Source organism: Lotus japonicus, chromosome 4 (genome assembly GCF_012489685.1).
Source record: "Lotus japonicus ecotype B-129 chromosome 4, LjGifu_v1.2".
In the NCBI taxonomy this organism is placed as follows: domain Eukaryota; kingdom Viridiplantae; phylum Streptophyta; class Magnoliopsida; order Fabales; family Fabaceae; genus Lotus; species Lotus japonicus.
In genome coordinates, this window is record NC_080044.1 from 83114166 (window position 1) to 83221423 (window position 107258).

At 34.6% G+C, this 107258-nt stretch overlaps 14 protein-coding genes and 1 long non-coding RNA gene across 20 annotated transcripts; 6 read left to right on the plus strand and 9 right to left on the minus strand.

Moving 5' to 3' along the window:
- The first annotated feature begins 11951 nt into the window (after window positions 1-11951).
- LOC130715366 (uncharacterized) lies at window positions 11952-12631 on the plus strand. The gene is made up of 2 exons (XM_057565453.1): window positions 11952-12309; window positions 12488-12631. The coding sequence occupies exons 1-2, from the start codon at window positions 11952-11954 to the stop codon at window positions 12526-12528; spliced, it is 399 nt and encodes a 132-aa protein (XP_057421436.1). The 3' UTR covers window positions 12529-12631.
- Window positions 12632-13337: 706 nt separating this feature from the next.
- On the minus strand, window positions 13338-15897 carry LOC130713490 (uncharacterized). Its single transcript, XM_057563253.1, has 2 exons — window positions 15461-15897; window positions 13338-14189 (listed from the first exon to the last, which is right to left on the minus strand). The coding sequence occupies exons 1-2, from the start codon at window positions 15620-15622 to the stop codon at window positions 13656-13658; spliced, it is 696 nt and encodes a 231-aa protein (XP_057419236.1). The 5' UTR covers window positions 15623-15897; the 3' UTR covers window positions 13338-13655.
- An 855-nt stretch (window positions 15898-16752) lies between these two features.
- LOC130713729 (uncharacterized) lies at window positions 16753-18732 on the minus strand. The gene is made up of 2 exons (XM_057563527.1): window positions 18571-18732; window positions 16753-17595 (listed from the first exon to the last, which is right to left on the minus strand). Exons 1-2 carry the CDS (start codon window positions 18730-18732, stop codon window positions 17029-17031), a joined length of 729 nt encoding a protein of 242 aa, XP_057419510.1. The 3' UTR covers window positions 16753-17028.
- A 94-nt stretch (window positions 18733-18826) lies between these two features.
- On the minus strand, window positions 18827-23713 carry LOC130713728 (uncharacterized). Of its 4 annotated transcripts, none has more exons than XM_057563525.1 (3): window positions 23057-23537; window positions 20401-20959; window positions 18827-18966 (listed from the first exon to the last, which is right to left on the minus strand). In XM_057563525.1, the coding sequence occupies exons 1-3, from the start codon at window positions 23231-23233 to the stop codon at window positions 18950-18952; spliced, it is 753 nt and encodes a 250-aa protein (XP_057419508.1). In that variant the 5' UTR covers window positions 23234-23537; the 3' UTR covers window positions 18827-18949. The 4 variants fall into 4 exon arrangements, with proteins under 4 accessions (XP_057419508.1, XP_057419509.1, XP_057419506.1 ...); XM_057563526.1 differs by lacking the exon at window positions 18827-18966 and adding an exon at window positions 19974-20256; XM_057563523.1 differs by lacking the exon at window positions 18827-18966 and adding an exon at window positions 23578-23713 and having other exon boundaries at window positions 20309-20959; window positions 23057-23246.
- Window positions 23714-24954: 1241 nt separating this feature from the next.
- LOC130713726 (nuclear poly(A) polymerase 1-like) lies at window positions 24955-30503 on the minus strand. Its single transcript, XM_057563522.1, has 12 exons — window positions 30204-30503; window positions 30025-30102; window positions 29728-29835; window positions 29343-29405; window positions 29089-29250; window positions 28789-28902; window positions 28634-28696; window positions 28196-28525; window positions 27505-27669; window positions 26139-27101; window positions 25469-25539; window positions 24955-25203 (listed from the first exon to the last, which is right to left on the minus strand). The coding sequence occupies exons 1-12, from the start codon at window positions 30315-30317 to the stop codon at window positions 25158-25160; spliced, it is 2277 nt and encodes a 758-aa protein (XP_057419505.1). The 5' UTR covers window positions 30318-30503; the 3' UTR covers window positions 24955-25157.
- Window positions 30504-30849: 346 nt separating this feature from the next.
- LOC130714175 (uncharacterized) lies at window positions 30850-32637 on the minus strand. The gene is made up of 3 exons (XM_057564069.1): window positions 31891-32637; window positions 31621-31806; window positions 30850-31524 (listed from the first exon to the last, which is right to left on the minus strand). Exons 1-3 carry the CDS (start codon window positions 32314-32316, stop codon window positions 31240-31242), a joined length of 897 nt encoding a protein of 298 aa, XP_057420052.1. The 5' UTR covers window positions 32317-32637; the 3' UTR covers window positions 30850-31239.
- A 1163-nt stretch (window positions 32638-33800) lies between these two features.
- Window positions 33801-40837, minus strand: LOC130714242 (2-oxoglutarate and iron-dependent oxygenase domain-containing protein CP2-like). Its single transcript, XM_057564137.1, has 10 exons — window positions 40685-40837; window positions 40321-40588; window positions 37864-37911; window positions 37163-37339; window positions 36884-37034; window positions 36581-36667; window positions 35935-36059; window positions 34927-35045; window positions 34379-34484; window positions 33801-34116 (listed from the first exon to the last, which is right to left on the minus strand). Exons 1-10 carry the CDS (start codon window positions 40711-40713, stop codon window positions 34078-34080), a joined length of 1149 nt encoding a protein of 382 aa, XP_057420120.1. The 5' UTR covers window positions 40714-40837; the 3' UTR covers window positions 33801-34077.
- Window positions 40838-42825: 1988 nt separating this feature from the next.
- LOC130715033 (pentatricopeptide repeat-containing protein At3g61520, mitochondrial-like) lies at window positions 42826-45442 on the plus strand. Its single transcript, XM_057565025.1, has one exon. It carries the CDS (start codon window positions 42907-42909, stop codon window positions 45196-45198), a length of 2292 nt encoding a protein of 763 aa, XP_057421008.1. The 5' UTR covers window positions 42826-42906; the 3' UTR covers window positions 45199-45442.
- Window positions 45443-47224: 1782 nt separating this feature from the next.
- Window positions 47225-49130, minus strand: LOC130711283 (T-complex protein 1 subunit delta-like). Its single transcript, XM_057560833.1, has one exon. The coding sequence runs from the start codon at window positions 49048-49050 to the stop codon at window positions 47452-47454; it is 1599 nt and encodes a 532-aa protein (XP_057416816.1). The 5' UTR covers window positions 49051-49130; the 3' UTR covers window positions 47225-47451.
- A 1761-nt stretch (window positions 49131-50891) lies between these two features.
- Window positions 50892-61478, plus strand: LOC130710396 (DExH-box ATP-dependent RNA helicase DExH3). The gene is made up of 19 exons (XM_057559644.1): window positions 50892-51269; window positions 51340-51494; window positions 51574-51661; window positions 52566-52811; window positions 53348-53443; window positions 54342-54530; window positions 54628-54787; window positions 54873-55003; window positions 55453-55626; window positions 55709-55981; window positions 56544-56738; window positions 57706-57909; window positions 58036-58105; window positions 58253-58401; window positions 59196-59501; window positions 59684-59743; window positions 59865-60017; window positions 60134-60244; window positions 60403-61478. Exons 1-19 carry the CDS (start codon window positions 50961-50963, stop codon window positions 60868-60870), a joined length of 3537 nt encoding a protein of 1178 aa, XP_057415627.1. The 5' UTR covers window positions 50892-50960; the 3' UTR covers window positions 60871-61478.
- A 1895-nt stretch (window positions 61479-63373) lies between these two features.
- Window positions 63374-67414, minus strand: LOC130710397 (uncharacterized). The gene is made up of 3 exons (XM_057559645.1): window positions 67170-67414; window positions 64907-65854; window positions 63374-64750 (listed from the first exon to the last, which is right to left on the minus strand). Exons 1-3 carry the CDS (start codon window positions 67235-67237, stop codon window positions 63586-63588), a joined length of 2181 nt encoding a protein of 726 aa, XP_057415628.1. The 5' UTR covers window positions 67238-67414; the 3' UTR covers window positions 63374-63585.
- Window positions 67415-70988: 3574 nt separating this feature from the next.
- Window positions 70989-72941, plus strand: LOC130710152 (pentatricopeptide repeat-containing protein At5g18475). Its single transcript, XM_057559313.1, has 2 exons — window positions 70989-71148; window positions 71321-72941. The coding sequence occupies exon 2, from the start codon at window positions 71377-71379 to the stop codon at window positions 72937-72939; it is 1563 nt and encodes a 520-aa protein (XP_057415296.1). The 5' UTR covers window positions 70989-71148; window positions 71321-71376; the 3' UTR covers window positions 72940-72941.
- On the minus strand, window positions 72919-78636 carry LOC130710151 (beta-1,2-xylosyltransferase XYXT1-like). 2 transcript variants are annotated; one of them, XR_009010311.1, is made up of 9 exons: window positions 78263-78636; window positions 77992-78072; window positions 77809-77871; window positions 77655-77729; window positions 77509-77571; window positions 77369-77431; window positions 77196-77258; window positions 73371-74637; window positions 72919-73254 (listed from the first exon to the last, which is right to left on the minus strand). XR_009010311.1 is itself a non-coding variant. In XM_057559312.1 (8 exons), exons 1-8 carry the CDS (start codon window positions 78402-78404, stop codon window positions 73469-73471), a joined length of 1719 nt encoding a protein of 572 aa, XP_057415295.1. In that variant the 5' UTR covers window positions 78405-78635; the 3' UTR covers window positions 73356-73468. The 2 variants fall into 2 exon arrangements, 1 of the variants encoding a protein (XP_057415295.1); XM_057559312.1 differs by lacking the exon at window positions 72919-73254 and having other exon boundaries at window positions 73356-74637; window positions 78263-78635.
- Window positions 78637-84225: 5589 nt separating this feature from the next.
- Window positions 84226-88374, plus strand: LOC130714529 (protein DETOXIFICATION 16-like). 2 transcript variants are annotated; one of them, XM_057564437.1, is made up of 8 exons: window positions 84226-84573; window positions 85672-86216; window positions 86516-86602; window positions 86714-86770; window positions 87165-87403; window positions 87499-87617; window positions 87945-88031; window positions 88123-88374. In XM_057564437.1, the coding sequence occupies exons 1-8, from the start codon at window positions 84274-84276 to the stop codon at window positions 88180-88182; spliced, it is 1494 nt and encodes a 497-aa protein (XP_057420420.1). In that variant the 5' UTR covers window positions 84226-84273; the 3' UTR covers window positions 88183-88374. The 2 variants fall into 2 exon arrangements, with proteins under 2 accessions (XP_057420420.1, XP_057420421.1); XM_057564438.1 differs by having other exon boundaries at window positions 84433-84573; window positions 85667-86216.
- A 4201-nt stretch (window positions 88375-92575) lies between these two features.
- LOC130713987 (uncharacterized) lies at window positions 92576-96078 on the plus strand. Its single transcript, XR_009011098.1, has 4 exons — window positions 92576-94498; window positions 94588-94626; window positions 94731-94816; window positions 94915-96078. It is a non-coding gene; the product is annotated as an uncharacterized LOC130713987 (long non-coding RNA).
- Window positions 96079-107258: the final 11180 nt, after the last annotated feature.

Here is a 107258-nt window from a genome sequence, read left to right on the forward strand (position 1 = left end):
GCATTCAGCTTGCAGATGGTAACATGATTCCTATTTCATCTATTGGTGACATTAGTCCCTCATTTCGGGATGTATTTGTGTCTCCTGGACTTGCATCCAATTTAATTTCGGTTGGTCAATTGGTGGATAATAACTGTAATGTTAATTTCTCTCGTGTTGGATGTTGTGTGCAGGATCAGGCATCGGGGAAGGTGATCGCGAGGGGCCCTAAAGTGGGCAGATTGTTTCCACTCCAGTTTTCCTTTTCTAATTCCTTGTCTTTTGCTTGTAATGCTATTCCGAATAAATCTGAGGACTGGCATAGAAAGTTAGGCCATCCAAACTCTATGGTTTTGTCTCATTTATTGAAACATGGTCTGTTGGGCAATAAAATTGTTCTTTCTGGTTTTTCTTGTTCCTCGTGCAAATCGGCTAAAAGCAAGACTTTACCTTTTTCATCTCATGGTCATCGTGCTACTAAATGTTTTGATCTTATTCATAGTGATGTTTGGGGTGTGTCTCATGTTTTATCTCATGCTCAATATAAATACTTTGTGACATTTATTGATGATTATAGCCGATTCACTTGGGTCTATTTTCTTCGTTCTAAAGCTGAAGTTTTCTCTCACTTTAAGCTGTTTGAGGCCTATGTTGAAAATCAGTTCCAGACTCGTATTAAAATCTTGCGTAGTGACTCTGGCGGAGAGTATACGCCTCAACAAAATGGCGTTGCCGAGCGAAAAAACCGCCACCTCCTTGATGTTACTAGAACATTACTTCTTGCAGCCTCTGTTCCCCCTAAGTTCTGGGTTGAAGCTTTGTCCACAGCTGTCCATTTGATCAATCGTCTTCCATCTCAGGTTTTGGATCTTGATTCCCCTTTCTTTCGTCTATTTACTGTTCATCCTAGTTATGATGTTCTTCATCCTTTTGGGTGTGTCTGTTTTGTTCATTTGCCACCTACTGAACGACACAAGCTTGGGGCCCAATCTGTTCAATGTGCTTTTATGGGATATAGTGCCACTCAAAAGGGGTTTCTATGTTATGATCCTTCTGCTGATCGAATACACATTTCTCGCAATGTGGTTTTCTTTGATCACCAATATTTTTTCCCATATTTTGTTTCTGGGTCTAACCGGGGTGTCACTCTTCCTAGATTTGATCATGTTCCTCTATCTATAGAAAGTTTTAAACCTGGACAGGTATATGTGAGACGCCCGCCCAATTTGCCCCCTCCGGATGCTGATCATCTCCTTCCCGATGCTGATCCACCACCTCCTGTTGTTGATTCATCTGATGCTGAGTCACTAGATCCTGATGCTTCTTCTTCAGACTCAGCACCGACTGTCATACAACGATCTTTTCGTATGCACCGTGCACCTGATAGGTATGGATGGGAGCCTACTTCTCTAACTGCTACTTTATCTTGCACCTCTGTTCCTACATGTTATTCGCAGGCTACTAAGGACATGCGTTGGGTGAAAGCAATGCAAGAGGAACTTCAGGCACTTCAGGAGAATTTCACTTGGGATATTGTGACTTGCCCTCCCGGTATTAAACCTATTGGCTGCAAATGGGTGTATTCTGTGAAGCTGAATTCTGATGGGTCCCTCAATCGTTACAAAGCTCGGTTGGTGGCTTTAGGCAACAAACAGGAATATGGGGTCGACTATGATGAGACATTTGCACCTATGGCCAAGATGACTACTGTCCGCATTATTCTTTCTATTGCTGCATCCAGTGCTTGGTCTCTTCATCAAATGGATGTGAAAAATGCTTTTCTTCATGGTGACTTGGTCGAGGACATCTATATGACTCCGCCTCCAGGTTTATTTTCTTCTTCTACAGGTGTGTGCAAACTCAAGCGTTCTCTCTATGGTTTGAAACAGGCTCCTCGGGCATGGTTTGAGAAAATTCGATCTACTCTCATTGGTTTCTCCTTCACACAGAGTCAATATGACTCTTCTTTGTTCATTCATCGAACGTCTACCGGCATAGTTCTTCTCCTAATTTATGTTGATGACATAGTTATTACAGGCTCTGACCAGGCGTCCATCCAGCAACTTAAACAACAACTTCAGGCTTCTTTTCATATGAAAGATCTTGGTTGCCTCTATTTCTTGGGCCTTGAGGTTCATTCTAATTCCCAAGGTATCTTTCTAAATCAGCATAAGTATACTGAGGATTTAATTTCTATGGCTGGACTTCAGACTGCAGTTCCTGTAGATACTCCTCTCGAGGTAAATGTCAAATATCAGCGTGATGAGGGTAATCTCCTCTCTGATCCTCTAGTATATCGCCAGTTGGTGGGGAGTCTTAATTACTTGACCATTACTCGTCCTGACATTTCTTTTGCTGTGCAACAAGTCAGTCAGTTCATGCATGCTCCTCGACATCTTCACTTGGCTGCTGTTCGTCGCATCATTCGCTACTTACGAGGCACTTCTCAACGAGGTATTTTCTTTCCTGCTCATACGTCACTGAAATTGCTTGCTTATAGTGATGCTGATTATGCTGGTTGTCCTGATTCTCGACGATGTGTCACTGGTTGGTGCATGTTTCTAGGTCCTGCCCTGATTTCTTGGAAGAGTAAAAAGCAGGTTCGTGTTTCCAAGTCCTCTACGGAAGCTGAATATCGAGCTATGTCTACAGCTTGTTCAGAGATCATTTGGCTTCGTGGTTTGTTGGCTGAGTTGGGCCTTCCACAACATGAGGCTACCCCTCTTCATGCTGGCAACACTAGTGCTATTCAAATTGCTGCTAATCCCGTGTTTCATGTGTAAGATCAAGATTTGGTCATGTGGTACAACTCTATGTTTTGATGATAACAAGTATTTATTTGTGGATGAACAACTATGATACTCTAATGTTTGTCTTGAGTGTTTTGACAAATAGGTTCTGATTCTGACACCAGAAGATATATTCGTCAGAAGTTCTGAAGATCAGAAGATCTAAAGATCAGAGGATCTGAGGATCAGAGGATCTGAAGATCAGAAGATCTGAAGATCAGAGGATCAGAAGGATCAGAGGATCAGAAGATCTGAGGATCAGAAGCTCTGAAGGTCCAGAAGCTCTGAAGGTCCAGAAGCAGAAGTAACGAAGGTCAGAGGATCCAAGCTTCCCTCTGACTCTGATCACCAAGCTTCACAAGTTCCAACACGAAGCATTCCTCTGATCAGAAGTCATTGGTTAAAGGCAAATGTCTCTATCGAGAAGTACAAGAGCAGTGTACTATTCTGAAAAGCCTACCTACCAAGGTTCAGCCACAGCAGGTTCTGGAAGTTCCAGAAATGCCCTCCAACGGTCATATTCTCTCAACAGAAATATCCTTTGCACCTTGAACTATAAAAGGCTGAAGAAAAGAAGAAAGCAAGAGAAAAAGAGAGAAAAATCAAGAGCTGCAATACAAGAAAAGATTCAAGCCTCTACTTTCTTCATCTGTTCTTATTTAGTTTACACTCAGCTTATTTAGAAGCAAACCTTTGTAAACACCAACCTCAAACAGTTGTTTGATTTTCCTTAAGGGACCGGGTAGGTCAGTATCCTTAAGAAGACTAAGAGAGTGAATCTTAGTGGTGATTCCTTTAGGAGATCAAGGTTGATCGGATCCTAGAGAAGACTAAGAGAGTGAATCTTAGTGTGAGCTAAGTCAGTGTATTGTTAGTCACTTGTAGGTTTCAAGTGCAGTTGTAACAATTATCTGATTAGTGGATTGCCTTCATTCTAAGAAGGAAGAAATCACCTTAACGGGTGGACTGGATTAGCTTGAGGGATTTATCAAGTGAACCAGGATAAAATACTTGTGTGCTTCTCTCTTCTCTCTATCTTTATCCGCTGCACCATCTATCGTAGAGAAACCGAAAAGATTTACTTTAAATCTTAAGGGGAAAGTTTTTATATTGAAAACGCTATTCATCCCCCCCTTCTAGTCGTTTTTCACACCTTCATCATGAGCGTACTAAACATATTGAAGTAGATTGTCATTTCATTCGCGAGACTTTTGATGATCGTCTTATTTCTCTGCCACACGTTCCTACACAACTCCAGCTTGCGGACATCTTTACAAAAGCAGTTCCTCGTCCTCGTCATCAGTTTCTACTTAGCAAATTGATGCTCCTAGATCAGCCGCATCAATTTGAGGGGGATGTAAATGAGGATTATATTGTCATTATTGTATATATTTACCTTCCTAGTTTAGGTTGCACAAATTAGGAATTATCATTAGACTACCCACAATGGTTTCAACATTCAACACCCTCAACACTCCACTTTTTCTCTTCCCAACACTTCACATCACCTTCTCTCTCCAATTCAACACTTTATTCAACTTTTACCCACTCCAATGGTTTTTCATTCAACACCCTACCCTCTACCCCACCACTTTTATTTCATATTTTGTTTAATTTTATATTTTTCTTTTTATGATTTCATAAAATTAAAATTTACGATAAAAATTAAATTAAATAAACTATTATTGATTTAATTTAATTTAATGTTTTTTTTATTTATTTAAATTAAATTAATGTAATATTTTTTAAACGTAAATTAAATTAAAACACTTAACAATTTAATATTTTTTTTAAAAAATATACACAATACGGTACAGGTTTCACAAGGCTGCAGGTTTCACAAAAAAATATAAAAAAAAATATGCCACGTGTCACATGCGGCAGGTTTCACAAGTGTTGAAAGTTTTCAACACCTCTCTCCTCCTTCCAACTTTCAACACTCACTTTCAACACCATTAAAACCCCATTTCAACTTTCAACTACCCACTTTCAACACCATTGTGGGTAGTCTTATGTGATATAATTATATTGTATTATATATTCTGAAGAATGAAAGGAGAAAGGCATCAAGCCAGAAATCATTTTGACAGTTTTTACTGTGTACACTGTACATTTGACTTATTTAACCACTTTGATGTCAGTACTGCATGAAGAAGAAAATTGTAATTTTGAGCTTAGTTTATGGTTGTGAGAACAAGTTTCATGCAAAAACCTACTAAGCCAAAGTAAATCTATATCTATTTCATTCTTTCTTGCATTTTCTATTGTCTTGTCACGGTAACAATATCAGCCGCAAAAGTCACAGTACTCCTTCATTCACTACATGTTGTTTGGAAAATAGAATCATATTCTCATGAACTATATTGTGATGGTTTAGAAGGAAAACTTTGTGGCAGCAATTGCTGATGCGATTCAATAATCTGATTTGCCAATACAATACAATGGTCGGATCGGGCAAACTGTAAAGTGCAGTTATTCAGCTCTAAGCCTCTAACTTTCCGTCATTTTCTGTCCTTCCCTACTCTGCACAAATGCACATGCATATGTTCTGTTATCTGCCAATTCATTACCAGTATTTATCAATGAATTAGGTTTATTCTCAATCACAGAATTTCATACCACCCTTGTAAAATTCTTTTCAAAGATACTTTCAGAACCAATCAAAGGCAATTATGTTGATGCTGTTGGGCTAATATCGATTCATTCTTCCCAGCTTTTCCAGTGAGAACCAGAACCTTGTAGTGGCCAATCAAGGTGGCCAGGTATTGTACTTTACACACGTTATGAATAGTGAAAATCTGAAGGAATTTTCAGTACATGGCCTCAAGGTAGCATCTACAGTGTATGGTTCTCTATTGCCGATCGATGTGGGCCTAATGAGGCCAAATAAGGAAAGAAGGTATGGGGTGTTGACAAGTGTTATTGAAGATAAGTACCTTTGTTCCTTACTTTATTGAGCACTGAATTCCTTTTTGACTGTATTATGCACCTTTTCATTTTCTTGAAACATCAAAGCTATGTGAAAGGGGAACTTGCCACTACAACATTTGTCTAGCATCATTTTCCTTCTTTTTATTTGTTGCCCATATAGAAATACCTCAAACCCATGGTTACGACCTTAATTGCCCTATAAACTTCCACTAAAGCGGAGCATAGGAAAAGAAATTATTGAGAATTTAAGTGAGTAAAATATTAACAATACATCAGGTTAAAATGAATGGATCCATACCCAATACGATAGGATTATTGTTAAGACTTAAGAAGATTCATCTTTCACCATTGGAATTTTTTTAATGGGAATTACTATTAAAAATAGATGAAAAATTAAAACAATAAAACAAAGTTTTGAAGCGGAGGAACATAATTTAATTTTTTTTTGTCAAGTTTCTCACTTTTCATTCTCTATTAAAAAAACAAAAAAAAAAAGAATTTTCAAGTTCAAACAAACAATAGGACTTTTTTCCCATTCAAAAAAAAAAACAATAGGACAACAAGAAATTAAAAACGATAACAATTCTCAAAGGCCTGCGCTTAGCCCAGTATATCATTAGCTGGGTAATTGCCCAAGCCCAAAAGAAAAAAAAGGTTTATATACCCTTTCATTTATTAATTTTTTGTATTTCATAATTGTGATTATAACTAGTAATTAATTTATTCTCTTCAACACCACTCAATACAATTATTAATAGTAGATGTGGAAGATTGTATAAATATTTTTAAACCAATACTTTAATTAATCTCATTACATGTGTTCTTAATAAATATGATTGTCTATAGGTTTTTTTTTTTTTTGATATGCAAAGAATATATATTGATTAAGCACAAGGGGTGCTAACCCATATACAAAGAGAGAAAAGAAAGAGAGGAAAAAATAGCAACTATGATTGTCTATAGGTGATATTATAATTAGGAACGGAGGGAGTATAAAACTATTCATGAAGTTTATTCAAGTTAAGTTTTTATGATAATTGATTTATGATATGATATCATAGCCTCTATATCAGCAAACAGTCTAGAGTTTAATCTTTGTCCCGTTATTCTAATAAATGAAAAAGGCTTAAACAAGCTTTTGGTCCACATTTTACAATCAAAATTAGTTTAAGTCCCTGCCATATTTGTTATGCTTTTAATCTCCTCTTTTAGTTGTCATGTGGGTTTTAGTCCTAACCCTAATCTATCATTGTTAATGGCTGATGTGGCAAAAAAATTAACAGCTGACAAATTCCACATGTAACTTTTATGTTGTTTGAATAAATCATACGAGCCTTCGTTCTATAAATGATGGATTCCTTATGACTCATGATATGCGATTACAAAATGGAAAGTGTTATGAATTAATTGGAAGTAGTGGCTATTCTTCTGGTGGAATATTTCAAGGACCCTAGCCCCATTCTTTTCATTCCTTTGCATTATTTTTCCTATAAATAGGCGCTTCTACCTATTGAGAAATCAAACCCTCCAAACTCAACTCCCTAATTCCTTTTTATTTCTCTCTTTTTGGTGAACATATCTTGGGGTAGAGGAATAGAGAGATGGAAATACTAGTTATGAGGTCGTTGACAGAAGATAGAGAGCACAGATGATGATATGCATGAATATATAAGATGGATTGCGCATTTCAGTCCTTTGTGCTCTCTATGCTTCTGTCATCACCTTCAGCCTCTCACTCCCCCTCTACTCCATGTGTTAAGTGCAGTAGAAAAACATGGTGAATCGAAAATCATTGTGGACATGGACAGAAGCAACTTTCATTAGCTTTTGTAACTGTTCGAAGTGAAAATCGAAAATCATAGTTTTTCACCGTGTATCCAACATGTAGTACTGTATCTAGTTTCTCTTAGTTTAATGATCACATTCAATTTACATATCAATGCTTTCTCTGCAGTTTAATTATTCATTGCATGTGTATTTTGCAGTTAATTCATTGCATGTGTATTTTGCAGTTAATTAAATGTGCAGCTTCTGCAGCTTTTGGAGATTACGAATCAAATCTGTTTAATTTGTTGATGGTATGAGGAAGTTCGAATTGCATTTTTGGCTTATTAAAAAAATGAGGAAGTTAGAATGAAAAAACTGAAGAATTTAACTTGAGCAAGTGCAATTCATTCTATATACATATATATTCCTCTTTGTCCAAAAGGTTGTATTCGCGAGGGTATGGAATCCTTAATTAGAGGGGTCTTGGTTTTAACTCCTATTTGTTTGACTATCTAAAACAATGATTATAATTTGATTATTATATTTGACAATGATTTCATTCATTTCTGCTTCTTCTTCCCCAATAAAAATCTGGTTTATCTTTTTGTGTGTTCAAGATTTAGATAAGTGATATATATATATGCACAGTATATCATGATCAAAAGATGATCCTCAGCAAGAAGAAAGGAAGGACCACTCATGCAAATGGAATTGTGGTAAGAGGATTGTACAAGAGTAATGCAGCCAATTAGTCATGTACGGATTACAAAGGGTCAAATTTATTTTATTATTGGAGATTTGACGTGAGTTTAATAAGCCATAGCATAAGGTATTTCTATTCTTCACCATGACGATCAAATAGTAATTATGTTGAAGCGAGTCCAAAATATTGTTTGATTAACTTGGTTGAAGCCGAAGGTGATGTGAGTATAGCAAGATGCATGAGCCCTAACAAATAAAAACTCACACTTCAACACTCTCACTCACTTTATTACACTCACTCATTTCAATTGAAACTTTTACACGGAACCTACAAGTACAAATTAGATGTGAAATAATTTTATTTATTAAAAAAAATATGTAATGAGATTAATTAATATATTGATTTTTAAAAAGTTTACAAAACGTCCATCTTTACCTTGATTGATGTATTTAGTAGTGTGGAAGAAAAATAATTATAAATGATAATCAAAATATTGAAATTACAAAAGCTAGATAAATACAAGAGGTAGACTTCCTCTTGTAATAAAAAAAAATACAAGGTATATATGGAAAATGATAATAAATTTGCCTAAAATATAGTAGGGGTAAGGGTCATATTCATATAGTTTGAAAAAAAAGTCTTTTCGGTAAATGAAAATGTTTTTTATAGCAATTTTCAACTAACCCGTGTAATAGTTTGAACCATATTCATTTGAAAGTTTTTTACCCTCACAAATAATGTTGTAAGTGAAAATGGATCACACTACTAAGTGATTATTATTATTTTTTTGAAAATCACTATTAAGTAAAGTGATTGTTAATCTTTTTGTTTTTGCGATCACAAATAATGTTGTAAGTGAAAATGGATCACAGTCACACTATTAGGTGCAGGTATTTTGAAAACTTATTCATTTATATTATGCTCCTCAATCCGTCGATGTAGGACTTTATGTTTCAACAAATTGTATCATCTTTGCCTGTGTATGGTATAGAGAAATGTATGCATTACCCCAAATTAATGGCACCTGCAATGTCTCGTAAATTTGTACAATCATCATACTATTAACTTCTAAATTTTATAAAAACACAAGTTATTGGACATGCATCGAAAGTTGATTGTAAATGTATACAGTATACTAGTTAGTAGCAGAAACATACAAAGGCATGCACACTTAGAGGAGGCAAATTAAATGTGTGCATGGTCTCTATCGATAATTACAAGACCTTCGCCATTTTTATGTTGACTTCGAAAGTTCAGCATGTGATCCCTCATTAGTGGTAGGCAATTGATTTTCTCTATTGCCATCCAACAAAGAAACCATTTCGGATGTAAAACTATTTAGTTATAAATGGTTGAAGAATGTTTTTCCTTTGAAAAGAAAGAATACACAAGACTAGAAAAAGGGAAGACTCTTTGACATTGTTCCAGATATAATTATTCCATCCCTGACTAAAGTAGATACACATATGATGATAGAAAGAATATTGTCAAAAGAGAGTATAATTATACAATCTCTAAACTTAGATACATCAATATGTCAAAAGAGACTAAAGAGAATTTGAAGGGCTGATTTTGTACACACAGAATAAAGAAGGATGGGATAAAAAATTAGTATGAAATATTAACACAATTGTTTTTTTTTGAAAGTAACACGATTGTTAATACTAAAAGAGTTTTTTTTGCGGATAAACAAAATTAGGCTACATACTTTCAACATACCATTCAGCAGGGTTTTAATTGTCGCTAATGTTTGTGGTTGTTAAAAACCTTGACTAAATGATATGTCTAAAGTATGTTGCTCAATTTTGTATGTACATCAATCCTTTCTGATACTAAAGAGGGTTTTTTTGAAGAAGCATATATCTAACGGAATTTGTAACTTTCCGGCTACGGATTCATTGGGCGGCTAGCATTGTAGGTGGCCCATGACCTTAAGCTGTGGCCCAGTTTGTGAGGTGCAAAACTCATCCACTCCAAGAGCTGTTGTTGGATATTCAATCATATCAAGGTTTTGGATATACATATATGGGAGAATATTGCTTCATTCCTTCCTTTGATTTTAATTCTAAATTTTTTTCTAATCTTAATCTCACATCATAAGTAGTTAACATCGTTGACAATCATAATCCACCTTGACAGTAATAGGAATGCAAGAGAGGGAGTAAGATATATTTTGGGAAGTAATATGAAATGGTTTTTGATCCTACTCCAATTGTTTCCTCACTCAATCATTGATGTCCCAATCCCACATCTTTAAATTTGTATAATTAACCAGTTCCAGGCTGCTTGTGGTCCAGAATGATTATAACATGTTTATGAAGCTCAATCATGTTCATTTCATGGCTCCTGCATGCAAGACTTGGAACCCGTTTGAATGCAAACCAAACTTATGTAGTGTTTTTTTCTGAAGATAAGCTCCGGCGAGTGCGTATCTAAACGGACTCTTGACATGTTTTGATCTGCTATATAGCAAGGAAATAATGAAATCTGATTGGTTTTTTCAAAATATGCCATTCACATCAATTTAAGCTTGAAATGGAATTATATTTTTGGAATTATATTCAAGACAATAACTAACACCTGTCACTACAAAAAAATGTATTTTTAGTGGCATTGATATTGTTAAGTTGTGGCATTTATTAAATGTCCCAAGTGTTATTAGTGGCATTCACCTTTAAGTGCCTCTATTACAGGTGCCACAACTGTTTTGTGGCATTTTTTGCTTAAATGCCGGTTTTTGTATGCCACAAATGCTTCTGGCATCTTCTAAATGCCACAAATTGAAACTGGCATCTTTTTAAATGCCACAAACTACATATATGCCTCATTTTATCAATAATATTATATTTACTTATATATTCATACTTTTATACTTTGTGGCCGAAATCCTGTTATTTTTTTTTTTGAAAATGAAATCCTGTTATCTTTTATAGAGAAAATGATTAAGTATAAGCTCATGAACAGTCAATAAGTATGCCTCAAGATGTCACAAGGTTCAAGCAAACTAACAAATGGGCATGAACATGAAAGGACATATATGGTTCCAGCATCTGAATTTGAGTACATAAAGATTGAAACACCAAAGTACATAGAAGAAGATATATGTAAACAACCAACACTAGCTAACCAATTACATAAAGATTTGAAGACTCAAATATTGTTAGCCATTTCTTCATTGTATCTATATTGCCATCAATTGACCCTGCAATGAAAAGAGTAGGCATATGTCAAATTTCTAATCAGTAGCTGAAATCCAAAAAAAAAACCATAGAGTAGGTTATGTCCTTTCTCCATTGAGATCGAACTAGAAGCCTAACTGACATGCATGACTCTACTCATCCATCTCATCCATTAATTCAATCCAATCTGTCATATCAGCTACACAAGGGGAATAGGGATAAGGTGATGTTATAACTATTGCTAGGTGTGTGAACTAAATTAGTGGCATTCAAATTAAATGTCAGAATAATATCTGTTTGTGGCATGTTTTGGTAAATGCCACAAATTTGGTGCCGCTAAAAACAAGTTTTTTTGTAGTGTGTATTGTATGGGAATTAACACCACGAAAACAAGCAAGTGGCACAAACAAAGTTCATGCTCTATATTCACCAATTAAGCATGAGGTGCAAAATCAGTGACAGCCCAAGAGAAATGCACTGATAACATCAAAAGGAACTTTAGACACTACTACAATATTCGCGACTTAGTGGCGGTTGAATAGCGGCGGTTTATAAACCGCCGCTAAATGTTTTCCTTTGAGGCGGTTGAGCAACCGATGGGAAATGACGTCGGTTGTTTTTACTTACTGGCGGTTGAAATTATTTATAGTTAAAAAAAAACTAAAAAAACCTAAACCTATTTTCAGATTCATTTCTCACTCCTCACTCTCACTCTCACAGTCTCACTCATTCATTTCTCACTCTCGCGCCACCGTCCCTTCTCTCTCTGTTCGCCGCCACCGTTCTACGCCACCGTTCGCCGCCACCGTTCTCCGCCACCGTTCTCCACCACTGTTCTCCGCCATCGTTCTCCGCTATCGTTCTCCGCCGTCGCAGTTCATCTCTCTTTGGAAATCCTCCCTCTCCCTCGGCACCATCGTTCTCCGCCACCTTCGATTTATTCGATCTCTTCACACTGAAGGCGAGTTTTATTGCAATCATCTCTGTTATCTTCGATTGCAAATCTGAGATTACTCTTTACTTTGATTTCAAATCCGAGTATCATTGATCTCTTCACTTTGATTTCATATCTGAAAATCTAGGGTTGTGTTTAGTCTGATTTTTGTTAATTTTTGTTTTACATTTATCTTAAATTGCAGAATCTGAAGAAGTGATGGAATCTGAAGTTGATTCAATCTAAAGTTCCTCTTCTATCGGTATTACCATCTCTCTATTTTCATGGTGTTTGTAACTGTTCGATCATTAGTTCAAAGCCACATGTTAATTGCATTGTTATTGCTGAATCTGAGCTTGTATATTTCTTCAGTCAACACAATCACTATACAGATTTTTCTAATAATTATACAATGACTTGTATGATTGTATTTTGATGAAAATGGTATTATTTATTTAGGATTGCTAAATATATATCTTATGTCTAGGAAATGTGCTAGGGCACTAGATAAAAGTCATAATGATTTTACTAAATTTTATAATTCGAAAGTAGAAATTCAAAAAAAAATTAATAATAAATGATAAGGTTATCGCGGCGGTTAAAACTGACGCCATTTTATGTAGAAAGAAATGCAGCGGCTTAAGCCGCCAAAAAAGTGTACGATTTAACTCTTCGTTTACCCACGGCGGTTTAAACCGACGCCATTCATGTAGAACAATTTGCAGCGGTTAAAATCGCCAAAAAAAGTATATGATAAAATACTTTATTAACTCGCGGCGGTTGCAACCGACACTATGTTTAAATTGTTCCTTTACGGCGGTTTAAACCGCCGCTATAATATAGCGGCGGTTATTCCGGCGGTTGCTAAAAAACGACGTTAAGGTGACTCGCGGCGCAAAGAACAGTGACGGTTGGAGAACCGACGGGAAACTTTTTTGCGGCGGTTCAAACCGCCGCTATATGCAAATCCAACCGCCGCTAAATAGCGCATTTTGGTGTAGTGAGAACAGCCCTCTCAAGAAGGATTACATGCATAAGACTTCCAAAAATAAACCTTAACAAAGAGTCCGCAAATCTTCCTTACTACAACTTCCTGATTTGGCTAATACATCAGCAAACTTATTTTGTTCTCTAACTATATGAAACATGACTACACATATTTCATGATTATCAGCAGCATGTTACATGTTTCAACAACAGTTACAATGATTATCAACATGTTTTGATGTTTGTTGAACACACGCTAGCCAAGAAGCTATGCATTGCAGCTTATGAGTGAACATGCTTTGGTGCATTGCAGCTAATGAGTGAATTTGATTTTGGTCTCTAAACGTGGATTGCAAGCGTGCAACCAAACATGTCATATGGTGGACCTATGCTGCTTCCACATCTTCACTTTCCCTCCTTTTGAATGACTTAATGTGAAGATCCTGTGTTATTTGTGTGGTTGTATCCAAGAAGTACAAAGTCAATGATGTCAAGCAGGAACAAACAAACATGGGTATGGGTCCATAAATCCAGAGGACTAGAGGAATTGACAAGTAAAATGACCTTAAACCAAGAGACCAAGCATAACTTCCACGGTCCAAGGTTTTCGCAACATATTCAATGAAATCTTTCTTGCCTTTGAGTGCAGGAGTTGTGATTAAGAAGCTTGCCTGTGCATAGTATCTGATAGACTGCATGTTACATAGAAATGCGACAAGGAAGCATAGCGACATAGAAAGGCGTTTGATTGAAGCAGTAATGGAAGTTCTGTTTCCATAAACTAATTGGGTTTCTAAGTCATTGCTCGCGAAAACACCAATTAGTGAACTGAGTGTGATTGCAGTTGTAGCAAGAAGAGTGGATGCCATCATATTGTTGCGGATTGTTTGAACAGCTAAAATACCATTTTTCAAGGGATCCTGAAAACAAAGCAAAGGAGTATGTTGAAAATTTACTTCTGAAATTGTGGGTTGTGGCATGTGGGATGCAAGGAAAAAGAAGACTGAGTAATCCAGTTCACAAACAAGCTAACATCTCTAACCTAACATGGCATCAGCAATGATATTAATCTAAGTGCATGTTTAGAAATCATTCTACAATTGATTCTGAAGCCAGAATCAATTCTGTTGGAAGTTTCTGTAAGCAATTTCTGGGTTTCCGAATTGATTCTGGGGAAATAGATGCTGATCCTAACATGCTATAAGTTAACCCCAGAATCACACCAGAATGAGTTTTCTTAAAATTACAAATTTTACTGAAGAGCTGTCACATAATATCCCAATTCCCAACCAACTTTCAACAAGCTGAACTCGCAATGGATTATGCACAGAAAAATCTTGTAAGTATCAGTATGTTTATTTAGAGGGACAGGAATTTAGACAATATAAAAGGAAACATGTTGCATCCTAATGGCTTAATAAGTTTGGAGTTCCAGGCAACTCAATGCTGATTTCAAAGGGTACTAATTAATCTTGTACAATAACTATCAACCAAGTTATAGCCAGCTTGAAGCACCAACTTCAGCATAAAATCCCCAACACAGCATTTGAGAAAATCTCAGCTTAAATAGCAGGAGTTGGGATAAATTTCAGAAAACCACATGATTGTTGAATCCTTTGTTGACAAAATAACTGAAATATATAGAACTCTAGAACCGAGATCCTCAAATTTCTCAGACCTCATTCACAGACAAAACAATAAGGTTCCTTTTTAACAACATTCTCTCATGAATTACAGGATTTCTTAACTATAGCAAGAAGTAATGAACTTCTTATCAGAAGCAACTCAAATATGCTGCCACTCACTTCACTGATTTCCAATCAAATTGAAAATGCACGATGAATTTAAGTTTCAATATATGCCAATGTTAATATCCTAACTAGAAAATTTGAAACCAATATAGATACAAGCTTACTCTGAATATAATTGGACAAAAGAAGACACAATATTGCGAGAGAAAGACAGAAACAACCGAAAGCACACAAGACAAATGTAACAAAGACTAGTTAATAGCATGTTTCATGAGTTTATTTTTCGTGAGAATCAATTCTGGCACCAGAAGCTACTCATAGATAGAAGCTTCTCCCGATAATTCATTTTTCTGTTAGAATCAGTTGTAGAAGAATTTCCAAACACGTAGTGAAGTGCATCAATTAACACATACAAGAAATAGAGGGAGAGAGATACTTACATTCATCAAGTAAAGAGCCCATTGATAACGTGTTTGAGCATTCAAGCCAATGACAGTGCGAGATGGGTAGTGGATGAGAGTGTAGAGAAGCCAAACATGATAAATTCCCAACACCAACACACCCAAAGGCACCAATATCCAATCCAAGTCCTGAACTTGCATGCTTCTGCAAGCTTGTAACTTCAAATTTTTTCACCTTTCACCATTCAAACTCTCCACTCCAAAAATGTAATGTTGGCATATATATCAAAGTTACTTCAAATTAGTTCCAGTACCTACCCCACTTATAAAAACTTGACAGGTGAAAAGGCTATTGCTTGAGCTTTCACTTTCATCTAAGTCAAGTTGTCTGCAAAAACTGAAATTTAATCCATCTTCTATTCAAACAGTGATCTCATGTTTGATCTCTTTCCACCACGTTGCAAAAGTACGATACACAATTGCATCTAAATTTGACTAAGGAAACAAAAAACAAATTGAAATTGGATTACAGATCATAAGATCATGCAATCATACATATTAACAATTTTTGATACTTTAATTATTTAATGTTTGATGTAAAGACAATTTTTTTTGGTGTGAAATTGTCAATTCCAATTCGGTATTCTCAGACGAATCAAGTATCCGTCCAGGTTTAGCGGCCTTAATTTAGTCTCACACCACTGGACTGGGGAACAATATACGATGCTTCTTTAATCAGGATGATAACACTTGGTCATATAAGATTAGTTCTTCATTACTTCAATTTTTTATATTTTTTCATTTTTTATAAGCTCAAAATAATTATGGACGAAATAAGCTGTAAATAAGTTTTAAATAAATATAAACTTTTTATTCATAAGTTAAACTAAACCGTTTATGAAAATAAGCTAAAAATAGTTTACCGGTCAGTTATGAGCTATTAGTGTTAAACTTTCTATATCCTTTTATTATTGTTTACTTTTGGACTTTTATTAATTTTAAACACTTATATAAGCGTTTAAAATAAACTTATATATAAGTTCTTTCAAACAGGAATATCAGTACATCTCCAGGATTAAAAAATATTAGTTCAAAAACTGCTCACAGTTAAATAATATTTTTCAAACACATTTTTTCCTTCAATTGAAAGTATAAAACAACATGAACTTTTAATTCCATTATAAGATGTTTAAAAATACCATATGTTAATTTGATTCTACAAGCTCAATGTAAATAAGTTATACACAAGTATCTTAGGTGAAACCTTCTCGCATCCAAGGCACACTTAATACTTTTCAATAGATACATGCAAAACTGTTAGCAAAATCGAGTAGGCAAGGAAAAATCAGAAAACTTACAAACCAAGAGAAGATATTACAAGTTTTAGCATAGACCGTTTACATTGATATCTTACAAGCATTAGAAGCACTGATAGACCGTTTACATAGAGCCACAAGGTCATTAACACCTACTAAGTCGTTATTATTACTAGGCTATCATGACTCACTAGGTAATTATAGCTAGGAAATAGAAAACTCTAAAATCTAACAAAAACCTCGCATAACTATTACATGGTTAATTAACTATACATGATCCACACCTGTGTTTTAAGCCAAATTGTCACCAGCTAAAGGATGATAATCAGGCTCCACTACAGATTCAACATCATGAGTTCCCCTGTCCTTCTTGAACGAGTTGCTGTGAAGTTCCCTTGTGATTTTAGCTGTTGTATCCAAGAAGTACAAAGTGAATGGTGTCAAGCAGCAACAAGCAAACATGGGTATAGGCCCATAAATCCAGAGGATTAGAGGAATTGACACGTAGAATGCACGCAAGCCAAGGGACCAAGCATAACTTCCACGGTCCAAGGTTTTCGCAACATATTCAATCAAATCCTTTTTGCCTTTGAGTGCAGGAGTTGATATTAAGAAGCTTGCCTGTGCATAGTATCTGATAGACTGCATGTTACATAGAAATGCAAAAAGGAAGCATAACGACATAGAAAGGCGTTTGATTGAATCAGTAATGGGAGTATTATTTTCAAAAATTGAGTCATTGCTCGCGAAAACGCCAATTAGTGAGCTGAGTGTGATTGCAGTTGTAGCAAGAAGAGTGGATGCCATCATGTTGTTCCGGATTGTTTGAATGCCCAAAATGCCATTTTTCAAGGGATCCTGAAAACAAAGCAAGAGAGTATGTTATGGAAACAACTGTCTCAGGGCATGTTCGGATACAAGCTAAATATGCTAAAAAAGTACTTTCAAGTTTCAACCCAATTGATCCATGAAAATTTTATAAAGTGACACCTTGCATTATTGATCAAAGGACCCCCCCCCCCCCTCTACAGCAAAGTCATCTGACTTCTATAACCAGTATAAGCCATAAAAGTCCTCATCCGAATGTTAGTGTTGTTATGTGATGGCAAGACTATCATCAACATTGTATGTATTAACAATCAACATGGATATTCAAAGAGAGCAGAGGATAGAAATCAAAACAATTGTATGGAGACTAATGGATCTCATCTATGAGCCTGTAGAAGAGTATGGTTCAATATCTACCATGTATAGGGACCCGCGTGTAACTGTCTAACTAACTTACTAACCACAATCTAACTACTTAACTTATACAATGAAAACAGAATGCTAATCATGTAGGTTCTATAAAGACTATAAAGATGAATAAATATCTACTTTAGAATATCAAGTCATGAAGTAAGTGTAAAGTTGTCCTTTAAGCAGGTTATGCTAAAGTACTTGTCAAATTCATTTCATAAGCATTCATCAACATTCAAGATCTTCTAGGGACACACAAAATAGGAACCTTGAAGAATGCAATGGCATAGAACTCAAGTCCTACAGGTCTAGTACATGTATCATCCACAGGAAGCAATCATGTTCGAGCTAGGAACATCGACATCCTGGTGGGGCTAGCTTTCCCAACAGAGGTTATTTTCCGTGCACGTTTGAGACTTTGATTTAGAGAGAATCAAGCATGTCACACTTAAACCTAACTCTCCAAAGTGAAAAAGTAAAAACAAATTCTCAAATCAACAAACTTGAAGCTATAAATATTCTCAAACCACTGATTCAGAGGCAACTCAGATATGATATATTCAAGAAATTGAGAAAAAGAGAGAGATTACTGACATTCATCAAGGAAAGAACCCATTGATAGCGTGATTGAGCATTCAAGCCAATAACAGTGCGAGATGGATAGCGGATAATGGTGTAGAGAAGCCAAACGTGATAAATTCCCAGAATCAACACACCCAAAGGTACCAATATGAAATCCAATTCCTGAATTTGCATGATGCCTCTGCTTCTTCAAACTTGTAACTTCAAAATTTTACCTTTCACCATTCAAACTCACCACATAACTGACACTCTATGACTTTGGGATTCAAGTTAGTTCCATCCACCTCCTCCCTGTCACTCACTCACACGTAGACTGTGACTTTGAAAGCTTCACTTACAAAAACTTGTCTTTTTGTCTCCAGAACAAGTAAAGACACTCCTCCTTGTTCTTTCAATTGGTAAAGTTGTCTGCAAAAATTGAAATTGAATCCTTCTTCTATCAAAGGGAAGAAAAAGTGGGAAAGACCATGATAACCTATCTATTTATATTTATGCTAAATATTTTTTTAGGCACAAAGCAATACTTTAAATCAGTTGTTACATTTTTTTTCCTGAGTTGTCAGCCTCTTCAATTTCAGCCACTCTTTCCCCCACCTTTCCATTATCTCAATTTACAACTTTATTGTTTTTTTTAATCACAAGTTTAAAACACCTAATTCCATCATGTAGTATGTATGTATGTTTGGTTTTCCATATTGCTTCAACATAAACAGGAAAACACACATTCCAAATGCATAAATGTAGAAGTAAAATTTGTCTCGTTATCTTTCAATTCGAATCATTTGTTGAGTTTAATGAAAATCTAAACACACGCGTAAACACACAAATTATGTGTTTGGTATTTGCTACGTGGGTTTTCCTCTACATCAAAGAGTGCATTAGGTGGAGTTACATCTAAAACTAATAGAAGACATATTTTCTGATGTCATGATTAAAGCGACCTACTTGTATAATTAACTCCAAACCAGAAAGATTGAGACACTTATTTCACGTTTCGATCATTCTCCACCACGTTGCACAACTATTTGACTAAAGAAACAAAAGTTGAATTGATATTCGATTGCTGATAAGATGCTAGACAGATTCACAAGTTTTGATACCCCACTTACTTAATGTATAATATAAGGACACATTTTAAGTGAAATCTGCCAGTTCAAATTGCCACTTGCATCGAATCAAGCATGCATCCCATCAAATCAAATGACATGGATCAAATTTACACTTGCATCGAATCAAAGGGCCCCACTTTTTTATGTGCATTTTGTATCATCTTCAAGTGACTGCTATTCTATTACTATTGGGTATCCACGCTATAAAAAACATGATCAAAGCTCCTTTCACAATACCCATGATAAAGTTTGGGTTAAATAACCCATCATCCAATCACATTTATGATAAGTGAGTTGGAAATAAATTAATAAATAAAATATAGAAATTCCACCTCACTTATCTTTGAAGTTACAAGTTTTGAAGTTATTTAGAACAAATTTTAAGAACAAATTTTATCATGGGTCATTTAGACAACCCCTCACAATTCTTGTGAAGTAATGATACTTAGAATCTTATCCGTCTTCTCTGACGAGTATTTAGTGCAGCTGCAATCATATGAACTCGAACCCGAGACTTCTACTTAAGCGAGAACGACCTCAGCCAATTGATCTACAAGCTTGGTGATTTATTGAGTTTAACAACAATGCACTGAAAGTGTAAATATGTTTTGCGCATTCAATCCAGTTTCACTACTATAAAATCAAGAGCAAAAACTACTACTTAATACCAATATTGCTACATGTTTAATTATTTATACATGATCCACACTTGTTTCTTAAGACAAATTGTTACCAGCTAAAGGATGGTAATCAGGCTCCACTGCAGATTCCACATCATGAGTTCCCCTCTCCTTCCTGAATGAGTTGCTGTGAAGATCCCTTGCGATTTTAGCTGTTGTATCCAAGAAGTACAAAATAAATGATGTCAAACAACAACAAACAAACATGGGTATGGGTCCATAAATCCAGAGGAACAGAGGAAATGACAAGTAGAATGCTCTCAATCCAAGGGACCAAGAATGGCTTCCACGGTTCAACGTTTTTGTAATGTATTCCATGTATTCTCTTTTGTCTCTGAGTGTAGGTGCATTGATCAAAAAGCTTACATGGGCATAGCATCTTATAGACTGCACATTGCATAAGAATGCAACAAGGAAGCATACGGTGATAGAAATACGTTTCATTGAAGAAATACTGTAAAGAATGGGAGCAGTGTCATCAGTATTCCATGCATTGCTAGCAAAAATACCAATCAGTGAAGTGAGTGTGATTGCTGTTGTAGCAAGAAGAGTGGATGCCATGATATTGTTGCGGATAGTTTGAACAGCTAAGACCCCATTCTTCGCGGTATCCTGAAATTATTGCAATGGAATTAATTCAAGAAATTATGTTCACAGCTTGCCAAAATGATTTCTGAAGGTGAGGGGGGTTTGATGAATGAGAAAAGCGAGGAAAAAAACATGAAGACAATGTTGCACAAAATCAGAACCTCAAAAGACCAAATAACAAGGATATTCATGGTGCGTTTGGGTAAACAACTTAGTTAAGCGCTTATTGGAACAAGTGCTTATCACATAAGTGCTTACCACATCAGCTATTTTGATAAGCTTAATCAAATAAGTTACAAATAGCTTATAGGTTATAAGCGCTTATTCATAAGCTAATTTGAGCAGCTTATGAAAATAAATTCAAAATAGCTAGTAGATAGGTTATTAGGCTATTAGCTATTTTCATAAGCTCTCAAATAAGGCGCTTATGGTATAACCGTATAAGATAAACTCAAATGAGCTCTTCCAAACACACCCTCAATCAAAGACAAGCCTAGTATCACACCCTTACCAGTAAGCAGCAAACACTAAGTTTTAAGGAAAGCACATTGAAGCAACAATGAAGCATCAATTACCTAACGTTCAGAATGTGCTCTTAAGTGTTTCTTCTGTTGAGTTTTCTTTTCCAATTATACACTTGATCTTCCTAAATATCAAAATGCAAGACAAAAGCAGGGCTTCATTATAGTTCATAAGAAGTGCACACATAACCATGTGGTGGTAGTTCTTTGATGATTTTATCTCATTATCAACTTCTAGACACATCTTGCCAGTTTCCTGAATTGGTGTTTGATCATTTCAAACTGAGAGTTAGTGGAGCCAAACAAGAAAGCTTACTAACCTTTAAAGCGAAGAAGAGAGGACATGCAAAGAAACAACAAGTTGGGTTCCCGCTAACACTACATGTCGATTTAAAAAAAAACACTACATGTCTTATGTAAGAGCCCGTAAGGAGTACTACCAGAAGGTTCAACAAATTACACTTCAATGGGAGATGTCTATATTTAAATGACCTCTTTTGAGATAGACAGCAGAAGAAAGCATCTGAAAAACATTACTGATAAAACAGATCAGTAAAATAAAGGCTTTACATATACTTTTAGTCCTCAGTTGGTAGTTGGTACAATAACTCATCAAGGTTTCCACCATCCATTAGCTTATTTAAAGGCTTTACATGTATTTTTAGTCCTTACAAATACAGTGAAAGTTTTTTCTTGTCCTGTTTCCATCTCTAATTTTTTCAAATTCTTACTTTTGATAACTAAACTCCGTTAAATGTTGATGTGGCAAACAAAAACTCACATCAACTGTGCCATGTGTTTAAAGGATGTTCATAAAGGAACATGGAAAAAAAATCGCTATATTAGCAGGGTCTGAAAGCAAATCTTGTTATATTTGAAGGGGCTAGAAACAGCAATTTCTGCCAACTAAAAAACCAGAGGACTTGAAATGTGGAAAAGAAAACATACAACTTAAACAACCAAGTTTTCAATGAGTTGAAATTGGAAAGCATGTAACTCAATATATTATTTTTATGGACATATTAACAAGTCTTGTTCAACTTAAACTTGAACAATATAGTATTCTAGATTCCGTGTTAACTTGAAAAAAATGACTTTCCTAAGAGAATCGAGCATCTAGAGTGACTACTATCACTCAATGTTAACAATTTCAGCAGGGTCTCAACCAATCAGAGTAATAACATGTTCAGAGTAATACCCATTTTTGCTGTAAATAACCGTAAGTCTTTGAAAAAATGTTCAGCCCAAGTGCATAAATAAAAAAATGGCTGATTCTACTACTTTGGTGTTAGATTTATCCTGATACACATCACCAACAGGTTGAAATTAATTCACATTCAAGAGGATAATGCACTTCATTGAGAACTTCATTGAAGGGAAAATGGGAATTTGCTATTGCCCTTGCTTCAATGAGCTCAAGAAAGAAGGGGAACTACCTAGTCATAAGAATAGTCACAACAGCTAGCATACAAGATTTAATGTCAACTTTCATAATCAAAAGATTCTAACTTTAAAATCAAAATATAAACTTGTTGTCATCAATTGAAAGAAATAGAAAAGTTTGGAGTAAACTCAACCAGCAACCAAGGGAAGTACTCACACTCATCATGAAAAGAACCCATTGATGACGAGACTCTGCGTTTAGGCCAATGACAGTTCGAACAGGGTTGTATACTATGGTGTAGAGAAGCCAGATATGGTATATCAAGAACACCAACAGACCCAGCACCACCAACAAATGCTCCAAGCGCTCATCCTCCATGCCCATGGCCACCATTAGCTATCTTTGTCTATGTTTAGTACAAGGAATTTGGAAAGTGATTCAGATTAGGTGAAAAGCTAAATGATTTATTCAAGTATATATAGTCCCCAGCCAAATCCAAAGACATCATACTAATTTCAAGCTAACCAATCATAAGGGTGGATGAAAAAGTGTCTGCCAATTACCATACATAAGTGTCATGTGGGTATAATATGCATATCTTATATATCAGATTTGAGAGAAAGTTTGAACTTTGAACTTGAAGGCCACAACATCATAACAAATTTTCAAGTATAGACCACTTGGTACTATTTTCCTTCTATAAATGTCTAAAAATAAAATAAAATAAGAAAAATAACCTCAGGTCTTTGTAGATCGATAAAAGGAATATATTGTCTGAAGTCTTTGCACAAGAGGGTGTTGCAACTTGCTGATAAGTTTGTTTTTATGGGTCAACTTGTTCATTAAGTTGATAGTGGCATGGCATTCACCAATAATAGGTTTTACAAAACAAATGTTGATAGGGACAAACCTTACATGTCATTTGCAGAAAAGGAGATTTGAATTGTTTTTAATTTTACTTATGTGTTTGTTGTTATATTTATTATGTAAGTTCATAATTTACAAGAAAGAACAATGTTTTTTTTTTACAAAGGAAAAAAGAAAGAACAATGTAATGATTATTAGTCTATACATCATTTTGTAATGATTATTTTAAAAGTGTCAGTGGATTGGTGACATGTGTTAAAAATAGATTAGTTGAACGTGGTGAGTGAGGTACCAAATATATCTTGCCTTGTCACCACATGTTGTTCTCAAAACCCAATTGATACCCTTCTGGTGAGTGGTGACGACTGGCAACTCTTTGGTTACTAAAAGGTTAAACATGAAAAACTATCATTTAAAAATGCATCAGGCTAGTTGACTAAAAACAAAATACTATACTATACATCAGTTTAACATATGACTGATATCTATTTGGTTCTCACCAGTTTCAGAACATCTTAAATGATCAGTTAAATTAATTGTTATTTATCTTCCTTTCAATTTAAACTGCAGTTTCTTATTGTTTCTCATTCATATGCAAACAACTGGGCAACAAATATCATGATCTACTTGTCACTGTTTGTATTCATATGATCATATCCTTTAAGGTTCAAATGATGACCACTCTTCCATAATTCTCATGTGCTGGTTCTTTCTTTTACCCTATATTATTCTTTGGCCGCACTTTCTTGTCTTTCACCTTTTGTTTCTTATTCTTTAGTTGTATGCCTAGGCCCAGCCCAGGCACTCCGATTACTTTTCATCAGAAATATCTCTTCACCAAAAAAAAAATTTCAATACCAACTTTTTATAAATATTCATTTATTTTTATTTTTGGAGACTGGTGGTATCCTTTTACAACTGATGAATTTTACCTGTATTTTTTTTAGTCAACTCTGTAAGTTTTCCTTGAAATATTAGCCCTGCATTAACATCCAACGATATTATCATCAAATTAATTTGTTTCACCAAATCAGTTCTAAAATAATTAGAATAGTGACACCATAAGATAAATTTCAAAATTATTTTATATTAGCTAAAATCTTCATAAGACTAATATTATAAACTTGGTGACACAAATCTTTACTGCACTAGAAAGGGAAGTTATACTCTAAAAGGATCAAACCATGAAAAGGAATGCTTATAAGTTATAACTTGAAATTATAAAAGATCCCAAACATGCCAGGCAGTATAAAATAGGCTTCTTAAGTAAGTATTGAAACTCTTCTCAGAAATACATATACAACAGTTTCTCATGCTACAAATAAGCAAGAATTGATGGCTTTTATATCTAGGTGTTTATTTTCTGTATCAATATTATTACAAGACCAAAGAAAGAACTAGAAAGACCATTTACACCCCCAGCTTATCTGCATCTAGAGTTTTGAAGTGTCTAACAACTTTTGTCAGCAGCTTTCCCCAAGGATGTGAAATTGAATCTGAGAATAAGAAGGAAAATGAACGGTAAACCAACTATATTTCGACGCAGCTTAACCATAAATTATGTGTGTTTGGTTTCACAATTTTCACAGAATCCAAGACATGTTTATTCAAAACCTAAGAATTGTATCATCTCACATTTCACAGTGAAAGAACCAAACATGTTAATAAACTCCGAAAAAAATCTCAGGTCAATCATAAGAATATGGAAAATCAAACAAATCAAGACAATTACATATTGTTCAACAATTTATTATAGTTTACCTGATAAGGGGCTTCCGCTCTGGCACTGGTGCAGGAGTCCCACTTAACAATGGCGCGGTCAGCTCAGCAGGCTATGCATAGAGTAAACAGAAAAAAAAGAGAAACAGAAACAGAAGTAAGGGTACGAACGAAATAAATAGTCAGAACCTCTTCAATTTCTTAATGCTATTTCATGGTTTAAGAAAAAGTGTAATTTTAACATAATGCCAGAGTAACAGGAAATATAAATTAGGAACGTATGGATTCTACATTAGACAAACGCAGGGAAACATAATCCAATTTGTTATGTCAAGTTAGATTAAGAAGAAAAAATAAGAAATGCAAATTCAAAATCCCTATGTAGAAGTTCATAAATAAGCCTCCCAACTTCATGTGACATATCATACAATCAATATGGACATAATCTCAACATGTACTTTACTAACATATTGACAATTTCTCACCATTATTTAACCATACTTCATTTGAGAAAAATATATCATCAATGTTCTATCTAATATATACTTAAAAAAGAAAAGGAAAAAACTAGCAACATCAAGAGGTAAACATACACAATTTATTTCAGATAATCACAATCAATTAGGAAAAGCTGGTACTATGATGCATTATTATTGTTGCAGAATGACTGAAAATGTTCCAAATTAAAGATATATTAAAATAAGAGGTTAACCTCAAGCTCCTCCAAGACCCCACTAGAGTATAGATTAGTTGAACAAGTGGTTTCCGTTTTAGAAACAACTGGTTCTTCTGCCACACATGAGCTTGAGTTTGAAGAGTCCAAGTTTCTGGTTTGCGTGTTCATACCAAAATCCTTGACTCGATTTTTATCCTCAATATCATTTTCAAGCTCATCAGGTTCTTTTGGAAAGGCTTGATGCGCATCATATGGACCAGGCATAATCTTTTCGATGGCCAGCTTTTCTGCTTCTTTAGAACTAGATGTATCGGTAGCAAAAATTATAGGCATAGGATTGACATTTGAGTTGTTTCTCACTGATCCGGTGGTCTCTCTATCCCTAGAAGGACACTCCCCTGAAGATTCCAGATCAGGTTTCTCAATATTTTGTTCACTCATACTGTTGACTTCTGCGTCATCACATTCCACAAAGCAGGAACTAGCAGTGCCAATAGGATTTATATCTTCATCAACTTCCCTGCTGGAGGGAGGCAAAGATGCAAAGGACTTGGAATTTCTCAAGTCATCCAGGCTATCCTCTGCTTGCTTTCTCTTCCTATCATCATTTTCTCCTAAGACAACCACTTTATCTTCTTCAGACTTTTCTGCTTGACCATTGCCAGATATCATTAATTCTGAATTTCGCTTACTCTCCCAGGTTATTTTAGCTGGGCGGGAAGGTCGAACACCTCCAGGAAATACAAAGTTAGGTATATTACGGCGTTTTACATGGGAGATGTGGATATCCATTCCAGGTTTCCATAGCATGTACATGTTGACTGTTTGCTTAAATTCTTCAACAGTTAATCTTATATCAAATTGTTCACCATCATTGACTGGAACTCCCTGCTTACGTTGCAGACCCATGAAGTAAGAGCAGTGTAAAGGTCTAGATTTATCAGAAAATTCACCAGGATGTGGATGACTTTGAAGCATGCCGTAAGTGTGCTTCTCAATCTAGATGTTTAACAGACAATAAAGTTAGGTGATTTATAATAAATTAGGGAGAAATTGCACCCCTCAACTCTTTCTCAGAAAAAAAAAATGAACAAAAGCAGAGGTTAGAGAGAAAGTAAATGAGACAACAAACATTTAAACTTGGGGTAAATTACACTAACCTCTCCTGAGGTTTATATTACTGTATGGACCTCCCATAAGATTTATCATTATAACACTTAGCATTCCTCTATTATTCGAAATGGTGTATGAAGGAGGAGAGCTCAAGGAAGGTCAGTGCAATGTCTCCAGTAAAATAAGGGTGACTAGTGTCTTGTTAAATAATATAAGGGAGGTCAATGCAATAATGATGAACCTCAAGGGAGGTCAGTGTAATTTGCCCAAAAACTTGAACAGTTCAAACCTTCAATGTCAACTGCCGCAAACGAGACTCAACCCAACCTTTCCATAGTCTAAGATCATCCGCGTTTTCTGCAGAAATATCTATCTGCAAATAATTCTTATAAGATTCAAAAAAGGGATAAGGCTCAAAAAGAGTGTCCCAATCAGCCTTGTTAGCCTCCACAGCCTACAAATATCAGAAACATCACATTAAGCAATGCAAATATCACAATAAGAAGTATAATTATAAACTATATTATTATTAACAAAGTTTTGGCCAACCATTACAGAAACACAACAAAAATGCTAGCATACTTATCACACAGATATGTAACTGGTGCAATAAGGATTGGGAGTTGGTTTGGAAGCACACTACACTAGGCTGAAGGTAACTACTATACAGATTGATTTGCTAAATGGAGCTTCGACCATGGCCATGGACTGAAAATTGGGACTCTCCTCCAAGAAGTTAATCTCTAATAATTACTACTTACTATTGTTGTGAAGGGTTGCTTTGCCCCATCTTGCTTTTGGAATTGGATGTGTTCAGTTTTCTCTCATTTCAGGCCTTGGCCTTCCATTGTAGCCCAAAAAACAAAAATGTGTGTGAGAGAGAGAGGGATAGAGAGTCTATCTCCTTAAATTTTCCAAAAACATATATTTCTGGAATCATAGATCATACATTCCTTCTTTCACAAAATAAAGAATCATACCTCACATATTTCACTCCCCCTCTGAAACTCCTCCATCATAATATGCAATGTACTAGCAGACACATTATAGCTAGAATTCATGCAAGGATAAGCAGGAGTAATTATCGGCATCAGATGGTATCTATTCTTGGGATATTTTCTAGGATCCCAAACTTGAAGTCCAAGAGATCCTTCTTCAATAGGACAAAGCATTACTGGGTTTGGCCAACGCCACTGAGTATATACCCTAAAGAACCGAGACACTAACATATTAGGCAGTGCATTAGGAAATAGCTGGCATATTCGAGCTACAAGCAATGCCCAGTTTATACCACCAAGAAAACCTGTAACCTGAAAAGCATTAGGTAAATCAGAACATAACAAATAACAGAGAAGAAATTCAGTCCAAAACAAAAAACAACACCAAACATATCATCTAGAGCAGGAAATTTGCCATACATTTGAATAAACACCACGACGCTTTGCCCATAGCTTCATGCATCTCAATGTCATTCGAAAGTTCTGCACTTCAGAAACCAAAATACAATCAATGATAGGAAAGTCACAGAAAAGATAAGACAGTATCTCTTGTCTATAAAACTTATATCCAGTACCTGAATATTTGGAACCAAACGTAAGATTTGATCAGTCACTCTACAACCATTAAGACTACGAACAGTTTGTTCATCCGCATGTTGTAATACTGACTCCTGGGATATATCCAAGTCCTGTCCAACATAAAAACATATCATTAAGCGGTAAGTAATGGATAAAATTACACTTCAAATGAAATTTAAGCAAAATGCAGACAAATACACGGGATAAATGGAGTTGTATTTCACATATCAAGAAGGTTTGTTCAAAAGTGACATGTGGAACAACTTCAACCTACTAATCTTGCATAAATTACTTACTTCAGGAATAACCCACAAAGATAATCTTGCATAAAGGAGATCTATAGAAACACCATTGAACTTGAACCTCATCACCGGAACATGAGCATCAGGCACAGGGTGCAACTCTGTTACTTCCGGCATCTCAGATAACATTTTATGTAGCTCACCAAAGAAATCCGTCTAATGCCAATTCAAATAACAATTTTAGCTGGTTGCAGATATGGCCTTAAAAACCTATATTTTCATTAAAAAAATGGTAAGAATCATAATACATCTCTGGATGCATGTATAGGTCCCACGCATAAAGTGTCTATATCTGCTCCAGGGCCATGCACCTACAAAATTTGAATTAAAACGGTAAAACAATCAACCAAAAAAATAAAAAGTTGCAACAGATGTATTGGAGCTATAACTAATACTATCTGTTTTTGGACCACAATTTGAACATTGCATGAGATATGACAAGGTACTATAAACACAAAGTAAGTCATCTACAAGAACAGCATGCCAAATGACAATGCTGTCCTAATTCTCTCCTTGGCTGATCGTTTGTTTGTAAAGTAGTTGTCAAAGCTTAATGCACGATGCAAAGATAAAAGTACATGTGTATGTGTGAGCAGGCTTGCTAATGAGATAAATGATAAAACAGCTTCATACCCCAAGCCGATAGGAGCCAAAGGTAAAAATCTTGGCATTTGCTTCTTGCACCAGTTGATTGTTATGTTCCTTTGCACGGCTAATGGTTTTGACCCAAATCTTGACAATCTAATTCATTTTACAACAGCACATGGAAAATAAATGAATTCATAAGGACTTCCAATGCATATATCATAGATGATATAAGAGGAAATACAACAACAAAACAAATATTCAAATCCAATAATGGTACAAGCACTAGAATTCAAAGCACGATAACTGCATAAGCTACACTGTAACTATAACTATAATTTGAACCTGGTCTAGTCTTCCAAGCACCTCCTCCCTGGTAATTGCCTCCTGTTGAGTCTCATACAAGGCAGCATCTTGCAAGAACTAAACATCCAGAATTGAATTTGAATTTGAGCACAAAAATAACACAAGCTAAAAAGCTAAGAAGAATTCACAATATATACAGCATCTTGCAGAAACAGAACCTTGTCAAGTTGACGGGTTTTGATGACATCTTCTTCAGTTGGTCCAGCCAATGAGATGGGTTCAGTTATTCCATACCGTTGATTATTGTGGTTGCTCCATCCAGAACTCCCCATCAATAAGAAGCGAGAGCCGGAAGAATTGAATTAATATATCAGTTCAGCATAGAGTAATTAGAAGCGGCATGGTATTGGTATGGTGAAATGTTGAAGCATGGTTGAACGTGAAATCTTGTACTATCTTTGAGAAGAGTGACGATTGATTGAATTCAATGTGTGGATCCAAAGAGGGGATGGGGTTTGCCGATTGATTTTGTGACGGATTTCATTCCGTCGTAAATACTAGTAACGGATTAAGTTTCCGTCGCAAGCAGGTTGACAGTTTGCGACCGCAAACGTCCGTCGCAAAATAAAGTGACGGATTTCTTTTCCGTCGCAAAAAATCAATTTTGTGATAAACTACTGCTTTTTTTTTTGTAAATAATTTTATTTTTATATTAATTTTAAAAAACCTTAATGTATTAAAACATTTTGTTTACTGACTTGTTAGCAAGGCCTTTAAGTCAAGCAATAAAAAAAACTTCACTGATTGCAATACCTGTAGCAAGTAGGAAGATGACAACACAAACTAATCAAAGAAGAAGTCAAGTTTGTCGGCTATAATTACACTATAATTATGGAATTACAATATTTATATTGAATAATACACTATTGTTCTTCTTACTTTCACATTGTGTGGCACAAAATCAAAATAAAAGGTAACACAGCTTCACAAGTTTCTACCAAAACCCAACATGCTGTCTTTATCTTTCTCGGATCTGGTGTGTTGTTTCATTACATCAGCAGCCAAAACAACAAACGCGTTCTTCCAATCCTATGAGCTGTATCCTCACTTCATTTCTTTCTTTCTTTCTTTCCTCAACCAAAAAACTAATGAATCATTTATTACCATCATCATAATAAAGTAATAGTATCATTTTTTTATTCTCAGTCATTTCCATGTGCCTCTTGATTATTCCTTTCTTCTATTCACACACACTCAATCATATTTGCAAGATTTCTTCAGGGAAACTATAGCATTTATCTTCTGTGGATCCAAAGTGATGGAACACTCAATCCTCTTGTAATACTTTGGCTTCACCAATTTACCAAGCACATAAGCTCTAGATCGAATCACAAAGCTCAATTTCAATGGCACTGGCACCGTGGGCATACCCGTTGTGCTGCTCAAGCTTGAACCACTTCCATACAGAGGGATCTTGCTCCCCATCACTGACACACTCACCACTCTCTGACTCTTCCTTGATTGATAAAACTGCTTCACCTGCAACAACAACAACAACAACCATTTCATAAATTTCCATCACATCAGAAGAAGAAAATAAAAATAGAGTAGGAACAAACAATTCACAAATCTTACATTCCCAGTGGCAATTACAATCTCTGAATAGGATAGATCTAAAGGTGTTGATGAGACATGAACACCAAAGAATGTGCCAGTGTTGCGGTACGTGAATCTCACTGTGGAATTCATGGTGATCATATCAGTGGCCACTCCTGTGGCGTCAGAACCAGCTTGAACTCTGAGATGCTCAAATTTTATGCTCTGTGAGATGCAATATTGAAAATTGAATCAGACCCATTTCACATAAGGAATCAAAGACATGAGAGTAATAACAAACATACGAACCTTGACGAAGATTTTGGGTTTCATGGGCCTGCTAGCACCCCAGAGGATGAGAGCGAAGAGAGAGAAGAGGAGGAAGAAGCCGAGAATGAAAGCGAAGAAATAGAATCGGCGAGAGCGAGTGTAGTCATGGTCTTGAGATTGGAGAAGGCCTTCTTCTTCAATGACATCGATATCCTTCCATGGCTTGGTGCTGTTGTTACGGTGGTTGTGATGGTTCATCTTGCGTGAACCAGAGAAGCGGCTTGAGGAGGAGTGAGAGTGAGGAGGGGAACCCATGGGGCTGATAACTGGGGTGGAGTGGAACGACGTCGTCGTCTTCTCTCCATCGTGGGAGGGGCTCTGAACGTAGTACGCCGGCCGCCGTGGGGACCTGGTGGTGGAAGATGCGTCCAGGCTCGTCACCTCTGAGTCTGTTTTGGCGTGCATTTTCTTTATACTTTGAATGAATCTGATATGATAATTGATGATTGATGATGATGTTTGTGTTTGGTGAATTGGTGGTGGTGATGGCTCTTTAGTCTCAAATCTAAGAGATCCCACTCTCTTCTACTCAAGATATGTGTGTGTAATGTGTATGCTCTCTCTCAAACATGGAGGCCCCAACAAATGATATATAAGAAAAGAGCAATTGCATTAGTGGGTGATTATTAATAATCCTTTTAATTTGGATTGGTGGGGTACAATGGGGGGATAGCAACATCTTTTGTGCTTTTATGTGTAAGCTAATGTATTCATACACTAGGAGATTAGATAAATTTCTTTGAAATTCTGAAATCATGTTGAAGTAAGTCTTTTTCAATAAATTATTTTTAATATACATAACTCAGATGTCAAACTCTCGGTTACTCATACATTGAAAACTTGATTAAATGGTTAAGGAGTCCCTCTACAAAACATTTGTGCTTTAACTAAGATTAACGCCAAGGGGATATGAAGGTGGTAATTAATAAAAAGGGACACGACAACATGAGGCATGGGAAGAGTGAAAATGATGATGAGAATGCTTGCTTTATTTATTTGCGGTGGGTTGTGTTTTGTTTTTGTTTTTGTTTTTGTGTGGTTTGAGTGTGAGAGGAGGAGGATGAATAAGTAATTACACGACAGCTGCATCACAGTTGTCACCGAACAGAACATGAATCTAAGTCCGAGTCTACAAGCAATTGTGTTTGTTGTTGATTATGTCAATTAAAAGCACAAGCACAAGCACAAGCACATGCACACACACTAGGACTGAGGACAGCACATCACAGGACATAGTCTTTTTATATGTACGTTTTATGTGTATAGTGGTGTGTTCTTTACCCCTTTTTGTTAGCCGATTCTAGAATGCTTAACAATCATCATGGTTCATGGTGTAATCTGGCGGTGCCTTGCTTATAGAGATCAGGGATCACCCATGAAGTACCATTGACTTATAATAAATTCTTCAATCGTTTTTAACAACTGCATAGTTACTTTACTTGCTAGTATTTGAAAAATCATTCCTTAACTCAACTTTCTTAAATGACTTTACTAAAATGTGAAATTGTTATGGTCCACTAAAATAATCAACCAAGGAAAAAAGTGCCATTTACCGGCCCACACCGACGACCATGTCTGATTGTGAGGAATGACACTACTGTTGTCACATGATTATTTTCCTCACAGTTAAAAAAGCAAAAGTTCATCAAAATAAATAGCAATGTTAAGCTAATGGTCTCTAATCCCCTCATGTGCATAGTAAAGTTGTTTTATTTCTTTCATTTGCCAATTTTTCTAAACAATTGACTATCATGTTAAACAAATGCACTTACTCCTCATCTTAACAATGCCCAACAAGAAAATCGAACAAGCAGACAAGAGTATACATTTTTGTGTCCTAGAAAAGCCAACTCCTTCATTTCCTAATTTCAACTAATACGCGCGTTACATGAAATTTGCTCAAAAACGGGTGCATTTAAATTTAAATCCAGACATATTTGGCATTTAAGTCTTACCCCATTGTTAATTTGTTACACCCAACCCCAATAATACAAAATTACACCATATCACCTCAAAAAGGATACAGTCTGAAATACCGGAAATCTAAGCTTAATTAGTAATTACAAACACCCCAAAAAAAGGAACCATTATTCAGTGTTTGGACTTTGAACTATTACAGCTATTTTACAACAATCCACCTCCATTGATCAAACTGTACAGAGCAGATCATGGAGTTGTTTCACCTCCCTTCCTTAACAGTGCCTCCTGTATACCATAAAGATCAGTCGTGCATTTCCATACATACATATGTACAATAAATTAATTAATTTAAGCACTTCTATCATAGGGCAATATATAACACATGTCAGGGTCTATGTAACCTTAAGAACAGCTTATTCTGTGTGTAACAAGCTGTAATTCGAATGAGCCAAGGTGACTAATTTATCGCTGCTATACAGAGCACCCATTCCAACTTCCTAAAATGTAATACATGTGTATGAAGAATACAGATTAAATAACGATTTACCAATTGCCTTTCCAAGCTGCGCTTCGAGTCTTCCTTCTCTTGATTGCACACACCACACCAGCTAGAGCAATCTTTTCTGAGCATTTTCTCCACTCTGAAACGAGAACTGCACAAAAAAAATGCAACCTTCATCTTTAATTTAATACGGAGCTATACAAATGAATAGAGAGAACAAAATAAAATTGAAGTTTTGACTCCATTCAGGTAAAAAGTTAGGGTATACAGTAAGGGGAAAATAACTTTACAAGTCCATGCTACAATAATGCAGTTACAATAAGAGGCTATGCTCACCGGATGTAATGAAATATATGAAGATGATTCTAAGATCTGATTTAATAGTGAGTAGTAATACTACCTACAAGTGAAGTTTCTTTTAAAGGGAAAAGCCAAAAACTCCCCTATAGCTTCAGAATCTACACTGACTCAAAACTAACTTACACCAGCCAACCCCCTTAGTTCCACATCCATACATTATATATGCAAGTGAAAATACAATAATAAAGTATAATAGGCAAATAGCAGTGAATACGAGGAAAATTTGAAAGCACCTTCTGCACCATAAAAGAAGGTTGACCCGGCGACCTGAAGTTGTGGCTTTAGCACCATGGCGAATACGACCATGATGAAGCACAGCTTGTCCAGTGACATGGGGATAGTCATAGATTTCCTTCAATCAGTTAATGGAGTCCATCAGAAAAGTACAAATAAGTTTATGATAAATTGCAAGAAGCAGATTCATAAATATCCTTAGCACTAGTAAATAAACTAGACTAAAAAATCTCAGCAGAACAATGTGAACTAAAAATAGTAGCACCACCATCAAAGCAAACGTATGCTGCTATTGCTATAATGAAAAACACAAGTACTTACAGATGCACTGATTTTTAGTCCTATTTGTACACCACACATCAATTGTATAGCATAAAGTAGCACGCTTTTCTCAGAGTAATTGAAAGAGCCAGTCAATTAACTAAATAGGTAGGAAAGCTTCACTCTACTCACCTCTTCAACAGATATATTGGTATAATTTTGTAAGCTCATTTTGAAGCAACAACCTAATATATACTTGAAATGAGAACACCAGAGCATTTGTATACCTTATCAACGGGTAGAATTCAGCTCCTTACGTGGTAATTAAACAAAGAAACTAATAAGTTTTATTGTGAAATTTTTCACTTTTATTATGTAATACTAAACCATGCATACTGTTGAAGTATGTACTTCAATAGAATAAGCATCTTTATACCACTTTCATCCATTCTAATATCTGTATTAGTGAAAAATAATAGATTTCCAAACGTACAAATTATTTATATGTTTCTCTCATGCACGTGCTCAAATCCTTTCACTGCCAACTAAATGATTGTTCTGTAAACAAGGAAAATTAATTCGATGTCATCAAATTAACTATCATTGCCTTTGCCATCTACATCAACACTCAAAGATCATATGGTCTAGTTTGAGAGAAGAGCAACATATACTTCATATGGAATTTAAATTGGGGGGTGGGAGAGAAGTCTCAGCAATGTACTAGTTATTTCATCTCAATTACTTACATCTGAATAAGTTGCTGTTGTTAAATGCTTATCACATCGCATGCCCCGAAAAAACAATTCCCCTCCCAAAAATTCCTTGCTGAGGCAAACATTCAAGGTAACTTCTGAGTCATCCACATGGAGATCTACAAATATAAGACTATTTGTTAGATTTCATTGCTTATTACAGGCTACAACATTGCAAAATGAGAAGTCTTATTACAAAAAATGCTTGAAATAAAGGAATCATACATCATAAAAAAAAATTACAACAAACCTACACAGGCATACTGAATAGTAAAGGAATCATAGATCATCGAAATTACAACAGATGCATGAAATAAAGTTGTCAAAAATATTAGCAACCAAAAAGCTCTTTGGCAGTAATTTCACATTGTTGTTGCAAGGTTCACATACAAAGATGCCTTCTCTGGAATGAATGGCCGATAATATGCACATGGCCTTTAGCTTTAAGATGATAACAGAATTCATTTTTCTTAAAGGTTAACACAAGACATATACAGACAGTAAAATCAGTTTCAGTAACTATTACAATGAGACTTGGTCAATGTGCATGTACCACATTCTAATAAGATAAGCTATATGCTTGCATTTTAAGATAGATCCACATCAAAGACAAAGAAATTCTAATCAAGTGTAACCTTACCTATGTCAACATCTCTATTTATACCATATTCAACGATAAACCCATGATGAGAATCCAAGTTTGATCCACCAATTCCTGAAAAGAAAACTGTAGAACAAGGAATTAGTTGACTAAAATACATCTTCAGAAAATGAGAAGCCTATAGGAGGATGGCTACAGTATCTAGTCTCTTCTAGCGAATAAATACATAAACATAATTGGTCAAATCACCATGAGCAAAAGTAGTCTCTTCTAGCGAATAAATACATAAACATAATTGGTCAAATCACCATGAGCAAAAGTCATCATGCAGACTTCATTCACCTTTCGATAAAGGAGAAATAAAATCTTCCATAAGCCTGTGAAGCATGGTTTCAAGGCCAAAGTCGTCAAGTATAGCACCATACTTATTCATTATATTGGGACGCTTAATCCGAAATTTTGCCTCATGAACCCACTTCTTAAAATTTTCAACCTAGAGAGTCCAAAAAGAAATTTCAAATAAACACATATAAGCATCTGTATGTGCGTCCACTACCAAATTCTAACTTAAACGAAGAATGAGATACTGCTTATACTCCGATAGTTAAAATGATAAAGTACCTCTGATAACAACAACTCACAAAAGTGTGGCTGAAGCATTTTAAATGTAAAAATGCCTGGGGCGGGCCGAGACATTATACTTCTAAAGCTTTGTTCAGTATTAACATTAATAGCTTCCAGAAACTCTGGGACAAAGAATGCTTTAGGATTAAGAGTGTACAATTCTTCATGCAGAGGCTGCAACATTGAGATATAAAACATGTGTAAGCCTTGCTAAAAAGGAACAAAAAAGGGGGGGAGGAAATGTGGGAAAGATGTTCATTATACTTAAACACATGTGCCTGAGCATAAATCATAAATTGTGTTTAATGAGTGTGCCATAATAAACGGAATAATAAGTCTTTTATAGCAGGCTCAAAAATATTGAAACATTAACAAACTATGTTGAAACAAACACCCAACAAAATAAAAATCAATAGAAGGTGAAATGTATGATGAACTGGATACTGCATAGACCTATTTGATTCATCATTAGATGCATGACTTGATCAAATAGGTCAAGCCATTAATATTACGGGAAAGTGGGATTCATTATTAGATCAAGCCATTAATATTTTTTAGACCTATTTGATTTAAGAATTTAGTTGCATGACATTCTTTATCTATCCCTGAGAGTATTGTTTCAGGTTCAACATAAATTTCAGTTCAACAAAATCAGACAACAAGATCAAGCCGACAATTAACATTTGGATACAGCATACCTGATAATTTCTGATAATACGCTCTCTGTATGTTTTATACCATCGGTCCTGCCAAAATCAAATTGAAACCATCATAAAAGTACAAGGTAGAATAATGACAACAACCACAACAAGAATGATAATAGAAACAATAAATAGTAAGCTAATAATACAAAAATGATGACGGTGATGATCAAGAACAGAATCGGAAGCGAAAATTTATCACATTAAGCAAAACCGACATTAATTAATTAGAGGAGCGAATGCAAAAATTTGGAGGGCGTAATTACAGCTTTTGATACTATTATGCTAACAAAAAAAATCCTCTTGGGGGTGAGGTGACTGCCCCATTATTAATAGGCAGCCTTATTAATATAGCTGGGTCCGTCCCTGATGATATGCTTCTGGGTTCGTCCCTGATGATGAGGAAATTAGTTTTTGTATTTTACAATTTATTAACATAAATGAAAATTTTCTCAAAGGCAGTTCTTCCTTCCAGTTCATAACGATGAATCAAAAGTCACAATAGAACTACATGCAATAATAAATTTATTAAAACATCCCTTTCTAGGTGAGTTGCTCTTCTTCCACATCATACCAACTTCACAACTTTCATGGTATTCATTTCTTTGTCCCGCTCTATCCTAAATCGAGGCAGTGTTTGAAACTAATTGTTTCACTACAATCCTTAAACCAGATGTACACCATCAATTGCCAGCATGTTATAGTAGAGCACACAATTTGGAGTCAATGTCCAGAGGAAAAAAGATAATAATCCACCATATACAGCAACATATATTTAATCCTTCAAACTTGCCCTCTCAAATTGTTCTTGATACATCAGAGTCATAGTTATTTCTCACATCACAAGCACAGAAGTTCAACCAATTGACTCACGAGCTCATTCACGTGTTCACTCAGAAAGGGAGAAATTTCCAATTTTTTACCAAAATGATGGCATTTCGTGACAGTCTTTGCAGTTTTACTTTTATTCTTTGAAAATTCCTCTCTCAAGTGTCCTTTTTCCTCTTTTCCTTTAATATTTCTTTGTTTGTTGCGCAAAAGAGTTAGTTGCAGGCTAAATCTGTCTACAAGTCAATGTTATTAATGGCGGATGACGGAATATGGTGGAGAGCCAAAAACCCGCCATATTTGACAAATAATGATTGCGGATGGCCGATTATGGTGGGATATCGACCATGGCGTAGAACCAAAAACCCGCCATGAGATCCACCATGGTGGATATTTGATAACACTGCTACAATTTCTCGATTTCGAGTCTTTATGTTATATAAATTCTTGTTGGTTGAAAAATATAAATTGATAATCAGGCGCCTATAATATAGCTATATTTTTACTCTTGTTTGAAGATTATAACTTGTTGACCCTTGTTTAAATTTTTTACCTAAGGAACTAGTGTTTATTTTTTCTATGAACATATAGTAATTAAGTCATTTGTGTATGTTTTTAACTTGTTATTATAACTCTGTCATTGTATGTTTTAGATATTAATGAATATTTTTCTATACTACTAGTGTTTTTTTGGAAAAAACAAACTCATGTATTAATATAATCAGGAATGGAAACGACAATACAAGATAAAGAGAGTCGACAGCAACTAAAAAAAAGAGCCAGCTATGCCTAACGAGATACACTTAAAAATATAGGAAACCGAAAAGCAATACAAACTACACTAGAAGAGAAACTAAAGGAAAGAAATCTAGCAGTAAAAAGAAATCTACTAGTGTTTTTAATCATTGTTGTGTTTTTTAAATATTACTTATGTAGAGATACGAGTTTGCAAGTTGAGTTCATGATCGAGTTTACGGTCACTCCATCAGTTTACGTAAACTCTAGAGTTTCCAAAAACAACTACCGTTCAGTGTCGTGACAGGGCTCACAATCAACACTCAACAATCCTGATTTGTAAACTCTCAAATAGTACCAACACCCATGTGCATCTTACTATTCTCTCAATATCTATTATCATATCATACCACATACATCTATGATCTATCACTTCTTTTTCTTCTCTTTCATATTCCTATTTGGGTGTAAACACCTCAATAGGGTGTCAAGACAACATTTTGAAACACTCAATATCTGCACACATTCACGAATGTTTGATTACATTGTTTCGTGTAAACTATTATGTGTATGTTTGTTTTTACATTGATGCAAACACATATGTGATTTCACACCTATATCAACTTACTAGTGGGTAAGCAAAAAATTGCCACCTTGAGTTCAACATAGATTGCAGAAGCAAGAATTTTCCATGTTGAGCTCAACAGAAATCCAAACCCACACTACCATGAGTTCAACTAGTAAAACAGAAGCATTGCTTGGGACACAAGGCATGCATGCAGCATTTTGAGCACCAACAAACACACAATCTCTTGCAATTTGCAGGCAAAACAAACAAAGCACAAACAAGCAATAACGATAGAAAAGAGAGAGATAGAGATTGAAGCATACTCTTTCCAGCCTCTGAGGCGACCAGTAGTCTTTCAAAATGTCGCGCATGAAGTTGGCCTTGACGTCGCGAGTTGCGGTGAGCATTTCTGGTCGCAGATGCCTCTCCAACGCGCTGAAAAGCGAAGAGTGGTAACCCAGTTGCAAGTCCTCGTACGATTCCGGTTGGTGATCTTTGTTCGGATCCGGCATGAGTCTCGGCATAGGCTTCGGGGGAACAGGTACCGGCGGCCCCATGGGGCGTTTGCCGGCGCGGACTTCGTCCCTGATCCTGCATTTGGAAGAATAAACAACACAGACTGCAGGTTGTAGAAATGGTGAAAACGAAAAGTTAGAAATTCGGAGAGAAGTTAGGGTTTTGTCTTACCTTTCTCTCTCTCTGACACGCTCGTTCATCTTCTTCAGAGAGTGAGAGTGAGAGTGTTGTTCTTTTTGTTTTATTACAATGAAAATGATACGGAGAATATATAGGGCCAACCAACCTTGGTCTTTTTTTTTTTTTTGATGGAACCTTGGTCTTTTTGAGTCTCTCCCTGTTTGGATCAGGAAAAATAAATAAGATTGACAAATCTTAGTGCTTGATTCTTTAGATTAAAAAAAAAAAATGAATGTATGTCAAATATGTATCACTTAAATCAACTATACATGGGTTTTCAGATTAGTTAAGTTGATTTGAAAAGAAAAAAATTGGGGGGTTAAATGATGTCTTATTAGTATCTTAGAAAGCGTGTTTGTTAAATATCAATTAAACCACAATTATGGGCATGCAACAACAACATCTACGAATATGTTGAGATACTCGGTAGTGTCAGTATTAATAGGTGCTATCACTCACTTCGAGATAAAATTAAAAATCAATAGATATTACATTTAACAACATGAAATAGACAATAATATGCTTAAAGAGTTTTCTATCATTGTGAATATAAGGGTGGATGAATTATTGTTATCTTCTTCGTCATAGGTAAGGTGAATCTATGTTTTATGCTCGTTTTCAAAAACAATAACTTACATATGTGCTTGCTTGATGAGAGGTCGACGATCCTGGTAACCTAATGCGTTTCAAACGACCATGATCCTCACAAATCAATGTCGAAAATGAAAGATCGATTGAGAAAGAAAAAAAAAATGGCAGATAAAAATGGTTTACGCCAAAACAGAGCTAGGGTTTCATAGTATATTCGAGAGAGAGGAAAGACTTATAACATGAGAAAATTGAAGGTAAAACACTCTTTTAAGGATTGGCAAGACATTTCTTTCATTTTTTTCCGTGGATATATAGAATCAAACACCAAATCGTGGGTCCACCATTTTTATCTTTAACATAAATTTCTTTCCTTCAAATGTCCAAAAATCTTGTATTCCACCCAAAATTAAGCTTTTAGATTTATTTCGTAAAAGAAAAAAACTACTGCTCAAAAAGTCGGTCCTTGTTCACTGTTGTTTGCATGAGTTTTGGAGTTTTTTAGTTTTTTAGTATGCTAAGTATGCTATTAGCATGAGAGAGTGCGTGTTTTGTCTTTAATGTTTTATATTGTATTTTTGTATTACTCCATAGATTTTAGTCCCGCCGAAGAAATTGTTGCTAGGCGTAATTAAAGCATGTAATATACAAAATTTAAGAGGGTGAATACAACTTTTAAATACTACTATATTATGTTACATAGAACAGAGAAAGAGACCACGTAAATTTAATCTGCATACACTCGTGTGCTTATTAAGCTGGCTCATTGGTAAACATTACTATAAAATTAGAGAACAAGTCATAAGTAACAAAGTCTCTAACTAAAATTTTGTCTTGATTGGTTGATATTACCAAATTCACTACACACTTTGCCATCATAACATGAAAATGATTTTCACACATGCACCCCTAATCAATAAATTGAGAACTCGAAGAAATAAGAGACTTACTTTATTTTGTCAACTATCATCATCCCTTGATCCTCCTATTACAGGCTCAAGTTTTGCATGTTCATAATGTTCTACATCTTTTTATTCTTCTAATTCATTTATAAAGGAAATCTAAAATTTTTAAAGTCTTTTATATTATGAAACCCTTAACGTAGGAAAAATTAGATTGACTTACTATCACCTGCACTTTAAGGGCATGTCAGTTGAATCAAGTCAATCAACAACCTCATATATACTCAGTGTCAGTTAGACCATTAATCTCGTTGGAGTCTGACTATGCATTCATAAATGCTTTGCCAAGGATGACTAAGGAGATTTGAAGAGCTTGGGAGGATCTGTAGCAAGGTCTAAAGCAAATGAAGCTCATGAGAGTTTAGTAGCTTCTTTGTTTAAGACATGATAGCTCAAGAATAGAGTTTGAAGAAACTTTATTTCATTGAAAAACAACACATTACCATTCTGTAATCTTTACCTTACAAAAATCAGAACTTGATTGTAGAGGAGAGGATATTTTCGTAATTTAGATCCTATCATTCAAAAGGAAGAAATTGAAAGAGGATATTTTCGTAATTTAAATCCTATCATTCATCACAACCGTTCAAATTTTGTAAGAGAGACACTATTTTCAGAACTGAAGTAACAAAACTGCAAGCTTCGCCGCCGCGCACTGCCGCAATGTTAACACAATCTAAACTCCTCCGCCGTCGGAGCTACGTTCTACCTTCCACCTTTTCTTTTCCGCGGCGCTACCACAGCGACTCAGAGGACGAAGGCGAATCAACGGTGACCCAAGTCGTTGAACTTCTCCGATCTCCGGCGAAGCAACGGGACTATGATCAGCTACGCCCCTTTCTCTGCGGCGCCTCACATCACCAACTCCTTCAAATCACTCTCGGCCTGGGCTCCATTCCCGACGCCCTCGACTTCCTCCACCTCAAAGCCAAAGCAGAACCCAACCACCCTCACCACCTCTCTTCCGTGTTCCAGGGCGCTCTCGAGCTCGCTACGCGACACCCCAATTCGCAAGCAGAGCTTCTGAGTCTTCACACCTTCCGAAAATCCAATGACTTGAGCATCCCCCTCACTACCAAATCGGCTTCCCTTCTCCTGCACTGCTTGGAAAGCGAGCGGATGTTGGACGATGCGCTTCTTCTGTTCAATGAGCTCGACCCATCTTCGAAAAGCACCGGACATTGCAACGGGTTACTCAGAGGGTTGATCAAATCAGGTCGTACTGATGATGCACTCCACTTGCTCGATGAAATGCTTAAACCGGATTCCAAGTTTCCTCCCAATGATTACACGGGTACAATTGTTTTTGGGGAGCTGGCGAAGCGGGAGCGTCATGGAAGAAGCTTTACTGATGAGGAGATTGTGGGGTTGGTTACCAAGCTGGGTGAACATGGAGTTTTCCCTGATACGTTTAAGCTTACACAGCTGATAACCAAGCTGTGTGGGAAACGGAGTAACGGTGTCGCGTGGGAACTTTTGCATGGTGTGATGACATTGGGTGGTCCAGTTGAAGTTGCATCGTGCAATGCCCTGTTATCAGGGCTAGGAAGGGAAAGAGATATTCAGAAGATGAATAAACTGATGGCGGAGATGGAAGAAAAGATGATACAGCCTAGTGTCCAAACCTTTGGGATTCTTGTCAATCATTTGTGCAAGGCTAGGAGGATTGATGAAGCATTAGCGGTGTTTGATAAATTGAGAGGCAAAGGAGAAAATGAAAAGGTTGTTGGTGTTGAACCTGATGTGGTCTTGTATAATACTGTGATTGATGGACTTTGTAAAGTTGGTAGGGAAGAAGATGGTTTGAGTTTGTTGGAGGAGATGAAAACAGAGAATAAAAACAGGCCAAACGCAGTTACTTATAATTGCTTGATTGATGGGTTCTGCAAAGTTGACAAGATTGATAAAGCACATGAACTATTCATTCAAATGAAGGAGGAAGGAGTACAGCCTACTGTAGTCACATTCAATACATTGGTTGATGGTTTGTCCAAGCATGGAAAGGTCTTTAGTGCAGTTGAGCTTTTCAACGAGATGAAAGGGAAGGGCCTGAACGGAAATGTTAATGCTTATACCTCTCTGATATCTGCCTTCTGTGGCGTGAACAATATTGATAAAGCCATGCAATATTTTGAGGAGATGTCGAGTTCTGGATGCCCTCCAGATGCACGTGCTTACTATACTTTGATTAATGGCTTAAGCATTGCTGGTAGGATGGATGATGCCAGTGTCATTGTGTCCAAGTTGAAACAGGCTGGGTTTGGTCTTGATCTAGCTTGCTATAATGTCCTCATCAGTGGATTCTGTAAGAAGAAAAGGCAGGAAAGAGTTTATGAAATGCTTACCGAAATGGAAGGAGCTGGAGTTAAGCCTGATACTGTCACCTATAACACTCTGGTTTCCTACCTTGGCAAAACTGGAGATTTTGCAACTGCCAGTAAGATGCTGAAAAAGATGATTAACGAGGACCTTGAGCCCTCTGTTGTAACATATGGGGCAGTTATACATGCATATTGTTTAAAGAAGAATGTGGATGAGGCTATGAAAATTTACGGGGAAATGTGTTCTACATCCAAGGTTCCTCCCAATACTGTGATTTACAACATCTTAATAGATGCTCTGTGCAAGAATAACCATGTTGAAAAGGCTATCTCTCTGATGGATGACATGAAAGTAAAAGGCGTTCGGCGTAATACAACCACGTATAATCATATTTTCAATGGGGTTCGGGATAAGGGAATGTTGAAACAAGCACTTGAACTTATGAACAGGATGATTGAAGATGCTTGCAGTCCTGACTATAGAACCATGGAGATTCTTACTGAATGGCTTCCTGCAGTTGGTGAAATAGAACAATTACAACGTTTTATCCAAGGGTATCAGGTTTCCTTGCATACAACATCATCTCACATTTTGGATAATAATCTGATGTACTCCTTCAAGAATAAAGTTTAAGCAAAAACAAGTTGCTGCCCTTTTGGTTGACATAAGAGTATGCAACTTGCATCTGTCTTTTTGTTTTCTTTCTCCCATGCATCCTTTCTGGTTGTTGGTCAACAACCAACCACATCTATAGAAAATAGTCTCTCCGGTAGAAGAGCTCTGTTGTATTTTTTTTTTCCTCTCTACTAGGTGAGGTGAAAATAATAGATGTAGTTTATTCAAGTTGGGTTTCTAGGGAATTCAATTAATTTTTTTCTCTCTCTCTCCCTAAACAACATCTAAGTATCTTACCATTGCATTGGCAAATGTGAACAACATACTTGTGCATTTGGTAAGTAATCATGGATGTGATACTTATTTTTATCGGCCAACCTTGTTTAGTTGTAGTGTTTCATTATAAATATTACATTTCTGATATATAGTGATCTATGAGACTATGACAGAAGGAAGCAAATGAAAAATACTTGGCTGCTTTGAAATCTATAGTCCACTGTTTGGAAGGTCACAAATCACAAGATCGACTTAGAACTTCTTCCTCGGTGGCCTTAAGGATAAAGTTCTCATCATGGAGAAAGAATTCAGTGATATCAATTAAAAAATCGATGATACATTATAGGGACCATTTTATCAGTTGGTGGTGGCGGTGGTGGTAGAGATGGACCTCAATTTCATTTCCATTGGTCAAAGATTGGTATTGAGAAAGAATTGGTTCCTGTATTCTGCCACTAACTCCATTGAAATTGAAATCCATTCAAAAGGATAACCTTTTTTTTTTTGAAATGTTCAAAAGGATAACCTTATTGTGCTATTAAGCAGCAACTAATTCAATCAACCTTTGTTAATTCTTGTTTCCGAGGCCTAGGCCCTCTTTTTGTCTCAAAAAAGTAGACACATTGCTTCCATAGTATGTCAAATAATAAACTGTTGGATTAAATTTATGGTGGAAAAAGTTGGATAGGGATAATTGTCCTGCTAGAGACCTCTCCTAGTTGACAATCAACCGTTGATGCTTGTAATACTCTTTATGTGAGAGTGTAGTTAGGCTTGGGTCTAGGCCCCTTAGTTACAAAACGAGCTTTATATTTCTATACATTAAGTAGTTTGGTCGCAGCCTAGGTTAGTGATTATATTGAAATTATGAAAATTGTGGAGTGTAATTCGATTGTGGTGACAGTTAAAACCGCGACTTTAACCAAAATGCAGTTGCAGCTAGAATTTGTAAGATTATGGGATTTTCCCAGTAATCTATCTAACTGTAGTTTATTAGAGTCAATAACTCAAGGTAAAGCTGGTTTAAGGTAAAAAAAATTGGAGGTGCATTCAAGAGAATAGAAGAATACAGGATCAAATTTGATCATGTAGAAGCAAGTTTCATGGGCTTTTACTGCACAACATGTAACTGTAAATGTAAATGTATATTTCCTATATCAAAGAAACATTTGCCACGAGAACAACTGCAAATCTCAAACATATAAATATTGAAAACCAATTAGAGAAATCAATCCTTTTTATCTTGTCGTTAGCACCAAATGGATTAGTTCTACTTTATACCAAGTAACAACTTCATGAGTTCTACTTGATTCAGCAACCAATGGAACAGGGTCCCCTTGTCAGCAACCAATGGAGTTCTACTCAGTAACCATCCTCTAACTTAAAAAACAGAATTCAAATACAAAAACACCTGAAGAGTTGGTTTAATAACAGGAAATCGAAAACACAGCGATAAATATGTCATGGTGCAATGGCAATTGTAGCTTCCCCTCCTGCCAAATCAATGCATCCTCCAAAACAAAGATGCCCCCCAGATTCCAACATATCTAAAAGATCAAATATAACTTAACTCAATGATACTCCATAATTTCATGAGCAAGTCCAGTGAAGCTTCTTTTAGCAAGCTCAGAGTATACATAATCCCCACAATTGCAAGAAAATATTAAATGATTTACTTTAAGAAGCAAGCAACCAATTTGGAGTAACGATCAAATCACATGGTCAGGGGAAGGGAAATACATGAAGTCATTAATACAATCAACAGCCATGGCACTAAGAAAAATGATCAACTATTGATGAACTCCCAAATACACATAATAAGGACATCCAAATTTGCAAATAACAATACTAGCCAGAGCAAGTCAAAAATCACTTAATCAGTGTCACTAAAAGGAACATAAACTAACAACTTCAAAATTAAAGCAAGAAAAGACAACATGATGATTCTGTTTTTTTCCTCTGCAAATTTTTGTCTCTTGGTCTAAATCGTAACCTCTACCTCACAGTTACAATATCATCAATCTTCAAAATCATCCGCACGCACTCTGTGGCCAAGGTGATAGCACTCGTGCTTACTAGCAGCGGCTGCACCACATTCTCCTCCAAGATGTTTGTGATCTGACCCTTCCTCACATTGATTCCAGTATTGATCTCACCCTGGGCATGACGATTCCTCAGCTCAGTAACAATTGCAATGGGGTTCAAACCAGCATTCTCAGCCAGAGTATAAGGAATGACTTCAAGTGCCTCAGCAAATGCTCGAACACAGTAACCCTCCATCCCATGAAGCACCTTTGCCCAGGCACCCAGTTGCCTGGACAGCTCTATCTCAGGTGCGCCACCGCCGGCTATGAGAAACCTCTTGGCAACCAAGCACCTAACAACACACAAAGCATCATGAAGACTCCGCTCCGCTTCATCTAGCACAAGCTGGTTGGATCCGCGGACAAGCACAGTTGTGGTCCTCCCCATGTCCTTAATCCCAGAAATCTTCACAATCTTGCCATCACCAAGAGAAACCTCCTCCACAAGATCAGCATAACCCAACTTCTCGGCGCGGAAATGCTCAATGTTGGCAATGGGCAAACAGTTGAGTGTCTTGGTAATGAACTCAATCTCATCCCTTTCCACATCCTTGATCACCAATATCTTAGCTTTAGCAAGGTAATGCAGAGACAAATCAGTGACAGCATCTCTTAAAATGCTCTTCTGAATCAACAAAACATTGCAACCAGTTGCCTTAATCTTCTTAATCATGCCCAGAATGTAACTCCTCTCTTCCTTCAAAATCCTATCCATCTGAGAGTAATCACTCACCACAATGCTCTGCTCAATGTCGGTTTTCGGCGGTGAAATCTGGAACTGGATCACGGCAATTTTAGCATTCTCCATGCGAGTAGGTCCACCAGCGGCATGGCTCACCTTCTTGTCAAAGACAAGGCCCCTGACGAGCTCGGTATCGTCCACGGTGCCCCCAAGCTTCTTCACGATCTTAACATCGCGGAGATCGACCATTTCAGGCTGGGCGGGATCGATGACTGTGAGGACGGCGTCGACAGCGAGGGGAGCGAGAAGGGTGGAGTACTGGCTGACGACCTTGCTGTTGAGGGAGGTGCTGGCGGATTTGACGAGTGAATCGCGATCGGTGAGCTCGACGGGGACGGCCATGGCAGTGAGGACGTCGACGGCCTTAATAGAGGCCTTGTAGAGTGAATCGGAGATGACGGTGGGGTGGATGCCGCGGGAGAGGAGGAGGAGGCACTGCTCGAGGAGTGCGCCAGCGATAACGACGACGGTGGTGGTTCCGTCGCCGGCTGCGGAGTCCTGAGACTTGGAAAGCTCGACGAGCATCTTGGCGGCGGGTTGGAGGACCTGCATCTTGTTGAGGATGGTGGCACCGTCGTTGGTGATGATAACCTCGTCGGAGGAGGTGGAAATCATCTTGTCCATGCCTTTGGGACCGAGACTGGTGCGGACGGCGTTGGCGACGGAGCGCGCGGCGACGATGTTGGCATGACGGATGTCTTCCTTGCGCTTGTTGTCGACATAGGATTCCGTCTTGGAGGATCGGTGAGGAGCTGCAATTGCCGCCATTGGAAACCCTAACAATGATTCAGTGAGAGCAAAGTGTTTGTTGTGTTGAGTCCCGATTCAAACTGATTTGTTTATTTAAGAGGAAAAAACTAGTGTGGTGTTTTTTGTGAATGGTTTCAATAAAACAATTATGTTAAACCAATTTTCGAGACCAAATTATTTTATTAATTGTTGTACCAAAAACATATTCTAACCTCTAAACTCTAAAGGGTACAATTTTAGATCACTTACTTTCACCGGTTATAGTAGGTCAACACATTATTTTTTTTTTTAAAATATCATTAAAAATTTATTATATATTAAATTTGTTTAAAACAAAATGTGTTGACCTGTTATAGTAGGCAGTAATGATATATACACACCTCATTTTTTAAACACTTCTTTCCACATCTTTTTATTTCTATCTTTCTCATCTTATCATCTATCACATCTCATATTTTCTCTCGCTTACTTTTTCTTTTCTTCCTATCTCTCTCATCATTCCACCTCTCCACCTCAAAAGAGAGGTGTGTATTAAACATTACTCAAAATAGATAGGAACAATAAAACATTTTATTAAACCTCAAAATTAGTTGCCTTTAGAGCATCTCTAATGCTAGATTCTTAGTTTTTAGTTTTTAGCCCTGTTCATGTGGACTCGTACTGCCACATATACTTAAGCAACTCTGTGCAGATTTTACTTCAACCATGAGTTCTTAGTTCGTAGCATTATTAACATGCTAATTCAATACTCCAATTAAATTAATTAATGAATGAGAGAAAAAAAAATTATTTTTTATGCTCAATACGTTCTAAGAGAGTAAGTATGGTTTTTTATTTCATTTCAGAAAAAAAAAAGTATGTTTTTTTTAATTGAGCAAGAATGATTAAATAGATATTATCCTATTAAAAATAAAATATTACTTAAATGAAATATTGAGCAAGTTTGAGAGTTTTTCTATAACCTTAGGGGCACGATCTATCTCCTTTATCTCAACTCCAAGGTAGTTTTGCCACTAGATCAGGCCAAACTTTCAAATAGATTACGCTCAGTTCTAAAGAAATTAAAAGCTTATGTCAGGTAATAGACCAAGCTTAGACCTTGAATTTTTTAAACAAACTGAGCTTATTTAAGCAAAATTTCTACTCCTATATGGAACAAACGAAAAAAGAAAAAAAAAAACAAGCATGAGAGATATTTCCCAATAAAAATAATTAAACAATAAAAAATATAAAAGTAATAACATTTACGCCTTCACTAGACGCACCACCTCCAAGATCGACGAAGGCACGATGAAGCCATTACAACCCACCAATGAAGGACGGAAAGACCCTGATCTCAAGAGATCTGTCATCGTTGAGAAGAAGAGTACTGTTAGATCCGGAGATCTTCTGTCGTGAAAGGAAGAAGGAACAACAAGGGACACCACCACCGCTTTATTGGAATACAAGGGGCCAATTCGAAAGGCAACCATCGCATACAAAGTCGCCGGACTTCAAAAAGCTATAAGAACATGGACAACATGAGTCTAAAACAGAAAGACAAGAACAGAGCGGGGTTGCCGCCGTGCACAGGGGCGACACGACAGCCACCCAAGATAAACCAGGTTGAGCAAGGGTTTGTCACAAAGCAGTTCTCTTTTCTATTTTGTGGTAAAAAGGTGGGACCGAGAAATATTACTTCAAAATAAAAAAATTTAAATATTTAAAATTAAAATTTCATTTCATCTCAATTTTGCTGTAAACTTTCCAACCTAAGCTTAGATTGCAAAACTGTCCAGAAAAGAAGAAAAGAAAAATTGATTTTATATAATAAATATAAATAATGAATAAAAAGGAGAGAAAATATAAAGAGGGGAGGAGTTAGGGATGCAAAACTGCTTGGCCAGTGCAGTTCACCATCATCTCATCATCAGACTCAGACTCACACCATGCCAATGCCAATGCCAATGGCTATATTCAACCGCTACATCCGATTCCGAACCGCCACAACTCCTTTCCTAACCGCCAGGCGCAGACTTTCTTCTCTTCCCACCTCCACCGTAACCCTCCGCCTCCGCGTTTCCTCCTGCTCCGCCGCCCTCCGCCACACTCGTACTGCTGCGAGCCTCAGGAGAAGCACTGTAGCTCTACCCTTCTGGCACCAGCAGAGCTCCACTTACGGGCGTTTTGCCTACCAGGACGAGTCCAGTGATGAGGATTCCGATGTCGAATTGGCTCCTTCTCAGCAAAAACAATTGGTTAGTTCAGCTCAGTTTCATCTATCTCTACAATTGACTAGTGTGAGTGTTGATTATGACTTATTATTAGGGCGAATCAACCCTCGAAAACATTGATGAGTGGAGGTGGAAGCTCACCATGCTTCTTCGCAATAAAGACGACCACGAAGTTGTCTCCAGGGAGAAGAAGGACCGCCGTGATTTCGACCAGCTTTCACCTTTAGCTACCAGGATGGGTTTATACAGGTTAGTTGCTACCCGTCTTCTCAATTCACATATATTTGTTTGTTTTTTCTCTTGTATTGTTCAACTTTTCAATTGGCAGCCGACAGTATGCGAGAGTCCTTGTTTTTAGCAAGTCACCTTTGCCCAATTACCGCCCTGATTTGGATGATAAGCGTCCACAGAGAGAGGTAATTGCTTTGCATCAAACATTTTTCTCAATTAATGAAAGGAAACCATACCTTACACCAGCGCCAACATGATTGGACTTGAGCTTAAGTCTTTAGGATTACCATTGTAGTTGCAAGCCTAGAAATGGAATTACTTCAGAATCTTAAAAGGTTAATTTTCTTTAATTACACATCCAATCAAAAAGAAAGTTATACCATGAAGACTTCTAAAGTATGTTTGCCAGTTTTTGTAATTAAATTGAAATAATACATTATTTTGTACTTTATAATATTGACGCTTGTATTAGCATATGTTACGTAGCAACAAACCATCAATGACAATGTCATCAGTGATTCCAGTGAAGGAGACTCTGTCAGTCTGTTGTAGTTGTTGACAGTGATGGTTGATGAGAGTAGAGGTTGGGTAGGTGACCGTGGCTATGGAAATGATAACAGCGATGCAAATCGAAGTTGAGATGCTTGGCTAGAAAGGTTTTCATAGTATTGATTATTGATCTTTAAGTGGCTAGGCTGTTTTCTTTAATGTAGGTGATAAGTCACAAGTGCAAAGTTTAGGATGCAAAGTCAATATCTCTCAACTCCCAAGACTTTGGATTTTAGGGTATGGGTTTGGACATCAGAATTGGAAAGCGTTTATTTTAGTTCCTTGTAATTGAGATAAGGAGTCAGGAAAGTCTAAATGGATAACAAACAGGAAATTAAGAAAGCAGTGTCCCAATATCAATTGCAATTCCAATGTAAAATTTTGGGCACAATTTGAAGCACCAAACAGTGCTAGGAGTTATTAACAGAGTAACTGACAACAGCCACTTTATGATTTTAATTCTATAAAAATGCGATTTTCGTAAATTCTCTTCCTTCTCTCGCATGTGTTCTGATTGACTGCTTTTCCATGCTCTTACAGGTAACCTTGCCGTTTACTGTTCATAGAGAAGTAGACGCTCATCTCCTTACCCATCTTTCACATAAGGCTACAAAAAGAATAGGTGCTTTGGATGATTCATTGCGTACATCAAGTGATGCTAGAGGCATTCCTGCCAATGATGGAGTTTATGAGCAGCCGGAGCCCATGACCCATAATAGTGTTGTCAAGGAGAAAATCCTTCAACGAAGAAGTTTGCAACTGCGTCAACAACAACAAGATTGGCAGGTTTATTGTCTTTCCCAGTCTGAACTCTTAAATGCACCTGATTTGCCATTATTGTCTCAGTTGGCATTTCAGTAGTTTGGCCTAACTCACATTCAGTGGGGGTGTGAATTTAAGCAAACTGTGAATTGTAAATTTTTTATAGTGCAGCCATGTTTTTTAGTGCATACATCTAGCATTTTAAATATTTTTACAAATGGACATAGGGTTCATCCTTGACCTGTATTATTCTCGTAAGAGTTAATATCTTTTAACTTGACAATACATTTTTAGTGGATACAAAGCTAGTGATATGTTAAATTATTTTTGGGTAATATGGATATTTCATTGTAATATTTCCAACTTGCAGATTAACGAACCATAATTTAGTATTCTGTATGCATACTATAATTCATGTTGTGGTTTCAGACCTTTTGATAGATCATGTTGTCAGCTGTGACATTATTGATCTTTTCAATGTGAAATTTTCTATACTTGAATCTCCTCTGTTATTGTGTTAGCCTTCCAAAATGTTATAACACATACTGGTTTATCCATAGGAGTGTCCTGAAGGGCAAAAGATGCTTGAACTTCGTAAAAGTCTTCCTGCATTCAAAGCGAAGGATGCATTTCTGAAAGTCGTTTCAGAGAATCAGGTGAAATAGAATTAAATGGTGCTCTTTGTGATTGGTTATTTATTACTTGCCTTCAATGTAATTTTTCCTTTACAAAAGAAAACCAAGATAGAAAAGCTTTAGAATATGATGCCTATGTATGAACCTTGGAAGATGATGTTGGTCTTGGATTAATCAGAATAATAATATTTATATGAAACATTATTTTCTATGCACAACGAACATTGGTTATGCCTCAGCTACAAAATTTTAGAACCTGTTTGGTTTCATAAAACATTTTCTATTTCCATTTCCTATTTTCATATTTAAGTACAATAATGCCGTCTTGTTTTCACTTTGTTTTGTGTTTTCAAAATTTGCTTTCACTTTTTCTGCACAAAACTTTGAAAACAAAACAAAGTGAAAACTGTTACTTCTGTAACTAAAACTGAAAATGGGAAATGGAAATAGAACCTAATCTTGCCCTAATTTTCATAATACGTCATTGCTGTATTACATATTGAAATATGTGAAGCTTTTGCATGGGATGAACTGGATTGCATATTACGTCTGGTAGGCATGTAAAAGATTAGGGCGAGGGAGGAATAAAGGGACATGCATAGAGAGATATAGACACTGGAATACAGTCATACACAGTTTTATCAAACAAATGCAACAACTTCTGTCATTGGTTATAGATTAAATAACCAAAACTGCATTATGCTTTAGTAAAGTTTTGAAGATTAGAATCCTATAAACTACATTTTTTACATTTTGTATTTCTAGCAGCCGAAAGCTAACTATCAAATTGATCAACCTACTGTTTCTGAGAAAATGTAAATGTTAACATTTTCTTTGCAGGTCTATTACAGAAACTTTGAATTCTAATCTGCTCATGCTTAATGATAATTTATATTAATTGGTAAATGAAAATTTGCAGGTTGTTGTTGTCTCAGGTGAAACTGGTTGTGGTAAGACCACACAACTTCCTCAATACATATTAGAAACTGAGATTGAAGCTGCACGTGGAGCTGCATGTAATATAATTTGCACTCAGCCCAGAAGAATATCTGCTATGTCTGTTTCTGAAAGAGTTGCAGCAGAGCGAGGGGATAAATTGGGAGAATCTGTTAGTTTATGGCCTTTTGAGCTTGCTGATGCTTGAATTACTTCTACTCAGATGCATATGATTAACTTAAAACCCCTGTATGTTTTTCTTCTGATAGGTTGGCTACAAAGTTCGTTTGGAGGGTATGAAAGGGAGGGATACTCGTCTTCTTTTTTGTACCACTGGTGTATTATTGCGGAGGCTACTTGTGGATAGGAACTTAAAAGGTGTAACTCATGTTATTGTTGATGAAATTCATGAACGTGGAATGAATGAAGGTAGCTACATAATTGTTATATTCCAATGTTGTTTGGTTCTATTCAATATGACAGTATCATCTTACCATTTGTTCACTTTTGTTAGATTTTCTTCTCATTGTCCTGAAGGAACTTCTCCCTCGTCGTCCTGATTTGAGGTTAATTTTGATGAGTGCAACCTTAAATGCTGAGCTTTTTTCTTCCTACTTTGATGGTGCACCAACTATGCATATACCTGTAAGCTCAGGATACTCATTTCTGTAAATCTGTTAAACTTCAACAAGTGCCATCCAAATTTATCTTATTATACCATTGTATTTGAATAGCCATAATATTTGTTCTGATGTGATGTATTCATGAACTTGCCAATGACCAGTGATATTCTGTTTTTATGGACATGATGATTTTTATCTCTTGATTTTGGTTGTATAAGATTCTTAGTATAACTGTGTAGTTTAGCAGTTCATCCACTTAGTTGTTGAAGGAAAAGCTCTGGGTGGATTTTTTGGCATATTAACTTTTTGAAGGATTGTAAACTAACAGCTTATTTTTTGCAATATCTGGGTGGAAATTGCACGTTTTGTTCTTTTGGGATGAGTATAGATAAGCTTGCAGATTATGTGAAACAGTGAAAGACATGATGACTTATTTTACTTTTGATTTTTGGGGACCTGTGGAACTTCTAGGGTTTTACATTTCCAGTTCGAGCGCATTTTCTTGAAGATGTTCTGGAAAGGACTGGATATCGGTTGACTCCTAATAATCAAATTGATGACTATGGTCAAGAAAAGACATGGAAAATGCAGAAACAAGCTCAAGCTTTCAGAAATAAAAAGAGCCAGATTGCTTCTACTGTTGAGGTATACAAGTTGAGTGGGAAGGCTTTGCTTTTTTTTAAAGGTGTTTTTTGCTATTCTACTAACCTCTCTATGATTTGCACAGGATGCATTAAAGGTTGCAGACATTAAGGGATATAGCCTACGCACTCGAGAGTCATTGTCTTGCTGGTGTCCTGACTCAATTGGTTTTAACCTTATTGAACACGTGCTTTGCCACATTGTTAAGAATGAAAGGCCAGGTGCTATTCTGGTATTTATGACTGGTTGGGATGATATAAACACTTTAAAGGATCAGCTCCAAGCTCATCCTTTGCTGGGTGATCAGAGCCGAGTATTACTTCTTGCATGCCATGGTTCTATGGCCAGTGCTGAGCAGGTGATAAGCTGAAAAGAAAACACTGTAGATAGTTCTTGTTGCTATCTAGGTTACAATTCAATGGATATTTAATAGCTAAATCTGTCTTAGAATTTTGGACATAATGACTCTCTTAAGTTTATTCAAAGTTAAGTACAATTTATTAAAATTGGGTACTGTATTATTGGTTTTTGGGAGCATGTTATCTATTCGTTTGATAAAAGGAGAGAGATTTTAATATCAAACTTGAAAACAAAATTTTAGAAAGTCTTGTCAAGCATGAATTTGCACTTTGCAGCAGTAATTGACTATTTCAGCATCTTGCTTTCTAACGCCTTCTTTTACTGGGGAGGACAGAGTTTTTCTTTTTCTTGAGAATTTGGTTGGGCCTACCCTGACTTCTTTAGCCATATCTCTAGTCAATATAGGACCTTAACACTTCTTATATTGAAGCAACTAAATTTTTATACTCTAGCTGAATAAATCACTTCTAAATTTCACCTTATATTTCTAGTCAAATTTATGCATTCAATATATTCTGCAATGAACTGTTTGGATTCCTGTTTTGCCTTTTCTTCTGCAGAAGTTGATATTTGAAAATCCAGAAGGAGGGGTGAGGAAAATTGTTCTTGCTACTAACATGGCAGAGACTAGTATTACCATCAATGATGTTGTCTTTGTGGTAGATTGTGGAAAAGCAAAAGAGACATCATATGATGCAATAAATAACACTCCTTGTTTGCTTCCGTCTTGGATCTCAAAAGCTGCTTCGCGACAGGTATTTGAGTGTTCTACTTAGTTTTTTGGATTGCATTATATGAGAATTAATTTTTCTATTTCTTTTCAAATGAAAGACAATCTATGACTAGGGTTAGAAGATCTAAGAAAACCTCAGGACCAGCTGTTTGAAAACTTCAAATATTATACTGGAATGTATGTTTTTGATGGAACCAAATGGGATTAGACTTGGGTGTTAATGTTTCAATTTTAATATAAATTTCATATTAAGGGTAAAAACATTTACCCATATCTAGAACCTGAGCTTATGTGATTGAGTTAATAACTGTTAGAGAAACTCAGAACCGTGAAAAGTGTTTCTCATTGATTATTGAAAAGCTAATGATACAAGTGTTTGATTACAACTTATATAGAACTCTATAGCTTGCTCAACAAGCTTAACAAACACTCTAACTGATTCAGTTTGACAGCTAAGCATAACCGCCTAGCCTAACTGAATTGCCAACTCATCATAACAACCCTAGTGCTGACTGTTAGTACAGTTAGCAACTACTAAAGTGTAACTCTATACACACTCATACAGTGTACCCTAATAATAACGTAAGGTGAAGTGAACATTCTTTGTGTACACAAGGTATGTTGTTTTTCTTTACCATATATGCATATATACTTCAGATGTCAGAAGATGTTCAAAGTCATAAATAATATTAATGTAGCCTATTCAGTATTTTGAAGACGTTTTGTTCAATATTAGATTGAAGTAATGTGTCAATAGGAAATAGATGTTCATCCCTCGTGCGTTTGTTGAATCTGTGAAGTTGGACTATTAAACAGCTGCTCACAAGAAATTGTGCTATCAAGTTGACCTCCAGTTTTTTAGTAGTAAAGCTACCATATGTGACTCCATTGTCCATTGTACAGCTTATGTTTTCTTTCCCATACCATTTATTTGTGTTAAATATATGGATTGTCTGATTCCTTAAAAAGTTTTTGTTTCTTTTCTATAGAGAAGAGGAAGGGCTGGTCGTGTTCAACCCGGAGAATGCTACCATCTTTATCCCAAATGTGTTTATGATGCTTTTGCTGATTATCAATTGCCAGAGCTTTTAAGAACACCTTTGCAGTCCTTATGTCTGCAAATTAAAACTCTACAACTTGGAAGCATCTCTGAGTTTTTATCCAGAGCTTTGCAGCAGCCAGAGCCTCTCTCGGTAAAATCATTGCACATATATTTGTTACTTGCACTCAAATATGATGGCTGTTATATGAATTTATTTATGTGAATCGTATGTGTTTATTTTAAGAAATTTATGTTGTCAACAAATTTCATTCTGCAGGTTCAAAATGCTATTGAATATTTGAAGACTATTGGAGCCTTAGATGAGAATGAAAATTTGACAGTTCTAGGTAAGAAACAAAGTGTACTTTAGCTTCTCCTGCCATTTTTCCATTAAAAGAATTTTCTCCTGTCATTGGTTTCTACAAGCCTTTTCAATGCATTATTTTGATTTATTTCAGAGAGCCACGACTGAGATTTGAATTTATAATTTTCAGGGCACAAGTTGTCGATGCTTCCTGTAGAACCCAAACTTGGCAAGATGCTCATTTTGGGAGCTATCTTCAACTGTTTGGATCCCATATTGACTGTTGTCGCTGGGCTTAGTGTGAGAGATCCATTTGTAATGCCAGCTGATAAGAAAGATGTAAGTTATTGTTATGACTACTGCCCCCCCCCCTCCACCACGGACATTTGATGTTCCTCTTGATAGAAAGAGTAGTTGATTTTCTTAGTTTTGATGTTATCAGTCACGTGAGACCAGTTGTTTTCAAGAGCATTATTATTTGAAGTAACATATAGGAAGTTCATGGACTCATGCTGCTCTGTTTATTATGTTGGACCTATCAAGCATGCACTTTGCACTGGTTGATTAGGTTGATGCCATCAAGTAAATATGGCTTCATATTATGTTTTTTAGGGTACTTATATACTTATTTTGGTTTATTTTTTATGTTAAAAATGTTATCCTGTCATTCATTATTAGCTTGGATCACTTTTATCGTAATCTATATTGCTATGTAAGTAAAAAACTCATAGGCTAGTACCATTTAGTGCGCTGACCGTGGGGTTAGAGATTAGTCTCACGACTGGGGGTACCTTGGTTAAGACCTAAAAAATATTGCTATGTATGTGTGTTAGGGAGGGAGAGAGGACCTGGCATTGTATTTGTCATGAAAATGAACATATCACACAAGCTTAAGTTGTTAGGTAAAGACATGATTTTATATCTAACAACCTGCTCCCACATAAAAGTGTATTTTGGACTAGAAGTGTATACAGGAGTCCACTTTACCTTGTACTGAAGTTTAATTTTTATTGAGAAAAATAAGGGCAACAAGGGTCAAATTTTAAACCATATGGTCATAGAGATTTTGATACCTTGACATGAATGTTTTTGTATCTAAGTGTGCCTAATTGTTGACTGTATGTTTTATGCAGCTTGCAGACTCTGCTAAGGCCCAATTTGCTGCTGACTATAGTGATCATCTTGCACTTATCCGAGCTTATGAGGGTTGGAAGGATGCTGAAGCACGGAAAACTGGTTATGAGTATTGTTGGCGAAATTTTCTTTCTTCTCAAACACTTAAAGCAATTGACTCTCTTCGAAAGCAATTTTTTTACTTGCTCAAAGATATTGGTCTGGTTGATAACAATTCTGAAACCCACAATACATGGAGTCGTGAGGATCATCTAGTCCGAGCAGTTATCTGTGCGGGTTTGTATCCTGGAGTATCCTCTGTTGTGGTAATCCACTCTACTTGTCCTTTCCATTTGTGTAGCACTTCAATTTTTAGTTTTCACTTGTCAATATTTTTTCAATACGTATAATATTATTAAGATATGGAGAGAATACTGTAGTGTTTATTTATAAATTAGTTGCAATTTTCTGATGTAATTTTTTTTATTGTACAACTTGTGTTATGCAGAACAAAGATAAGTCAATATCACTGAAAACAATGGAGGATGGTCAGGTTCTTCTGTATGGTGTAAGTTTTTCCTTCAAATACCTGATGTTTCCATCCATCAATTTGTTTATTTTGATGACATTTTTAGTTGGGGGAAAATATCATCCATCAAAGTTCTGAAGTTTGGTACTGCATCATGCAGAACTCTGTAAATGGCCGTGTATCCAAAATTCCATACCCATGGTTAGTGTTTAATGAAAAGGTGAAAGTGAATTCAGTATTCCTTAGGGATTCAACTGGTATATCTGATTCCATGCTGCTCTTATTTGGTGGGAATATATCCAGAGGCGGATTAGTAAGTTCCTTCTTTATTTCTCTCTGTATCAGTTGTTCTTTTTGTATGTGCCAGGTGTTTCCTTTGGACTATTTATTGTGCTGCAACATGTGGTGAAAATGCAATTCTTTTGACAGGATGGTCACCTGAAAATGTTGGGAGGGTATTTGGAGTTTTTCATGAAACCAGAATTAGCCAAGACTTACTTAACTCTGAAGAGGGAAATGGACGAACTTATACAGAAAAAAGTAAGTTCAATTTTCCGATCATAATAGAGTAATAGAGTTAGATACCTATCAAATTCTTCTGTGAATTATTCATTTGTGTAGCCACATTCTTCTACTAATTTTCAGTCTCCCCCTTTGAGTTCTTAAAATATTTACTTATTCTCTGCTCGTTATGCCAGCTTCTGGATCCCATGTTGAATATACAATCACATGACAAGCTTCTTTCAGCTTTAAGATTGTTGGTATCAGAGGACCATTGTGATGGCAGATTTGTCTTTGGTCGCCAGGCCCCATCACAGTCAAATAAGGCACTGAAATACAAAAGTGGTGATGGAGCTGAGGGTGATAATTATAAAAATCAGCTTCAAACATTCCTTACCAGGGCTGGACATGAACCGCCAACTTACAAGACGAAGCAACTAAAAAACAACCAATTCCGTTCTACTGTCATATTCAACGGCTTGGACTTTGTTGGTCAGCCATGCAATAGCAAAAAACTGGCAGAAAAATCTGCTGCTTCCGAGGCTATTCTATGGTTAAAAGGGGATACCCATTCTTCTGGTGGTATTGACCATGCATCTGTTCTACTGAAAAAGAGCAGCAAGAAAAGTAGAAAAAGACCGTTTAGTGATGCTAAATGGAGTTGAGTTTTGGATAGATCTGTTGATAGGGTGGTATATTGAAGAGGAGGAACTTGTCTAAGGTGAAGGCTATGGTGCAATGGATTCAAGGATCTTTTCCAATCATAACTTCTGTACAGAGCTATTAGGGATCTTGAATCTGTCAGGTGCAGATCTGAGCCCTTGTATTTGTAAAAGGGTGATTGCATCCAGAGTCTTCCTAAATACGGGGCAATTCAAGTGTGTATTTTTACAGTTGCTTTTGGCTAATTCATCCCTGAGCAGAGATTAGCTACTGTACTTGCAAAAGAATTCATGAAAACAGAGGAGCTAGCAGCTAAAATTTTGATGCTGATAATAAGCTATAGGAGAGCATTATGAGGCTTGTTACACCTGAGATGAATTATTTTCATGCTGATACTGTAAGCTCTAGGAGAGAATTCAACGAAAAGGCATATCAATTTTGATTTATCCAAGTTCTGCATTTGAATAGAAAAACAAGAAAAATTGATTTAAATTGTATAATTTTAATAACCTCTAACCATCAACTCCACTATAGTTTCCGCCATTTTGTTCACATTCCACTGTAAAATAAATTGCGAATATCCAGCAATGTTTTAATTCTTCATGAGTCATTCTTTTGTTGTTTTTATTTTTTACATGGTTTTGATTTCATGTATTACAGCTTGCTCGTTTTTTTACTAGAATGACACCTCCCAAACAAGACCGAGAAGACATAGTATAGCTTTGACCAAAACTTTCAACTCCTTTATAACAAAATCAGTCTTACAAAAAACAATTCCTTCAGGAATTAATTCCCAAACGAGCACTAAAATTGAATCCGAACATTGTATAACCGACCTAACCTCAACGTTGGAAATGACACAGAGGATAATGGTAAATGTGTGATGATAATCATCTCAAAAGTTTGCAGAGAATTTCCATTTGAAAGGATCATATGAAGGTGAAGTTTAGTGAAAATGCAACAAAGCCGTGATCAAATTATAAGGAACAATTTCATCACAAAGTCAAAGGGTATGCAATTGTTTTAGACTAAATATCAAAGACACAAGGAAATGAATTCAGGTCCCGGACCAAATTATACATAATTAATTACTTGTGAGTGAAATTAAAGAAATATTTAGAGGAATCTGAGGGAGAGAGAGGAGACAAGGAAATGATCGGAGCTTTCGGCTATGTTTGGATTGATGATACATAATGGAGCGGAACGGAACGAAATATAATGGAATGGAATGAAGCGGAACGGAATGGAGCAAAAATCTCATTCTCCTGTTTGGATATTTTGTGATGAAACGGAACAAAGTTACCACTCTACTGTTTGGATAACGAACGGAACATAATAAGTTATAACTTTATTATTCCTATATTACCCTTATTATAACATATTAATTTTCTTTAAAGTCCAAAATTCTTTCATTAAAAATTTGTCAACCGACAGATTTGCCCTTCAAATCTGCTTGCTTAATTCATGATAATTAATTTAGATCCATCCAGAGACTTGTACTAATAGCTGGTTGTATTTTAATTATTATGACTCAAAGATGCAGAAGCCTTGTTCATGTAGGTACAAAATCAACATCTGTTTTTCTCAAGAAAATAAGATATGAATGCTAATTTTTTAACCGCAAAGCAATTGATTGTGAATTCTCAGTGACCAATACACATTGCTTTAACAAAGTATACAAACACACATTGCAAGGAAAGAATACGATGGACAGTGCATTTGAAAACTCTTGTTTTCATTCAATGACTGCTGAGATGCTGAGAAGGAACAAGAAAGAATACATTTCAATTCCGTCAACGTGGCTGCCAATTTTTTTCTAACGTGAAGGCAGAAATTTAGGTCACAACTTGCAGGAGTTATGGAGGGAGGTTATTAGGGGTAAAATAGTATTTTTCATAATTTAATTAATGGTCAGTTTTCCTTTCCATCCAATTTGGGGGGAGCAAATATGAGGGAAACCAATGGAGCATGATGGAGCTTGGATCATTACTTACCACTCCCTTCCATCCTATTTTAAATAAAACAAACAATGGAGCCTTCACTCCTTTCACTCCACTCCACTCCTTCCCCCTCCCCCAATCCAAACAGACCCTTCGGGTATCAGTTGTAAGGCGAAAGGTGAAGAGAACGCCACATGGCGGGTACCGGCCACCGAAGCTCCGCCTATTCCGGCAGCCCCCGTTGGCGCAAAACGCCATTTTCAACTTATTTTTTGTGTTTTTTCTCATTCACTTGTCCCTTTTTTACCAAAAAGAAAATTCAATTGTCCCATATGATGTCCCATTACCCGTTCCCCTAATTAGAAATTGACATACAAATACCATATAGTTTAACATAGCGAAAAAAGAACCTGTTCTAAAAACCATTGGTCAAGACTCAAGATTGATCCAAATTTTTGAATTTTACCTAATCAAATCTCTTTACCGAAATTTGTGCATTTGGAATATGAACAACTACCGGAAAGTAGAAGAATATGAAAACTAGAAAGAAGAGAAATGCGTTATTCTCACATTAAAAGGGATAAGCCTTTTAAAATGAATGGCATTGAGAAACAATCTTTCTCAATTGCATAAAACATCTTACAAATTAAGGACAACCAAAATAAACACAATCCAATCTAACACAATCCAATCTAACATCCTTTAATGAAATATAAGATAAGAAAGTCTTTTAATGCTAAACAAGTTATCATACCTAACTACAATTTCAACTCAACTTCATCTTGGCTCAATCCAACTGCAATTGACTTTCTCTTCCATACAGTGAAAATCCACAACTTCATTGCTTTCAAATGTATGGTAGTTGTTTGTGTCTAATGAATAAAACACGATGTTTCCACCATAAAATCTAGGAAAATATATTTTGTTTTCCATTCCTGGAACATGTGCCACTGCAGAAAATGATGTATGACCAACAAAAAACATGTGATTTTCCAGATTTTCAACTTCGATCCATGTCATTTCAGATTCATTCAACTTGAAAACTCGAACATACTTTCCAAAATGACCCTCAAATACTGATAAGAGATTGCCATTGCATTCTACTAGGAAATTGTTGTAGTAGTTGGTGAATGGAGCATCAGGCTTATCAAGTTCATCCAAACTTACTTCTTCCCATTCCCCTTCACCTACCCCTTCTGCTCCTCCTCCTTTTAAGACTCCCATCTTTCCTTTTTCATTAAAATAATAAAAAGCCCTGTTATGAAAAACAGGGCTATTGTTGTAGAGTGGAAATCCAAAGACACCAAAAGTGGAGTCGCTCCATTCGTCTTTCCCGGGGTAAGTGATATTTACCGTCAATTGGTCATTTTCAAATGGTGGCATCCATTCAAGTGCAACAATCGCACATTCAGAAGAGGTTGGTGGATGAGAAAAGGCCATACACCGAGTATTCAAGAAGTAACCAACTGATGCATATGGAAGTGGCCGTATCTCTTGTTCTTTTGCAAAGGGATTAAAGAAAAATGAATAACGCTTGTTTACTGCAATTAGTAGCCAACCAGCTTTTGAATAGCAAATTTCACAATATGGTTGGAGGTCCATTGTCAAATTTTTGTTGTACTTGTACTTGAGCCCATTCTTTGGATGCACAAAAGTTAAGACATTGTCTTTCTCAAAGTAGACAAATAATGGAGACATTGAAAGATGATCAAACCTTGACATTGATATGGCAGATGATGATCTCCATTGCATTGGCGGGATTGATGAATGGAACAATCTATTAGTAGCACGAACATGTAAATAATCAATTCCAATCTTAATCCATTTTGCAATCGCTTCAACCATGTCTTGAGGAAGTCCAAATTCCTCATAAGTGATTGTGCACTCTGTCTTCTTTGAATGAATTTTATCACCACTTTCTTTTTCACTTGTTCGAGTCATCCTGCATAGTGTCAATACATTCAATAATATCACTATATTATACAAAACTTGGTCAAATTGAAAATAATTCTTATTTTATGATAATTATATGTGTAAAATTTTAGTTTACTCTAAAATTGATGAAAATTAATTAATTACAAAATTAAATTTGTATTACCTCAAATTTGACAACAACCATGATGGGGGAGAGGATGACTGAGACTCCTCTTCTGGTAAATTTAAGAAAGGTCGAGACACCATTAGGCTTTTGTCTTCAATGTTGTAAATATAGACAAAATTGTGTATTTCAAAAGAGACATATACACATCCACCTTCAATTTCAGGATTGATTGCTTCACAAACAAATGATGAGCAACTCTCGGATATAAAAAACGCTCTTTCTTTAATGCTTTCCACCTTAAGCCACACCCTTCTAGGAAAATCTAATTTGTGAACATCAACGGCAATAACCTTGTCATGTGAATGCAAAATTTCAATTCGAAAGAGCTCTTTGTTTGATTCCAACATCCGGGATATTTGGCCAATGATAGTTCTTGGAAATTTTGGGAAGAAAATATCAGAGGAGTTTATTTTGAGACCGCTGGGTTCAAGTTTCTTGATTTCTACTAGAAGAGGCTTAAAAACTGACTCCGCATATAAGCAACCATTGTAGTAAAATGGGCTGTGAAGTTCGATATTGTCTACCTCAAATCCTTCAACCTCGGTTAGTTGCTCTTTATAGTCCACTTGAGTCCATTGCTCATCCCCAAGATACCAGTAGAATATTGAAGTTGGAGGTGAATCAGAGAATAAAAATATAGAACCAACTTGTTCAGTTGCAGTTGGAGATGATATCAAAATGCAATCACGAATGATAATTTTCTTGTGTTCAAGGAGAGGGAGCTCAATCAGTGCGAAATTAGATAGATTCAAAAGAAATAGTTTGGTAGCATTTTCAGTTTTTGTGTGGTACCAACCACGTTGGTGACTCCATAGCGTTGCTGCCGAAAGCTCTGGAAGCCTCCATATTGTGTTAGGATCCTCTGAGTCATTCCAATAAAGAAACCACGGATAAGGAGAACGAGGATGCTGCATTGTCCCTTCCATAATGAAGCTCTTGGTCACTCTGCACAGAATGAAAACTGGAATTAGAAACAAAATTGAAATTAATAAGTAAAGCATTTCAAATTTGGATGAGAAGAGTGAAAGAGAGAATGCCACAATTGATTTTGTACTCATATGTACTAGAAACAAAACAAAACAAAAAACACATGGAAGAGAGTAATAACCTATGGAAGATGAACAATAATAGTAAATATAATTTTAGAATTCAGCTCAACCTTCTCTTACAATAGTCGATAGAAGATAAATATTGAGTTTTTTTTAGATTGATGAAATAAGATGAAATCTTTAAATACGGTTAATCAAGTTAGTTTGTAATAACATATATATTAGAATATTTTATAAGAAATGTTTGGCAGAAATAATAAATATCTTACTCAATCTTAGCAATTAAAATATTTTCCGGTAAATTGGCATTTGAATTTACATGGTACTGTTTTTATATATTCATTCATTAATTACTGGAATATTAACCGTCATGATATCAAATTTGGATTCTTTCATTTGTTAATTTCACATGAGAGTGAAAATTATCCGTCTCCAATCTCTCTCTCCATCTATGTCCTTCCAATAAAAAGATGAAGGATCATTTAAAATTTACACATCAGCTTTCACAATTGAGTAACGACGTTAAATCTGTTTCTTCTTTCTCTTTCGATAAGACATTAATCACCGCCCTAATCCCTATTACTCCCTCTATTCCCTATTATAAGTCAATTTTTTTGAAAAAAATTGTTCTAAGATATATGTCACTTTCTAAAATCTATGAAGCATAAAATAATTTTTTCCAAGTTTATCCTCATATTTAATATGAAAGAGATGATGAACTTTAAAAATATTAACTTGCATAAAAAAAAATCATAGAAAAGTAAATAAGGGTAATATAGGAAAGTTAATTATTTCCTTTACAATTTATTACTAATAACTATTTTTCTTAATCTTAGAGAATTAGTTATTTATGACTTATATATAGAAACAAATGGAGTATTTCAATTCCGCATCCTCTAAATTCGGCAACAATAGCACCCATGGTTCCATCAATTTCTCAATTTCTTTGTTTAACATTGAGGCTTTCGCACAAAGAATACCCAACAATATTCCATTATGAATTCCATTTATCATGTTTATTATTTCCATATCTCCAAATTTCCCAAAGTTTAGAGAGATTAAGTTTACCAAAACCCAGTACGGATCTCGCAGTGGCTACCAAAAACCATGCGACTTTGGTGTGTGAGAAAGCAACAGAAGAATGAGGAATAGAGAGATAAAAGGGCAGGGGAAAGAGATGACGATGGGGAAGAGAAGAGAGATGGATCTACCGTGAACATAGAGGAGAAGCAAAGGTGCACACGAGGCTAATGTTGGATTCAGGGCTTTGATTTCTCATTCTTTTTTCTGAAAAATGCAGACCTGGGAATGGCAACACAAAAAAGACATTTGACAGAATACATGAAAAGCATTTTAACGTTGTTACTCAATTGTGAAAGCTAATGTGTAAATTTTAAATGATGTGTATTGGAAACAGATGATTTCCACTCTTCACATGATCATGTACTTTTTTAAATAAAATCTAATAGTTAGTGTTATTTTCTGCATAGTTTTATCAAAAAGGAATTAAAGACTTAAATCATGTGAGATTTGTTTATAAGCAAATGTTAGTGGTTAGTTGTTGGTAAATTACAAATGTTTTTGCTCAAAGTTCGTACCGTGAATGTTCACCTCATTAACTTATTTCTACATTTAGCTCAATCATTTGAGCTACTCCTCCCACCCAATATGGTCATGTGAGATTAACACATGAGAGTTATGAAGTTTTTATCATTGACTACAAGTTCTAATAAGCGTGCATGTGGTTGTCATTGTTATGTTTATTTTATTTCAATTATAATGTAATGCATTCCTTAAAAACTTGGTTCAAATGTTTACATTGTGAGATCTATACAACCTCATCAAATTAATATTTTTCCTATGATCTATTCATCTACATGTTTGTAACATATGTTTTGGTTTCACATCTATTCTACTTATTAAAAAGGTAAAAAACACTAATATATAATTATATATGTATATATATATTATATGTTTTAATATATATATATATATATTATAACATATTTTCAAATATTCCCTACTCAGAATTAACTCTCAAATCTTTTTAATTAAAACCGTATCTCATAAAATCTTACTATTAAATATGTATTATAACTATATCTTCTACTTAAAACTGAAATTTGATTTTTATACTATACACAAATTTGAATTAAATATTTTATTAATTATAATCAAAATCTCCTGTCACTTAACTAGTATTTTATGAGAATCTTAACAATAATCTAGTAGATACAAAATTTGCAAGAATCTCTCCCTAATCCCTATACCCTAGTTTGCCGCGGCACCAACAACAAAGGCAATTTTAATAATTTTTTTTTTCTAAGATCAAGTTAACTATTTTCTCATAAATTATATGAATATTATGAAGGTTTATGAAGAACTTATATATATTTTAAAACCATACTATCTAGTATTCATACTAATATTCTACACTGTAATCTTGTTTTCTATTATAAAACTACTAATAATATGTTTGTAGAGAGAGTTTGATCTACCAACCTTGAATACAAAGAACACGAGAACATTGAAAAAAACGAAGAACGCCTTGAAAATCTCCTTAAGAACTCCTACCCCAACTTGTTTAAAAAAGTTGATCGTCAAACCACCACGAAGGAAGAACTTGATCAAAAGATAGAAGAAAGCTAAAGAGTTTTGTGAAAACTCCCCGAAAAAGGAGAATAACTCGAAAATACTAATAAGAAGAGGAGAAGTGTTTCAGTTTTTCTAGGGATGTGAAACTATGAAAATGCTATTTAATATTTATAGCCTAAACCCATGCCAGGCCTACTTGATCACCAAGTAGATAAAAAATTAAAATAAAAAATTGGCTTAATTTTAACTAATTAAAAGCTTTATTCAGAAAATAAAATAAAGATACCATGGAATATTCCTTCTCTAGGAAATTCCATTAATTTAATTAAATAAAAACCTTTTTATTTAATTTTAATTACCCAAAATGAGTTAAAAATCAAAATTGCCCAAACCACCCAATGAGAGGGTGTAGGCCGCGGCTCATGAGCCCCTTGACGCTATTATTCATTTTTTTTTCTAAAATAAACACTCATAAAATAGCCCAATAAAATATCTTATGGTCTAAAAATAAGTTTTATATATATATATATAGGGAGTATCATATGAGAAAAGCCTCCCTTATGTGAGAAAGATAAAAATGATTTATAATCATTAGATTAAAATAGACGGATGAGATTAAAACATAGCTTAATTCACTCACGTGCTCTCTTTTCCCACTTCACACATTCTGGAAAACCACTTCTTCACGTTACTGTGTGTTGAAGATTTGCAATCACCTTGCACTGCGCCGCCTCTGCTCTCCACCGCTTGCAAGCAGCTTTTCCCAAATCATTTTCATCGTTCAGTTTTCTCCTCGTTCCCCATAATGTTTCCTTGTTCGTTGACTTTTGCAGTGCCCCTTCTCATCCCAACGCTCATGGTTCATCAGGTGCCGCAACAAACCTATTTGCGGGTCATTGAATCGCGTATGAGGCAAAATTCTACTGCAGTTACCATTACGGCGAACCAAAGCCCCTCGCTGCTCTCGTTGTTTGTCACAGCGTTCGACGTTCTCGTGTAAAAATTAAGTTCCTAATTTTTTTCATTGTTATTTTCTTCCCAATTTTTATATTTGAATGTCCCTGCACTACTTGTAATTTGAATGTTCTGCACAACCTGAGATTGATGTAAACAGTGTAAGCTGCAAAGCATTTGGTCCTCTGGAGAAGTGCCTTTAGTCCTTTACTATTCAATATTCATCTCTTGAAATTTTTTGCTTATTGTTAGGGTTGAGTATCTTATATTTGAACTTCTTCATACTGGGAAGTAGGTGCACAATTGCCACAAATATCCGTTCGAATTAGGGGTGTACAAGGGACAGGTTGAGACGAGTTTTGGTTAACCCTAACCCGGCCCTAAATGTTGATTGGGCCAATTCATAGACCCTAACCCGTCCCTAGATCCGAAGCAACCCGACATTATGCGGGTCCAATTTAGGACGGGTCTATGTAGGACGAGACCGGGTTGGCCCGAGGGACAATAAGTTTAAGACTATTTGATACTAATTGTAAAATTTAAAGATAATAACATACTAAAAGAGTTATAAGTTGGAACTATTTTTTAGAAGAAATAACTTGAAAGGATCCAATTCTTTCATAATCTATTGCACTTGAGATGTTTACATTTTGTTTGATCATTTCTTCACTTGTCTCACATATGCATAATACACACACATGATTTTCTCTTGTTAGAGCATGAAAGTGTCCATAGTTTGACCAACGTTTATTTAATTCATAAGGTAGATTTTAAACATTTTAATCTCATCTACATGGTAAGATAAATTTGAGCACCATGTATCACATTTTAATCATTATAACAAATTAAAATTTTATAAAATATATATGTGGGACGGGCCGGGTGACCTGAGTGTCAACCCGAACCCGACCTACCCGAAGTCGGGTAACTCGAAGATCAACCCGAACCCGGTCTCTTTTAATGATCGGGCCGGGTTCAACCCGACCCTAAAGGCTTGGGCCGGGACGGGTTGGCGGGTAGGGCCAGGTCTTGTACACCCCTAGTTCGAATTGAGGAAGTGTTTGGGCAACTAAAATGTACCAAAGAAGGAGCCAACTAGCTTTAAATATAGGCTAAATTAAGCTTTTCGTCCCTAACCTTTTCCATAAATATGGTTTTCGTCCCTCGCCGGAGCAAGACGTGGTATTGGTCCATATCTTTTGTCAAAATGATTGGTTTTAGTCCCTACGGCCGTTTGGGTCAACGCCGGAGCTCCGCCCGCCCATGTGGCATCTCATGTGGGTTTGCCACGTCAATTAATGAGCCATGTTGGATTTTTTTTGTTTTTCATTTAAAAAAAATTAAGACACATTTAATTAACAGCTTAAATAAATTTAGACAAGTTTAATTAATCCATTTTAGGGACGAATACCAAACATTTTTTCATATCCAAGGATGAGATCCAATTTAAAATATTTTAATAGGACGAATACCAAATATGTTTTCATACACAAGAATGAAGAATGAGATCCAACTTAAAATACCAAATAAATTTTTATTCCGTATTTTCAAACGGTGAATGCACGAGCCCCCCTCCACCTGAGCTTCTTCACAGCGGCGTCTTCCTCCACCGCTCACCGTCACTTCGGCCCTGCTCAGCCGGTAAGTCTTGCTCTTATCTTCTTCATCTTTACTCTGTTCCTTTCTCGAATAGATAACATTCAATCAAATTGGAACTTGAAGTTCTTATAAATTGGATGTTCATGTAGATCTGTAGATGTTTAATTCACTGTGTTTGTTCCAATAAATGAGTTTTGTTACTTCGCAATGACAGGGATCTATCTGTATTCTGTATTCAACATTGAATTGAATTGAATTGAATTGAATTCCATGAAAGTTTCAGCAATTCATTGTGCCAGGCACAAGCCCCATAACTGTGTCACCTCATTTCAATTTTCCTCCTCCTCATCTTCGTTGCCATGGATATCTCCCCTTAACTTTACAAAACCTGCAAAACCTAAACCAGACCCTCCTCCTGAATTCACTGTCACTCCCGCTGAGCCTCGGAAGAAGCACAAATATATCACTCATGACTCTGCAATCAATTTGATCAAGCGAGAGAAAGATCCGCAACATGCCTTGAAAATATTCAACATGGTATCAGAACAAAAGGGTTTTAATCACAACAACGCAACATATGCCACGATTCTCCAAAAGCTCGCTGAGTCTAAGAAGTTTCAAGCCGTGGATCGAGTTCTGCATCAGATGACATATGAAACTTGCAAATTTCATGAGGGTATATTTATACACCTCATGAAGCATTTCTCAAAGTCCTCTCTTCATGAGAAAGTGCTTCAGTTATTTTTATCCATTCAGCCGATAGTTCGTGAAAAGCCCTCTCCTGAAGCGGTCAGCACTTGTCTCAATCTCCTGGTTGATTCTAACCAGGTTGATTTGGCACGAAAGTTGCTCTTGCATGCCAAGAGAAGTCTAACACAAAAGCCAAACGTCTGCATACTTAATATCTTGGTGAAATACCACTGCAAAAATGGGGATCTTGACTCTGCATTTGAAGTTGTAAAAGAAATGAGGAACAACAAGTCATCCTACCCGAATATAATTACATACTCAACCCTGATGGATGGCCTCTGTCAAAATGGAAGACTCAAAGAAGCTTTTGAACTTTTTGAGGAAATGGTGTCAAGGGAAGGGATCATGCCTGATCCCCTCACTTACAATGTTTTGATCAATGGATTTTGCCGGGAAGGTAAACCCGGTCGTGCTAGAAATGTAATTGAGTTTATGAAAAGTAATGGATGCCGACCAAATGTAATTAATTACTCAGCGCTGGTGAATGGCTTATGTAAAGTGGGGAAAATTCAAGATGCAAAAGAGGTTTTTGCGGAGATGAAGAGCTCTGGTTTGAAACCTGATACATTTAGCTACACTACTTTGATTGATTTTTTCAGTAGGAATGGGCAAATTGATGAAGCTATTAGGTTGCTTAAAGAAATGAAGGAAAATGAATGCCGGGCTGATACTGTTACATTCAATGTTATTCTTGGAGGCCTGTGCAGAGAAGGCAGAGTTGAGGAGGCTCTGGGTATGCTTGAGACACTTCCGCACCAGGGTTTCTATTTGAACAAAGCTAGCTACAGGATTGTCCTCAATTCCTTGACTAAAAAATGTGAATTGAAAAAGGCAAAGAGCTTATTGGAGCTAATGCTAGGTAGGGGTTTTTTACCCCATTATGCTACCTCAAATGAATTATTAGTTAATCTTTGTAAGGCAGGAATGGTTGATGCTGCTGCTGCGGCACTGTTTGACTTGGTGGAGATGGGGTTCAAGCCAGGACTTGATTCTTGGGAAATTTTAATTCAATTAATCTGCAGAGACAGAAAGTTATTGCATGTTTTTGAGTTGCTTGATGAATTAGTGATCACAAATTCTTGATATTTTCATTATGAGCAGAAATAATGGGTTTCACAAGCATTTGCTGCTTAAAATTCTTCACTTGATGCAAATGATGATACAAGTTATTCAGATAAAACTGGTATGCGGTTGTTGAAACTTCATGTACCAGCTTCAACAGGCATTCTTTTCATCAATAAGTCCAACAGGAAATTTCATGTATCTGCTTCATGTCTGGTCGTCATTCTTTTCAACAATGAACATAGTAGCTTTCATTCATTGTTTGCTATTACAAGATGTCCCAAAAGTTGTGCCTAAAAGAAAGACTCAGGCCCACTGAACGAGGTTTTCCTTTCCCTGCAAATATTTTGTTGCAGATGATGACTTCATTGTACTTTATTCTGTAATCTACTCGATGACAAACAATGAATAAAAATGAATGAAACAACACTACGAAGTGTGTGAATTGATACCTTTGTTTTTCTTTTTGGGTTGAAGAGTATGATATGATACTAAACATGAAAATTTTACTACACTCAAAGCATCCAGCTTACTGGATCAAAAACCATACCTATTGATGCAACAGCTCAAGGGATTTCTGCAATGTTGGCCTAAACCTATTAACATCAAGCCTTACATTTTGTTTATCCAAATACACAGACCTAAATGCTTCCCATCCTAGTTTCCCAATTGATGACGGATCCTTTATGACCATATGATCTCGGGGGTATTGTTGAATAAGAGTGCTTTCTTCCAACTGTATTTTGTATTCCAAGTATTTGATGTTCATATCCTCTGAGGGCTCTCCAAAGTCATTGGTGGCAAGCCATTCCACTCCACCATAAGGCACAACTTGGATGAAAATTGCATTTTCTGGAAGGAAAAGTATGTTAGTGAGACCAGCACCATGAACTCCCAGTAGGACATCACAAGAATTCACAACTTGTGCAAAGCTTTTCATGCTCCCCCCTGCCTCCATAACAATGACACTGAAACCCATGCCTTTAGCCAATCTCGCTATTTGAGCTGCATTGGTGAAGGATCTTGATCTTTTTCTTGAAAGAATCAGGAGCCTGGGCTTCTTACGTTGACTACCTCTGATTCTGGTTGCTTTAACTCTCTTCAATGAATAGGAACTTCTCAAAAAATCCCTGAAGTCTTTCATTGAATAGGAATACTTTTGAGGGTCAATGCTTAGCTCTTTATGATACCTTTTGAGACCCACATTCACCCTTGGGAAGCAATGTACTTCCTCGTCACTGTCAATGTCCATAATCTCATAGTTGGACAGCTTTTTAAGAAATGCTTGGTGCTTTAAAATCCACCAATGCCTCTTATCAGTTATGATAAATTGTACTTCTCCTTTGAATTGTCTAGAAGTCAAAAACAATGGAATAACAACGTCAGTGAATTCATGGAAGTTGTTGCCAGTATACCCTGCTGTGGAAAATATTACTGCTGGAATACTGTGATTTTGGGTGCACTGGGGGATTCCCTGGCTTACTTCTATTGGTTTCACTGACCATTTTCTTACACTACTCATTGCAGCTGCATCACTCGTCCGAGCATAAGGCCTTATACTCCATGAGATGTTTTCTGCCAAAATGGTTGTTTTAGGTGACACGACGTAGACAGAGGAGGATTTTCCATGCACTCGGACATCTCCCTGGGTTTGGCAATATTCTGTTCTTTCTTCTGTAATGCACATTTGCTCCACTCTCTTTGTTTCTTTATCTTCAACTGCAAAATAAAGAATGGTGTTGAATATCTGTTTAGATTTAGTTTACTATTAGTATTATCTCATTGAGATATAGTTTAGATTTGTTTCTCTATTTTAGATTAGTATCTATTTAAATAGAGATAATATCTATTTAAATAGAGATAATATCTATTTAAATAGAGATAGGTTTAGATAGATTTAGTTTCTTTTTATCTCTTTGTTAGTCTATATATATTGTAGTTTTCAGTCAAGTATTAATCAATGAAATACACAATAATTATTTTATCAAATTCAAGTTGGTATCAGAGCGAGTTTCGATCCTACCGCTGTGAGGGGGCTCCTCCCCCGTGAGCCCCCTCATGGTGACCTTCCAAATCTCTTTGGATTATTTTCACTCGTCCTGTGCTTCCGCGCTTGTTCGTTCTAGCCTTTTCTTACGGCCTCGTTTCTTTCTGATTATGGTCCCCTTTGTCTTGGAACCCTATTGACCCTTGTTTCTTAATACTTAAAACAACCGCGCCTTCTTCTTCGGCGCGTGAAGGTAACGCACAAACCTGAACTCGACGCGACGACCACATACATGTTCGTCCGTTGTAGTATAGTTGGTCAGGATATTTGGCTCTCCCTCCTGGTTCTGTTCCAGATGTTGTTTTCTCCAGATTTTCCTTCCTTTAATGCAGTTGCGTGATTGGAAGAAATTGTGGGAATTGATTCAACAATTGTTTACTCAAGAATTCTTGATTGGAATGACATAATAATTCTTCACTGCCAGCGAGAGTATTGGTTACATGAAGTGGAAATATGGAATGCCAATGCGTTGGGATGGTGATATTGGAAGTTTCTGATGATGCCAGAATGAAGCAGTACCATGTGGCTCTTTGGTCCAATCCAGTTCTCAATTAGTGTGTTGGGTTGTTCTAGTTTCTTGTTTTTGGTTTCTTGGTTTTGGTTGGCACAGTGTGGTTTTGGAGTTGGAAAAGATTTTTGCTCTCTATTAAAGTGGAGAATTGGTTTTGCATTGTGTGGTTTGTTGGTGTATAAATTTTGGACTATTTTTGGGAATATCTCTCTCCGGCAGCAGCTGCTTCTCAAGTTAATTATATTTGTTAAAAGCTATGCATATGACATATATGCGCTAGCTTGAGGGGAAGATCTGAATATTGTTAAATCTTAATTATATTTGTTACAAGCTATGCATATGACATATATGCTATAGTTTGAAGGGAAGTGTTGGATATTGCTAAATATCCTAATAGAGACCACAGTCAACCACCGCCGACAATCGTTATCCTTGTTGCTGGTTTGGTGGAGGGTGTATTCAAGAAGTGTTTGGTTGGATCTAATTGTATTGCGCTGCATTGTTCTCGCTGGTCCTATTTGTGTTTCGGCCAGGTTTGGTTTTTAAGGTCCTCTATTTGACGTGTGTTGTGGCGCCACCGTTAATGGTCGTCTGGTCTTCCTCTTCCAGTTTGGTTTGTGGGTCTGCTGTGTTTTCTCATCTGCGATGTTTCTTGCTGTTTGAGTTCTTAGTTTGCGTCTCATGGTTCGTGATGCTCTTATTATATTGATCTTGGCTGACTTTATGCAATTTGGTTTTGTTTGGTTTTGAAGGTGAAAGTTCGTTTGTTTTGTCTCGATTGTTTGGTTTTCTGGTTTTAGGGCTTCAGCTGCAAGTTGCGCTGGCCCACTCTCTAGTTGAGAGTTATTGGTTTTGGTTTTAGGGCTCTAGCTGCGAGTTGCGCTGGCTCGCTCTCTAATGTTTGAGAGTTGTCTGTGTCAAAGTTGACACCATTGTTTGTTTTAGAAGCCATCAATCGATCGACCTCAAGTATGTTTTATTTCTGTGTGGTTGTTGTTGGTGAGTTGTTGCTTCAGCCTTGTTTTGTTTTCGGGCGTATTGTTGCTGGTTTTTCGCCCTTGTTTGCTGACTCAGCTACCCTACGACACTCCAGAAGAATTGGTTTTTGTCTTGCATCAATTTCAGCCAGATCAAGTATGAGAAGTTGTCTTTTGCCTGCCCATGGATTTAGCAGAAGTTCGAAAGATTATTCAATTTGAAGTATGAGAAGTTGGCTTTTATCGCCATGGATTTACTAGAAGTTTGAAAGGTTATTCAATTCAGAAATTCGCCAAGACTGTCATTATTAAGGGATATCTATTAAGATAATTTTTTTCTTGGGTTCGATTTGTTACAAGCTTAAAGCTAAGTAAGCTTTAGCTTGAGGGGGAGTGTTGAATATCTGTTTAGATTTAGTTTACTATTAGTATTATCTCATTGAGATATAGTTTAGATTTGTTTCTCTATTTTAGATTAGTATCTATTTAAATACAGATAATATCTATTTAAATAGAGATAGGTTTAGATAGATTTAGTTTCTTTTTATCTCTTTGTTAGTCTATATATATTGTAGTTTTCAGTCAAGTATTAATCAATGAAATACACAATAATTATTTTATCAAATTCAAGTGGTCACATCTAAGGGTCTAGTCTAAAAATTTCCAACATATGGAGCTGATTTGACTTTTGAGCAAGCTTTTTAAGTTTCAACCATACTGAACTGAAATGAGTAAATCCTACCTTCAGCTTTTGGTGGAGAGCCACTAGTGTCATTGATGAGGATCTTGGTTACATTATCTTCAACTGCAAAATGAAGGAATTTTTGTCATAATCATTAGCAAGAATCTTTGGGGGATAAGCCACAATTAGAGCTAACTCAAACTAGCTCTTATTTGTTACAAAGTTGTAATTACCTTTAACTATTTGTGGAGAGCTTCTGGTGTCATTGGCAAGAATCTTTGGCTCAATGCTTTCAGCTAGCAAATGAAAGATATTGAGAGTTAAAGGTCTACCTCAAATCCTTTTAACCTTATTGGGATTTGGCAAATCTTACCTTCTGCTTTTGGTGGAGAGCTGCTAGTGTCATTGATGCCAATCTTTGTTACATTATCTTCAACTGAAAAATGAAAAAGGTTTTGTCAAAATCATTAGCATCCAGATGACCTGAATTAGCTCTCACTGTTTTGAACTTGTCATTACCTTTAACTATTTGAGGAGAGCTTCTGGTGTCATTGACAGCAATAATAGGAGGATTCTTTGGTAAAACGCTTTCAGCTGACAAATGAAAGATATTCAACGGGTTAACGGTCTAGCTCAAATCTTTTTACTGTTATTGAGGTTTTGCTCATCTTACCTTCATCAATATGTGGAAAGCTGCTAGTGTCTTCAACAAGGATTTTGGCTACAATGTGTTCCACTGCAGACCAAAGAATCATCACATAAACACTGGTTATCAGAATCATTTGCCTCAACAGGCAGTGATATCAGCAACATCTACTTCTGTTAGTTAACCTTGTTAAGATTCTGAATGTTTTACCTTTGGCTATATGTTGAGAGCTTCTGGTGTCATTAACCATCCGCAATTTGGTGTCAGCGCCGATGGAGAGCTTCAGGTTCACTATGAAGAAACAAAGGGAGTTAAAAATACACTCAATGGCTACCACAACCATCTTACAGTAGCAAATGATTGGATATATATACTTGCCAAAGCAGTGTATATAGAAAACACCATGCATGCTTGTATTTAGTCTTGGATTATGGACATAGGTGTTAATGCAAGTAGGTAGAGAGCAAAAAGTTGCACTCACAATCATGTATAGGGCCCAAGTAAGGTTTAAACACAGTGCAAAGACTCAAAACCATCAGCAAGAAACCCACAAATGCTCCATATCCTAATCTTTTCTGCTCATAATGACTAAAGCTTCTGGCAAATATTGTATTGTAAGTCATTCTTTTTGTCTCCCAAGAACCAACCTCTATCAGAATTACAATGCCATCTAACAAATGAAAGCCATTTTGACACAAAAGCTGATTAGTTGATGACCTTAAAAATCTTTGTACCCCTCCTTTAATGGTTGAGAGCAAAGATTTTGAGACACTTCTATAAGACAAATGGAGGAAGGTTGAGGTGCATTTTTTCTATTGAAAATTGCTCCCCACGTAGTTGTTAGCTCTTGAATAAGCAGGATTCTCCAAAACAAAAAATTTATTATAGGGAATGAAAAGGACTTTGTAGTTGACTGTTAAGAGACATGGAAACCTTTTCAATGATTGAAATTTGGTCAGGTAATATCTTTTCAATATATGAAGCGTGAACTACCAGCTGTGGAACCCAGCTTTGAAAAGTATTACCCAACTAAACTTTGTTTAAAATGTTGGTATCAATTATTGAAGTTCTTGAATCAATCTCACTAGATTACCATACTTGGTGACACATATAGTTCTAGTGAAAATATTTTCACCAACTTATGCATTAAAATAGCAACTTATAGGTAACTCAGAGAACAAAATACCAAGGACAAACAATCAATGTGAACAACAACATCCAAATTCCATTGCATTAAATTGTAAAATGGGCCAACTTGTTAAGAGGTTGATCAATGATGATTGGATTTCTCTGTTTGCTTTGTTCAGTTATATTATGTAGCTTGCAGCATTCAGCTCTAAAAAAATGTTCAATGTTGGCTCCTTAGATGGCAATTCAAGTGAATTGGTATCACTATGAATTCATGGCTCACTCACTAGGAATAACCTCAAACAACATTGGGATTGTCGGCAGGAAGCTGACTCGTTTGGTAACGGAGAATAAGACATTTTAACCATCTGAGTATTTTTCTCATTTTGGTGGGGTGCATGATGAGGTTGGAGTAGTAATATAGCTAGGGAATTTGGTGTATATGCTTGATCTCTTCTTGAGGAATACGTGTGCATAGTAAAATAATTAAACATTTGATTTTTGTCTTTATACGTTAGGTTTTTTTTTTTGAAACATTTATATGTTAGGTAATTCTAATTAAGAATTGTTAATAGATTTGAAAATGTAACCACTCTAAACGTTTGATTTTAGACATTAATTAGGTAGTGCATGTATGAAATTTTCTTACAACTAGTTTTGAAACCAAAATCAATTCTAGATGAAAAACTTATTGTGGCAGGATTAATTCTGATAAAAGATAAACTCATTCAAACATGTTAAGCCTTCATTCACCTTGTTGGTGATAACTAATAATTACGAATTTTTGTCCGCGGTGTGTATTAAGGGTTCTCATAGTCGATAGTCAAAGCTTAATCCTTTTTTTAAAATGAAAAAGATTACTGAAGTTGGTATGAGGTCCACGACCACGAGAAAATCATTTTTTTCATATACATGACAAATGTTCAAACTTTTAACACTTGATAGAAAACTTAATGTGTCAAACTATCTACTATTTATTTGTCCCTGAATGATAGCTCAAGTGGTAAAGAGTTATGGGACATTAGATTTGAGTAGGGAAGGTCTAGAGATTAATCCTTGGAGGGTGCAATTTATCTTTCCGATGTAAAAAAAAACTATCTACTATCTATGCTAGGATGTTCTGGTTGATAATATAACTCCCTCTCTCTTATACAAAGACAATGACGCGCATATGCATGCACGGCCAAATTCAAAATATTTAGTAACAAGGTAGGAGAATAATATAAACACTTACGCAACAAATCCTTGACCTTATATATATAGTTTAATTTTGTGCTTGCCAGTATATATATTGATATTGAGAAGTCAACATATATTAGGTAGCAAATTGTGGGACTAGGATATAATATCATATGTAATTGAAGGGTACCGTGTGTGCGACGCATGTCTGAATTTCTCTGCACCAATCTATATATATATATGTAAAGGAGACTTGAACTTTTTTGCATTGATTATCACCTTTGTATTAAATACATTAGATAATAAAATACAAAACTAAAAAATAACTACATTTACTTTATTATTCATTATCTTAATTAATAATTGTCAAACCTTTCAATTTCCAAATTAAAAAAAACTTTTCAATATCCCATATTTTAAAATAATTTTTAATAGTGATTAAATTTTAACTATTAATTATAAATTGAAGACAAATTTTGAATAATAATAATTTAAATTGACTAACTTTACATTAATAAAAATATATAGTAAAATAAATTTTACGTTATAACCAATTGTAAAAAATTTCAAACTCTTATATATTAAAATTAAAATTAAAATTTTAATTTTAATTATAATCATAGGTTGATGAATTTTAAAAATTAACCAACAAAACTTATTACTACATTTTACGTATAAATAAAAAATTAAGTGCTAAAGTTAGATACAAAAATAACACGAATTAATCTTTTAAATAAAAATAAACATGTTAAATATTGAAATTAGTTAATGGTTGAATGCTTTTTGTAAATATATATTTTGGAATTTACTTTTTTTTCGAAAGAGAAATATATATATATATATATATATATATATATATATAATATTAGAGTGTTGAGAAATATCTCCTCTCAATATGGGTACAATAACATAGGAATTTACTTTTAAAATCTGAAATGATTATGCATGTTGTTTAAATTGACTATAATGTAGTTTTGTGTTATTTTAAAAAATAATTTTAAATTAATTTGTGATTTTTTTTAATATTGATAGTAATAAATGTTTTTTGAACGTAATGATAGTAATAAATTATTGATGAATATTTTATGTTATTAACTATATTATTAACTATTAATTGTCAACTTTTCATTTTCTTATACAAAAGAAAAATTTATTATGTAGTACTTAAAAATAGTTAGAATATTAACTATCAATCATAAATTGGGAGAAAAAAAAATTAAGAAACATATTTATATGTAGACAATATTAATAATTTAAATTAAATAATAGTAAATATAAAATTTATTAATGAACAATCTAGAAAAATAGTTTCAAAATTAAATGAATGTCTCTGGAAGATATTTACTATTAAATATACTGCATGTGTGTATTATTTGAAAAACATAGTAGTAAAAATATTTTCTCAAGTTTTCTTATGTTATTAATAATATTTTCTTTTTCAATTTTTTTTATATTTCAGTAATATCGTTTATTTACATAAAGAGAATTCGAATACCAAGGTATCCCCACAGCCGATAGCCGTGAGATTAATCTCTCGCCCAAAAAAAAAAAAGAATTCGAATACAAGTAATTTAATGCATCAAAAAAACTGTAATCCTATCTATTTCGATGTCTAAACACAATAATTTTTTCTGTTATATTTATATTTAAGAAATATTTTAATATTTATTATTTATATAATTACACTATAGTAATTTTCATATAATATTAAAAAATATCGTAAATAAATCCGTGCAACGCACGGGTATAATATCTAGTTAGATAGTTATTTTCATTTCTCTTCTCAATTCTGATTTCATAATGAAATTCTAATTAGATGTTTGCGTTGTTACCCGGCCCAGGAGACATGCTATCTTCAACAAGGGACTCCTAAGTCCTAACCAATAGCAATGTACTAATTACAATCACTAAAATGGGCTTATTGTCTCTCCAACGAAACGGTCCGAAATTGACAAAAAAAAATAGTTTATCTTCCAAGTTTGTCAGGATTTGTTAGTATGCTGCTCTTTTGATTGGTCTGTTGTAGTCATAATTATATGAGCTACTGAGTTGTAATCCAAGGTTTTGCATTTCCTATGATGTACTCTCTCCTCTCCATTTCTAATTATAAGATCTCTTAAAATGAATTGGTGTTCCTTAATAGTTAATATAAGACTCCTACTCATTTACCAAAAGTTATTATTCTTTTTCATTTTTGTCCATTGCATTCATTAAGAGAGATTAGCTCAAGTGGTAAGAGTTATGAGACATAGGGGTTTAGTGTGATGAAGGGTGAAGAGTCCAGGATTCGTATCTTAAGGAAGGACTAATTCACTAACATTACTAACAACTAACATTTGCCTATAAAAAAAATTTAAAGAGACAGTAGGATACAATTAATAAAATGATGTAAGAGATAAGGGTAAATATGGTGGATTGTTTAACTTTTTTAAAACCAATGCATTAATTAATCTCACTACATGTTTTCTTAATAAGCGTTATTGTCCCAAATGAGTTTTGTAATTAGGAACGAAGAGAGTATTTAAGTGTGATCCATATAACAATCATTTTAGAATGAAGGGAGTAATTATTTTTAACTTCTTGAAAATCCAACTTCATTTTATCTCTTAATCATGATTTTTTTAGTTCACTTTTTTTACCGGTGTTCACCAAAGATAACAGTGACTAATCGTCTTTTGCTAATACTTACACTAATTAAGTGGTAAATGGTTGACCACATAATGTATTCTATATGCTTGATCGAATCTTCAAATTTATGATTAAGAGATGAGGTGAACAACTACCACAGCACACCTTGTGATTTTTTGTAGTTCACTTCATTCTATATATAAAGTTGTAGGTAATATATTAGTACTCTTCTCATAGTAATGTCATGTAATTAAAAGAGAATGTACAAAATAACATTTGTTAAACAAACTCAGCGCACCTTAAACCTCTAGGGCCCTCACATGCACAATCCCTATGGCAGTGGAGCAGTGTCTCAACATGATTACCATTTGCAAATCAAAGAAGCTTCACATTTATATGATGAAGAACTAACGCAAAAGGGAGGGCTTCATGTCAGCGTTGCTAAGCAAAGGCCTTCATTTTTTTCAGAACCTCACAAATTTCCATAGCCAAGCCCATGATGGGACCATTTGCTTATTATTATACGAACCAAATAAGAACTGGCCAAATTTCCACTCTAAACATGTAAATCGTCGACCTCTCGGTCCTTAGTGTTATGATAAGACAACAGTAACTCCCGAACAACGTGAGGAAGCAGTGTACACAGTGAGAAAACATCACAAGTTCCTTGTTGAAACAAATCTCCAATGCAAAGCTGCGTGTCAAAGATATGAACATATATATGAAACTTGTAAATAAAGAGAACCATGATCAATCCAATCATCATGGCACACCATAGTCAATAATATATATAGTTTGGTGTAGTAGTCCCATTCATAACTGTTAGTGATTAGTTGAGTCGGAAATTGATCAAGTGATCGGTCCATTTGAAGGAAAGAAACAGGTTCAAAATTTATTAGATTTTTTTTTTTGAAATTTTGTTTATTAAAAAGTCATTATTATTCAAATAAAGATCTACTATATATATATATCAAGTTAGAACATGGACTATTATTTTTATCTTTTCTTATTTATTTTTCATCTAATAAAAAAATAATATGATTCTGATGTATAAAAAAAGAATAATATGATTATTTTATGTCAATTTTGATTTAACTTAATTTCCTAGTATTTTAATACAATATTATATTTAAAAATATATAATAATTCTCACCAGTTCAACGTTGAAACAAAAAACATGAATAATGATAATTGGTTCAACTACCGATCCGATTTTTAAAACATTGGTACCACTGTTTTTATAGAAGTTGTATGTTTGTAAGACAAAAGCTTGAAATATTTGATGTACTTCTAAATAGATTTGGACAATCTAATGTCACATGATACTTCATGTATCTCTTTCACAAATACATACAACCTCCACTTATTTAATACAACAACCATGGAAATAGAGACAAAAATTCATCTAGACAACATCATGTAACATTTTGACAATGACAGAATCTTAATCTAGTGCTAAATATATTCCTTACTAAGGTAATGCCAAGAACACAGTTTCAGAGCAGCCCTATTATTTAAAACTTCTGATTCAGTGTGTAAAATTAGAACACTGCAGACATGGATCAAAGAGTAGATCAAACAGGACCTCTACGGTCTCCCTTGATTCAAATCTTGGGGCAAGATGGAATAAGAGTCGATAATGATAGCAAGAAGAGTATAGTAGAACTAGAAAGAAGAGATGTTTTTGAAGAAGTTAAGAAGCAGTTATGGCTGGCAGGGCCTTTGGTATCAGCAGGTCTGCTGAACTTTTGCATACAGATCATATCTGTTATGTTTGTGGGCCATCTAGGTGAGCTGCCTCTGGCTGGTGCTTCAATGGCCACTTCTTTTGCTTCTGTCACTGGTATTAGCTTGTTGGTGAGTGTTTTTGTTGTGCTTCCCTATTGCTTTTATCTTTGGATCTCTAAATTCCCTTGTATCAAGTTAGATTCTTTGTTTTATGTTGTTGGTTAGATGAGAAATGGAAATTTTATGGTGTTTAGTAATTTATTTGCAATGAAGCTTAAAATAGTTTCTGATGTATTAACTTAGTGCGTGTTCAGATACTGGTATTGTAATGTGAATAGACTTCTAACTCAATCTGTAATAAGAGTTTCTAAGATGGATTAACTTAGTGTGTGTTCAGATACTGGTTGATTGTAATGTGAATAGACTTCTAACTCAATCTGTAATAAGAGTTTCTAACACTTTTTGTTTTGAAGTGCGTGTAAAAGAGATATCCAAACACACCCTTATGGAGCAAAAGAGTGTAAGGTATCAGAGGCAATATGAAGAAGAAGATAACATAATCAAGAGAGAGAGTTCTGTGAGAACTTGTGATTTTTGAAATGACCAGAAGATCATTATTAAACTGCGGAGTTTCAACTTGCAAGTCATTATTTATGACAAGAGGATGCAAACTATATTTGAACAAATAGACTTTTAAAAAACTCAAATGAATAACAGAAATGTCTAACTAATTCTGACAGAATAAACTGACTAACTAACTTTAGTTTCTCTACAATCAGAACCTTTCTAGTTTTTAACTTCCATGCCATAATATGACTGAGTCAATATAATTAGTTCAAAATAAAGTTGTTGACCATTGCCAACATTATAGTAAACTGTTGTATGTTATAAGCTGTTAGATATGAGACTTTTCTATCTATAAATACCTCATTAGGAATGATAGCCTAGTAGTTATAATGACTTAATAGCTAATAATGAATTTGCTTTATGTATTGGTAAAGGTAAACATTATTTGCTTAGTAGCTTATTACTTTTGCTCTGCAAGACCTTTTCATATAGTCTATCATTTATGTACAAAAGCTTGTAAGCTATCAATGAAATACTCGTAACAATTTATACTTTATACATAAGCTTGTAATTTTCTCTCTTCACTTGTAAGTCTGCTACCCGCGTGCGTTTACTCACTTTTCTTAACACAAACTTATTGTTGGTTTTTTATTAGGACAGCTGGGAATGGCCAGTGCCTTGGATACCTTTTGTGGGCAGTCATATGGAGCAAAGCAGCACAGAATGTTAGGCATACACATGCAAAGGGCCATGCTCACTCTTGTGATTGTCAGCATACCCTTAGCAATCATTTGGGCAAACACAAGGTCCATTCTGGTTTTCTTTGGCCAAGATCCTGAAATATCTGCAGAAGCAGGGAAATATGCTCAGTTAATGGTTCCAAGCCTTTTTGCCTATGGTCTTCTTCAATGTCTAAACAGATTCTTACAAACACAAAATATTGTATTGCCAACTATGTTCAGCTCTGGAGTTACTACTTTGCTACATCTTGTTGTGTGTTGGATTTTGGTATTCAAATGCGGTTTAGGGAGTAGAGGAGCTGCCATAGCAAATTCTATATCTTATTCGGTGAATGTTTTGATACTATCACTCTATGTCAAGTTTTCTCCTTTGTGTGCAAAAACTTGGACAGGGTTTTCAAAAGAGGCACTGCATAACATTCCCTCTTTTCTGAGACTGGCCATTCCTTCAGCTATTATGGTTTGGTATTCCCATTCTCTAATATTTCAAGAGTAGCTAGTATAAATGACCATGATTTACTCGGATTCAGATTCTCTCCGGCCTCTCCTGTCTCTCCGGCCAACAGATCATCATAAACTCTTTTATTTGATAAGGCTATTTTCAATTTAGATTAATCTTAACCACTGATTGCGAGAATCAATGGCTATGATTATGCAGGAGAGACATTGAGATGCTGCAGTGGATCCAAACACGATTTACACTATGAATTCAGTTTGAGATCCTAATGATGTTTGAAATTTTTGTCTCCAACTTTGCTGAACAGCTTGGAAATGTGGTCATTTGAAATGATGGTTCTCCTATCTGGTCTTCTACCAAATCCAAAGTTGGAAACATCAGTGCTTTCTATCTGGTTAGTTTCATATTTGAGATATTTTTCAAAATTCTTATATCAGCTAGGAGGTACCAAACACACTTAACTTTAAGTATCATTATTTTGACCAATACAATATGGTTTTCTCAGCTTGAATACAGCAGAAACTGTTTGGATGATCCCCTTCGGTTTCAGTGCAGCTGTGAGGTAAGTAGTGCTTATCATATTTTAGAATTCTGCAGCAATCTTTCTGTTTTCTGACTAAGTGTGTGTTTGCTTCCACTTTTAGTAACCTTAGAGTCAACTCTCATTGACCATAATCACTTTTAGGTGGTTATATAGATGTTTGGCAATCGATATGTCAAAATCAATTCTGTGAGAAGTTGGAGAGATTAGCTTCTGTGTGGATACAATCAATTGTGAAATTTCATAACTCAATTTCACAACACTACTCTAGAGAAATAATTTTTCTCATAAATGTATTATAACATAAACTAATTCAATTTCAACTCACTTTTACCCTAATTAATTTTACTAGAATAAACTTTATCTAAAATCAATTCTCACAACGCTAATAATTTACCTGCTTGATTCTTTGCAGCACTCGCATATCAAATGAACTAGGAGGTGGTCATCCTTTGGCTGCAAATTTAGCAGTGTATATTGTGTTAGTATTGGCCCTCATCGAGGGAAGCTTGGTTGGAACTGTGATGATACTAATGCGCTATATTTGGGCCTACGCCTATAGTAATGAAGCAGAAGTGGTCGAATATGTAGCAATCATGTTGCCAATTCTTGCAGTATCCAACTTCTTGGATGGATTTCAGTGTGTACTTTCAGGTTTTTTCTTCTTTCTTCTTTTTTCTCATCTTGAATTTATGAAATAGCTACATGTTTTGAAGTAATCTTCAACTGGTTAAATCTAATTTATGCAGGCACAGTTAGAGGATGTGGTCGGCAGAAAATTGGTGCATTCATCAATTTAGGCTCTTATTATCTAGTTGGGATTCCATCAGCTATCCTGCTAGCTTTTGTATTGAATATTGGAGGGAAGGTAAAAGAAGTCTATCATTTGAAGCATAGCAACATGACATGCACTAGTAATTGTATTGAAACAATTATCTCAAAACTCAATGCACATGTTCAACTTTCATGTGTTAAAATTCAACTTTAATTTTTATTAGAATAATGAATTACGCGTAGATCAAACTTCAGACTACTTGGTGACAAATACTCTTATACTATATCATGTACTATCTGAAAAGTTTAAAATGTTTAGCAAAGATAAATAAATGATTTTATATTATATTTCAAACCTTGTCATTTTCACAAAGTTTGCAACAATTTGAATTGTTTTTATCTGCTAAAAATAATTATACAGGGGCTCTGGCTGGGGATCATTTGTGCACTCATTGTTCAAGTATTATCTCTATTGATCATCACCTTACGTACTGATTGGGAGCAAGAGGTGAATTTTTGTCTTTTTTGTTTTAATCTTCCTTCCTTTGAATTTTGTGATGCTGTTTTTATCTTTTTCTGAAATTTTGTTTCTTATTCAGGCAAAGAAGGCTAGTGAAAGAGTTTATGATTCTATAATAGCAGAGAATGCAGTCTCTTGAAGCTAGCTGTGATGATGTGTTCAGAACAAATACAAAAGAAAATAGAACGGTGACGGTGCTGACAATGATCAACAGAGTAACACTACTTGTACACATGCACGGATGGATCATGTCATGCTCCTATCTTTCCAGTTGATAAATGATAAGCATGCGTTTTGAACAAAGGGGAAAGGAAATGGTGGTTTCAAATCAGGCGCAATTCTACTTCTATTTCATGGGAAAATTATTTTTAAAAAGGCTTAATTGCATTTTTGGTCCCCCAACTATGACTTTTTTGCGAAAATCGTCCCTGAACTTTAAAATTAGCCAAAAACGACCCTAAAGTTTACACCCGGTTGCAAAATTAATTTTCCGTTTAATTCCGTCTAAAACTTGATGTAGGCCCTATTAAACAAGATGTAGGGGCTAGTTTCTAATTCACTAGCCTTAAGCGTAGGAGTTGGACCACAAATAATTCAGAAACATGAAAGTTGTCTTACTTGTCTCACAACATAGGACCAAAATAAGGAGTCCCACATGAGAGCGATGCTTAGACTCATTTTTGACATCACTTGCGGCGGTCAAGGGAAGGTTTTCTTACATCACTTACGTACTTTGAGAATTGATATGGTGTTATGAGAAATCCTCTCTCAAAGGGTTAGTGTAACGATTGCCTCTAGCCATCACCTCATATGACCAACCTTCATAAGCAAGTCTGAAGGGTTTAGTGAAATCCTACTACAATAATTAGTCCAAGTAGTAAGTAGGCCCTATTATTTTGGTTGAGCTCGGCCCTAATAATACACGCTTTGTCGCGGCAATTAAACCACCCATGTCATTGTTGTCGTAACTACCACCAATGTCGTCAACACCAACATTGTGACCACTACTGTAACATCCCAATTTTTTAACATAATTTATTATTATAAATATAAAATTGTATCATTTAACCTTTAAAAGAATTTGGTAAATCTTAAATTTATATAAATAATAAGTATATTGTTGGTCTTGTGATATGTTAATATGAGTAGTAAGAAGCTTTTTAGAATTATTTTAGAAATTCTTATATAGAAGATAGAAGTTATATTCCTAAAAGTACAAGTGATTAAAATATCAAGATACATAACACTAAAATATAGTGTCAAATAAAATATATGTATGCTAAGAAAGACATCATTATATTTTTACCATTTTACAAAGAGAAGCAACGTGTGTGATTTTTAGTGATTTATTGATATAGATAAAATATATTAAAAATTAATAATATCATATTATCTTCATCTTTTCAAAACAAAGAAGCCACGTGGTGGCAAATAATTATTTACTACCTAAATATCTATAGTTTTACAAAATATCTTTGATTAAATATAAGTAAAAATCATAAGATGCCAAGTGGGTGGATAGGTGGCCTTGTAATCATTAGTTCAAAACAAATATCTCTAGTTAAATTAATGTAGAAGGAAACGTGGATATATGGTGCATGATTGCACCGACTAGAAACTTGCCTATAAATAGGCTTAAGAAGGAGGGGGATACCATCAGCAATCTCACAAGAAGATTGGTGTGTGAGTGCAATGAGAGATGAGAGAAATCAAATAGATATCAAGTTGGTTAAAAAATAATGAGAGAGAGAGGGAGTCACGTAAAAGAAAGAAAATGAGAGTAAGGAAGAAGAAAAGAAGAAGGAGGGTGAAAAGATGAAAGAAAGGGAACGATTAAATTAGTAAGGTGATAACTTTATCTACTCCCTTTTAATTTTAATCACTCTACCAGCCTAATTTGTCTTAACCATATATATACTCTACTTTAGTTTTATGATCACATCTACTCTCTTTTATCAATCTCAACTTTACTTAATTATCTTAATTATGTCCACTTCATTAATTAGAACTACTCTCTTTTGATAAGTCTATTCCTTTTTAGTTTTAAGTTTCTGTTTTATATTTCTAACATTAACTTTTATTAATATGATTTGTTATTATATTCCTATGCCTTGAAATGGTCGGCTTTGCCGCCTCTCTCTAATAACTTAAAAGTTCAGCTTATTACTATTTAGTTGTTTTACCTGAAATGAAAATGGTCATAGACGATTTCTCCGTTGTTTTAGTTTTATTCCATATTTTAAAGTTTGTACAATCCCAATTTAATTTATATGATAATATTTAAGAGATCGTGTAACATTGCGGGGCAAACCTGGTGACCTTTAAGACGACCAGTATAGGCAAATCCCAAATGTTATGTTAAGAACAACACTGCAGGGCAAACCTGGATACTCAAAGGTCGGATCCAGTTGAAAGGCAAATCCTGGGTGTTAAGACATAAATATGAAATGTTAATTAAAACACTTTAAGTGAAATGATCCTCCAGCAGTTGAGGTGATCTAGTTGCATAGTTCCTGGAACACAGGTTCCTAGGCAGGGGAACGCCCTTGCATTCGGACAAAGCTCTAAGCCGCAGTTGGAATATGCAAAAGTGGTCGAAGGGCCAAGAAAAATAAGTGATAACAATGAATTCAAGAATGACCTTTAATTTGAAAGAGATTTAACTATGTTATTTTCATTGGTGAAGCTAGTAGTTATTTTTGAAATGTTTACCGCTGATATAACTACTTAATTTACGTTTATGTAAGTTTTTCTTGTTTTTGGAGTGGATATTGTTATCACTGAGAATTGTAAAATTTTCATTCCTTTACTTTCATGTTTTTTTTTCAGAAAAAGAAAGCAACTTGCTTGAGACATTTCAGATAGTAGACAGGAGTATTTGTCATGTACGCAGGATCATAAGTAGTTAGTTAGAGACACGTCAGGTAGTCGGATCATGGTCACAATATAGGTCACCACGTGTATAAGGAGTCCTTAAATTATTTTCATGACTCTGATAATGTAGTTTTGAAAGAATTATTAAAAATAAATTTATTTGTCCACTCAATTTTTAGTATTTAAGTATTTCAACACAATTATGATTCTTTCTTTTTACACGTAAATTTAAATATGTTACTTTATAGTGTATAAAATTAGGGGTGTTACAACTACCGTCTCAGAGCCACCGCAACCACCAACTGGTGAGATGTAAGCGGTGATGGTGGCGGCGACGGGGTAATGGCAGCAAAGGTGGAGGTAGTAAAGGCGGAGCTGGTGATAGTGGTGTTGTTGACGATGGTGGTTGTGGGAGCATTAGCGTTCTCTATGCAGTGTAGAATTATTTTACACAAATACTCAATAGATTGTCGCCACATTAAAAATTAAAAATGAAATTTGATAAAAATAAAAATAAAACATAACTACTAATCCTAGATGACCGCAATGATTAAATAACAGCGAAAATAATTTACTCAACCAGTACGTCAAAATTAAACTCATTTCAGTTATTAATAGTAAATTAGATGCATATACAAGAACTATGGAGTAAATCATAAATTGTTACCGTTAGGTGAATTTTCTTAATTATCTTATCACCCACAATTGTCCTCTTTTGCTTCAATCGGTAACTTGAGCTGGAATCAAGTGTTAAGAAAGGGCACTGAATATTTCATTTGAGAGTTTAGCAAGTGATTTCACCATAAAATATACTGAATCATGAAAAAGCTGCATGGGTATTATTGAATTTAACCAGAAGTGGAAATGTTAGCATCAGTCAATATTGATGGCTTGTTCAGCTAGCAGGTAAAAACAAACCACATGCGTCTTTGTTTCTTCCATGTGCCTCTTATTACATTGTTGGTGTTCACCCCTTTTAACTAGTTACATCTGAAAGTACCATTTATTTCATTATTTATCGGATTTTCAAAAGCGTGTATTTTCAAGATACTGAGTTTTACCCTTTATAACTAGTTACATCTTAAAATCCGGTTGTGTGTTTTTTACTTTTTTAACATACTAAAATTTAAAACCTAATAGTGTGTTTACAATCTGTATATTTATTTATATATATATATATATATATATAAATAAAGCACACTTGAGTTTTTGCATTCATTAAATGCATTAAACAATAAAGTTCTCATACCTTTATATTAAATACATTAAAAAAATCTTAAAAAATTAAAAAATTAGTATTATAAAAAACTATTCAAATACTTATATTAAATAACAACATTCATAAACATAGAATTTACTTGAGTTTTGCATTTAAAAAATATTAAAAATTAAAATTAATAATAAAATAATATTTTAAATCACATTAATAAATAATAATTTTTCTTAGTAAAATTTATATTACAAAATGATAAAAAAACTGAAAAAAAATTGTATATTCAAAAACTATTCAACTAATTACATTAAATAACAACATTCATTAACTTAAAATTAACTTTTAAGAAAAACTAAAATTTTCTGAAGTTTTTCATTTCAAAAATATTAAAAATTAAAAATGTTTAATAAAATAATATTTTTTAATAAATAATTTAGATAAAATAGTTTCAAAATTAAAAAATGCCACTAAAAGGTATTTAATATGAACTATAACATATACTTTTTTATGGGTAAACGCCTAGCCATAATGTACGATGGCACGAATGATGTTGCCTAGTACTAGATTGCAGTCCAGATCAATGCGCGCTAGCCTTCAAGTAGAGTTTTAGGTGGTTGGTTTGGTTAGGGGGTTTTGCGGGCTTTTTGGCTGTCCCTAGCCTTTGGGTTTTTAGGCTTTTATTTTTTCTTTGTTGCTTTGCTGATCTGGCTGGTGCTTTGGGTGAGTTTGGGTTGTTACTAACTTTGTTATTATTTGATCCCTTTTTATGAGGGTTGTAAATCCTGGACATTTCCTCATCAATCAATATATATTTTGCTTTCAAAAAAAATTATCTATGATATATTAGCAAAAGAATACTCGAGGAAGCACAATAGAAAAAAAATAATAATGGCCCAAGTTGTATAAATTTTTGTTGTGAGCGACTTATCCACTTAACGTGGTCGTAGAGTCTTAAGGGGTTAATCTCATGGCTATCAACTGTGATGAAACATTTGGTAACCAAATAAGTTGAATAAATTTAATTTCACTAGATAATATATTTTTTTAATAAGATAATATTCTATGCTATTTAAGTTGTAAATTATTATAATTCAAAAAATTAAATTTTTTTTTTTGGTCTTGTGTCTTGACAGGTTACAATAAATGACTTTCCCGGTAAAAAAAAAAATGATATTAAAATTTTGAGTAAATTACAATCCACTACCTTGAGGTTTCCTTATATGACACTAAGCTCCAAACTTACTTAAATATTACACTCCACCCCACCCACTATTAATTACCTGCAAATTTATTTACCAATTCATTTTACCAATATTTTCCTGCGAATTTTTCTTCAAATTTGAGTGATTTTTTTGCAAAACTATACCTGCAAGTAATTCCACAAACAATTAGTGCAATTCCATTCTTTCCTACTATTTTTTTTAGTCTTTCCTTCTTCTTTATATTCTTTTAACATCATCCTTAAAAAAAACATAATGAATGCACTTGTGGGAAGAAGTTTGCAGACCACAATGCAATGCTGCTTCATCCCGCTGAACACATCAAAGCTGGAAGTCCAAGGCTAAGAACTTTAGCCGATCTACCAATGAAGCTATATTATTTATAGGGTTAATTGTAAGACCCTCCCTAATCCCCATATAGCAATTTAGCATAAATACATGTAGGGATCATATGACTTGAAAATGGGGGCCGGGAAGGAAGACTTGAAGCATACTCTGATTAATATTATTATATAGGCTAAAAAGAATTTGTTGCCCCTGATGTATCACGAATGTGCAAAAGTCATCCCGACTCTATTTTTGTCGACGTTTGTACCCTCAATGTTTTGAAAAAGTACAGCGAATACCCCTCCGTTAGATTGACGTTAAGAAACTAATGGAGGGGCTAACGTGGCTTATTCTTTTAATTTCCCATTACTTTCTCAGTTTCCACGTGGATTTTTACAATGAAAACAAAACGAGAAAAGGATTGCACGCTGAACGCACGTGCTAATCCAGTTTCAATTTGGAGATTAGGATACCATAAATCCCTGGACGAATGAGAATGGTAACATTGGGAGGCGTTTCTATGGATGTGGAACGATTTATGAAAATATGAGTATAAGAAAGTATACATATTCCAAATTTGTTGATAGCCAAAAATGTAATAATTATAAGAGGCACATGAAAGAAACAACTTGTTTCTTTTATGGGACAAAAGCATATTTGCATGAGCCATGAGATGAAACCGACTTGTTGTCACTTGTACCTTGTATTTTATATATATAGCAGTGTCTTGTATAATTACTCTCAGGAAGAAGCGAAATAAAAAAAGAGGAAGAAAAGGGATTTGTAATTCTCAAAGTTCTGTTCTTGTTAGCTTGATCAAGGTAATTAATTAATGTGTGGATTCATTTCTTGTACTTTAATTTTTGTCTTCATTTCATTTCCTTTAATCTATGTTATTGATTGCTGTTAGATGGCACCCACCAAGAAGGAAGAGAAGAAGAAGAAAATGGTTATTCAATTCTCTTTCTTAAATTCTCCCTTTTTCCTTCATTTAAATTCATTCAATTTCCTTCCAAGTTCCAACATTTGTTCTTCTTAACTTAAATTGTCCAGGTTGAAGAGAAGGAAAATAATGATCTGGAGGAAGAGAAGAAGAAGAACATCATTCCTTCTGCTTCAACGGGGAAAGGAAAGCCAAAGTTTAGTAAATTTTCTATCTTAAATTCTCCTTTTTTTCTTCATTTAATTTCATTCCAAGTTCCAACATTTATCTCTATTCTTAATTTAAATTGTCCAGATTGAAAGGAAAGGGGAGAGGAATGAATGCATCTGTGGGAAGAAGTTTGCAGACCACAATGAAATGCTTCTTCATGCTCCTGAACACATCAAAGCTGGGAAGTCCAAGGCTAAGAACTTTAGCCGATCTACCTATGAAGCTATATTATTTATAGGGTTAATTGTAAGACCCTCCCTAATCCCTATATAGCAATATAGCAATTTAGCATAAATACATGTAGGGATCATATGACTTGAAAATGAGGGCCGGGAAGGAAGACTTGAAGCATACTCTAATTAATATTATTATATAGAATAAAAAGAATTTGTTGCCCCTAATGTATCACGAATGTGCAAAAGTCATCCCGACTCTATTTTTGTCGACGTTTGTACCTCAATGTTTTGAAAAAGTGCAGCGAATACCCCTCCGTCAGATTGACGTTAAGAAACTAATGGAGATGCTGATGTGGCTTATTCTTTTAATTTCCCTTTACTTTCTTAGTTTTCACGTGGATTTTTACAATGAAAACAAAACGAGAAAAGGATTGCACGCTGAACGCACGTGCTAATCCAGTTTCAATTTGGAGATTAGGATTCTATAAATCCCTGGGCGAATGAGAATGGTAACATTGGGAGGCGTTTCTATGGATGTGGAACGATTTATGAAAATATGAGTATAAGAAAGTATACATATTCCAAATTTGTTGATAGCCAAAAATGTAATAATTATAAGAGGCACATGAAAGAAACAACTTGTTTCTTTTATGGGACAAAAGCATATTTGCATGAGCCATGAGATGAAACCGACTTGTTGTCACTTGTACCTTGTATTTTATATATATAGCAGTGTCTTGTATAATTACTCTCAGGAAGAAGCGAAATAAAAAAGGAGGAAGAAAAGGGATTTGTAACTCTCAAAGTTTTGTTCTTGTTAGCTTGATCAAGGTAATTAATTAATGTGTTGTTTGATTTCTTGTACTTTAATTTTTGTCTTCATTTCATTTCATTTCCTTTAATCTATGTTATTGATTGTTGTTAGATGGCACCCACCAAGAAGGAAGAGAAGCAGAAGAACATGGTTATTCAATTCTCTTTCTTAAATTCTCCTTCATTTAAATTCATTCAATTTCCTTCCAAGTTCCAACATTTGTTCTTCTTAACTTAAATTGTCTAGGTTGAAGAGAAGGAAAAGAATGATCTGGAGGAAGAGAAGAAGAAGAACATCATTCCTTCTGCTTCAACAGGGAAAGGAAAGCCAAAGTTTAGTAAATTTTCAATCTTAAATTCTCCTTTTTTTCTTCATTTAATTTCATTCCAAGTTCCAACATTTATCTCTATTCTTAATTTAAATTGTCCAGATTGAAAGGAAAGGGGAGAGGAATGAATGCATCTGTGGGAAGAAGTTTGCATACCACAATGCAATGCTTCTTCATGCTCCTGAACACATCAAAGCTGGGAAGTCCAAGGCTAAGAACTTTAGCCGATCTACCAATGAAGCTATATTATTTATAGGGTTAATTGTAATACCATCCCTAATCCCTATATAGCAATTTAGCATAAATACATGTAGGGATCATATGACTTGAAAATGAGGGCCGGGAAGGAAGACTTGAAGCATACTCTGATTAATATTATTATATAGGCTAAAAAGAATTTGTTGCCCCTGATGTATCACGAATGTGCAAAAGTCATCCCGACTCTATTTTTGTCGACGTTTGTACCCTCAATGTTTTGAAAAAGTACAGCGAATACCCCTTCGTCAGATTGACGTTAAGAAACTAATGGAGGGGCTGACGTGGCTTATTCTTTTAATTTCCCTTTACTTTCTTAGTTTTCACGTGAATTTTTACAATGAAAACAAAACGAGAAAAGGATTGCACGCTGAACGCACGTGCTAATCCGGTATTAGCACGTGCGTTCAGCGTGCAATTTTTTTTTCCTTTTTTTTTCATTGTAAAAATCCACGTGGAAACTGAGAAAATAAAGGGAAATTAAAAGAATAAACCACGTCAACCCCTCCGTTAGCTTCTTAACGTCAACCTGTCAGAGGGGTATTTGTTGTACTTTTTCAAAAGATTGAGGGTACAACCGTCGACAAAAATAGAGTCGGGATGACTTTTGCACATTCGTGATACATCAGGGTCAACAAATTCTTTTTAGCTAATTTTATAAAATCCATCAGCACATTTAATTAAGAATCAAAATTAAATAAGTCACTAAAAACATATGGACATACATTTTACCCAATATAAAATAAATAACTATATATAAATATTGTTCAACCACTCAAGTGGTTACTAAAGAACTTTTCCTTCACATAAAATTTTAATTTTAGTTTCACACAATTTTAATCATATTAAAGTGCAAGGTTTATACCTTCAGAATATGATCATATAAGATTCATGATATATATATTTTTTTTAGCTAAAAACTTTATATGATTCTCAGAGTTATTCATGGAAAAGTCACAGGAGCTAAGAAAATTATTTACAATATGGGCTAATAACAAGTAATAATACTGTAAAAAAAAGTAATAATAATAAAAATGTTAAAAATAATAATAATAATAATAATAATAATTACCCAAAATCAACAAGAATTTTAATACATAATGTAAACTTCCATGTAGGTGAAGAATCTATCTATATCTATATCTATATAATATACTAAAGGAAGGTTTTTTTTCTAGAAGGTTTTGCCACGTGTCACTCTCATATCATCCTAATAAAAAATATACAAATTTTGTTTTTTTTAATATTAAATCTGCATGTTTTTCAATATTAAATCTGCATAAACAAAATAAAGATTTTGTTAAAAACAAATAATCTGCATGTTTTTCAATATTAAATCTGCATTAAAAAAATAAATAAAGATTTTTTTTTGCGAATCCATTCAATATATTAAATTTGCATTGAAAAAACAAATATTTTTTCTTCACTTTGTTTTTCAATATTAAATCTGCATGTTTTTCAATATTAAATCTGCATAAACAAAATAAAGTTTTTGTTAAAAATAAATAATCTGAATGTTTTTTAATATTAAATCTGCATTAAAAAAACAAATAAAGATTTTTTTTTTACAAATCCATTCAATATATTAAATCTGCATTGAAAAAACAAATATTTTTTCTTAACTTTGAATACATAACAAATATTAAATCTGAAAATATTTGTACATATTAAAAAAAATATTAAAGAAAAAAATATTAAATCTACAAAATTATATAAGAACCCATAAAAATATACAAATTTTGTTTTTCAAATACATAATTTTGTTTGTCTTGACTTTGAAATACATATTTGTTTAAAAAAAAACAAATCCGTGCAAAAAAGAAAAGCATATATAAAAAAACATATTCTGAGTCAACTATCAACTATTAAATCTGATTTCTTTTTTCTTTATTGTGTGATTAATATTATATTGGTTTTCAAGTGCGTATAATGAGCAAATGAATATTTGTATATCAAATAAATATATTTTTTCAATTTTCATGATTACTATTTTTTTAATTTTTTAATTTTCGAAATTTTTAATAAAAATAATCATAATTATTTAGATTAAACAAGAAATATTAGATTTTTTTTACAACATTATTTTTTTCTTTCTAAAATACATTTGATTTCTTTTTCTTTATTGTGTGATTAATATTATACTGGTTTTCAAGTGCGTATAATGAGCAAATGAATATTTTCATATCAAATAAATATATTTTTTCAATCATGTACATTTATATTTACTCTCTTTTTATCTTTAAAAATATATGTTTATTTATCAAGTTTTGTTTCTTGAACCTCTTCTATGTCGTCGGTTTCAAAGGCTCACCCAATTTCATCTCTATCTTCTCCTAGTGAGATATATTGTAAGAGTAAGTTGATCAATTGTTCTAATCTCTTCTTTACCTCTTTTTTTTATTAGACTAATGTTTTCTAAATCCCTTTTTGCAAATTGATTGCAGGAGAGTTTGAAAGATATTTGGTCATTGTTGCTCAATGAAAAGGTTAGATACATTGAGAGGCGGGGTTGGAAAAGAATGTATTTGTGAGATGGATGGAGAGGTGAGTTTGTTTGCAGGAAATTGATTATGTGCTCTTTTTATATTTTAGCTTTACATTTCACATATAAATTTTCATCTTCCTATTTCACTATTATGGGTACTTTTGCTTTCTCTTTGAAATTTTTTGACATTTTGTTGGCTTTGTGTTTCATATGTTCACAAGCCCAAGGAAAGTGCAACATATTTTTTAATATTTTGGCAGAATAGCTATAATTGAATTATAGTAATTCATTTTTTGACGTCTTGGGTACTTTTTCATATTTCATACTTCTTAGATTTTTGTAACCAAAAAAAAAATACTTCTTAAATTTTACTTTGATTTATATGTTTTTTCTTATCTAATTGTTTGTTTGGTATGTTTTGAATTTGTATGTTTACTTTACCTTTGAGGTAACCTCTTTTTAATTTGCTAAATATTTTAGTGAATAGTAAAAACTTTAATTTTCTAATATACACCTTTAAAAAAAATTCATTTCTTTAATTCTTTTTGTGAAAGGTTTGGTAAATTTCATGTGCTATGCTCCAATAGATGCAACTTGCAAGAACCACAAGACGAAATTAGTAATGATATGAGAGGCTGATGTGAGGCATGAAAATAATCATGAAACACTGATAAGATGCATTTTTTAAAAACCAATGCACTAATTAGACACATTTGATTCTTTCTTAATAAACACAATTTTTTGTATTAGGTCTTATAATTAGGAACAGAGGGAATATGATCTAATTTAATTAAAATTAAAATTTTCAGTTTTGTTATCTATCTATCTATCTATCTATTTATTTATAATCTATAATCTATAATCTATCTATCTATATCTATCTATAATCTATAATCTATAATCTATCTATCTATATCTATAATAATATATATATAAAGGAAGAGTTTCTACAGCTTTGAGGGCAAACCGGCCGGTCATTTTAAAACCAATTGTACATGAATCAAATTTTTTTCATGGGTAATTCAATAAATATGAGTAAAATTAGTTAGAGATTTAATCTTCACCATACGTTTATTTGAATCTTGACCGTGCGTTTGATTAGTTACTGGAATTCTCTCACCTTTCGACTTCCCCCAACTTGACCTTCTCGCTTTCCTTACATTGAACTTTTGTTCTCTCACTTTTTGGCTTCCCATCTTCACCTTCTTCTTTTCCTTTTGATCACTGTGCGTGTTGGCTTTTATAACCTTCCCTTTGGCCTAAATTTCACGTTATGGGCGATATCCCGACCAACTCAGGTGAATCAATAGAAGCGACCACCACGACCTCAAGGCTTCCCCCACCACCATGGGAGAACTTCAATCATAACTTAGACATCGAGATGACTGCGACATAGTTTCCCTCTTACAAGGTAAGTTCTTTAAGGAGTAGGGTTTTGTTGTTTCTTCAATTTCACCATTGTTTTTCATTTCTTCCTTTCTCAGTTAGTTCCAGGCGGCAGTAGCCATGAGAGCACCAACCACAACCCTCGCTCCAACATCTGAGGAACCTCCCTATGGCCAACATTAGCCGCATCATAAAGAACCATTCACCGCCAAGTTTAACTAAGTGCCCTTGCCTTTAGGTTCCCTTCTTATCTAACTGTTGCCATCAAAGATCTAAGTCCTCACCTTTTGACATTAATTTCATTGAAATTGGTGTTGCCCCTGTTCTGAACCTTTTCATTCTCTCTTGCTTTTGTAAAATACTCAAATCTATCTGATTTCTTTGTAATTTGTATTTTATGAGTTGGTTCAGGTTGGGACTTACTTCGTGGGGCAGGACTACCATGTGTTTGAGGAGGCTACCACTACAATGCTGGTATTTTCTTTCTTCATTGTTATGTTATTTCGTTCACGAGTGATATATAAATTGGTGTTTTCTTTTAATTTGGATTAATATATATGTGTGTTTCTTTGTTTGTTGTTTGGTTGGCCTGAATTGTTTTTATTGTTTAGGCATCCTTATGGGTGAATAAACATGTATCGATTCAGAGGCTTCATATTAAAAGTGACCAGAGGTACAATGAGGACTTTATGTTATCGATTTGCCAATTTTATTTGTAGCTCCATGAGTACTTTAACATATGTAGTTGAATCTTTCTAATTTCAGATGAGATCAACAGATGAAGGGAAAACTACTTTCTACACATGCACCCACTGTGGCCATCAATTTCGGGAGAATTAAGTAAGTGAATTTCCTAAACTCTTATATTCTTTTTTTTTTCTCTTCCTAGCTATTTTTCAACAAAGCTGACTCACTCAATATGATTAGTAGCACTTTTGCACACCATTGTTGAGGAAATATCAGAAACGTTTTATCCTTACTTTGCTACTTCTTTAACACATTATGTGGCAATTTTGATTATGTTTGATTTAACAAGTCAATGTTCATTAATCAGGTGCCATCTTTGTCATGTTAAATTTAAAATAATTCAAGATATATACCATATGTAGCTTTTTTAGGAGTTAATTGATAATCACAAAAGTTCGTACTCTTTTTTTGTTTTGGTTAATTTTGAAAGAATGGTCAAATTCATTTATTTTTTTTGTTGATGCCATTTATAAAGTATATTCAGTCTTATATGGGTATAATCTATATCGCTCTATAAACAATACAAAGCAAAATGATCAAGTACACTATTGCACTTTCCCCCCCCCATTTTTCAGGTCCAAAAAATGCCTAAGCAGATTGTCTATATACAGAAGCAATTGAGCTAGATAGTCGAAATGTAGTTTACTTGGTTAATAATGCATTTGCTCAGATTCAGCTTAAGGAATATGTCGTGGTAGTTCAATATGAAGTTGATCCTAATTAGTCAGAGGCGCTCTGATTCCTTGAATAAATTATGGAGTAGAGTTGCTAAAATAATGTTTTTGGTTGAAGGTTGTTTGTAGAAGGGAAAGAAAGAGCTTTACCTTTTCACAAATCACAAGGATTAAGTTAAGGGCATGGTCCAAATATTGGTCTCGAATTAAGTCACTGCAACAAAACTCTTTTTCATGTTTAAGGATTGAGATTTGGTAGCGATTAAAAGTATTGATGTTGGGACCTGTTAGGCTAAATGAAGATGAAATTGATCTAGGTATAAAGAGGGGAAGAACCCAGCTCAACTTGCCTTAATCACATCATGTAGGGGTGATTTCTTAGGTTTTGTGATTTGTCTGTTTAAAAGTGTGCACATTCTGCTATGTTGTTATTGTTGAAGCTCTTTGAAAGAGATTTTCATAGAAAGGTATATTCTTTTCACAGTGAGAAAAAATGTTTTTCTATCTTTGATGCTTTGATGTCATATCATATGGTAGTGATTTCTTCCTCTGATTCAAGATTGCCTAACAATTGAAGACCTACTGTTTGTTTCTCTACCAATATATATAATTTGCCTCTTTTTCTCTTATTTATGTTGCACTTTATGAAATGTGAGTAATTATAAGGCTAAAGTTAACATCTTTATGTCTATTTTTATCTATTGCTTTTTATTTTTCAGGGAACTAAGAAATAAATTTTCCTAATTACAGGGTTCAAAATTTCTCAGATAGTGAAGGCATGGAATTAGACGAATAGGGGGAAATTTGATGTTCCACAGTTTAGACTTTAACCAACTTCCTATATGTTTCAGTGAAATCATCAAAATCAATCTGCTGGGCTAGGCAGAGGATCTTATCATTTTCATCCTTCATATTTAGGCTTTACTGTAAAATGCAGCATGCTACTATGTTATTCTTAATGAATCCAGTAGCAAGTAGATCATTATTGATTTCTTAGAATACGTCAAAGAAGACTTTATAAAATGAGGAATATATGATAACATTATTTAGAAGGCTTTATAACTTTATATAGTGTTTCATATTGTATCCTTAACTTTGTAAGTTTTGTTATTCCATTAGTTATTGTTATAAACTAACCCTTATTATCATGATTTTAAATGTTAATATCTTATGTACAATTTTCATCCAAAAGATTTTTCTTAATTAACATTAGCATCTTAGTCTTTATAGAAAATATTACATAAAAAATAATTTTAAATATATTTTTCTAATAAGGTGGTTGTTTGAACGTATATGTCGAAAGTTCAATCATTAAGAGTCACACTTTTAAATAAACTTTTGATCTCCACTACACTCGAGTCAAAATTGTGAGAGCATTTTAACACACAAAAAAATCTAACAAATATTTATACATTTATGCAATTAAAAATTGTAAAAAGTTAAAAAATATAGTATTAAATAAATTTTAGATATAACAAAAATCACCCGTGCATTGCACGGGCAATTCAACTAGTAATATACTAAAGGAAGATTTTTTCTAGAAGGTTTTGCCACGTGTCACCCCCATATCATCCCAATAAAAAATATACAAATTTTGTTATTCAATATTAAATCTGCAAGATTTTGTTTTTTTCTTAACTTTGAATACATATTCAATATCCCTTCAAAAAAAAAAAATACATATTCAATATTAAACACCCTCATATCAACCTAATAAAAAATATACAAATTTTGTTAATCAATATTAAATCTGGAAGATTTTGTTTTTTCTTAACTTTGAATACATATTTAATATTAAATCTGCAAGAATTCAATATTAAATCTGCAAGATTTTGTTTTTTCTTAAATCTGCAAGAATTCAATATTACTACTCGGCGTGTGACCCCGTATACTTGGCGAGCAAATCCTTATCACGCGAGCGATCTCACATGTGGCGAACCATTAATCATGACTCAATCACCCTATTCTATACATGGGTGGTCTCACACTATTTATGTATTTCTTACGTCATGTTAGCGATTCATGTATTATTTATCTCATAATAGCGATATATGTTTTTACAGGATTAGGTGACCCACCCACTTTTATGGGCGAATTATGTTTGTATGAGCAATTCTAAATCCATGTATCTAGGGTTAGACACCTCTATAAAATAGGGATGACTTATTATATTATGAATGTTCATCTTGATAATAAAATAGCTAGGTTTATAACTTTTTCCTTAACCGAGTCTTGGTTCATGAGTCATAAACATTTTTCATATTTTTTATAGTTAGACCGTAAATTCTAATTTGTTTGTTAACTTAATTTTTTTACATGAATGCCCTTAATTAATGAATATTTATATTTTTATTTTTATTTACGCTTAAAATATAATAATTAATAAATATGAAAGCTATAAAATGAAGGTTATAACTTAATGTAATTCGAATTTGAAAAAGATTCAAATTTGTTTTGGTGAAAAAAATATTCAAGTTTAAAACACAAGTATTCATTTATTTTTTCTGAACGTCATAAGTATTCATTAGTAAATCAGAAAATATTTTAATTAAAACCAAAGATTCTCTCAAATTCAAAATTTAGATTAAAGGACTAAATAAATCATCATCAATATGATCGTAATTACGACATTTGACTTGATATCCTGTTTTAAAAGTTTATGAGATAGAGACTTTCACATCCTTTTCTCCTATACACATATTTTTTCTCCACTTCTTCTTATTCGTCTTTTAGCGAATGACAACACTCAATCGTTTCTTCAATTTCAATAGGTGCATGTGTACATTCATTTTCTTCTCTTACCCATGAGATAATGTGTTTTATCTTCTAAACTAATCTTTTAAACATTTGTCTCCAAGGTATATTATTTCTCCATATACAATTTTTTTCAATTCCAATACCATGAATGATTTCAAGATTATAATATATACTTTAGGATTTAATTTTAATTTATAGATGTGATCTATGTCTCATACTAACATCATAATCATTCACTTTAAAAATTATATGTTTTTGAGTTTTTGGTATTTGTTAAATAATACTTAAAAATTATTTTTTTTTGGAAAAACCAAATATATATTAAAAAGAGGAACTAAAGCCTCAAAAATTAGACAAGTCTACAAGATAGAAAGCAAAGAGTAAGAAGAAGATAAAGACAGCAATACTTAAAAATTATATGAAATGATTTAAATATACTATCAATTTTTTTATAAATGACAAAACATATGAGATTACTTAATTCAATTCTTCAACAATTATTAAAAAAAATAGATTCAAGTGTTAATATTAGACAAAATCTATCATGTATTTTGCTGGTTTTTGCCTAATTATAATCGATTATTAGAGTTAGATCATGGCTTTAGCGTGATATGACTTACGTTGGATCCTATGCTAGCCGAGAGCCTGTTCTTGAAATGGGATATTCATATTTGCTATCCATCGGGGTTTTCATCTCTGGTTTTTGAAACAGATAGTCTTTTGTTGAAGGATGAGCGGAAATCACCAGTGGCATCACGCTCCTACTCACGGATGATTGTGGAGGATTTTTTAGATCTTAGTCGAGTTTTTGCCTCCTGCAGTTTGGTTCATGTGAAGTTGTTCACTAGTGTGGTGGCAAACTATATATAAAAGATAGCTTTATGTAATTATGTTCATGCATGGGTTGAGGAGGGTCCTCCGATTTATTTTCTGATTAAATAAGTTTTACTTTACCCTAATCTATCTATCTATATATATATATGTAAAGCTCACTTGAGCTATTAGTATTAAATGCATTAAACAATCAAGTTAAACAAATTAATTTCTTTTCAACTTTTAATATAATGTAACTTTTGAAACATGTCAATCTTTTTGTTTTTGACTTTACACATGCCAATATAACTTTTTGAAAAATGCATATAGCCTCTATAATTGAAAAAATAAATAGAAAAAAACTGCATGCAATCTTTTTGTTTTTCGACATTACACATGCCAATTTGCATCATATGACTTTGAGAGCAATCTTAACTGCATGTAGTATAATATGATGAATAATAATTTTATAAAGTTGTAAATGGTAACACCTCTCATTGTTATTGGAAAGTGCAAATTCCCTTAAACTAATGAGAAATTTGTCATTTTCAATTCCTTTTTTCAAATTCACTTAATATTATCGGTTACTAATATGGATCAGTCTAATTTATTATGAGTGCATTACTCATTCATACTCTCTTTTAAAATTAGTGATACCTTCCATATTCTTCAATGCTTAATCTTCAAATATAAATATACCTCACCTATTTGTGTTTTATGCAACTTTCATTCAACCCCAGCAAATCATAAGATATGGGTGCTACCTGTATTCCTTTTGTCATTTATTTTCATATCTTGCATCCAAACTTGCTCTGATAAATTACTATTTGGGTTTTTAATTGGCGAAAACTACTAACATAACATTTTTTTTTGGTAGGTTACTAACATAACATTTGAATTAAATTATGTAATAATTTTTTATTTATTATGAAATCTTTAGGAAAATCAAATCTGATTCATCATAGAGACTACAAATATATTTAACCCAAATCATGAAAACAAATATCATGAATATTTATAATTTAACTTTTTAAAAATATTATTTGTGCTTTACTTTTTAAAGCTACGATTATAATAACTTTTAAAATTTCAGTCCTACTATTATCATTAGTGCATATTTTAAAGTTATTACCTTCCTTTAATATTTATTATTTTAAAATTATTTTCTTATAGCTATCTTACCTTCATATAAATTTAAATATCACAACTAAGAAATATAACTTAAAAATTCTTTAAAAAAAATATAACTTAAAAACGAACCTGTGCAACGCACAGGTTTAATTTCTAGTAAAATTTATTTCTAAAAAACATGTCTATTAGAAAGAAATATGGAAGGTCTTATGATTAAATGCATATTTAAACTCTTATATATTATATTTTAAATAAATTTATTAAAATTAATCTAAAAAGATATTGAAAAAACTTACGAAGAACATAAAAATTATAATGTTTGTAACACTTTTAACAACAAATGTTACCTTTAAAAAAACAACAAATGTTATTATTAAAAAATATTAAAAATTCGAATTTAAAGTCCTATAATTATGTTCTTTGCCAAAAAGTAATCCTATACAATGAGCTCTACCTTATTTTAGAAATAGTCAACTAACCTAGAATCTTGGGTCCTTTGGTATGCATAGCTGGGTTAGATCTATTTTGCAGGTGTCGTGTGGCTTGTTTGGATCCTATCCGGTTGAACCTGTCGCTGTTTATGATTTCAAATGGGGACTCTCCCAGAGGTGTAGACGTTGACATTAGGGGTTGTTGATTTGGGTGTTAAAGCATGGTTGCATGCTTGTGGGTTTTTTAGTGGTGGAGGGTTTTGTTGTAGTAGCTGGATTTTTGTCGGCTTTCTGTTGACTTGATTACTTTACCCATGTTGAGAGAGGTTGTTTCTCAACATTATCTATATATATACATATTTCATTTTCGAAAATAAACTTTATCCTAGAAAATCAAATTAAGAAAACAACTTACTTTTTATTTTATTTTA

What these genes read in the sequence shown, in the direction of transcription:
- LOC130714242 (XM_057564137.1), bottom strand. Translation starts at nt 40,713, where the DNA reads ATGAACGAGCGTGTCAGAGAGAGAGAAAG. An exon ending in GTATTATCAGAAATTATCAG is followed by an intron (nt 37,340 to 37,863) that starts GTATGCTGTATC and finishes TCAATGTTGCAG; the next exon opens with CCTCTGCATGAAGAATTGTA. An exon ending in CAACAGCAACTTATTCAGAT is followed by an intron (nt 35,046 to 35,934) that starts GTAAGTAATTGA and finishes AACTGATTGAAG; the next exon opens with GAAATCTATGACTATCCCCA.
- LOC130710397 (XM_057559645.1), bottom strand. Translation starts at nt 67,237, where the DNA reads ATGAGAAATCAAAGCCCTGAATCCAACATTAGCCTCGTGTGCACCTTT. An exon ending in GCTTCTCCTCTATGTTCACG is followed by an intron (nt 65,855 to 67,169) that starts GTAGATCCATCT and finishes CATTCTGTGCAG; the next exon opens with AGTGACCAAGAGCTTCATTA. An exon ending in TGGTTGTTGTCAAATTTGAG is followed by an intron (nt 64,751 to 64,906) that starts GTAATACAAATT and finishes GACACTATGCAG; the next exon opens with GATGACTCGAACAAGTGAAA.
- LOC130715033 (XM_057565025.1), top strand. Translation starts at nt 42,907, where the DNA reads ATGTTAACACAATCTAAACTCCTCCGCCGTCGGAGCTACGTTCTACCT.
- LOC130714529 (XM_057564437.1), top strand. Translation starts at nt 84,274, where the DNA reads ATGGATCAAAGAGTAGATCAAACAGGACCTCTACGGTCTCCCTTGATT. An exon ending in CCTTCAGCTATTATGGTTTG is followed by an intron (nt 86,217 to 86,515) that starts GTATTCCCATTC and finishes TTTGCTGAACAG; the next exon opens with CTTGGAAATGTGGTCATTTG. An exon ending in ATTTCAGTGTGTACTTTCAG is followed by an intron (nt 87,404 to 87,498) that starts GTTTTTTCTTCT and finishes TAATTTATGCAG; the next exon opens with GCACAGTTAGAGGATGTGGT.
- LOC130713728 (XM_057563525.1), bottom strand. Translation starts at nt 23,233, where the DNA reads ATGGTGGCCATGGGCATGGAGGATGAGCGCTTGGAGCATTTGTTGGTG. An exon ending in GGGTTCTTTTCATGATGAGT is followed by an intron (nt 20,960 to 23,056) that starts GTGAGTACTTCC and finishes CAATAATTTCAG; the next exon opens with GATACCGCGAAGAATGGGGT.
- LOC130715366 (XM_057565453.1), top strand. Translation starts at nt 11,952, where the DNA reads ATGACGTCGGTTGTTTTTACTTACTGGCGGTTGAAATTATTTATAGTT. An exon ending in TCGATCTCTTCACACTGAAG is followed by an intron (nt 12,310 to 12,487) that starts GCGAGTTTTATT and finishes CTTAAATTGCAG; the next exon opens with AATCTGAAGAAGTGATGGAA.
- LOC130710152 (XM_057559313.1), top strand. Translation starts at nt 71,377, where the DNA reads ATGAAAGTTTCAGCAATTCATTGTGCCAGGCACAAGCCCCATAACTGT.
- LOC130714175 (XM_057564069.1), bottom strand. Translation starts at nt 32,316, where the DNA reads ATGCACGCCAAAACAGACTCAGAGGTGACGAGCCTGGACGCATCTTCC. An exon ending in AACCCAAAATCTTCGTCAAG is followed by an intron (nt 31,807 to 31,890) that starts GTTCGTATGTTT and finishes TGCATCTCACAG; the next exon opens with AGCATAAAATTTGAGCATCT. An exon ending in TTGTAATTGCCACTGGGAAT is followed by an intron (nt 31,525 to 31,620) that starts GTAAGATTTGTG and finishes TTGTTGTTGCAG; the next exon opens with GTGAAGCAGTTTTATCAATC.
- LOC130710151 (XM_057559312.1), bottom strand. Translation starts at nt 78,404, where the DNA reads ATGACTTACAATACAATATTTGCCAGAAGCTTTAGTCATTATGAGCAG. An exon ending in CTTGGGCCCTATACATGATT is followed by an intron (nt 78,073 to 78,262) that starts GTGAGTGCAACT and finishes GTTTCTTCATAG; the next exon opens with TGAACCTGAAGCTCTCCATC. An exon ending in CTCTCCTCAAATAGTTAAAG is followed by an intron (nt 77,572 to 77,654) that starts GTAATGACAAGT and finishes TTCATTTTTCAG; the next exon opens with TTGAAGATAATGTAACAAAG.
- LOC130713726 (XM_057563522.1), bottom strand. Translation starts at nt 30,317, where the DNA reads ATGGGGAGTTCTGGATGGAGCAACCACAATAATCAACGGTATGGAATA. An exon ending in CTTTGTGGGTTATTCCTGAA is followed by an intron (nt 28,903 to 29,088) that starts GTAAGTAATTTA and finishes TATGTTGGACAG; the next exon opens with GACTTGGATATATCCCAGGA. An exon ending in GTTTGGTTCCAAATATTCAG is followed by an intron (nt 28,697 to 28,788) that starts GTACTGGATATA and finishes TCTGAAGTGCAG; the next exon opens with AACTTTCGAATGACATTGAG.
- LOC130711283 (XM_057560833.1), bottom strand. Translation starts at nt 49,050, where the DNA reads ATGGCGGCAATTGCAGCTCCTCACCGATCCTCCAAGACGGAATCCTAT.
- LOC130710396 (XM_057559644.1), top strand. Translation starts at nt 50,961, where the DNA reads ATGCCAATGCCAATGCCAATGGCTATATTCAACCGCTACATCCGATTC. An exon ending in CAAAAGCTGCTTCGCGACAG is followed by an intron (nt 56,739 to 57,705) that starts GTATTTGAGTGT and finishes TCTTTTCTATAG; the next exon opens with AGAAGAGGAAGGGCTGGTCG. An exon ending in CTGGAGTATCCTCTGTTGTG is followed by an intron (nt 59,502 to 59,683) that starts GTAATCCACTCT and finishes TGTGTTATGCAG; the next exon opens with AACAAAGATAAGTCAATATC.
- LOC130713490 (XM_057563253.1), bottom strand. Translation starts at nt 15,622, where the DNA reads ATGCAAGTTCAGGACTTGGATTGGATATTGGTGCCTTTGGGTGTGTTG. An exon ending in GGGCTCTTTACTTGATGAAT is followed by an intron (nt 14,190 to 15,460) that starts GTAAGTATCTCT and finishes CTTTGTTTTCAG; the next exon opens with GATCCCTTGAAAAATGGTAT.
- LOC130713729 (XM_057563527.1), bottom strand. Translation starts at nt 18,732, where the DNA reads ATGCAAATTCAGGAATTGGATTTCATATTGGTACCTTTGGGTGTGTTG. An exon ending in GGGTTCTTTCCTTGATGAAT is followed by an intron (nt 17,596 to 18,570) that starts GTCAGTAATCTC and finishes CTTTGTTTTCAG; the next exon opens with GATCCCTTGAAAAATGGCAT.